General features: G+C 35.6%; 2 protein-coding genes across 3 annotated transcripts; one reads left to right on the top strand and one right to left on the bottom strand.

The window, feature by feature from the left end:
• Positions 1 to 22,575: 22,575 nt before the first annotated feature.
• On the top strand, positions 22,576 to 87,847 carry LOC129264235 (oxysterol-binding protein-related protein 6-like). Of its 2 annotated transcripts, none has more exons than XM_064097500.1 (21): positions 22,576 to 22,594; positions 30,822 to 30,941; positions 39,954 to 40,139; positions 47,260 to 47,313; positions 47,861 to 47,986; positions 48,868 to 49,153; positions 50,204 to 50,301; positions 50,822 to 50,926; positions 51,715 to 51,865; positions 53,524 to 53,681; positions 54,299 to 54,415; positions 56,265 to 56,378; positions 57,102 to 57,177; positions 75,623 to 75,804; positions 76,320 to 76,532; positions 76,856 to 76,998; positions 80,741 to 80,876; positions 81,713 to 81,857; positions 82,295 to 82,421; positions 83,007 to 83,129; positions 83,634 to 87,847. In XM_064097500.1, exons 2-21 carry the CDS (start codon positions 30,870 to 30,872, stop codon positions 83,737 to 83,739), a joined length of 2,718 nt encoding a protein of 905 aa, XP_063953570.1. In that variant the 5' UTR covers positions 22,576 to 22,594; positions 30,822 to 30,869; the 3' UTR covers positions 83,740 to 87,847. The 2 variants fall into 2 exon arrangements, with proteins under 2 accessions (XP_063953570.1, XP_063953574.1); XM_064097504.1 differs by lacking the exon at positions 22,576 to 22,594 and adding an exon at positions 33,777 to 33,828.
• A 4,867-nt stretch (positions 87,848 to 92,714) lies between these two features.
• On the bottom strand, positions 92,715 to 104,263 carry LOC129258689 (protein PALS2-like). The gene is made up of 10 exons (XM_064097514.1): positions 104,114 to 104,263; positions 103,000 to 103,155; positions 100,331 to 100,406; positions 99,735 to 99,886; positions 98,781 to 98,912; positions 98,130 to 98,238; positions 97,448 to 97,675; positions 96,458 to 96,660; positions 95,844 to 95,963; positions 92,715 to 95,288 (listed from the first exon to the last, which is right to left on the bottom strand). Exons 1-10 carry the CDS (start codon positions 104,222 to 104,224, stop codon positions 95,103 to 95,105), a joined length of 1,473 nt encoding a protein of 490 aa, XP_063953584.1. The 5' UTR covers positions 104,225 to 104,263; the 3' UTR covers positions 92,715 to 95,102.
• Between the last annotated feature and the right edge of the window lie 31,563 nt (positions 104,264 to 135,826).

Below are 135,826 nucleotides of genomic sequence, written 5' to 3'. Positions count from 1 at the left end.
GTTAAGCCTACATGTACCTTCATCCTATGGGTAGATCAGGCCTCTCAACTCCCTGGGTAGATCCTTAAAGGGATGGTCTGGGCTGAAAATATTCATATCTTAATACATAGAGTAGAATTCACTGAGCAAAATGCCGAAAATTTCATCGAAATCGGATAACAAATAATAAAGTTATTGAAGTTTAAAGTTCAGCAATTTTTTGTGAAAACAGTTGTCATGAATATTCATTAGGTGGGCTGATGATGTCACATCTCCACTCTCCGTTTTCTTATGCTATTACATAAAATCACATTTTTATTATTATTTCATACTTGTGTGAATAATATGTCTCCCTTATAGTGAAATAAGTTGCAGCAATAAATATCTAATGCACTAAATCAGTTGTCAATCCAATTTTTCTAGTTCTTGGAGGAAAAAATTTGAATAAACCTTATTTCATATAATAAAATACAATAGAACAAGTGGGAATGTGACATCATCAGCCCACCTAATGAATATTCATGACGACTGTTTTCACAAAATATTGCTAAACTTTAAAATTCAATAACTTTGTTATCCTATTTTGATGAAATTTTTGGCGTTTTGCTCAGTGAATTCTACTCTATTTATTAAGCTATAAATACTTTCAGCCCGGACCATCCCTTTAACAACTAAAACCAAAGCAAGTACAATACTGTATAAAGGATGCTCCATGTCTGCACACCTAACAGTCTAATGTAAGATTAATTAATCATAATCATTTTTATTTCACAAAAAAATTCAGTTGATAATGTTCCTTATATTCTATGAGTAAAGTGTGTAAAAAATCTCATAAAAATTTTAGAGAAATATCTGGTTTTCTTGGAAAAACCTAAGCCAGTCATTCAGACTGAACAACAAAATGGCGCCTCATATCTGCGCACCCAGTCGGATTTTTAACTAAATATCTTTCTTTTGAATGTGTAAAGTTTGTAGTCGCTGCATGTCTTCTTCTATTAGAATCGTGTAGATTTGTGTATGCGCAGACAAGCGGTATTGCGCAGACATGGGGACTTTACCATATAAAAGCCAGTAGATCCTCAACTCATAAGAAAAGTGTTATCACAAATGATTCAAATAAAAAATGATAGGCATTCATGTATATCTAAAAATTTTGCAAGTCTAGTTTCCCCCTTTTGCGATTTGCCATTTGGGCAGTGAGGAGGTAGGCCTAATTTGAAATATTTCCATCAATCAAATGTTAAGCCTATATTTTACAGAGCTTTTAATCTATGTTTCTTGAAGGGGAATCAAACCCTTTGAACCAATAAGTTAGTTAGTATGAGTGAAAACAGAAATACCAAACAATATAAAGATCAATGAAAGTTGAACACTCTTCATGAACAAGAGCAGCTTCAAATCTAGAGACATTATACCATACTCAAGTACAATGATAATGAACACAATCAGAATTGTAGGCTAATCATAACATAAATTCAATACACTAGTGGTTGAAAATGAAATGTTTCATATTTTACTAAACAAGAATAGATATTGGAACAGATACATTTGATTATTTATATTTGTTTACAGAAACGAGTAAACTAAATGCATCATACCCTGTAGCAAGAAACCTGTTCAGCAATTGTGCACTAAGCAAAAATTTATGCATCACTTTTCTGTTTGTGACCACTGTCAAATATTGCATACAATGCCGTGCTCTAGAGATAGTATTCATTATCCATCTACATACAGTGTAGGCCTATATTGTAGTTCACCATCTGGTTGAAATGTCAATATCTTGCCATGAACATCGAGCCATCGCTAAATTAATTTACTGCATCTTTTAAGCAATAAAAAGGTTAAATCTAGGACAACTCAACTGGGGCCTCTGATAGCCTTGGGCTAGACTCTTCTATCTTTCTAGGTGTATTCAGACCACCTCGATCAACAGAATACTTGTTAAAGTACTAGAACTTTTTTTTTAGCCCGATCACAAAAAATAGGTATTTTTGGCAGAAAGAACTTTCCCATCTAGCGAATAACTGGGCATGGGCACTGCAGAGCACTCCGGTTGATCTTTTGAGCTAGTGATCATTCTAATCACGCTCCTTGTCTGCTACTTAGACTATATTGCACATATATGCTTGTGACCTCAAAAACTTACCCTGAAGGGGTCTAGTTTGAGCAAATTGAATGTGGAAAAAAATTATTGTATATTTTGATGCCTGAACAAGTTCTCCCTAATTTACAGGTATTTTGATGATTGGGTCAGTTTGAAAGCACTTTCTTCTACACAAGATACCTGCATTGTATGTTTCAAACCTCTATCCTTATTCAGGGTTCATACACAGTACTTAGGAAAATCCTGTCTAAAACTTATACCATGTTATTACTTTTACATCTTTATTGAACAAACATTAACATTGTCCTGAAGAATTTCCCTTGTATTTGTCACTTTCTAATGCAATTTTGTATAATTGTATCTAGGCATGTGATATAGGCCTATGTAAATGTGAAGTTTTATTACAAATGTTTTATAATGTGAGCAAAACAAATTTCCATGTGGACAATAAAATGAAATTGAATGAATTGAATGGAATGTATATATCATCTATTCTAATCTTATAAAAGTGTAGATGCTTGTACTTGATTCTATGTGAAAATTTAATGTTGAATTATTGCATTACTTGCACCCTCTCTCGGTAAATGCATATCTTTTCAAAAGGGTATTTTGAGCATTTGTGTTTAAATTTAGAGATCGCATACCAGAAAGCTACAAATGAATTATATTAGTAACATTATCGATAACCTTTTTATCGCTACCGTAGTCCTGTCGATAATCGCATGTTTTTGCCAATTAGTGATTATCGATAACCTTTCTCTTGTTGTCCATAATACCCACTATTATGTAGTACAGTAAAGTTCCACGGCATTCGCACAAACACATGGGGAAACCCTAACTCAACCAGCCAGTAATAACGGTCAAATTGCTCTATCTGTTAGCGATGTTGTTGCTATGAGGCTGTCTCGCGCACCACGAAAGTTTCATTCATTGACTAACTTGACGGCAATGATTGGTTATTCATTGGGCTGGATACGGTCAATCAATGGCAGCGCTGGATGTTCGAGAGCGCGTGTACAAGCTGGCCTCTGCAACCCAGGTGGATTTGGGAATCATGAATATTAATTTATTTGTCGCCGGTTTGGACAATTAGAGTTTAAAAAATCAGCTAGACATCGAAAGATTCAAAACTGTTACAGCCTCACAGGTAAATTTTTTTCTGTCATTTTAGTTTGTAGTGTGTTATTCGTTTTGTCATGTTCGTAACTTCAGAAAAGTAAACAAGTTCGACTGACACAGACAATGCACAATCTGCGTCGCCGGTTATGCTATGTCTGCATCGCCCAAGCCTAGCCTACATGTAAAAGCTACAGCAACGACGTGGACAGGATGCGGCCTTGTCTAAACTGCCGTGGTGCATTCAATTTTAACTCCAACTAGCCTACCAATAAAATGTTCTTTCGACAAAGAATTTTCTTACCCATAACAGCACTACAATATATACATGTAAAGCCTATATTATATTACATGAATATCAGAGGCTTTTCCATGCTTGAGATTGGTTTTTGTATGTCAACATGTACATCTGCCATTTGACTGGCCACAAAAAATAATACCAGGTTTTTTCCAGTTCAAAATAGTAGTAGGCCTAATCGACAAGCATTAATTGATTTTCCCCTAAATATCATACATGAAAATATACCTGCAATAAATTATACTGGAGTCGGAACAGGTACTAGGCTATACTTGTGGTTGTAGGCCTACATTAATATACATCAATCCCAGGCAATTGACCTCTCATATAACATGCAAAGCTTGAGATAATCATCAGTATTAGGCATGATTATTGGTGATCTCTAGACCTTGCGGTTGATTTATCAGCTTTAGGTGAATTATGGCTCATAATTGGCAGGATAATGCTGATTCTTTTACATTTGATTAATGATCACAGAGCCCTGAGAAAAAAATTATTCTGACAAATCCAATAAATCAATTGATACACTGATGGAAATTTATTTCTATAATATTAAAGTAAGCTTCCAAAATAGAGTATTTAGATGTATGTTGCAACTAGAGCGATTATACATGTGCCTACATCATTTACAATGTACTTTGCATATTGCATATTTATTGTCAAAATTATGGGGGGGGGAATATTTCAGTTCATGACTGTATATCCCCTCCCTTTAACCTACGAAACTGAAGCCAGAATGCGATTTCAAATCCAATGCAGTGTTATACTGTAGGCCTTTTTTTTTATATGATGGGACCTCTTGCAGAAGAACTTGTAATCAACCCCCCCCCCCCAAAAAAAAAAAAAAAAAACTAACCCTTTTTTCTACTGGTCCAACCTGTTCATGTCGGAGCAATAGATACCCAGTTTTTCCATTGTTTAACCTAAATTTTCTAGTCCCCAAAAAGTAAAGAAAAGCAAAAAAATTACTTGAGTTTATTTTGCTGTCTTTTTCTTCTTCTTTTATTGTCCCCCACCCCCTCTGGCCTCATGGAACCAGAACGTAGATATTTCCCGTATTACATGAGAACAAGCAGGGTGTAACAATTTTATCTCTTTAAGTGTATCCTTATATTATTGCAGAATAGGGTATACCAATAGAATAGAACTAAAAGAAAAATGCAAAACCCTGCATTTTGAGAGTGATTTTTGAAAGGAAGTCATTCATGAGTCATGACATCACAATGATTACAGTAAAAAGAATGCGCATTTTGCCATTGAAATTGATGCGCAAATAGTAGTGCGCAGCACGATGCTTGAATACTCACTTAATATGGCCTAATATTACGTGGTAGAAATCAGCACTGGGCATATGCGCATGACAAAACAACAAACAGGTAAAACGGGCTCATATTACCTGTTTGATCTTTGTGATAAGTAAAATAGGTAGGAAATACAGGTCTGTCTCACAAACAAATTGATCAATCATATCATATATAGAATTCATGAGAAATATGACCTACTAAGAGATAAATTGAATATCTGTAGACTCTTTTTTTGTGAATGGATAACACCAAAACATATATAATACATCTCTTCTATGGTTTTCTATGACGAGGAATCCATCTATGACAAAGATATTCCTTTAAATGCAATGAAATGTACATAATTAGCACAATTAGCATAATTCACCAATTAACTTGTCAAGTAGAGTTAAATTACTTTAGGGCAATTCCATAGGTTGGTGGACATGAGCTTAATGTGTCTTTGTACATAAAGCCCATCTGAACAGTAACGTGAGTAACCACTTTATTTGCACCCCTAGTAAAAACCATGTGTTCTTTATTTTTTGAATTATATACAAATTTGTCTCCCTAATATACTTCTTTGAAATGGATATAATCAACTTTCATAAAAGCCTTGTATGAGGACACTTTTCATTTTATGCATGTCCAAATCATGTAACATGAGTAACCGACACATTTCAAAGATTTGCCAGGAGCATAATGAAATTTCCCAAGTTTTGTTTTTATACAAAGGATAGTCAGACTGCGTACTATGTTGTGATATGTTATTTATCTATAAACTTCATATGTGTCGATTGAAATCTATTGATACATGCTCAGAACCTGCATATAACCATAATTAAACCGCATGAACTATGTCTTTACGACCTGTCCTGTCTACTCTTAACCCTGGATGATTATTTATTATGGATACTATTGCCTTCATAGGGCTGATCTCCGAAAGCAGCGGAGGGAGAAAACCAGGAAGAAGGAAGAAGATAAAGCGATGTTTAGTTCCTATCAATAATAATGGAGTTACAGCTCCAAGTATGAGTCAAGGTGTCTCCAAATGTAACGTGGGTAACCGTGGAATAGCCCTTTAGCAATTTTGGCAACGGCAACGGCCTTTTTAACCTTATTTTCAATAGCGTTTTGGGATAATTTCGAGAGAAATCGAGAGAATTTCCCCACCAGTAATAGTTCGCAAATGCCATAGCAAGTCTATCAATTTGAAGGTAAATATACCCACCGCTTTTCCTAATATCGTGATCGGGAATGGCTGCATTTCGGCTTCGATCTCGACGTCATTGTTCAAATTCTCAGTCAGACATTGCTTAGCTTGGAGTTGGATTTGCTATTATTTTGATATGGACTGAAGTTACAACCAAAATCATGCAAACATGCAGAGAAAAAATGGGTGAGCTGCCGTAGACAAATCTTTTGGTCACTAATTTCAGTCCATATCAAAACTATGGCGAAGGCCCAAAGCCAAGCATTGCCAAGTGAAGCGATGTCTGAATGAGAATTCGACAATGAGTGACCTCGAGATCCAACAGAAATACATGTACAGCTGTTCCCTTAATTCTGAAAAGTGGTGGATGTATTGAACTTGAAATGTGATTGATTGAGAGAACTGGTATATCTGTGAACATTTATAGTGAGTGATTGTATTATCAACCGGCCTGCCTATTATCGAACGTGCACGTTATACACGCCAGAAAATAATTTCATATGCTCAAATCTTTGCAACATCCTTTCAAAGGGAACTTGAACGGTCACCAGGCGAAAGACAATGAAATCAAGATGGCGACGTAAACACAGTGTTTTCCCTGTCTTTTCATAACATTTTTTCTCGTTTTTTTAATGAATTCTTGTTTAAAACCGTAATCGATTGTGTAGAAATGTCGGAAATGAAGTTGTAGCTATATTACCCAAAAATTAAGATAAAAGTTAATGTTGGCGAATGACACATCAAGTGAAAGGTCTTTGCAATAGAAACGCACACAAAAAAAGACGAAAATTCAAGCAACCGTTAAGGAGTTATGGGTAATAAAAGATTGAACTTTTAAAACCCATTCTGCCGCATATGATGCCTGAAATTTTTGGCGATAAATATGTTACGTTTGAAAATTGCGCGGCGTCATTCCAAGAATATTTTCCCTCAAGTTTTGCAAAATATTTTAGTCCAAATTTACGACACTCAGGTATGCGGTTTTGAAATTACCTAACATTTAGTAGTACATGTCAGCCCCCAAATTGCTGAAATATGTGATTTAATTTTCAAAAGCAAACAAATACGTAAGAAATTTTTTGGTACCAGTTGTTTTTAAGAAAAATTGTTAGAAATGCCATGAAGAATATCTACAGCAAAAATTAGTTCATATAAAATGAAGTATATACATATATATTCAGTGAAGTTTACCTCTACAATCAAGTAGTTAGTGTCATTTTTCTACCATCTTGTAAAATTTTGTTACCATATCATGAGATTGGCGGATAAATGGGGAGGGGAGCATATTTATACTAATTATATTCATGAGATTATAATTGGCTCTCACTACTCCCAACACTCATTTGCAAAGGGGGGGGGGGGCACATTTTCTTCCTTTTTGGAAGGAAAATTTGACAAGCAAAAATAAAAAATGTTTTCACCTAAAATTTCATTTCGTCAAGGTAAAATTTGAAAAGCAAAAAAATATATATAGATCTATATATTCCTATTAAAAATATATGCTGTGACTTTCAAAGGGGGGCTCAAAAAACAAAATATAGCCTCTGTCTCGATCGGCCATTTTGTTTTGAATTTTGAAAGGAGAGGTATCGCGACAGAACTTTTAGTTTTTTTGAGGTTCCAGTCTGTGCCTCGATGTCAGGATTTGTGTGTCACGATAGACCTTCATCCATATTATAATCATGGTAAGTGCATTATTTCTGTTTCCACAATTTATTAAGATTACTATTGAGACTCCAATCTACCCCAGTGTCTCCCTCGTTTTGCACGGTGGACTCCTGGGCTCCGGCCCGCAAAGCGGGCCGGAGCTCCCTGGGTTAGGCTACGTAGATCCAACGAGTAACGACTAACGTTAGATCTTTCAGAAGTAGAAATCTCGGGCAGTAGAGGCGCTGGTCCAAAAATTGGGATTGTCCCAGAAAACAAGGATATCCTCATAAACCAGGACAAATCATGTCTTGAGAAACCGAGATTGTCCTTGTTTATGGGGAGTTTTTTTTCACTTACCCTGCGGGACCTGGGGCCCGTTTCTCAACACCTGGACAAGTTAGTCATATCTTTATCCACCAACCACGGAGATAGTTCCAATCTTACTAAACCTGTTTCTCAAAAGGCTTCCTAACTAGAATACCTTGATATCGATACTATCGGTAAAAAGAGCAGAAGAGACGTAGCCTTAGTCACAAAATAGCATATTTTTCAAAAAGAAAAATTATGAAAAATTGCAAATATTGTGATGAATTGGGAAATACATCTTTTCAAAATAATAGCACATGTAAATTATGCATCACACATATTTAGACCATAGAGATTGGAGCATTCAATTGCTGAGAAAATTAAATTATGAATAAATCATTTCATGACTAGAAAATCACATGTGGACGTTGAGATGGGTACCCCCGGGACATCGAATTTGAATAGTATACGAATATAAACCATAACGGTTTCCTTTGTAAAATGATGATGATTATACGCCCTTCTACGATTCCAAACATCATCAAAATATAGTTTAACAAAAACAAAAATAAATCTATGAAACTGAAACATACGATTTGACAAATTCTATGCATAGATTAGAGATAGAATTTATCCAAATGTTAATAGGGGTCTGAAAACGACAAATACGAGTCCAGTTATGGATGGGCTGACGTGGTAGAATCTTTATCGATTAAATCATTTTACTATTTTAAACTGAATGGTTTTGTGGCGTTTTACCAACAGTTTTTATAGTTTCTTTTTATTAGAATTATCATTGAATGCATTATCCCACTTGTTTTGTGATGTAATTTCAACCTCTATGATTGATTACGTAAGATTATTATTTTCAAATATCTAGGCACTTTTGCTTGTAATAGTCTACCCACGTGGTGCCACTACGTAATTAAGAAAGAAGTTATGACAGGTTCGGAGGTGTCATAAATATTTAGTGAGGTTGTTGTACCCGATCTTGGTAAAGAGGGCTTTGTGAAACGGTTCGCGGACAAGTAGCTCACTATCTCCGATTTAGTCAAGAAGTTAGAATTATGACGGTGTTGAGAAACGGGCCCCTGGATGGCAATTATGGGGATTGGGAGTGCTAAAAATAGATTCAGTGACCTCAATTCCCCCCAGTTCACCGTCTATTTTTCACAACTTGCCGTCTTCCAATAATCTTATGATTTATATGAAACCTGATCATGCTGATATGTTTACATTGACTAGCGCACTCAATTGATTTCGGCACTTGACAGGTGAATGAACTTTCATAGATTTCTTGTGCGGAGATATCTTTGAAAACTGAGACAGTCCCTGTACCTGTACAGTAGGACGATCCCAATTTTCTGACCGGCACCTCTACTGTCGGGGGCGAAAGTTTCAGGTTTTTTGGCGGTAGAGTGCAATAGCATGACAAGGAGATGAATGGAAAGGTATTCCTGGCTCCGTTGAGAGTAAGCATACGTTAATAAATGATTTTTACTCTCCAGTCCTGGCTACCCCCCCCCCCCCCCATCCCGCCGCAACACTGGCGGGGGCTCGCTCTCGGGACGGTTCTCAACTTCAAGCTCAGCTCTGCCGTCGCGTCGACCGTCTACGACTACGGTCTAGCTTCGCGGAGCCGGAGGCAGACATGAGCCTGAGGCTGAGTGAGGAGCTGCTGAAAAATTAACCGTTCTCCGTAGCTATTCCCAATATTCACTTACCACCATCAGACTCGTCTCGACATTAATTCAAACAGTTTTTAACAGCCTCATCTGTAAGATCTCGACCTTTCGACACTCAGTGAGGAAAGAATCTAAATCTTTTCAGCACACTGATCATCCGCGGCCACCATCCATTTCTACACGTTGCGCATATATATATATGCAGCTAGCTCAGTGCACATATATATGCATACATGCACGTAATATCCGGCTTCAAAAGCTAGTGCGCCCCATAATAATCTCGCTGTATCTTAAGAATGTAGCGAAAACCTTTATCAGGCGACCAATAAGGAATTTGAAAAGTAAAGCGACTATGGAACGAAAATAAGGTAGCTTGAAAAAGCACAATTTCTCAATATTCCAATGGGTTCCCGTTTCCCCAAAATGCCCCTTCATATTAAGTGAGTGCCATGATGGTCATTTTTCTTTCTAATGAGTACCATTTCTATGTTCAGAAACGTGACGATTTCAACTTTAATAGCTTCTCTTTTGAATTGTGGAGCGTTGTGGCCCAGTGGATTAGTCTTCGGACTTTGAAACAGAGGGTCGTGGGTTCGAATCCCAGCCATGGCGTAATTTCCTTCATCAAGAAATTTATCCACACTGTGCTGCACTCAAACCAGGTGAGATGAATGGGTACCCGGTAGGAAGAAATTCCTTGAATGCTTTGAGCACCTAGGCAGCCCAGCTAAAGCCGGGGTAATAATAATAGCAGGGCCCGCTGGGAGAACAGTTTTCGGAACTGAAGCGGCTTCCCTGGTAAACACCTGTATTATTATTATTATTGTAAGCCAAAAAATTTTAGCTCGCGCGCTTCACGCTCGCACTATTTAAATAGGGCTAATGAGGTTATTACCCTTTTTTATGTTGTTTTATAAGAATAAAGCTAAGAAATAACTGTTAGGACAACGGCAATTTGCCCCCCAAAAAAAAAAAAATAAAAAAAAATAAAAAATCACGACCAAAAAAAAAAGAGAAAAGGAAAGAGATAAGGGTGAAATATTAGCCTATCAGTTTGCAAATGTTATGTCAAAATCTATCACAAACTTTGATTTTTGTAATAAAAATGTCAAAATTTTTGCTCGCTCGCTTCGCTCGCTTGCAACTTTTTAATAATTTTATGCGATACGCCGTATCGAGCCCCCTCCAAATTTTGGGGATATTACGCCACCGGGACAACCCATTCAAAAAAACAAACAAAAATCAACTTTTAGCGGCCGATCGGGGAGAATATGGGTGAAAAAAAATTCGGCCCCCCCCCCCTATTGGCGGGAGCTGGATCCGCCCCTTTGATATACTAGCTGAAGGTACAATACATAAGCATTTTCAATTTTCTGAGAATATGATACTTCATTGTTTTTTTGTTTTTTTTACCACACCAGTGGCGTACGCAGGAGTCGGTTACAGGTGTTCAACCCCCTTAAATTTTTTGATTGCATATCAAATAATTAGAATTTAAATAACTTGTTTTATTCTTCCATAGATTTTCCTCAAACCTTCGGCAATATATTTTTTTTTTCTTCTTTTTTTTTACAATAAACTTTTGTCAGGGTGAACTTCCCCTTTACTTTACGAGTCTGTCTTTTCGAGTAGTGAAACAAAAGGAGGCAGAAAATGAGGGGAAAATGAAGAGCAGCGGAAAAAAAGTTTGGATCGTGCAACTCTATAATATGCCCATGCATTACTTAAGTGAGTAATACATAGGCCTAATGGGGTGTGTTTGTGTATACAGGATGGTTTAAGGATGCAGGGGATTAAGTATGTTGGTCGCGTGCGAGTAACCTCCAGATAATATGATTTTATTGAAGGGGATGTCATTTTTAATAAGAGCTTCTGCTGGTAATAAAAATAAAAATAAAACTAATGATGATCATGATAATCCAAACGATGATCATAATAAAAATGGTAATAAAGAATATAAATGTTGATAAAATTTTATTGATCGTTACGCCTATAGTGCTAACAATGTTAATCCTTTTTTCATGATTACAAAAAATGCTCGGAATGTTTACTTTTTATATGGGGCGTTGTGGCCCTTCTGACTATAAAACAGAGGGTCGTATTCGTAGGTTCGAATCCCAGTCATGGCGTAATTTCCTTCAGCAAGAAATTTATCCACACTGTGCTGCACTCAACCCAGGAAGAAATTCTTTAAATGCCTTCATTTGGGCGCCTAGGCAGCCCAGCTAAAGCCGGTGTAATAATGATAGCAGGGCCCGCTGGGAGAACAGTTTTCTGAACTGAAGTGGCTTCCCTGGGTAAATAATACCAATATTATTATTATTGTTATTATGTCTTATTAGGCCTACATGAAATTTCCAAAAGTTTGAGCTCGTGATTCGCTCGCAACATATCACAAGGATGTAATTAGGTCCATATTGACCAAAAAGCGAGTTTTACAACTTCAGATTTGAAAAAAATCCAAACCGCTTGCTCGCTACGCTCGCGAAAAATAAAACATAAATATATATCTTACAAATCAGAAATCAATTAAAAAAAACTTTGCTCAACTTAATTACTACAAAACACACAACTTCTCTACACAGATGATAATCTCATGGTGAAAATATCCGTTTGCACCAAAATGCCCTTTTTGGCATATAAGTGCACTTTTTTGGCTTTGCCCCCCCCCCCCAAGGAAAATACGTTCCGCCGCCCCTGGTTGAAACATGTATCGTCTTCATATAGCTAACTGCAAAAAGTCCTTAAAGGGATGGTCCAGGCTGAAAATATTTATAATTAAATAAATAGAGTAGAATTCACTGAACAAAATGCCGAAAATTTCATCAAAATCAGATAACAAATAACAAAGTTATTGAATTTTAAAGTTTAGCAATATTTTGTGAAAACAGTCGTCATGAATATTCATTAGGTGGGCTGATGATGTCACATCCCCACTTGTTCTTTTGTATTTTATTATATGAAATTAGGTTTATTCAAATTTTTACCTCCAAGAACTAGAAAAATTTGATTGACAACCGATTTAGTGCATTAGATATTTATTGCTGTAACTTATTTCATTATAAGGGAGACATATTATTCACACAAGTATGAAATAATGAAAAAATCATGATTTTATGTAATAACATAAGAAAACGGAAAGGGGAGATGTGACATCATCAGCCCACCTAATGAATATTCATGACAACTGTTTTCACAAAATATTGCTAAACTTTAAACTTCAATAACTTTATTATTTGTTATCCGATTTTGATGAAATTTTCGGCATTTTGATCAGTGAATTCTACTCTATGTATTAAGATATAAATATTTTCAGCCTGGACCATCCCTTTAACATGTCCCTTTTAGATCAGGTCAAAGTTTCTGCTCGCGCTTCTTGCTCGCAGTTGTTATCTAGTTACATAGGCATCTTGTTTTGAAGATCACAAACATATTGCCCATCATATTTAAAAAAAATTATAGCTCGCGCTTCGTGCTCGCATTTAAAAAAAAAGGGCTTATGATATCATTACATATTTACTTTATTTTATAAGAATAAAGCTAATAATAGACTGTTAGGACTAAGAAACAAACAAACAAAAATAAACTTTGAGCTGCCGATCGGGGAAAATATGGGTGAAAAATTTCGCCCGCCCCCCCCCCTATTGGCAAAACTTGGATCCGCCGGGGGGGGGGGGGGCAGGGGGCACTTGCACCCCAAAAAGAAACAACAGGGAAATGCTTTTTTCCAAAATGGGAAATTCCCTTTTTTCTAAATAAATACTCTTTTTAAAGTATACATTTTAAATTAATTTTCAGGCTGGAATATTACAATTTTTAAGCTCGCGCTTCGCACTCGCATTATTCGATTGGTGAAATATGTATCCCATTAAAGAGGTCACTAAATGCAGTCCTTAACAGGTACATTTTCTGGTCAGTATATTTAAGCTCGCGCTTTGCGCTCGTGTTAATTTTTTAGTTAGATCATGGACCCCAGGGTCCATGATTAGATGCACACCTTTTTAATGATAGCAGAAACCTGCTCGGTATTTTTCATTTTCATTTCTTATTGAAATGCCCTAAAGTTTGAGCTTGTGATTCACGCTCGCAACACCTCGCAATAATGCAATTTTAACAGTAATTGACCCCCAAAACGAGTTTTACAACTTCAGCTTTGAATTTTTTCCAAACCGCTCGCTCATTATACTCTCTCGCGAAAAATAAAGCCTAAATATACATTTTTCCATAATCAGAAGTCACTTCAAAAAGACTTTTCTCTACTTAATTACTATAAAACACACAATGACTTTTCGCAGATGATAATCTCATGGTGAAAATATTACCAAAGTGCCCATTTTGACACGTATACGAGTGTCATTTTTGGCTTTGCCCCCCAAACGTAAATTCGTTCGGCCGCCCTTGCCTTCCAATCCTCATAACAATTGAACAGCAACGGTGTTTCTCCCCTCACCATACTTGCCCTTCCTCTGCTTTCCCAGTTTTCATTTTTCGGATTAACAAACCTTCGGAAACCTTATTTTTCGTTTTCGGATTAACGAACCTTCGGAACAACGAACCTTATTTCGTTTTCGGATTATTGAACCTTCAGAACAACGAACCTTATTTCGTTTTCAGATTATCGAACCTTCGGAACAACGAACCTTATTTCGTTTTCGGATTAACGAACCTTCGGAACAACGAACCTTATTTTGTTTTCGAATTACCGAACCTTCGGAATAACGAACCTTCGTAATAAAGCCACCAATGTTCGGATTAGCGAACCCTTTTTCGTTTTCGGATTAACGAACATCGAGGTATAGGCAATTTACGTGTTTCGGAATTACGAACCTTCGGAATTACGAAGCGTAACCATATATATTCAATCGAGGGTTGAAGTTTGTTTTCCGTTAAACAGTGTGTGAAATTTGCAGCGGAGCAACAACAGATTTTAGCAGCCGACTGGGAAAATACGGGTGAAAATATTTTTTCCGCCCCCCTAAATTTGTATGCTCCCGCCGCCAATGAGCAATAAATGACATGGAACTATTTTTGCTTCTATTTTTCTGTATGCTGCAGAGAGCTAGTGAGGGGGCTATTTCCCGGAAGAGCACCATTTCAATATATGGGAGTGGAAACAAAAGCACTTTTTGCATTGACCATTATTATTATTATGACACCATATAATTCTCGGAACTTATTGTACTCTATCTATGAGTATGGAGGATAATGTAGTAAATCATACTGAGGGGAATAATAAATGCGAAAAACTATTAAAGGGGAAAACCTTTTGGCGAAAGCTGGATCCCTTTCGCCAGTGGGGGGAGGGGGGGGGGGAATTTTGACCCATATTTCCCCGGATCGGCCATTCAAAGTTGATTTTTGTTTGTTTCTTTGAAGGGGTATTTATAACAGTCACTTGGCTATATTCTTATAAAAAAACATACATTTATAGATATCTCAAAAGCCCTATTTAAATAGTGAGAGCACGAAGCGCGAGCTAAATTTTTTTGAAAATGTTATATCTTTTCCTGAAAATTGAACATTCCGAGCAATGTTTGTGATCCTGAACAAGATGCGCGTGTAACTGATCGAAATGGGACCTGTTAAGGACTGCATGCTGTTAACCATGAAGACGATACGCATTTGACATTTCAACAATCAAAAAAGCGAGCGCGAAGCGCGAGCTGAACATTTTTTACATTCCGACCTAAAAAAATGGAAATTTTAAGCACTTTTTTTAATCATGACCAGGATAGGTATAATGCGAGCGCGAACGGAAAAAAGAGATTTAGACTTTAAAACTTGTCACTCTATTCATGTTTTGTAAATTATGTGAAGGATGGTTAATTGGGTGTCCTATATCAATAATGTGAGCTCGAAGCGCGAGCAGAAAATTTTTGATGTTCTAATCTGAAACTTGATAATTCAAGCATGTTTTAAATAAAGAACAGGCTGCGTATCTTAATAAACATGCGTGCGTGTTTATTTATAACTATAGTATCTGGGCATTTTAAATATTTTTTTATCATGAAAATCAATAATGCGAGCGCGAAGCAAGAGCTGAACATATTTGATATTCCGATCTGAAAAGGGTCAATTTAAGCACTAATTCAATCACTGTGTAGGAAAAATGTGCAGTGGATATTATGGATCGCACTTAATAAATGATACGAGCGCGAAGTGCGAGCTGATATTTTTATTATTATTTTGACCTAGGACCGGGACATTCTAAGGACATGAAAATAATAACTATCTTCCTATTCCGCTTCCTAAGCGCGAGATATTCCATTCTGAAAAAAAAGGACAATTTAATTATTAGGAATTCATAAAAATGTTATTGTATTTATTAATCTAATAAGCCTAATGACAGCTCGAAATTTGTTGATAAAAATTATTAAGGCCTGAAAACTGGACATTTTAAGCACTTTTGTCTTTGTGAATAGGATGCATGGGTTAATATATTTTTACGACAATTGCGAATGCAAATCGCGATGTCATGAAAAGTGTATTTTAAATAGTATGTTCTATAATTACTTATTATTATAGGGGGTATATATATACTTTGTATACACACCTATCAAAATGCGAGCGCGCAGCGCTGCCGCATAGGTTTTGACAATCAAACTTAAAAAGGGATATTTTGAGAACTTCATGGAAAACACGAATAGTTACTTGACAAATCAAATAATGCGAGCGCGCAGCGCCAGCTGAAAATGTTGATATTGAGACAACAAAATAGACATTTTACAGAGCCTGGACTTAAAAAAAATCAATTTGTAAATCAAACAAAATAAAGAAAGCTCGATGTCGGAGCTGAAATACGTTTTGTATATTGACTTCAAAACTTTATATTTTAAGCTCCATATAAGCCTATATTGAGGAAGAATCTTGTGTATCTCATCAAACATTCATTGCGAGCGAGCGAAAATTATCAAATTTGTGACATGAAAGATTTTTATTTTTTCCAAGTCTTCCCTTCACCTTAATTTATTCTTACGTCTTCCTCCTCTTTTTTTCTCCACCAATAGGGGGCCCCCCGGGTCACCCCCCCCCCGGATCCGCCTATGTATTTGACAAGCAAAAAACACGGGTTTCACCGCAAAATGAAAGTCGCTTTGGTACCAAAAAATTTGACAAGCCAAAAAAAAAAGGGGGGGGGGTTCAACACAAGATGTTGGTCATTTTTTCATACACACCTACCAGATTTCCAGGGGGTGCTGCCAATTGAAAATAATACACGCAGCGTCCCCTGGGAAAATCTTGGGGTGCTTCTGCCCCCCAGCACCCCCGCTTCCCAGGTCCATGAGGCGGGGGGGGGGGGGGGGGGGGAGGGGGTGCACTGGCTGAGACAGAGGAGTTCCGACACTGACAAGCAATCCAAAAAATTGTACCCTTTTTTTTTGCTTTCAACAGCTGATTTTCCAAACATTAGTTCCACTTTCCCAGGATGTGCACCCCATTAGCACCTCCCCATGCTCAGATGCCTTTTTGGGCGGAAGTCCCAGGGGGGGGGGGGGGGACGTGCCCAAAATAGTAGGGGGGGGGGAGCACAATATCAAACGTCCCCCTACTAGTTTTGGTCTTTTATGATGGAAAGAAAAACATCATTCAAAATCGAAATTAAACATGCATTTTGGACGAGATGACCTTTCTTTTTGGGGTGACAACTTTTTTTTTTTTGCTTGTTAAATTTATTTTGGTCGAAATCACCTAACATTTGCCATGATAACCTTTTTTTTTTGGCTTGTCCCCCCTTCCTTTGGGTAGAGATTTCCGCCCTTGGCTCAAACCAGCCTTTGGTGCATCGCTTTCAACAAATAGAAAATTATTATATCAAGATTGACAATTTTCTAGATCTATATTTTGATTCATCATCATTATTATTTTTCTATTATTGTTGGTCAAGATCTGCTCATGATTTCGGTTTTGAAAAATCACCGTGACAGAGACGGATTCCATTATGATCGAAAAACTGAGGCGCAATAGCGCCATCTCGCGCTGGTCTACGTTTTCGCCGATGGGCTTGGGGGACGGGTCAAATTTTCTTAGGAGGACCATCCGTCGAGAGTTGACAGTCCTTTGGCTTGAATTGTTGCCACTGTAAGGTGAGATTTTGTCTCAAGGTATTATTATAGTTTAATAATTATTCATTTTAGGTTTATGAGAAAGAGTACATCCAGGCGCAGACTGCACATTCTCAGCTCGCGTCGCTCGGCCGCCCGGCTCTGACTCTAGTCAGTCAGAGAACTTGCTGCGCGCTGGACCAGCGCTTCGGGCCATCGAAGGCTGAGAATCCCTGCCACTGTGACTGCCAGAGCTAGCAGAGCTGATGTGACGTGGCCGTAGTCTAGTAGCCTAGTATTAGTAATAGTACTTAGCCAGGCGGCTTCTAGTTCTAGAGAGTAAAAATCATTTACTAACGTAAGGTTACTCTCATACGAAGCCAGGACTTCTACCTCATAGACCCACACAAAGTCAAAGGAAGCCAAAACCTGAAACTTTCACCTCCGAGATTTCTACTTTCCTTCTAAAACTGATTAAAAGATCTAGGCCTAGACCTAAATCATGTAGGCCTACATAGTACATGGGATAAAACTTCATTTCCGACATATCTACGCTCTCGTTATATTTGAAGAAGAATTCATTTAAAAAAATGAGAAAAATATCATGAATAGACGGAAGAGACTTGCCCGATGTTTACGCCGCCATCTTGTTTCTTATTGTATTAGGCACTTCAGGTGAAAATTAGGAAAGGCTGTTCCAGCATATTTGATGGGCTCACAATGAGGCTCAATATCTACGATTCACAAAACTGTTTGAATTTTCAAATTCCGATATCTAGAAGTCGAGTTATTGTCATCTTTGTGATGAAAAAACAGGCCTTTTTGTGGACAAAAGAAGATTGCGAAATCTTATTATTCTCTTTGTTTTGGGCATGGCACATTTATAATACATAGCTTATGGGGAATTGTATGGCAAGTTCCCCCATGTCTGCGCGGTCTCCCAAGTCTGCGCACCCGCGTATCTACGCGATTCTAGTAAAAGATGATACGCAACGAGCACGAACTTTACACATGCAATACATAGACAGGTATTCATTAAAAAATCCGACGCAAAATGGTGAAAAAATAATGAATTCTGGGCATTTCATGTGACGGCCTCGAAATACAGCCTTTCTCATCAAAATCCCCGAATCGTGTGCAAAGTGAATGAGTGCGCAGACATCGGGTACCATTTTTTTTTTCAATCTGAAATTGACTGCCCGACGTTTTTTCAAGAAAATCCTATATTTTCTTTCATTTTTTAATGAAAAATTTGGTATACTTACTCTCAGTACTATAAGGAACATTATTATCAAAAATATTTTGTGACATAAGAAGAAATTCATGTTAAATCTTAACTCAAATTGTTAGGTGCGCAGACTTGGGGCCCACCATCATACAAGCTTTTTATTTAAATCTCGAAGTACTCAGATTGATTTGACATATTGGCATATGATTTCTTTGGTTCAAGGGCAACTACCCCTGGACGATAACCCCCCACCCCCCCACCCCCCACCCACCCTGGACAATTACCCCCCCCCCCCGGACAACTACACTGTACCCCTATCCAAAAATCTACACCTAACCTAACCCTATTTCGGGGGTAATTGCCCTGTGGTAGGTTTGTGCACAGGGTAAACATGACTTGATATTGATTTTCTTTGCTTGAACATTAGAAATTAAGTTTTCAATGAATATAATTTGTAATCAAAGAAAGAGAATTAAAATAATAATCTTAGGATTTCTAGAAAAAAATAAAAACAGATTGATTTCAATTGTCTATTATCTCATTATTGTCTTGTTATTATGGTCTCAATAAAATTGTTGATATTATTATTGTCTCATCATCGTTTCATTATTGTCCCAATTAGTATTATAATTATAATAATTATTATTATGATAATTATTTTTGTTTCATTAATATTATTTTCTAAATAATTATTACAATTATAATTACTATCATAGTAATTATTGTTATAATTATTTCATAATAATAATTATTATTGAAATAATAATTATTATTGTCTCAATAATTATAAGGCCTTTAATTATAATTATGATTATTTTTATAATCATAATAATTTTTGTAATAATTATTTATGACCTTTCAATATTACTGTCTCAGTAATTATTACAATTATAATTACTTTCATTATAATTGTTATCATTATAATTATTTTATAATAATTAGTATTATTGTAATAATAGTTATTATTGTCTCATTAATTATAAGGCCTATAATTATAATTACTATAATTATAATTGTTTCTACAATTATATTTATTTTAATTATAAGTATTATTATTATAATGATTATTATTGATATCTCATTAATATTATTGTCTCAGTAATTATTACAATTCAAAGTACATCATTATAATTGTTATCATTACAATTATTTTATTATAATAATGATTACTGTAATAATTATTGTCAATAAATACTAGAATTGATGTCTCAAGAATTATTACAATTATAATTATTATCATTATAATTATAATTGTTATTATAATCATAATAATTATTGTCTCAATGTTTATTGTCTCATATTATTAATGTCTCATCATCACTGTTAATTGCCTCATTATTGTCTTCTCTTACTTTTTCATATCTTCAAATTAATAATTAACACCATAACAGAGGTCCATAAATCAGATATCAAATTCATGAAACACATCTCATGTATGTAAACCTATTTCTAAATTAAATTCATGCAAGGAGCTTTCTGTGCCATTCAAAAATACGACTTTCATTAACAATACCATATTCTAGACATTCAGACGCATTCCAACAAAAAATCACATATCAAACAAAATTCTTGAAGTTTACTTGCAGTTTTGCTCTTAATACTTATTTCACACGAATTCTACAAAATTATTTTCAAAATAACAATTTGAATTTCATAATTAACAGAGCTCAAATCGTAATTAAAAAAAATATACAACGGCTGAAACATACTGTGTCTGAATACCAAGACTAATCTCAGGCCCAACGCAGTGGGGATGACGTCACTCACAGCTGTTCGTATACGCTCAAAACAACCCTGCTCGATCGGCCGAGTCAGATTCACAAACACCTCATGACACTCAAAACTGAAGCTCATATTCGCAAACTCTCTACGGACCAAATTTGATTAGAATTTCACAAAATGTTCTCAAATATACAATTTTATTACTGACCGAGTTTACAAGGGATCCGATGATTACAAGAAGGTGATTTCAAGCAAAGAAAAATAAATACCTGAATATTAGGTCCTTCCCTCGCATGAAGGTAATTTAGACTCCGTCTTGTATATTTCCGATGTTTACCGAAGATGTACGAAGCAACCGCGGGAATTTTTGACCAATCAAAATCAGCGGAATAAAGGAAGAAACTGACTCTGTCTTTTCGAGCAATGCCGAATGCAACTCCAGCGCTCGGCCAAAGTGCCGAGCGGAGCGAACTGTGTGTGTTAGATAGGCGCTCGCCATTCACTACAATGCAAAAATCTACGTCTAGCGCTGTGTCCGCGCGATCGCCCGCCCGACTGAAGTGCCTAATTGTATGGTGAGACTACCACATATCGACGCGACCACCTCTTTTGAAACCGACCACCTTGCGCGCATTAAAATTATTGCGTATTACAAACGATACGCGCGGGAGAGTAGGCGCAGTGTCCATAGGAACGGTAAGAATCGATTTTACGAGAAAAAAAGAAGCAACAAAAAGTAAAAATTTAGTAGAATTAATCAAACTTGTATTGACCAGACCCAATTCCCGCTGAAAAACCAAGAAATCCGATAGGAAACGGCTTTAGAACAAATATCCGTCGTCAATCATCGAATCATGTGCCGGAGCTCGCAGTGGAAGTAGTGAGACGATCATTTAGCATGTTGACATCATAGAACTGATTTGGAAGAGTAAAAATATTTCGCCACTGCGACAAGAATCGGCCGTAAACTTAGTGTATCGCGGGTGGTCGGTTTCAAAAGACGGGTGCAAATGAGCAAATGTAAAATCGTCGTATTCGTTGTTCGTCGATATATACGCGGATTGAATCGGAGTCGCCGAGCGAAACATGGGAATCTGATCTGCTCAATTTTCTGCACAAATGAGACTAAAACTGGGTAAAATTGATGAATATTTTCGCAGATACGATTTACGCGACGCTCGCGTCCGTAACGTTGGGGAAGTACAATAAGAAACAAGATGGCGGCGTAAACATCGGGCAAGTCTCTTCCGTCTTTTCACAATATTTTTTCATTTTTTTGATGAATTCTTGTTTTAAAAATAACAACGAGAGCGTAGAAATGTCGGAAATGAAGTTTTATCCCATGTACATGATTTAGGTCTAGATCTTTTAGAAGGAAAGTAGAAATCTCGGGGGTGAAAGTTTCAGGTTTTGGCTTCCTTTGTGTGGGTCTATGAGGTAGAAGTCCTGGCTTCGTATGAGAGTAACCTTACGTTAGTAAATGATTTTTACTCTCTAGAAGCCGCCTGGCTAGTAATACTCTCTAACGTTAATTCGATCAAATTGTAACTATTATATTAAACGGAACAGATATAGAAAATGTTTGTGTACTTTTAACCCTTGCCACCTTCATGTACCGGTACCCCCTTTGGCATTAACACGTTTGGCCGTAAGAATCTAAGATTAAGAAGATTAAGAAACGCCAAAAATAATCAGCAAAATTTAATTTTCCAGCGACGGGGCTGTTGCACTTGCAGCTGCCATCTTGTTCCAAAATATTTAAACCCATGCAGACTCGCAGTTCATATCACAATTAGATCTAACGTTAGACCCTCTACTCTAGTACTGTAATTTGTAAATTTATCGATCATATTATTTTGATAGAACCCAAGACGGTATGGATGACTCGTGAAAATGAGAGGAAACAGTGTGGCGAAAAAAGACAAAGACGGGACCAAAGTGGACGTGGGAGATTAGTGCCATAGACTAGTGGGTGATGATGCGAAGCATACCAAGTTTGTTTTCTGAAGAAGGCGATTGGTGTTGGTGCCTTACATTGCAATTTTGTCGAGTCAGTGATCTCAAGCTCACAAACAGAATGCAATTAAAGTAGCTTTTCATATAGGCTTTAAATTCTATACAGTGATATTTTATGATGGGGTGTCCAAACTTCGCGGACTTTTCAAAGTTATTCTTCAGGCTTAAATTTGTTTACAAAATATTCACAATTTATGCAAAACCAATTCAAGAAATAGTTACCACATTGACGGCAAGATCGTAAACTATAAAATCATTGACAAAAATGTGAAGTAGGTCAAGGGGTTTCGCTGGTATCGCAATCTCAAAATTCTATTCTGATCGATGAATGCGCGCTGTGCTGGAAAACCGTTCTGAAAAAGTGTTACCTAACTTTGCGGACCAAAATTTTTGAGGAGATATAAACAAAAACTCAAGCTCAAAAGGTGAGATATTTATATCAGATTGACGACAAAATGCTATAGAATTAGTCAGTACCACATTGAACTCACATTTTCGATGATATCTGCTTGTAAAATGATGATATCGTGATGCTTGTTGAGAATATCAGATTTCTTCGGAACGGCACTAACGGTGACAAATTTTGCCGATCTTTTGTCAATATTTTCATGAATACTGAACTCATCCTGAAGAAACTTACGCCAAAGGGTAATTTTAGGTTGCTTTTAACGTTGATGTCAGATTTTAAGGATATTGGCTAGTTTGAGAGATAATGACCGTCCGCAAAGTATGGACACATGCAAAGTTTGGACTCACTGCCATACTTCAAATTATTGCATGAAGTTGAGACAACTGATCAGAGATGTGATGTCATGAGCTCTAACCCAGCCTTTGTTGTTGGTATCCTTTCATGTCTGTAATCCTTGAGAGAGGGAGAGAAAGGGGGGGGGGGGGGGTTGCTGATTATTCTTCTCTGACCAGCAGTAACTTACATGTGTATATTTATATCTTTAGTATTAAATGTGAACATATCTCAAGTTTACAAAAGATTAATGAGCAGTTTAGGGGTAATGGGGAAAATATGAAATTTTGAGTACATGTAGATCTACAAACATATTGGAAGTTGCTAAACCTACAGTTTTGAAGCAGTATTGCTAATTTTAGGATCACCATAGGAAGTAAATGAGACTTCTCAGACTTTCATAACTTTCTAATTTTGTAATTTGATGGAACTTTTTACGATTGCTCTCCATAATTTTTTCATCAAAAAATTGATGTACAGTGTATACTCCTTTGATATTCAAAACATTTGAAAGCCCTTAAGATTTTAATAATCTTTCCAACAGCTGGAATATACCGGTACAAATAAAACAGTTTGAAAGCCCACAAGATTTTAATAATTTTTCCAAGAGCTGGAATATACAAGAGCCTGCGCCTGATAAGTATTGAGATACATGCATGGTTCATGGGAAGGTGTTTATATCAATAGAGATGTGACCCTGAAACTTCACGTCAATCATTTAATTTGGTTTCTGACTGCTTGTATACATGCAACATACTTTTTTAAAAATCCAGTAAGTTATTTGAGAGCCTCTCTTAGCCCCATTCTCATCTATTTTCCTAAACCAGTTTAGTGGACACCAGTCCAACAGGAGATTGTGATGAGAACGCCAACAGGGCGATCTTCTATGAATGTTTTTTGCGAAGTGGTTTATAATAAAGGAAACAAGTTCAAGAAAGTAAAGGCATTTTTGGTCAAGCCCTCAAAAGTGTTGGCCACTTTTCCAGTTTATTTCTCTATGCATATATGTCATAAAAATGTATTGATGTGGATGATATGAAATGAAAGTATGTTTTAGTGGATGTATTGTGATGTTCTACATGTACATGGAAATTTATTCACACTGTTTCGTTTTGCTATAAAATAATTTCTTAAGTGTGGAACAGGCTGAAAATTTCAGTATGTGATAATTGTTGGGGCCTTCTAATACTTAGGTATATGCTAATTGCAATCACTGAACTTGTAAAGATAATTGTTCAAGGGTTCTTAATCCAATAGAAATATTATCCCTGAGATATGGAGCTTAATAATATATATTTGCAAAGAATCAACATTTAGATTTATAAATAGATTGAAATGATCGTGATACTCCAATAAAGTCCTCATAACTACATGTACACATGAATCTTTCCAAAAATTTTCAGACAGGTTTACATTTTATGTGATTTTTCTGTACAATCTAGTTAAAACAGTTGCCATGGGAGTTTATTTTCTTTATGCTCAAACACGTGATACAGTTATAGTTTCATTTTTTATCACAGCTAAATAAACTATATTTGTAAATGCATTTAAATACAATGTGGATATTTATAGTTGGGGTTGATTAATTAACTACTGGTTTATCATGAGACAAAGAGGAACCTTTCCTCTATTCCTGGTTTCAGTTTAGTATGTGTGTGTCGCAAAAAAATGATTGTAATTGTAATACATGGAATCAGGCCTGCATGGAATACGTGTGTAGTTTGCATTTTACAGTATTCAGAGTCTGCAATACTGTTCGTTGGATAAGTAATTACCTTAATGACCTGTGGGTGTTTCACAAATAATTAAGTTCATATGATGGAAAGTCATGCTTAAGTGTCAATGCCATTAAGATATTTTACTTGTAACATCTTTGATGACTAATTAGGGTACAACCTCTGTGCATGATCTGACCAATGTGATGATGATTGATATGCTACAAAATATAGAGTGATTTTAATATCAAGTTTTAAAAAAAGGGCGAAAAATGAAATGATCATAATTGTTAAATTAAAAAAAAAAAACTTTTATACATTTCAAGCTGGATATTCTGCTAGTCGTTATCATGTTTGCCAAAGCAATTTATCAGCGTTTTGTCGATACAAAAAGTATTTCCATTTCCACTCATATTGTATGAATTATATGACCTTAAATTTTATATCCTTAATCCTATACTTGCACAAAAAAATGCCTTAATTCACGCAAGGCAGTTGGTTGCCTCTGCTTTGATCTAAAACCCCTCAAAAAAGTTTGGAAATCTGAGTTTGGCCATTAATTTCTCAAAACTCCCAATTTTACACTTGTAATGCATATTTGATATTCAAAAGATCATTTAATTCTCTTTAAAATGATACCATGCGTGTTATGATCATGCCATCACGAAAAGAGCAGGATTTAAAAGTGTTGGATGAGGTCTGAATTGAAAAGCTGCAAAACAAGCAGAAATGGTCATGAAGGGTCAATAAAGAATGTTCATCTTTTGTCTGTGTCAATAGAGATGAAAATCCATTCAAATCAAGCCCCTTCATTTGGCAACTTTTGAATTTTGACCTTGCCCCACATTTCAAGGCACTGCACCTCCATGTGAACCATAATCATATAATGTAGGGTGTCATTTTAAAAGGAAATTAAATGATCTATTCATTGGTATCAATCACACATTAATATTCACTAATCCTGAGGAGGGATTATCGATCAAAGTCAGATTTCCAAACTTTTTTGAGGAGTTTAGTATAATTATTGCAGCAGAGGTGATTGGTTTGCATGGGGTACATGAATTATATGAAAGATGGCATATTTCTTTGACATGTATATACATCCCAAAGCAACCGTATTGAATTATATTATAAAATCTTCATTTAGTAAATGCATTTGTTAAATTCTGTTACCAATATTCATTGACTTTAGATCGGAGTTTAGTTATTTATGTCTTTTTTCAATATTCTTTAATAAATTTTATCAACTATAATTGTATTGTGTATTGTAGAATAGTGTATTGTATACATGTACATCATTCAGTTTTGTAAATTGTACGCAATTCAGCCGTATGGCTGCTCCAGTGTATGTGCAACATTATTTTATACCAAAATAAATAAAAAAGAATAATTAAATTTTGAACAAATTGGGAAAATAATATTAATTTTAAAACTTGAATCGCCTAATTTTCTCACATATTCCTTAGATTCATGGATTTGATTATTAACAAGCATTGAATTGAATCACAATTTATTATACTGTATATACTGTACTAATAATGTTATTCTGCTCTTAAATGTATGTTGGAATGTCAAGACAACTATCTTCAGTGTTTTACCATATTTTTTTTAATTCACAGTCATTGGTTTCTGGCTTACCCTCCCACAATACATGTACATGTATGTTGATACAGTAATGAATTTAAAAGTTTCATGGCAAGTCAGAATACACAATATGTTTATGGGGTAAATGAAATAAAACTAAAAGGTGATTGATAGTGAATGCATGACATTGTTGGCTCCCTCATTTGTACATGTATGCAACCCATGTTGAGCATTATAACTGTCTTTTGATTGTGAAGACTAAATTTAAAACTGTCACCACATGTAATACTTTGATGAAGTTTTACTTTTTGCACATACTGTAGTACTGAGGGGAAATTAACCTTCAAGTTTAAGCTTTGGGTTAATCTTGCAAGTCCTTTCTGTGTATTTTATTTTTAACGGTTATATTGTACAGCTGTGTATGATTATTATTATTTATTTGACCAAATCATGATACAACCAATAGATGACATTATACATTGTAAAAACAAACGATGCAGAATGGAGCAGTGCTACATGCTGGTCACGGGTGAGAAAAGCATAATAAATAGCTGTTGCTCTGAAGCATATCATCCCCTCCCCCCTCATGTAGCACTGCTTACAAATATCAACATACAAAATATGCAAATTACGAAAAATAATCTCGCTCAATGTTTAGCGAAATTTCTACAAAAGAATAATGAAATGCAGAAGCTGATTGATGTTTGACATATAACTGGAGAATGATTGAAAGTAATAATTAGAAAGGTGGTCTACTGGACTGGTCATTAATAAATCGACTAGTGAAATAAAAAAAGAAGAGTATTGTTATTACTATTCTGATCCAATCTGGCAATGTGGAGATAAACACAGTACATGTAGAATGTACATGTACATGTATTGGAGGGAATATTGTAGAGGATTTTACGTGTAAATTGTCTTTACTGAAATTTAATACTACTGCATGCATGTCACTTTGTGTTGCAGTCCCTACTTCAATGTGGCCATGTCTACATTTGCAGATGTGCAGATTGACAGATTGCACAACAAAATACATTACATTAGGCTACTTGACGTCACTAACCAATTTCATTGTTACAAGTGCTTTTGAGGACCTTCCATATATTGCAAGGATAGTTTGTGGTAGTAATGTATGTGTACATGCAGGGATATGCAACAACTGGTCTGTCTATTGCCTGAGTCAGTAGCAGTTCATATTTATTTTGTTTAATCGGAGGACTACATATGTGCATCTTAATGTATAGGCCTATGTTGTACATACAGGTTCCTTAAATGTGTACTCTAGGTTGAAAATAAATGATTTGAACAGATCTGGGGCGGGGGGGGGGGGGCACTTCCATTGATGAGTGGATACCATGCGCGACCATGGGGTCTCGAAAAGCACCCTAAACACGTATTTTCCATTTTCTGAAAATGCACCCCTTAACAAGTATTGGCATGTGAAACCCTACCCTTAACAAGTATTGGAAACAAAATGATACTCTTGGCAAGTTCCCTGAATTTACCCCCTAAACAAGTACAGCGATATTTTTATTGTTATGTCATGGACGTCGGTTTTACCTTCACCTACATCATTGGGTTTAGTACAGCCCCACCTCTCACATCTTGTGCAAATCGTACTCTAAACATGTAGTGTTGACTCTTGGGGCAAAAGTACGTCCTTTATAAAACATTTTAGTCATAATTTTTTACACCCTCGCAAATTTGACCCTAAACACGTAGCTTTTCTAGCGAAAATAGATACCTTTTTTCATTATTTTAGTGTTTTTGACACTTATCACGTTAGGTACCTAACGTGCCCTATGTTGAAAAAGACATCCTTTTTACATGTTTTTGGTCGCGCATGGTATCCACTCGCCAATGTAAGTGGCCCCCTCGGGAAACAGATAAAAGTAAAATCAGACAAACAGAATACTGACAACTCAAAATCAAACAATGAATAACAAAGATATGGCATTTTAAAGCTTTGTCTTATTTCGATAAAACAGTAATATGCATGTCCTCATGATTATGCAACGAACAAGCTACATGTAATGATGTCATATCCCCTCTTTTATATTTTATTATGAAATTATATGTAATCAAATTTTGCCCACCATAAAGGGGGAAAAATGATATGACCTGATGTCAGGCATAAGATATCATTGCAGCAACTTATTTTATTGCAACTGCAAGGGAGACATACTGTATTATCTGCTATATGAAAGAATCAAATACATTTAGTAGATTGGAGAAGGGTAATGATATTATGTTATGCAGGGCCCACTGTTAGAGCAGTTTCCTATAAACTGAAGTGACTACCCTGGGTAAATAGAACATTATTATGTACTATTATTATTACATCATCAGCCTAGTCTGCAGGCACAGACCCTGATTGAAAATTTGATCAGCAATTGGGTCTCCACGCAAAGCACATATAAATCTTGCAGTACACTAGGTATTTACATGTAGGCAGCACATTGAGACCATTACTGGAGTGAATGGTTTGCACACCAGAGTATCATTAGCCCACCTACATGTAATCCTGCATCGAACTGTTTTCACAAAATATTGCTAAACTTTAAAATTCACTGACTTCATTTATACTTGTTTATAGGTTTTGAAGAAATTTTTAGTTTTTTCTCAGTGAATTTTGGGCAATTCTGTAAAATAATCAACCTTTTTGTACATCCAACCCCCACAAGTTTTACTTCACTTCGTAAACTGACCAAGTCATGGTCATTTCAGAGCATTACAGACTGTCACAAGAACCAGAAATCAGAGACAGAAATTTCATAAAGGTCCCACATATAGGGGGTCGGACGTATATATTTTATGGAATTGCCCTTTTACTCTTTTTATAATCATTTTCAGCTCGGAGTACCCGTTTTAAATGTTTAATAGGGAAAGGCTGTATGGAAGGAAATCATGGGATAGATGAAATTACAAAGGGAACATTAAAATTGTACTGTAAACTGTAGTATGAAAAAAAACAATAACTAAATATACATTTTTTTGCATTTGTTTTTAATGCAAAATTATATAACCCAGTACATAAGATACCAGTACTGTATGCCAGGGTTCTATCACATGGGCTATTTGTACAATTTGAGGCCTGAGGGCAGATAATAATATATCCTTCAGCCTTATGTTTTTCTATGCATGTTCTGTCTACAGTGTACACATTGCATTGCCAAGAAAGCTTGGGGTTATAATTGTCTGTGAAATGCTTGTGATTTTGTGGAATGTGCACAATAAAATTCTCATATCTATTCTTCACACTGTTACTTTTAGAGTATTGTGAGTTTGCTTTTTTATTTCATACATTTTTTGCTATTTGTTCCCACCCTAATCTTTAACCAGAAATAACACTACCCTGCTTAAACTAGTTTTCTTTGATATGAGATCTGATTCAGAATATCATTTATATAGTACAATATAGTATTCGGCATGTCTGTAAATGGGTGCTTTACCTCAATAGTAGTAAAAAATTTACTTGTGACAAATATCGTATTCTAGTGGAAAATTCAACAAATGTTTTCGATGAAAATAAAGTCAATTATTTTTATGATATAATAATAATAACGGCATATTTACCCAGGGTAGCCACTTCAGTTCCGAAAACTGTTCTCCCAGCTGGCCCTGCTATTATTACCCCTGCTTTAGCCGGGGTAATGATGATAATAAAAAACGATAAATAATTGGGATGTTCTGTACATCCTGTCTTCTGAGAGTCCCTAGTTTTATAATTTGATGTGCAAAGTTTGCATGTATACCCTTTACTGGAAGAAAATGGTCTGAATCTAAATACATGTATGCAGACTATTGAGTACCTGCCGATTGGTAATTTTTGTACAGAAGGACCCTCTTGTATGGTAGTACCAAGCTCCATGGTTGTACAATGTTTGTATGAGTCAAGTGTGAAACCCCTCTTGTTGATCAAATTTTCAATCAGCATCTTGTGTCTGCGGACTTTAGGTGCGGTAGGAAATAGGAATCACTTTAGCTTTCATAATATAGGTGATTTTGATTTTGAATTCTGGGTAAAGTTTACCGACTGCTTCTTGGAACTGACAGTTTCTGAAACTACTTGCATGATACCACAATCTATCATACAAGATTTAAAGATTAATAACATATTATAACATTGTTCTTTCAGGTGATTCTTTCAGGTGATCATGTGGTGGAGTAGTGTTGCTTAAGAGTAATGGAGGATTTGGATATTAAGGATAAAAGACTTCGTTTGCAGAGGCATGCACCCAGCACTTCTCCCATTCTGGTAAGCTTGCCTCAATTAATATAAGCTGATTAACAAAATTCACCTATATGTACATGGTACCTGTTGATTTTGCATTTTAATTACTAATATTCCATCAGAGCAGCTGCAATTTATGCATTTGGTTTCAACGTGAACAGAGTAATAATTTTAATTGTTTGATTTTAAAGACTTGTCATGTTATTTTTTCTTTTCATTTAGTATGCAATTTTAAAACAAGAAAAATATCTTTTATAAACAAATAGGCCTACCCTTGAAGTGTCATAATGTGAGCAAAGAATAATGGAGATCTACATACATACATACATGTACAATGTAGTGAAAGATTGAGCCAATTTATTTTTTAAATTTTAGACTTGATTTGATATTTACTAATACGCTGTAATTCCTTGTACATAAGAATTCATTCAATGTACAGTGAGTACATAAATTTGTATCAAAGAACAGGTGACCTTGTAGTGCTTGATATATTTCAGAGTGGTAGTCATCCGAGTGTGAAGTTTGGAATGGTACAGTTGATTACAGGTGCTTTCACACCTACTGGATAAAAAGATACTTGTAAATTATGGGAACTTGTTCAGGCTTCAAAATAACCAATATTTGATTGCATGTATTCACTCCCGTCTGAACCAGATAATGTTGCAATAGATATGAAAGAGGAACAAAACTCGCATAAAATTGAATTCTTGCATCACATCTACAGTTCTTTTAATCCTGAGAATAGGGAGTTTTTGCTTGGCGATGCACAGAGTATTCAAGAACAGGGTAAATGTATTGAAAATGCCCGTCAAATAGCAAAGAACAGCTTGGAGGTTTTTGTTGGAAATTAGTGAAATGGACCAGCAGTTTTATCCTAAGTTTCAGAGCTGACGAAAAATGCAAATATGTCGTTTGTCCAGAATCATTGACGAAACTGCTGTTTTGATGCACCGATTTTAAACAAAGACTTCTTTGTGGTTCTTTGTCATGACAGGCATTTGGCGATACATTTTCTCTTAATATTGAATCCTCCGTACATCACTGAGTGAAAACTACTTACATCTACCAACTTGCTGGTACATGTAAAAGTATTGTGCTTTAAACCAGGGAAATAATTTCTGTGGTCAGGTGGGAATGAAAGCACCTAAATGCATAATTTGGGATGGGGTGGCTTGTATGGTTTTGGTAGAGCTGCAGGAAATTGTTTCAATTTTAAAATTGTGGAATGTTGGAAGTTCTTGATAGGAATGACATTGGATACTTATAGCAAAATCCCTAGGCCATCTTGAAGAAAAAACCTGTCTGTTTTGTTATAGGTGAGAACCCCATCCCTGTTGTTGTAAGCATCGCTCACACGATAAAGCATTTTGATACCTTGAATTTTACAAATTGTATTATTTATTAATTACCGGTACCTTTAAATTGTTTTGTTTCATTTTACTCCATGACTCCCGTCTCCATTGTGTTACACAGAGGAATCCTCTGTACATGTATATTCTATTTGGCATGGTAGTATGAATGGGGTATTGACACATCTTGGTTGGGTCAATATCCATGAGGGTCTACATCATCACTCAGTGCATTAGGAAGAATTACATGCCTGGCAGATAGTCCATTATGCAAATTTTATCCTGATTATGTCAATATAGTTTAAAGAGAAAGATGGTCAGGCATAAAGTTCTACAGTATCTAGTAATGTTAACGTTAGCAAGAGAATTTAGTGATGAGGGAATATTTTATTGAAGAAAATTAATGCAATTCGTTTTAATATATGAAAGGCAGAGACAATGGTAATGGTGTAGGCCTATTTGAAGGGGGGGGGGTGTAGAATGATTTGTGAATTTTGTTGCCTTTTCTCTGCTGTAGAGCTACTACATGTATGTCAGTGGAAAATAGAATGCTAAGATATTGTTACTTGGCAATGGTTAAGTAAAAAAAGCCCACTCTATACTTGTATTGTGTGTAATCAATGTAGCATACAAGTATTGGGAACATTGTTTTAAAATGTGGTTTCCACTCAGCAATCCAAGTAAATATCAAGTGATTATTTTTTTTACTAGGATATGAAGTAGTGGTATTAACATACATGTGATTGTGATGTGCAAATATCAGTTAAAAGTCCAAAGATCATAACTTGTAATTGCTGAAAACTAGCTCGAGTACCTTCAGGATTGAGACGACTCAGGACTGATCGAGATTTATAAAATTCAAGCTGATGAAGAATCACCTATTATTCTGTGGATAACAACAGCTTGAAAAGAGGAGGAATATTTGAAAATGCCTTCCTCCGTATTGTACACAAAACTCAGAATCTGTTTTAGGGTAGTATGAGGTCACACAAAGTCATATGGCTCCTGTAATGGTATGACCAAATTTGATGATTTTGGTATCAAGTGATGTGCAAGACATGCTTCAAGGAAAAGAAAATCAGGAAGTTGCACAGGCCTGCACTGGCCTGCACTGGCCTGGCATAGAATGCAGTGGCTCCAATTCAACACTGAATGTGTCAAGTCAAGTTTTCAACAAACAATAACTGCAAATTTAGGCCATGCCCCTTCAAAATAGCTTTTTGATCTGCTCTGTCCGATTTTTTTCATCTTTCCAATGATGTCATTATGAACAATCTACATCAAGCAAGAAGTTAAACTTTGGTTTGAAATATCATCCATACAGCCCACCTCTCTATCAGTAAAATTTGAAGTTTACTATGCAGCAATGTGGTTATCATCCATACCTGTAAATATCATGCATTACTACTTTACACTCTTTTCTCCATTCACATTCACATGATTAATTTTTTATTCGCTAACTCATCGCTCTGACTTTTATTTTGTTTTTTGTCCATTATCCTGAATGAAGGAATCTTAGAATACTGTAATAAAGAAGAAAGCAATTAAAAAACGTTAACCAGGTAAGTTGAGGAAGCGTCTCCTTTACGTACATCGATCACCATTGCCAATTTACCATTAAAAAACTCATCTCATTTCATACCTTGCTTCAAGTATATTGCATGATGTGTGTTTTCACTGTTTTGTTTATATTGATCAGTTGTTCGATGTCTGTAATATCTAGCTTTTATAGCAAACCATTTATCATCAATAGCTGCTGACAGGTACTGTAATTTAAAAGCTGATCCATTTATTTCAAAAATTCATTTACAATTAACGTCAAACTAAAAAAGCTTGCATCATATTCCAAAACTGCATACATTTTTGCAGACCAAGAGCTGCATTAAAGAGTCCCATTATTGGATTGTTGCATTGTGCATGGAGTCTACATACTGTATTAAAATGAGAGAAACCTGACAGATATTGATTGTTCATTGTATTTCATCAATTGCTAGCCAGCCAGGTCCATTTTTCAATACCAAATTAATTTTTTGCATTTGTTATTTTTTAGTTTGTACACATATACATGTACTGTTTTTTTTTTTTATATATCCCAGAGATAAATGAACATGCACTTTTTTATTTGTGAAAGTGATAGTTAAAAAGACATTTTAATTAATGTTCATGTGATCGAGAACTTGAATGTTAATCTCTGCTTAGAAATGCTAGTATTAAGCACCCTATTATTATGTTTATTATATTTATTATTATTATTATTATTATCATCATCATTATTATTATTTTTATTATTATTTAATATTATTATTATTATTATACTGTTCATATCAGCAACATATTTACGTTTGCATGATACATGTAGTGGTAATTTAAAAGTACATTATACCCATTAACCTCAAGTCTGTTAATATGCTTTTGCATTCGCATGCACAGTAAAATTGTTCTTGATATTCAGGATATATGTACACATACAGTGGTGCTAAAAAGTTAGTGAACCCCACCAGAAAAACATATTTCAAGTGGTTCAAGTTCTGCCATGTCTTAGATAATTGTGAAGTCTGGGGATAGATTTAGTTAATTTCAATGGGCTCGTTGAACATTGTACTGTTGTCCCTGTTCAACACTCAGCATAAAACTGTGCATTTTCTGGTGGGGTTCACTAACTTTTTAGCACCACTGTATAATTAATAAAGAGATTGCCTACATATCTGTGTAGTAGAATAGCATTTTTCACATTTGCATAATATATAACATACATATATATATATTTTTTGTCGTACTTACTGCTATATTTGCATGGTTCTGCTTGTACGTGTACATGTATGTGATATTTAAAAACAGAGAAGAAATTTTCCCCATATCCAAAAGGATATCATAATCTGTGTAGGGCATTTGTTCCAATATTTAATGAGAGATAAGGGTTAGAAACCATTTTGTGTACCACCAGCGGGTTTGTCAGAATAGTGTATACATACATGTATACATACATTCACAGAATTGGTTGGGCAATCATTATCTTGCCCATTCATTCAAGTATCCCAGCTCAGGAATTATTTTTTTGTGAATGGATTGATGTCTCATAAAAATATCTTTATAAAATAAAGAAGGCAATAATAATCCCAATAAAAAGAGTTTGCACAAAACAACAATTTATCAGCACTGTATCCAGATGGCATATTAATATAGAACTTTAGTCAAACTGCACTAAATCTGGAAAGTCACATTCCCAGACAAAGAAAAAAAAAACACCAAGGAGGTCCAGTTCATGGAGGATAGCCTTGTTCAGATGGTGCAAGAAAGCTACCAGCATTTTTACACACTGTACTTTATGTACATGTAAAGTCAGACTGCTTGTGCCATCATACAAGGGTTGTGTCTGGTCAGGCAATCGCATAACCCTACCATTCGAGAAAAGGTCCCCCTAGTTCCTGAAAGGTCCAGTCCAGTTTACCCAACGCTGAAAAATTCATTCAAATTTACAAATGTTCGGGTTTTATTGTCTTGCCCACCAGAGGTGAAGGCGAGACTAAAGGGCGGTCTGCACAAGCCCGAGTTTTCAAATTAGCGCGCTATTTCTGATCCGGCAAATTATCCCGATCTGAATAATCTCCAGATTATTTGTAATGGAGACGCAATTATCGCACTAGTTCGTAGGATTAATCTCGAGATTGCAATCCCAAGTCAACTTGGGATTATTTGCAAAATAGTGCGCTATTTTACGAATTATCCCGCTAATACGCAGGTGCAGATGCACTCAGGATTATTCATTCACGGCATCAGACCATAATGTATCAATGCCTCACTCGAGCAGGAATCGCTCTTATTGCGATGGTGGAGACTTGAATTTCGAGATGAATCGCGAAGAGGGCCGATCGGGCTAAAATCTCGAGATTGAGCAAACACGGGCTGGTGGAGCACAGCCTTAAGGGATCCAAATGTCGTCCGTCCGTCCGTCAAACATTATGACACATAACTCCGCAACTTTAGTCACTTTTCAACCAAACTTGGATGGTAGATGTACGTAGGGGACCTGCATGTTATGGTGCAGTCAGAGGTCACATGGTAAGGTCAAAGGTCATTTTCAGGTCAACATTAAAGTTTACATGCAAGACTCTCTTATGGCACATAACTCCGCAACCGTAATTCATTTTTCACCCAAACTTGGGTTGTAAATGTACATAGGAGACCTGTATATCATGGCGCAGTCAGAGGTCACATAGTAAGGTCAAAGGCTATTTTGAGGTCAACGTTAAAGTTTACGTGCAAGACTCTCTTATGACACATAACTCCGCAACCATAATTCATTTTTCACCCAAACTTGGGTTGTAGATGTACATAGGAGACCTGCATGTCGGAGGTCACTTGGTAAGGTCAAAGGCGTAAGGTCAAAGGCTATTTTGAGGTCAACGTTAAAGTTTTCATACAAGGCTATGGTATTAAAATGGTGTATCATATCACTATTACAAGGCAAATAGCATCAGATCTGATCAACCTTCTTTATTAAAGCTATTAACAAGGCTCTGTAACAAAAAATTATTTAGAGCAGGTGGAAAACTTGTCATCTTTTTATACTGGTTTTAAAGGTTACCTACTGCAGCATGGATGAGATATCCATTTGATATACTGTATCTCGTGAATGTAAACAGTTTCTTGCATGTTTTTTTCTTCTGAGAAAGAAATGTCAAGGTCCTTCTCATACAGAAATGCAATGCTCAAGCTACAAAAATATGGTAATCTATTAGATGAATCAATCACTTTATACTCACGTTTGCCTCTCACCATTTGCATAATGGATAATGCATCCAATCTTTCACGAGTTGAGTTGTGACAAAATGCTTGACATATGAATGTGATATTCACTTGTACATGTACATGTCCAACATACATACCGTATAAGACAAATAAAGCATACATGTAAGGTCGACCAGCTGAACTATATAAATTGTGTAATAAACTGGGTTTTTTTAATGTGAGAATAATAATAAATAATATCATTCCGCATTTATATAGCGCTTAACACATCGGAACGACGTCTCTATAAGCGCTTTACAGATATATTATTACCCCGATCATCGGATCCTTGCATGCCCGCATACAATATATGCACCTTCTCCACTCCCTGGGGAGCATTCCAACAAGAGTTCTAAGACTCAATTGCTAGGCATACTACATAGGCTTTCGCATCCTACCGGGTACCCATTTAACACCTGGGTGGAGAGTGGCAAATTGTGGATTGACGCCTTGCCAAAGGATGCTAGGCCATGGTGGGATTCGAACACACGACCCTCTGATTACAAGGCGAGAGTCAGAACCGCTACACCACGGCGCTTCCACTATGATGAAAGTGGCATGTCATTAGAGCAATCCTATTTATTTATTTTACTACCGGTATTTCATTTCACTAAATTGTGATATGCCATATGGGTGCTCCATACCTATTCTTTCCCTTTTAATAATACATATAGTGTATCATTCTTATGAGTGGTTATTCCAATGAGTTCTGTGTTTGGTGTTTGCTTCAGAATTCTTTGGCAAAAATAACACCAGCCACAACACTCAATGTGAATTCAGACTGGTATTTGGATTGCCATCACTTGGTGTTGATTGATAAAACATTTGGTAAATGTATTATTTTTCTGAACCCAGTCTGTATTGGAGTCAAGTTCATGGTGTAATTTTAACACAGGTTAATATGGTCCTCTGCAGACAAGGGCCTGTATTCTGAAGTCGGGTTTAGCTTTAGACCACGGTCTAACTCTGTGCTAAAATTATGGGGAGCCAAAAATTATATTGATATTTGAATGTTTAGTGTTTTGTTTCCTGTTGCTTTCATTATGAAAACAAATACATCAGTTATCATTCCCAGACAATTATGGATCTGTTCTGTTAGGGATTTTTATCCAGATTGGCTCTCCATAGTTAAACCACAACTTTAAAACAGAGTTTAATTTAAACCTGAGTTCAGAATACGGGCCAGTGGGTTTTGGTTTGATGAACACCCATGGTGGCAAAGCTAAACATTGCTCTTTCTTGCTGTAGTGCAGATGAAGTCAATCAATAATAGCAACCTACAGTATGCAAAACACAGGTAAACATTCTCATACTTTACATGTATTGCTGTCAGCATTATACATGTGTAGAGCTCTCCTTGCTATCTTCAGTAGATGGTAATGTATCGGTCATACAACAGAGAACCCAAAAGAAGTTGACACCAAACAAATTTTTTTTAGTAAAGATGTATTCTCACAATGTGTACATGTATTCTACTTTTTAGGAATTCCTACATGTATATAGAAACTTCAAAGTGGGATTTAAAAAAACAATGCATTTTGGAAAGAGTAGAAAAACACTGATGCATGTATTTCACTCCAGGCACTTGTAATCCTAGCCACCACTATGAATGAGAACTGCATGTTTTCCTGCTAGTCTTCTGTTACTGAAGCCCAGAAGCAAATGAATCACTGGTTTACTATTCAGAAGCCAAGATACAATGTATTGCTTTCCAATCACTTAGTACACATTTCTATTAAAAAAAAAAAATCAGGTACATGTAAAGTACCTTGAATACAGAGTGTGTCCTTCATTATACAGATATAGAGTTATGATAAGAATTAAAATAGAAACATAATATTTAATGAAATTAATGAGTTTTTATTTTGTCTGTCTACAGTTGATTGATCAGTCCAGGGGGAGGGGGTGAATGAGATAGAGTCATTGAATATTTTAAGAAAATGGTTTTCCCCTAAATGTTGAGATACAAGGCTGTAATCCTCCCAGTATTATATTGGTATTAAACTGAATTCAGCTGAACATTTTCACGCAATACTGAAATTAAAAAAATATATATATATTTTTCAACTACATGTACAAGGACCTGTTTGACATTTTCTTCATATATTCATCCCACTCCCTTGTCACATAGACAGTATCTTACATTTGTGTTGGCATTACCATGAATCCAATCAAGTCCTTATTACTGCACCCACACTGCCCTGTAATTGGGGGCACAGTCCATGCGCAGGTTCATGAATTCATTATTTTTGCATTCATCCATGAAGTTGTGAATACAAAGTGTGATGTTTGTGTTTTTGCCCACCATTCCACATGGGAATAATGGGAATATTCTCAATCATGTGGGTCCATGCAAGCAAGTAGGCTGGGAGTTTTGTCTATCAGAAATGCTATTTTGAAAACAGAATGCTCTTTGTTGAACACCATATTGTTATGTTTTCTTAAATGGACAATTAATAGAAAGAAATAGGAAAGATGAATGATAAATGAAAGAATCCTAAAGCAGGGGTAATAATAACAGTATCATGTTAAGCAGGGCCCGCTGGGAGAACAGTTTTCATTACTGAAGTGGCTACCCTAGGTAAAATATGATGTTATTATTATCATTATCATTATTAATGATTACACCAATGAAATGTAATAGACGTATCAATTGAATGCTTTGACACTACATGTACAGTTAGTTAGTTTTGGATCAGTTTTTTGCTGCATTCCCCTAACATAAGCTTTATTATAATTTATAAAGAACGGCATGATTTCAGAAGTGTGATATGATATCTGAGTGTTACCCCCTTCCCCCACCATGTAGTTTTTCTGTTCTCAACATGAATAGTTTGTAATAACTGAATGAAATCTTATACCTGTCCCTCCCCCATTGTTTGTTTTCCTCGTACCACAGGAGGATCCAGGACCTTCTAATAGGATGGATACCGCAGAGAGTGGTATGGTTGACCTGGACGCGGGCAAGACCATGAAATTAGAACCTATTATTGTTGAGACAGGCCAGGATCTAGTCCTGGAACCAGGCAAGATAGAGGGCTATCTACTCAAGAGACGTAAGAGACCTCTTAAAGGATGGCACAGGGTAAGTGTCAAGAGAAGGCTATAGAGTTCAATTCTTTTGTGTGTTTTTTTGTCTGTAGTGGAAGTTACATTTTTCTAATTGACTTGAAGTTAATGCAGTACATGTAACTGGTTGTGGTCATTAGGGCCAAAATTATTGAAATTTGAAGGGACACCAATGTCGTCAACTGATTTTTTAATTCACTGCTTTTAAACTTGATATAGTTGGTCATATTTGTAATGAGTTTTACTTGGTTGATTTGTTATTTTTTTCAAATTTCATTGATGTGCATTGTATTTTGTACTAGGGTTTTGTGCTAACTTTAGATCACACTGTCAGAAGCCCATATATTCTTTTCTTAAGGGGGGGTTCCCTCAGTAACTGAAATTTGGTTATCATTGCTTAATATTGTTAAAAAAAAAAAAAAACTTCCCGAAAATTGGAAAAGCAATTTCTTAAGACATCCCCCCAAAAAAAAGATAGCACAATTTTCTTGTTAAAGCCAATTCTGACAAGCAACTATACAAGGGAAAAGGATTATCACTTTATGCTCCCAATAAATTGTATTTTATGAGCATTATTTTGGAAATAATGTAGTTGAGGATATTCCTGTTTATGCTGTAAATCTACTTGGGATAAAATACATGTATATCCCTGGGAGAATTTTCCTTGTGGCGATGGTATACGTTTGAAGAACATTTTAATCAGATGTTCCAATTACAAATATTTGGTGCATGAACAATTGCATATGTTGAAGTTGATTAGATACCTTAAATGAATTTACGAGTGGAAAGGAGGGAAGGGGAGGGAAGCGGAGGTTTCGCAAACGATGGGGAAGAAATGTATGGGATTAAAATTAAAATGATGGAAGCAAGGGGAAATTGTAGGGATGAAATAAAAGTGCAGTGATGGAAGGGAAATGGATGTGAAAACAAAAAGCAGATTTATGAGAGAGATGGAGGAAATAAAAGACAAAAGTGATAAAAATAGAAAAAATGGATAGGGAATGATGAAGAGATGTAGAGGCTTGGAAGGGAGTGCAAGGGATGGAAATGGAAATTGATGGAAATGTTGAGGGATGATGAAAAGGTGAGGAAAGGAAGAGGAGGAGGGGATGAGTGAGGGTGGGGTAGAAGGGTTGGGGAGGGGTGGAAGGATGAATATGTAGAAGTGGTACGTGTAGGATGAGAAAAGGGATAGATGTGCTTGGACTGTTCAAAAAGAAAGGGGAATATGAAGAAAGGGAGAAGGATTAGGGATGAATGGGGAGGAGGGGCAGATGGGAGAAAGTCCCAGATAAGTCGGAAAATTGATGGAAGTGGATTACTTTTGAAAGGGGGAGGGGACTCTGGAAGGGTTTTGCCAAGACACATAAACATTTAGGGCTTAATATTGTGGTTGGTATAATGTGATGCAGTCACACTCTATTCACCTGCAGACTGGACATTAAATATTGCATTATTTTGAATCAATCTGTATACTGAGTTGGTGTGACTGGTACATTGAGGTGGTATGTGGAATGTGTCAGTCAAGAAAGATTCAAGGCATTTCAAAATGTAAAGATGTCATATTTGTCTGTCCTTGAATTTTAATGGATTGTGCTACTCAGTGATGGTTTTATAATTAAATTATTTCAAATGCAAGGTACTGTAGGGATGATAGACTGGTTACTGGAGGACCATTTTACATTACAAAAGAAACCAAGTTTAAAGATGTGGGTTTTTTTTTTTTTGGGGGGGGGTCACGTTGCCTGTGTATTTCTGGGTGAGATGTCACATGACAATGGTAGAAAATAAAGTTTTATACATGATTTTCTTTTTGAAATCCAAATATGGTTTACCAAATGACTTATGGGTATCTTTGACAATAATTGTGTCATACATGTATAAAGCTCCATTACATGATGAAACATCAACAAGTTTCAATTTCCTTCCTTTCTTGTACACACTGTAGACCTGTATATGACAGAAATCCCTAATATCAGAGCGTACTCCCAAAACTTTCTTCCCATCTTTTAAAGTTGTCACCTACTACAAAAAAAAAAACAGTTGGCCTACAAATTACCAGTATCTCATTTGTTATCTTCATTTGTATTTGAGACCATTTGGCTGTAAAATATAAGCTGGTTTCTCATCAGTTATATTCAAAGCCGAAGTCAGAGTGAGCATCTGATGTGGGCCTTAACCATAATGATTGATTGTAAATAATGGTCTCGAGCAATCATCATCAGATGTTTTCACACCAGCATGATACGAAAGGAAGAAATATTCTGATCAGGGATTCTCCCCCGAAAAGAAAATATATTTTGCTAAATGTGAAGGTAAAATCTTGGATATCTCCAAGAGAAAATGTCAGGAAGTAGAACGTTCTTCTGTGAGGTTGAGGGGATATTTGCAGTATGAAAAGCAAATAAGAATATTTTAGCTGAGTCAAGAAGAATCAGGGACTCAGTTTAATAATTATGAGGGGAGCAATAAAAAGCTCTCCTAGAACTTTTAAGGAGAGCGGTAGAGGAGCACTGCAAAAAGCTCTTCTTCAACATACAAGGGGAGCATTTTGTCCAATTAACAAAACGGATGGAGGAAATATATGTACTAAGTTACAATCAACAACCAAAGGAACATGTTATTGTCATTCTTGAAATATAATTGTTTTACAATGTATTGTAATGAGATTGTGTGTTATAAAACCTGTTTGAGTGAGGTTTTGACTTTGGCTAAAAGTTAAGTCACTGACAATTTTTTTTTTTCGGGGGCTCCATTTTAAATTTTTTGTCAAATTTCGGGGGCTATTTTTAAATGCTCTTTTCGTATTTTGAGGAATACCTGTTCACTTATTAATAATGAATTATATTACTTTTTGTTTGATATTTTATGATTTTTTAAGTTATGTTTTCATGCTTAGAATCTTGGATGTGGGTGTGTGTGTGCGTGTGTGTGTGACTGTGAGTTGGACTTGGATATAAATGAATTCAATATCTAATTTCTACTCCATCTATTCCAGTACAATACCCTGTACTCGGCCATGTACATGTAATAAAGGCCCACATAACCTCGTTCGTAGGATGAGTGACATACCCTAACTTTTCCTGAAGTTCTTTGAAAACGCAGATCTCCATGAAAATTGCATTTCTCTCTGGGGGAGTCTAAATTTGGTGAGAATGTATTCATTAAGAACTTAAATATACATGACAATGAAGAAATCATCAAACTTTATTGGCAGTTTTGAATAATATACCTGAAATGTAAACTCTGTCTGAAACAGAAATCACCATCATTGAGGCCTTTACTGAGCGAATTGTCCCCCAGAGCTCTGGCAGAGAGACAGAGCTCCGACTGGCTAGCTAGAACAAACGCCAATGCGTGCGCGAACCTGCCGCCGGCCTAGTAAAATAGATGGAGCTTTTTTTAATGATTTATTGTCTGATATTTACCTCATCCCCTAGAAAAAGAAAGCAAATGATTTTTAGTTATAATTAATAAATAAGGTAACTTATTTTGGATGTTAATAGGCCGTTTTGAAAAGCAAAGCCGAATGACAACTCACCAATGCTAGGTTACTAGACTGTGGTATTTATTTCCTCTTTTATCACAAAATTGTGATATCTGTAGGGGAAACATGTGCATTCGAAATTACACATGGTGGTAGTCATAATGGACCCCTTTACATGCAACTGTTTACCTGCCGTTGCGTTGATTTTTTTTCCATACCTGGTACCATGTGTATGGAAGTACGTGGTACAGAAAAAAAGACGCAAAATTTGAAACTGCGCTCCTCGCTATTTTCAAGGCTTATTCATGATTTTGAGTGTGGATTTTGGATGATTTTTAAATGGTAAGCGGAGCTCGTGCATATGGCGCTAGTGGGCCGTTGAGTTGTTATCACTCGCCAGTAATTCCGGGGGCCGGGGCGACATTCAGATTTCCTCGCAGCTCAGCGATCGCGAGGCGCGCTATTAATCGCGCTACCTAAAATGGATTAAGGCGCGCATGTAGCGCGCGATCGCTCTCGCGCGCCTTAAAATCGAGTCCCTGAAGAATACTTTTTTGTATTGATATGTGAATGCAAGTCATGTGCAGGTTCATTACTGTTTACTTTTCGTTAGGAGTAGTATTGTACACGTGTGCGAAATGAAACAAGTGTTCTGAAGCCTGCAATGATCTACAGTACATGTAGCTGTAGTTATTTCCAGAATATACTTGATCAGGAAGGTAGAAACATGCCTATAGATGGTGGTTGGATCATGGAGATGCAAACATCTCCATTGTTGGATTGAATTAAAGGGTTTGATTTAATCAACCCTCATAGCATTCATGCTGAATTACCTTTACATCACACTCGATAATATAACCTGTGCCTCAGGCTTGGGCAATGAAGAAAATAAATATTGACCTTTCCATGTTTAAAAGTCAGTGCCTTAAAGCTTTAACCTATATACATAAAAGTATGACAGAAGCAATGGAAATGTCAGGTAATGAATTAGCAAACAATAGGTTTGTGCCACCAGCATTATGAAACCACACTGGTTTCTGACATTCATTCTTGTTTCAACCATGGACCTACTACTCAGAGTAGTAGGTCCATGTTTCAACAAATCAATTTACATATAATTTACTATTCATGATGATAAAGTATCAAATTACATAGATGTGTATGAATTAGGCTGCGTTTATCCGACCTCAAGCCAGAATCGTGATTTGAATCATGATTGGAATCATGATTCAAATCACAAACATGAATCACAATTACTACAGAATCAGGGTTTAGACGACCTTCGTTCCAACGCTGTTTCTCCTCGGATTCGGACCGATCCAGTGCGCATCACAGTGCGCAGTTTGACCCAGGAAGTATAGGTCAACGTTGGACACTTAATTGGAGGTCGGCGACGTACATGTGATGTGACAACGTGGGGCGCGCGCCTTGGCAAGAACCGGAAATAGCTCGACACAATGACGTCATATAATCATGATTCAAATCACGATATCGTTTATCCGAACATTTTCGTACGTGATTCTGCAGAAACGTCTTTCCAAACGCCCTTTTTTTCGTAGTTCATGTTTGTGATTCTAATCATGATTATATTCAATTTCGACTAAACGCAATCGTGATTCTGCAGAATCGTGATTTGAATCATGATTGGAATCATGATTATAGGGTAAAAAAGTGGCGGATAAACGCACCCTTATACAGCTACATTTATGAACGAGTTCTCACAGCACAAAATGTATTATAAAAATGTTATGTTTTATCTTTTTCAACACAATCTTTATAATCTTCATTGTATTGATCAGTATATTCCATACAAGGTGTTAAAGTGTCAACTCATGGTTAAGAAGGTGAATAATGTAATAAAATGAATTGACCATGTAGGAATACAGGATATTAGTGTAATGATAATCTGGATAGGATACATCCAAAGTGTAAATAACCAGTTTCCAGGAAGAGCGATTTATTTGGATTACTAATTCACTCACTTAGAATCTATTGTACATATTGTACATTTATGGAGTAACAACAAATTCAGTTCCTTTTAACGGGTACCCAATCAAAATAAAACATTTTTTTCATAATAATAAAATGAAGTGTGTTGTCTCGTTAAAACCCCTTTTAAGCATGAAATAGGCTGGAAATATGAGGATATAATGATAATCTTAAGCATTCTCATGTCAAATTATCAAATTTATAATGTGCTTAAAGTGCTATTTTTACGGTAAATAAAAATTAACCATTACCAAGAGTGGGCGATAGATGTCATATTTAGATTCAAACCACTGAAAAATCATCCTGCTTTTGTAATGATACTCTGGTATAATTATCATTATTGACACCTTACCAAATTTTAGACGGGCTTTTAAGTTTGTTAATAAATTAAAATAAAAATTAAATGTATGTTTAATTTCCCATAATCTCAATTGATGTCCACCAGAGGTAATTATACTTTATAGAATACTGAAGTGATGACGTTACAAAAAACCTTTTTTGCATTTCAGAATTTTTGATTCTGTATTTTGGTAGAGCATGATAAAATACCTCCACTACCAAAATATGGTGCAAATCGGTCCATGGGGGCCTGAGATATGACCTCATGAATACAATAATCAGCCCCATTGAAGTCAATGTAATATTGGCCTGGTTCCTTTAGAATATCTAACCAAATTTTGGTAGTGGGGTATTTTATCATGCTTTACCAAAATATGGTATAAAAAATGCTGAAAATGCAAAATTTGAAAATTGATGATGTCACAGTTTGGTACTCTATTTGAGCTCCCGTAGAAAAGGATATATGTTTGTTGCCAAAATCTACATGTACTGTAGGTTATTACATTGGATTGTAATGGTAATAATCCACAAGCAATGGTTCGAGTACATACAATGTAAACATGATATTCAACATGACGATTCAACAAAAAAATTTGAAGATGTGTGTATTGAACTAAATTTTATGTTAACCACTTTAATGGTTTTGAGAGGAAATAAAAAAAAATCATAAGTATCTATTGCTTCCTGATTGTACAGTACATTATTAAGAATTCAATATGAAACTTATTATATTTCAGACAAACACATCAAATTTTGTTCTCTAATTTCACAAATAAATAGCAGAGACTTATGCTGGTACTTTATGTTTTTCCTGATAATGCATTTCCTTTTATGAATTGTGTTTTGCTACGTATCTGTACATGTATATATTGTACATTGTGATCTTGGAATATCGAGAAATAAAAATTTTATACCTCGGGAGATCTGTCAAACTTGAAATAAAGTTTGGATTTCATTTTCATGGATAAAATGCCCCCTGAAATACGTATGTAAAATCTTCATTTATTTCAAAACATTGATTTTTTAAGGAGGAGGCAGACATTTTCAGGAGCTTATTTTCAAATCTCCAACATTGAATAAGCTATAAAATTTTAGGGAATTATTATTTTCCTTGACTTTTATATTTTCCAGGGCTCTTTTGGGCAATTTTAGTGGTTACATTGTAAGCCCCAAGAACCTTTGTAATTTCCTTTTCCTTTAAAGGGTATCTATAGTATGACCACTAACAATAATTGAAAGCAGAAAGTATATAATTATATCAATTAGCTTAATACCTATTTGTGTCTTAAAGATGATATCTCATACATCTCTTAAATTGCAGAGATATTTTGTATTGGAGAAGGCCATGTTGACCTACGGCAAGAGCCCCAATGAGGTGAGACTTGAATAACATTTATATTTATGTAGATGTATATAATTTGTATACATGAATGTATACTCTGCTGCAAACCAAATGAATTAACCACAAGCTCCCATCCCTTATTAAAAATAAAAATAGACAGAAATTAGATGCTATAAAAAAGAAAAAATGAAATGTATATGACAGAAATTACATACCTACATATTCTTGGGTGCCACTTTATCAGCCAAAAGCCTGGATTCAGGTCCTGGTATTTATTTTTTAAAGAAGACAGGTTTGAAATAAATTTAGGGTTAGGACTAACTAGGTTAAATGTTCTGTTTCATGTACAATATATGGCACAGCACGATGAACACATTTTCCATAGGAGCGATTGTTGCTAGAACAGTGACCTGTAGCATAAAAAGATACAATTAAGCCAAACTTATTCTGTGGAAGACCTTTTGCAAAAAGATACTACCAGTTGTAAAATAGTTATTACGTTACTCCCCCAAATGTTGTGGAACGCTTTAGTTGAACTGATTTTCAATGAAATTATTTTGTTTCCATGTTTGATTCTTAGTTACAAAAGGGGAAGATACACGGTACAGTAGACATAGTGTCGGCTGTGATAGCCACTGAGAGAGAAGAACACAAGAACTCAAGAAGGATTGATATTGATACAGAAGACTTTGTCTATCATCTCAAGGTATTTTTTTTTGTAATAGTGAAAGATAGCTTTGCAGAAACTGTATGAATTTAAATAGATTAAATACTCTTACTATACAAATATGTGAAGTTTTGGAAAAACAACAGTTGTTAGTGCTCTGAGGGCAGAACTTGGTCCTGTAACACAAAGGTTAGCGATGAATCGTACGCTTGATTTTCATGATTGATTGTACATTTAATCAATGCACTTAATGGTATAAATATGGTCTATGATCTTTGCTAAGCTTTGTGTTATGGGTCCTTGATGGGGATACTAATGCTCTTCAAGAAACAAAATATTGTACAATATATTTATTTAAAGGGGAAGTTCCTGGCGATAAGTTTGTTTTAATAAAAGCAGAAAACTTTAATAGAGAAATAATGAAAGAGGACATAAAGGATTAACGAAAATCCATCAATGGATATTAAAGAGAGATATGACATTTTAATACAAAGATACAAAAATACAAAGAAAGGCTTATATTTTCAGTATTATTAAAGGGTTACATCAGACTGCAAGAGAAATCCAGAGAACTCAGGTCTCATCATAGATAATTTTGATCTTGAAAAATACTATCCTACAAAATCACAAAGAACAATTGTAGGATATATGGAAGATGTGAGCATGTTATGACTTTTCCACCTATAATATAAAAAAAAGGTTTGAGTGCTTTCAACTTAATATGGAATTGATGTTTACCAAAGACCTTGCAAATTATAACTCTTCTGATTCTCAGAGCTAAAACTAAGACTCCATTTGTGCTTATTATGATTCTTTCTTATCACTATCTATCTGTTTATGCCTTTACTGTAAAAATCTCATTCTTTGTTGTCAGTAATGAATTCAACATTGAAATTATTTGTGAATTCTCTTGCATTCAGGCAAGCTCCTTTGACGAGTTCTGCGACTGGAGGAAGCACCTCCAACACCATCAACTCTACAAGAAACAACAAACCTTGCACTCACCAACCCTTGCCAAACCACTGAGCCCTGAGGCTCCACCATCATCTACACCTACCAGTGAACTCACACTCAAAGCAATAACCCTAGAGAGACGTAGGCAGAGTCTCCGTAAACAGTACTCCAAGGCCAGACTCGGTACCTCCCTCATGGGCTCATCCTTCGGCTATAAGAGCGATGGTATCGATCTTGATAAATGTTATAAAGGTATGGTTAATTGCTTGCGTACTGTATTAACCAATACTGTGTCACATCAGAGAGGACTGTCACTGAAGTTATAGGCCTGTACTCTTGACTTTGGTTTAAAATTGTGGATTAACTATGAAACAAATATCTTGACAATGCAAGTTGTATTTACCAGATCATTTGACACAGAATTTATTCATAACTGTAAGGAAATTATAACTAAAATTGTTTCTTCACTGTTAATAATTCTCAAAGAGCAAAGTAAACATAATAAAGAAATACTGTAAACAAACCTGTCACATTCTAAGCTTTCCATAATTTCAGCACAGAGTAGAACCATGGTCTAAGTTAAACCAGAGTGTTTTTGTCTTGCCTGAATGAAGTTCGGCAGAGACCTAGTAATCACTTTTCCTGTTATAGTCTGTTAGTCTGAACAGTTATAACATGGAGAAGGTTTACCGTTCACCATGTGTAATATGAAGAAGGGAAGGAAATACAGGCAGAAAGATTGAAATGGAAAGACGAGAAAGGATGAAAAGAGGAAATAAGAAGTATTCTTTTCTTGAAAGTGAGTGAAGTCCTGAAAAGCGGGTCCTGTTATTATTATTACCCTGGCTAAGCTAGGCTACCGATTCTGGTGCACACAGCTTTTTGAGGGATTACTTCCTGCCATTTACCTCACCTGGGTCGAGTGCAGCACACTGTGGATGAATTCCTTGCTGAAGGAAACTATGCCATGGCTGGGATTTGAACCCACGGACCTCTGTTTCAAAGTCTGGAGACTAATCCACTGATGATGATGATGAACAGCATTTGTATCGCACCATTTATCTGTAAAAAAATTTAAATGTGCCGATAAGTCCCGAAGTATTTAATTATTACTTAAGAGTTACCTCTTGAATTCATAGTAAGCAAAATCAGAAGCCCACATTTAGTATAAACAGTGATATTAAAGCACCTTGTCTGATAGAAATATGTGCTTCATGAATACAATTTACCCATTCCATAGTTATGTTTACTCAACAAGCAGATGTGCGTATTCATAATGTGTTAATAATTCGTTTATGACAGAGCTAACTGATGCAGAGGAGAGTATAGTTAGTCTATCTAACATCTTACAAGAACTCTTGAACACAGAGCTACCTCCCTACGCAGACGGCAACTATGAGGTAAGTTTATTCAGGGGGTATTTCGTGAGACAAATATCCAGTGTTTTTACTGACAACTATTATAGGCAATTTAAATCCTTACATCTGATGGGGTCAGAGAAATTAGTGAAAATCATTGACTATTTTCTTCATGAAACACACCCCAGGTCTCCGCTTCAAATGAAAAAGAAAATCCTTCTGTCAAAAACAGAATTATATCCCAGCCCAGATGATAAGACTGGTGGTCTTTCAACTTAGATATCACATCTGAGAAAATAAACTATTCTTTCAAAGGAACACATCCTCATTATGTTAGTACTGAGAACATTTGGATTTTCATGTGGCGGTGCCCTGGCCGAGCGGTCTAAGGCGCCTGACTATACATGGTAAGTCCGGGATTCGATCCCCGGCTGCGGCATCTTTTCCCATTAGCAAGGCATTTATAGTCGACTATGCTCTTATATCCTCCATTCAAATAAATGGAAATCCTATACGCATTCTTGGTATTAAACTAGGTATGCACTTGGTTGTCCACTTTCAGGTTGATGATCCAGTATCAGGACACAAGAAATCTAAAGCACGTAAATCACTCAAGAAGATGAGGAGAAAGGTTCCCAGTGACCCACAAGTACATGATATCAAATCGGTAAGGAAGATATCTTTTCTAAAAGTAAATTTAGAAACGGTAGTAATGATAGTAATAATGATTACAATATAATTAATGATTATGGTGGTGGCGGCGGCGGCGGTGGTGGTTGTGGTGGGGGTGATGATGATGGTAATGATGGTGAATATGATGATGTTGATGATGATGGTGATGATGATGAAGAAGAAGAAGAAGAAGAAGATGATGATGATGATGATGATGATGATGATGATGATGATGATGATGATGATGATGATGATGATGATGATGGTGATGACTTCATTATTATGGATTAGGCATTTTATAACATAGTAAGGTAAGATGTTGTTTGAAGGTTTGCATGGTGGTATGTACAATCGCTGATGTGGTTTACGGTACACCATGTGAAGTGTTGTAGAAACAGTGGATAGGAGAAGAGAAGAAATGGATAGGCGAGAAAGTGGAGATTTGAGAGTAGGGTATTCTTTCTTGAAAGTAGTCCTGAAAAGGACTGTAAACCAGGAAAGATGAGTTGAGAACAGCTTGAGTAGTAGAGCTAGTGAGGAGATGCTGGCTTGAGTCGGCGAGTAGAGATGATGAGTGGTAGAGAGACTCGACGTTTCGGGCAGGTTGACTGTCCATCTTCAGGAGTAAGGTAAGAATAGAATGCAGAATTTTATACTACAAAAGTTAGATACACCTTTGATAAAAAGGGAGATGACACAATATTCTTGCTACATGTACATGTAGGAAGGGGTGATGGAAAGAAACAGTCCCCCATTTAAATTTACCAATCTGTTCTTTTTCAGAGGCCAAACAGTCACCCATCATCAGTAATACCTGGCACTGGATTAGTAGTCGAGGATGATACAGTAAGCATCAGATCGTACTCATCTACCGTCTCAACAAAAGAGGTTGATCAGAAGAACCGGGATGACTTCTTAGAAACGGCCAGTCAAGGTAATTATACTCAACAATGTTTTATATACTGCAGTGTATGTAAAGGTGAATTGGGTTCATGTTTGGAATTCAGATTGGATGTTGATTTTATTGGATTTTAAATTGTCTTCCAATATTATACATGTAATTGGTTCAATGTTATAATATCGAGAGGATTTTTGTATTTTGTGAGCTCTTTGGGTCACAACTATTGTAGTGTGGAGGTGTATCTCCATGTAACACTCATTACCTGTAGTAATGCTGCCACCAGTGTGTGATCATTTATGGAGTGAAAGAGAACACTTTGGAGGATGGGACAAGTACACTCTGTAGCACAAATATGCAACATTGTCTCAACCTTTTGTTCAAAATCAGACAATGTTTATTATAAGATTTTATGATTTATGCACAATGAATTACAATTGTTGTGTAAGAAAGGCCCATGACATGGTCACTTAACCCTAATTGTCCCGGGGGAGGGGGGGCCATAATGGCCCCCCCTCGACAATTTTCGCGATATATCTGCTGCGCAAAATTTTTTGACCTCGCCGCTCGCTGACTTTTTACTTTCAAGTCTCGCGCAAATTTTGAGACCAAATTTGTGACGCCCGGGTACGCGGTTACGACATTATGTAAGTGCATGTCAGACCCCAAATTGCTCATAAACGTGATTTCATGTACAAATCCAATGCAAATTGTGTATTTAGCCAAAATTCATAAATGTATCATTATTTCTACTTTCACTGATTAAACTTAATTAATTTTGCCTTGTTTATGAACAGAATTAAGTCTGGAACGATTTCCATCGAAAAAACAATAAAAAACAAAAAGTAAAAAAACAAGGAAATACATAAGAAATTTAAAAAACAATAAAATACATAAGAAATCGGTCTTGGTACCAGAATTTTTTTCATTCACAATTGTTAGGAATGCTATAAAGAATATTTTCACCAAAAAATTGCATTCTAGGAGCTTAATTTTGTGAATCAGAGCAAAAAGTATGATTTCATGAATAAATTAGCATAATTAATTCATATAAAATAAAAATATATGAATTCAGTGAAATTTACCAATGCAACTGCGTAGATTACGTCATTCTCTACCATCATGCAAATTTTTGTTGTGATCGCGCAATCCGCGGCTGAGATCTTAACCCTAAAAAGACTGGGGGGGGGGCTGATTCAGCCCCCCCTCGACATTTTTCGCGATAAATCTGTAACGCGAAAAGCTGGCGCCGCGCCGTTCCATGACTTTTTTCTTTCAAGTCCTGCGCAACTTTTGAGACCAAATTTGCGACGCCCGGGTACGTGGTTCCGAAATTACGCAACATTTTGTAAGTGCATGTTGACCCGAAATCGGTCAAAAACTTGAATTTGTGTACAAATCCAATGCAAATTGTGTTTTTAGCCAAAATTCATGAATGTATAATTATTTTCAATTTTACTAATCAAACTCAATTAATTAATAGGGGGGGGGGCTAAATCAGCCCCCCCCAGTCTTCTTTGGCATCAAAATAGCCCAGTCTATTTAGGGTTAAGGGGGGCCATAATGCCCCCCCCCCCTCGGGAATGACAAGAATCAAAATACCCTGGGAGATTTAGGGTTAAGCAACTACTAAAAATGATATGGTGAGATGTACAAGCAACATGCTAGATGTGGTCTTTCACTCTTTCTTCCAGTTCACAGAAACTTGAAGAGCGCCCTCCATTGGCTGACAGTTCAATCAGATAAATGCAAGCAGGTAGTTGATGCACAGTCCCACATGCTAGGTTCTACGCTGGGATCTGCATTAGGACAATCCAGACAGATTGCCATGATGCAAGACTCTATGCACAAGGTGATCTTAACTCCATTAAACTTGAAACATTAACCTCCTAAGATTTTTCTGGTTTTTATATCCAATTTTTGTCAAGATAGTTATTCAATAAAAAATAAGACCTTATATGAAGTCAATTTTACAAAATTTTATATTCGAGAATATGAATTTCAATGTACCTGTTAGAAAAATGTTTCAAATGTGTGAATCAATTTATATCTAAAGATAATTTCATTAAAATAAGAGCCTTGTTGAGGTGCCACTGACAAAACTGGGCATTTGCATGTAAAGTGAATCTTTGAAGCTCAGTCAAGTTGATTTTATCAAGCAGAATGATTTGTACACACTACCCATTATAATAATTAAGTTAAAATGGATTTACCATGTATATATTACTTTATGATTGTATGATATTGATTAGCATATGCACCAAAAAAGAACAATGTTCAAAATTTTAAACTCTATTAGTGAGTATTGTTAGAAAAGGGAATATAAGTATGTGATCTAAAATTATAAATTGTATGAAAAAGCAATAGAATGTACATTCATATTTTACTGAAGTCTTCTTGGTTATATTGGAAAGGATAAAAACAACCTTTGTATCCTCTTTATCATTTAATCTTTGTTTTATCACACAGCTGAAAGCGCAGAATGACGATATGCGTGAACGTCTTTCCAGAATTTTTGAAGAGGCTTCCATCACTTTCACACCTATAGCAGCTAAACCTGACCTAGATATGACACTTCCACTACAGGTAATTCAAAGCTTTTCAGTTAATGTTCTTCCATTGATTTTTAGCATTGAGAAAAGTTCAGGTTATTTGTATTATGAGGTTGCAATTCATGAGTTTCCACATTGACAGTAAATGAAGCTTGAAATAGAAATATGGAAATACAGATCAGCATAGTGAAAGTATGATAAGTTATACAGTCCATCAAATTATTGCAATGAAACAGAGAAAGAAGAGATAATGTTGATCACTGAAAGTGTTGGGTTTTTGTCTCGCCTGCGTAGCGGAGCAAGACATAGGTATCACTATTTCCGGCGTCGTCGTCGTCAACAATTGTGTTGTACACCCAATAACTTTCTATAGCTTCGAGGTGGGATCACCAAATTCATACCAGAGGTCCATCTCCTGAAGGCACAGGTCAAGTTTGAATTTGAATAAGGTCAAAGGTCAATGAACTTTCCATGACTGGCACTGTGCTATGTTGTACACATAATAACTTTCTATATCTTCGAGGTGGGATCACCAAATTCATACCAGAGGTCCATCTCCTGAAGGCACAGGTCAAGTTCGAATATGAGTCGAAATGTGAATAAGGTCAAAGGTCAATGAACTTTCCATGACTGGCACTGTGCTGTGTTGTACACACAATAACTTTCTATAGCTTTGAGGTGGGATCGCCAAATTCATACCAGAGGTCCATCTCCTGAAGGCACAGGTCAAGTTCGAATATTAGTCGAATGTGAATAAGGTCAAAGGTCAAAGGTCAATGAACTTTCCATGACTGGCACTGTGCTGTGTTGTACACACAATAACTTTCTATAGCTTCGAGGTGAGATCGCCATATTCATAACAGAGGTCCATCTCTTGAAGGTGCAGGTCAAGTTCAAGTGTGAGCCGAATTTGAATAAGGTCAAAGGTCAATGAACTTTCCATGACTGGCACTGTGCTGTGCTGTACACACAATAACTTTCTATATCTTCGAGGTAGGATTGCCAAATTCATACAAGAGGTCCATCTTTTGAAGGTGCAGGTCAAGTTCGAATGTGAGTTGAATTTGATTAAGGTCAAAGGTCAATGAACTTTCCATGACTGGCACTGTGCTATTTTGTACACACAATAACTTTCTATAGCTTCGAGGTGGGATCGCCAAACTCGTAACAGAGGTCCATCTCTTGAAGGTGCAGGTCAGGTTCGAATGTGAGTTGAATTTGATTAAGGTCAAAGGTCAATGAACTTTCACACTACTTTGTTCCTTTAGTGACATGAACTTTATAATTTTATACTTTTTAACACTAACATTTTACTTCAGAACTCAGTACTCTCTATACCTGAACCAGATTTTGTATTTTACTTGTTTATTCTTTAAAAACTGTTGTTATTTATTTAATGAGCTATAGTTCTTGGCACCATTTATAATATTCACACAAATTTGCCAATGGTGCAATAGAAAAGCTGTCAAAGTTTCTTAAATGTTACCCTTCAGATTTGACATGCAGTCTCTTCATGACTGCAATATGCAGGCGAGACAACGCTTGTCGTTTGCCTTGTTTTTCATTTCATCCTGTGGGATGTTTTATGTAACCTTTTCTGAAATTACAAATGATTTTATGAATATGTATATTTCCATTATTTTTATTTTTTATTTCAGTTGTAACAATACACGTTACATACGAATGTGTGTTTGTATTGTACATTTTCCTTACTTCAAATTTTGCTGATAAAAATTCAGAACTTGAATGCATTTATGGAACGACTTTTACACAAAATGAGCAGGATTTTTTAAAATAAGAATGTTGCATTTTCAGGACCATTTGATCACTTTTCAAAAGCTGCAATATTAGATACTTGAACTTGATTTTACTTGAATCTACAGCACACTCCACTGACACCACAGCTATCAGATGATAGATTATCACGTTCAGAATCAATTGTGGAATTCTTCGATGCTCAGGAGTATCTTGCTTCAAGTGCTTCTTCATCAGATGAGGTAAAAAAAATCACACTTCTCTCATTATTATCATCTCAGTGAGTCAAAATTGGAAATATTGACAAGTCAAGATTTCTGTTAACCAGTAAAGGATTACTCCGACATGGCTGACCGCGATTCAGCAGCATTTTGTTGATAAATTCAATGGAAAATTAGAGGATGAAAAACCTGCAAACCAATCTGTTAAGACTTAAGGCAGAGTAAAGTTTGCTGGTGGTTGCACAGACAAGATCATCACATTAACATTAAATGTGAAATTGCAGTAATGTCTTGAGAGTGTTTTTACAAACTTGACATGTTTTTTGCAGTTTCATAATGTTTTTTCAAAACATAGGTAGATTGAATGGGCGATTTGTCTCAATATCTCTGAACACTAAATAAACTTGTTAAGCTTTAAAGCCCAATCTTGTGTGACTGAGGGTTGATGATCATGAATTTAATTTTTTTATCAGCAAGATTTCAAATTTTCTGTACAAAGATTGCACTAAAAAGTAGATGGGGGTAAGGGCAAAAAAGAAATACAAAATTAAATGACAATGTTTGCTGTGAAAGAGCCTCTGTAAATTGCTATTGGGTTCAATACAATTTTGATGTAAAGAGTTGTAGGGAAAAAATGCAAGCAATATTTTTCCCCTGGTTGTACCTAATTATGTTGTTTAATTGCCTGGAAAGGCGATGACAGAATTACATTTGATTGCTTCACAACTTATTTTGTTTTGTAAGGAGGAGGAGGTTGAAAGTTCGGTAACCAGCGAAGATGATGATGCAGCTGACTTTGAGGAAGATGACTTCCGAGATTGTAAGTATTACTTTTCGTTTTGTGGAGTGTTTGTATTAAGTGTATGGCTTGTATTCTGAATTCAGGTTCGATTTAAACTCTTGTGTGAAGTTGTGGTTTAACTACGACACTAGTCTCTGGTAATTGAAGTTCCATTTGTCAGCACATTTGTTGTTCAAATCATTCATAACTTACTGGGAATGATAAATGAAATAGCTTTATTCACCATTAAAGAGCACAATGAATATAAGCATGCAGTGCAAAGACAATTCTCATAATTTCAATTACCCATAAGTTTAGCCGAGTTAGATTAGACTCCAGAATACAGGCCTGGGTGTCTTGATTTTAAGAATAATAATAATTCATAATTCCTGATGATGATAACAGAGATGCCAACCGTTCCGGATTCGCCGTATTTGTTCCGATTTTATTCCTCCAATTACGGTGTTACGGCAACAGTAAAAAGGTTACGGAAAAAACAACTACAATACATGTGTATTGTGTATTGCTTTGCTGTGCATGTGTATATATGCGTGTATTGTGTATTGTGCATGTATATGCGTGTATTGTGTATACATGTATCGTGCATGCAGCGTGTGTGTGGCCAACGGTAAACCAACGGGAGTTTCTCTACTGAGATTTCTATTGCAAGCGCCTCCGCGCGCTGCTGCTGAATACACAGCGAAGTGCGGAGTGCAAGCCGCGGTTCATGCATGCACAATGTCAATGGCGATTGACTGTACACATGAACACATGTGTGACATGGTAATCGCATGTAACTGCTAGTGCAGTGCTACTGCTAGGCACGTCACTGCGCTGCATATACGTGTATTGCACTGTAGCGAGTTCAAACTTCGAAGTAGCATTCGTCTTGGTGGTTGAAAGTTTAACATCGTTAACATCATGGAATCGCGCAAAAGAATTACGGACGCAGGCGAAATGGAGTCACAGCCTACCAAAAAAAAGGAGATTGCAGACATTTAAAATGGAATACTCTGCTGTGTGGCCAGTTTTAAAGCCAAGTAAAGTGAGTAAAAACCACATCTTTTGTTCAGCGTGCAAACTGGATGTTTCAATTTCACACGGAGGACGCGATGACTGTAGAAGACATGTTTCAAGCAAAAAGCATAAAGAATATGCCAAGTTGCAGAAAGCTCCTGGAATCGATACATTTTTCCAATCCTCTACATCAATTTCAGCTGATCACGAAATCATTAAGGCGGAGACATTGTTCACTCATTTTCTGAGTTTTTTTTTTTTGAGCGTATAAACGATGCTACTTCGCGGGATGTTCCTGAGAAACTCCCATTTGTTCCTGACAAATATGGTAAATATTCCTGACAACCATCCCTTTAGGTTGGCATCTCTGTGATAATGATCGTATTTATCTATAGCTGGATTAGATACTTACGTACAAAAGTTATGAAGCACAACTATTCTTATTATTATATATTTGTGTAATGTTCCTAACAAAAGTGGCAACTTAACAGCTTTTGCTAAGAATCTCGTTCAGCATCTAGTCACCACTAAGCCTACAATCTTTGAAAGAAATAGCAGTTGTAGATCGGTAATGTCACATTGAAATTGTCCATTTCTTCAAAACTGTTTGGTGATTCCTGTTATGATACCTAAAGTAATTAGTTTACTTGAGATAAGAACTTAGTCTCCATTTTGCTGTATCATTTAACCCTTTTCACGTGTACTTCGCACCAATGCACACTCGGTGCTCAACAAACACAAACACTCAACAAACAACGCATTGTTTCCCTCCCTGAAAATAATTCAGTACAGATGGGTTCATGGTCCAGCGCACAAAGAGTTAAAGTCCAAATTTAATTAAAGTTTGAATTTGAATGTTGCTGATGTGCTTGGTGTATGTGATTTTCTGTGGAGAGTGAAAGAAATTATTGAAAAGCCCTTTTGAAAATGTATTCCTTCCCCATAGAAGAGAATGTTTTCACCCTGTGCCCTTCGTAGGTAGATGCCATTATGTTTGCAGGTCATCTGACCATCCTTTTTTGTTTTTTTGTCTCGCCTGCATAGCAGAGCGAGACTATAGGCGCCGCTTTTCCGACGGCGGCGGCGTCAACATCAAATCTTAACCTAAGGTTAAGTTTTTGAAATGACATCATAACTTAGAAAGTATATGGACCTAGTTCATGAAACTTGGACATAAGGTTAATCAAGTATTACTAAACATCCTGCCTGAGTTTCAGGTCACATGACCAAGGTCAAAGGTCATTTAGGGTCAATGAACTTTGACCATGTTGGGAGAATTATTTTCAAAATCTTAACCGAAGGTTAAGTTTTTGAAATGACATCATAACTTAGAAAGTATATGGACCTAGTTCATGTAACTTAGGCATAAGGTTAATCAAGTATTAGTGAACATCCTGCTCGAGTTTCAGGTCACGTGACCAAGGTCAAAGGTCATTTAGGGTCAATGAACTTTGGTCAAGTTGGGGGTATTTGTTGAATTACTATCATAACTTTGAAAATTTATGGATCTAGTTCATGAAACTTGGACATAAGGTTAATCAAGTATTAGCAAACATCATGTGCGAGTTTCAGGTCACATGACCATGGTCAATGGTCATTTAAGGTCAATGAACTTTGGCTGTGTTGGGGGTATTTGTTAAATTACCATCCTAACTCTGAAAGTTTACGGATTTAGTTCATAAAACTTGGACATAAGAGTAATCAAGTATCACTGAACATCCTGTACGAGTTTCAGGTCACATGACCATGGTCAAAGGTCATTAAAGGTCAATGAACTTTGGCCGTGTTGGGGGTATTTGTTAAATTACCATCCTAACTCTGAAAGTTTATGGATCTAGTTCATAAAACTTGGGATATAAGAGTAATCAAGTATCACTGAACATCCCCTGTGAGTTTCAGGTCACAAAACCAAGGTCAAAGGTCAGTTAAGGTCAATAAACTCAGGCCATGTTGGGGTACTTGTTGAATTGCCATCATAACTTTGAAAGTTTATAGATAGAGTGATTGAAATGTGGACATGGATGTAGTTGACAAGTCTTAAGTCACCGTTCAAATGTCATTTATGGTCAATGAACGTGGTATTATGTCATTATATGAATGGAGTGTTTGTGAATGATTATTTTATAGTAGTTTTCAAAGTTAGCACTGCTGCTATATTAAATCGCGTAATGCAGGCGAGACTGCCAGAGGCGTTCCACTTGTTTAGTCTTTTGTCTCACTTTGTGCATACTATCTGTTTCAATATCAAATAACATTTTAGAGAAATAAAGGGAATTATTGGCTTGTTGCATTTTCATCTCCTTATATGCCCTGTTTATAAGCAGGCTTTTCAATTGGGATGAATACAGCACATGCAATAGTTAGTTTGTCTTGTCTAATTTGAAATGTAGTTTCTTGATTATTTTGTTTTTCCTGTATGATACAGTCTACAGAATCCAAATGATTTTATATGAAATGTGGGTAAAATTTTAAAATGTATGGCAAGTTCCCCCAAGTCTGCGCAGTCCCTCTTGTCTGTGCATACGCGTATCTGCGCGATTCTAGTGATAGAAGATACGCAGCGAACACAAACTTTACACATGCAATACATAGACAGATATTCATTAAAAAGTCTGACTCAAAATGGTGGGAAAATAATGAATTTTGGGCATTTCATGTGACGGCCTCACAATGCAGCCTTTCTCATCAAACTCCCTGAATCGCATGTTTTTTGTTCAATCTGAAAATTACTGCTTGAGGATTTTTCCAAGAAAATCATATATTTCTTTCAAATTTGTTATGAGATATTTGGCACACTTACTCATAAGAATATAAGGATCATTATCAACTGAAAGATTTTTATGAAGTAATAAGAAATTCATGTTAAATCTTAACTCAAATCGTTAGGTGCGCACACTTGGGGACCACCATCATACACTAAATGTCATCTGAAGCTTGATAACAGCTTTCAATATAAATTTGCAAATGGTAGTGATTGTGATGAAATACATGGATTCATCCGTATTTATGCTTAACCTTCAAGTCTTTGTTAAAAAGGAGCATGCACAGGCCAGATTGCATATTAATATTTCTTTCTTTTAGATAACGATGAACTCTCTATTTGTCTTTTATTAAAATTTAATTTGCATACATTACGTATGGCAAATCCTGGGTTTTGAATGAAATATATTTTAGTATACCATAATTTAGTATCCCTTTCTGTCCTGTTATACAGGTATTGACTGACCAAGTTTGGGTGTGTAATATAACATTATTTTGGCATATTTTCCCTTAGGGGTTATATTTTTTCCAAAGTGTATAGCACTAGGAATATGATTACAGGGTAAAATATAAATTTATTTGGTTGCCAAAATTAGAAATGAACATGTATTATATTAGATAATAATAATGGTGGCTACAGTCCAACCTCTCTTATCTGGACACGTTGGGACCAGCACCAATCCGGATAAGGGATTTATCCGGATCTGGGAGACCCAATACAAATACACGCAACTGCCTCCCCTATGGTAGCTACACATAATCTATTGTAGTGGGCATACACAGACAGTATTCACTGCAGTGTCAGTGCAAATTATAGGCGTTTTTTACGGAAATGAAATCAATTGGTTACCAAAAATCTTGGAAAATTTACCTGCTGAAATGATTGAGGTATACATCGAGCATACCTCGAAAGAAAGAGAATGAAATTACATGTAAGTTTTAATATTGGATCATCGCGGCGACCATCGCAGCTTCTCAAAGTAGGCCATTGTTATGACTGTAGGCTCAAACATGATAGATGGCACTGTCTGTATCGAGGCCTAGCGCTAGTTAGTGAGACATGTGTTGTTTTTTCCTGGGAAAAAAAAAGAGAATGTGATAAAATGGTTTTAATGATTTACTGGAAAATCATCCTGTTTAAGTTCTTTCGGTGATTTGGGTAAGATATTTTCATAAAAGATAATGTGGTTGTAGGTTGGAAAATGTATGTAATCAAAGTGAGTTTGCGTAGGAATTTTGAGTTTAGATTGAAATCTCGTTTTTCCACCTACTAGATTGAAAAAAAAAAACACTCGGCAAGTGTGCGTCTGGATAATAGAGAGATCCGGATAAGAGGAGGCCGGAAAAGAAAGGTCGGACTGTAGTGCACAGGTCCACCTTTCGGTGCTCATAGATAGCATTCATTGCCAGTATGGGCAAGATAGAGGTCTAGAACATATTTATGGCCTTAGAATCAAAATGTGTTTATCTTCATCATCTTGAAGCAGCACAATTTTGTGAGCTCATTAGGTGGTTTCAGACCGCCTCGAAGTTCGTCAGTTCTAGGTATTCTCTGATCGGGAAATTTACCCCAATCAGAAAATACCAGGTATTTTGGTAATGTGAAAGCAAACTACGCGTAATTTCCCCGAAAGAAAATACCCGCTAAATAGTAAGTACTTGGCGAAATTACGAGAACTTTCACGGGGATTTTTCCAAGGTCGCAGGTATTTTGGCGATGTGAAAGCAAATTACGGGAACTTTTAGCCCAGCGTGTCGTTGGGTGCAGCGCCGTGGGTGTCTGGTGGGCTAGTGGTTTTGAATCTCGCGCCTTGCCTGCTTATTAGACCATACTGCGCATGCTCCTAACTTCAGGAATTTATCCCGAAGTGTATGTTTCGGGGCGGTCTGAATGCAGGAATAATTAATGGGTATTTTTTAGCCTAAAAATGTTCTCGTAATTTAACGGGGATTCTTGTGATCGAGGCGGTTTGAAACCACCTATTGAGATCTGATTTAATCATGAAAAACAATTTTGACCTTGCATTAAAAGATTTAAGACAACTTTTCCCTGAGTATTATTTTGCATTCTTAGAATCAAATTTGATAAGAAAATTAATTTTGTATTAGATTTTTTGAATGATTTTGAGAAATCACACTCACATCAATATTTTTATTGATTAAAGAAAAGAGTGATTTTTGTTTTTACTTTATGATTATTAAAAAAAAATAGATATGTTATTGAATTGGCAATAAAATTATTTGAGGAATCAATTCTAAATTGATCATTATCAAATTGAATTGTTAAATGATTAAACATCGTGAAATTAACTTCTTGAAATCCATATATTGTACAAACTCAAAATTAAGACTATCAATTTTTTAAATTGAAATTGATTGAAGTGCCGCAATCCCGTTCCGTAGACCCTGTTTTTCACACCGCGCGGTATATATCTAGTTCCCAAGACCCGTACTTTGCCCTTTTAGTCAGTTCCTTAGACCCCCATTTCAGAGTTTCGTATGGCCCACCCCCATAAAAAAAATAATTTGAGTGCCCCCCAGGGATATCTCTACTAGCTATGTACTATATGTTTATGTAGTGATATTTAGATAAAACGTGATCAACTGATAAATGATTATTTTGTGGGGTTTGCATGTTCTATGTAGTACTGATTGATTGAATATATTAGAAATTAGGTAAGTAAGTAAGTAGTGATATACTGCAATATCATCTAGTCGCTGATGAGCCTTAGGGTGAAACAGTCTGTACGACTAGCTTAGTTAAGCAATCCAACCAATAAATTATTTATATTAGAAATTATTCAGAGATGAAAGATTGAATTAAACTTTAAACTCTTTAGAAAGAGTTGGTTACTGGTTAACAGCTTTTTGGTAGGAATAGTTAATTATTTCAATAAATGCTTAATAAAAACTATGAAATCACAAAATGAATGTTTTTCTGTTATCAACATGAAATTGGATTTCTAAAATAAATGTGGATGATATATTCATTGGTGTCATATTTTTACGACGGGAGCCATCTAATCCTGCATATTCCCACTATAATTCCAGTAGGCTATTACATATGCAGCTACACATAGAACTCTGCTTACACTCTCTGCAAATATTTGAAGACTGCTGGCTGCCAAAATAATCATTAACTGGGAGAGCTCAGCTTTAGATGCATCAGTGGAGGGATCGTTTGCATTTATGATGCTATATTGCCTCCACAGGCAAAGAACACTTAAAAGAGATTTGATACATTATTGGGCTATTGTTACATGTTTATTACTAAACACCACATTAGGGTTAGAACACATGGGCTTTAGTGGAAGGTGGCATTCATATGACACATGTTTTTCTGAAAACAAAAGTATAAACATGTATTTGCATTTTTTTTGTACAGACACCAATGCCATTTGATCTTGAATGAAAATAAAAATGAGCATGTTGCTATTTGTATCAACAGGTTTGCTATAAAAGGCTTTATGCTATAAAGGTGGACATATAATTCAGATGATAATATTTTCCAAGACCCAGTTTCAGTTATTTCTCAATTAGTTATATGAAAATATTTGCTTGTTCATTTTGAATGTAACCAAAAAATGCTCAAATTTAAGTAGACACGTTGATGTGTGTCTTTTGAGTATTAAGATTGGAGCCTTGTTCACATAATGTACAAGCCAATTACATCTGTACATGTACATGTACCATTTGTCATACAGAGTGAGATAAATAGCACTGTTCTAATTGAAAGTAAAACAAATAGTAGTACAGACTTATCTTTGATGTCATGATTCATGTTATTTGATGCCATGGGGATTTCCTTATTACACATGTCATGAGTTTGTTTACTTTAATAACTTGATTTTCTATAACTTTTCAGAAAAAATTGATTAGTCTGCTGATTTTGTTGTCATGCAAGAGGATGGAAATCACTAAAACCTGCACAAAAATTGTTGAAAAATGACATTGTACCGTTTTGAACATACAAAACAGTTTTGCAATATATTGCTGATTGAAACATAAACACTTGCAAATAGTCAACATTTTGGCCAATAGTTTTTAAATTTGAGGTTTCCCAGTTATTGAGCTAAATTTCATTTATGAATTGATAAATTTGCCTAGCAATTTTATAAACAAGAAATACCCAACCTTTTTTTGATATTGCCTCTGCAATATCTTATATCCATTTGACACAAAAATCTTGCTGAGCTTTGACACACTATTTCTGAACAAGCCTTAAAGCACACATGATGAAATATATTTCCGTATTAAATGCTATCTGATGCACCATCACTCCAGAAGACAGCTTGAGCTTAGTAACTAGTACAAAGGTAATTGAACTATTTAATTGATGCAGATTCATGCATGGTGTATTCACTGATGGAATAGTTGAATGGCAAGTCCTAATTTGGTTTACCATGCATCGACATATGCACAAATTGATTTCATCACTATACAAGTACTTCATTCATTGTACCATACTGGTTTGAAAACACACACACACCCCCATCCCACCTTGCACCGTGTGTGCCCCTCTCTGCCTTCTCCCCTCTGTCCTTTTTTGAAAAAAAGTTATCTTTCCCTTTTGTAGTTTCTCCATCTTCTCTCTGCACTCTCTGTAGTTCTAACACTGTTTACTTTCATTATTTGGCATCCTTATCCTCTCTCTCTCTGTTTAAACAAATATTTATTTGTTTCTCTGTTTTTCCTTGTCCCTCTTCTTTATTTCTATCTCTTTCTGTCTTTCTTGATCTCATTCCTACTTCCTTTTTTCCTCTGTCTGGTTTTCTCCCATCCTCTGTCCCCATGTCTCTCTTTCTCTTTTTCTTTCTCTCTCTCTCTCTCTCTCTCTCTCTCTATCCCTCTCTGTCCATTATGCTCTCTTCCCTTCCCCACCCCTCTGTTCACCCTCTCTCCCCACCCCTCTGTTCACTGCAATGCATACTCACATTGTCAAGTCAAATACATGATCTTAAAGGTCTCTGCGCTGCTCATACTCGTCACCGAACGAGCGCATATATGGCAGATTAATTAAAGTGTGGCTTGCATCGCGAATGTCGTCAGAACCGGTGAGTGTGTGGGATGGCCGTGTCTGTATAGCCACTAGCTAGCCTCGCACTCCAAATTGCTCCAGTGAGAGAGTTATAGATTTTTTAAGGCTGACATTAACAAGTGTTATCTTGTGGAATTGTGTGAGGAGGGGATCCTGTTCCAGCAGATGGATTTGAAAAATGAGATGTTTTAAGTGGACATAGTCTTGTGTTGGAAGCAATAGAGAGAATGACAGTAACGTTTATGGACAAGCCATGCTCTGGTAGGTGCTTACATGCTTGGTTGAACAGTCTTTTATTGAATCTAACCACCTTGTTGTGTACATGTACATGTACAGTAATCTCCACTTGTTTCTGTATTGCCAGTGGCTCTTTCCATGTAGGTCATAATTGCCATTGATTATTAGAATTGAACCCAAAGAAATGAGCTGTTCTTGACATCTGTAGCATATGACATGATGATTATCAGTTTGTGATTGCATAGGAAAGTTGACAATATTAATTCAATCTGAACACATGATTTTGATGTAAATTGATGATATATTTACCATTTTCCTGGCCATGCATGTTTCATATTAAAATTATTTTGTTTATTAAAGATTTCTGTTCTTTCATTTATTTCATATGATCAGATTGATTTATGTTAGAAAAGTGGTACATTTAGAGCACTGAGCAAGCACTCATCCACAACAATCAGTCTTTGTTCCTTTTAGCACTCAAGTATTGTATCATTAACATGTCCATCGCACCATTGTCATGTCTTAAACATGTATAGGTATTAATCAATACCATTTTGAGGTTGAGGTTCTTGAGTTCATGGAAATACTACATTGAAGAAAAGACTGAAAAAAAATTGCACATCATGGTTTTTATGATGTGCATGTGTCTTCAATTTATATAGGCGCCATGATTCTCTTTTTGTCATCCTTCAAGTATTAAATTACAGTCAGTACTTTAACATCTTCATTAGATTTCATTGAAGCGAATTGTGCACATTACAATATATTCAGCAGTTGACCAGTTTATGAATCAATGCATATTCTGAAAACAAATGGTGCATTCAGTAGTCTAAGCCTTAAAGATGCTAGAGGATTGTCTAACAGAGTTAAAAATATTTTTAGCAAGCTGGATTCCAAGAATATATAACCATACAGGGAGATAGATATATATATAGATCTGAATAGCTTCAAAAAGCTTGGCAATCACAAGTAAAAATTCGAAAACCGATAAAGACATGTCTCTTTTGCTTTTCTTCAATCTGAAGATTTTATGTCTCCATTATTAAAGTCATAAAAAGGCAGACAGTCTCATATAATACTGTGTCATTAAGAGTCATGATACTGAGGATGTTGCCCTTTTCATTTCAGACGTATTTGTGTTCCCTCTAATCCATCCACAATATATTGATTATTATTTGGTTTAGAGGTCTACTGACTTGAAGGTGTTTTAATACATATGCAGATATATATATATCTAGAGAGAGAGAAAGAAATAGACATGTAGATAGATAGAAAATTAGCTGATACTAAAAGATAGATGAATGGAGGGACTGTATGTACTACATATGTCAGTACAGGGGATAGAAAGGAAGACAGGTTTATAGGCATAGATAGCAATAGACAAGGGGAAATGGAGTTATAAAATGTGGAGACATGTACATATAATGTAGATTAAAGTGATTGTTATTGTGTGCTCTTTTTCACAAAGAGTATTTCACATTGCGCAATAATTATGATGATGATTCATGTTGCCTTCAATTCATTTCTGCATATAATATATTTTTATCATGAATATGTCACGACAATTATATGTACATCAATATTACAATTTCATTTGAAAACCGAAAAACTGAAAATAGAACATGAATTATTTTGAATACCATTTTTTTTTCAAAATTAAATATGCATCTGCAATGATTTTAAATAATTTACCTTTCTCTCTTGTTTTCTTTAATCTCTCTCTCACTCTCTTTGCACATAACTCTTGACAAATGTTATGATGTTGTAGTGGCTTTTCAAGATCGAATAACAAAACTCTTGACAGCTCTTCTATTTCAATGGAACCTTCAAACCTATCAAAGACTTTTGAGTGGTTTAATCATCTAAATCATAAAAGAAATTTCTTGTTAAAGGAAGAAATATTCAAGCCTTCTTGCTTCACATGTTTCATTTCTAATAGTGTCATGTATGTTAGATCAATGGGTCCCTGGATATTCCAATATCATTTTTTTTTTACATGTTTACATTTTTTAAAAACCTTTCATTCAGTGGTCCTCTTAAATCTCAGTCAGTCATTAGTGATGTATGCTGATGAGCTTCAGTGCATGCTACTCTCATCCCAGTGCACTATGAAGAGATTACCATCCGACCTACCCCATATTGTTCCAATCCATTTACTCAACTTACTATCATAATTCATTATCCGTCATCCCCATAAACCATGCATTGCTTCAAATTCAAAATGGAGGGGAGAAATTCACCTGGTGCAGGGTCTGCAATATCCAGTTAGCTTCTTAATAAAATGAGATGCAGATTTTTGTATGGTTTCCTCATGGAAACGACCTGTTGCCATGGTAACTGATGAGGTAGGGGATAAGTAGACAGGATGGGTTTGTTGGACGTGAGTAAACTTGGCACCTGATGAGATTCTTGGGATTTAGAGTTGGATATATTTCAGGTCATATTCGTTGGCTTCTTACACAAGTGTGAATATGTGATAGTTATGCAACTGAGAGTCTAGGTACATGTACATAGATTAAGTGCATTTAAAGAAGAAAAAAAAAACATAATGATTAATTATAGAATTTAGAAAAGTTATATTTATTTTCAGGACAAATTGACATCAAGTATTGACCTTTCATGTTACATACAGTGTCCCAAGGCCTTTTGTACAATACGTATACAAAAATGCAGGACGTGGGATACATGTTAAGGAGCTTATCTGGTCCCTAATAACACTGTCAGAGTGAGATAAGGGACAAGTCCTGATGGAGTGAGATTTCAGTTTTTGTCAAGAGTGAGTTTTCACCTTTTTTTGATTGAAAGTGTACTTTCACTCCAAAAGAGGTGAAAATTCACTCTTGAAAGACCGAAATATCACTCCATCAGGGCTGGTCCCTCATCTCACTCTGAGAGGAGTTTGATTAGGGACCAGATTAGCTCCTTTGCATACGAGAGTATGCTGGAGCCCCCAAATACTAACTTGGCTATCATGAAATTATAGAAAAAATTTACAAGCGTTATTTCAAAGAGACAGGACTTGGGCCGGGGGGGGGGGGTGGAGGGTGATAGTGTGTGAGAGAGATGGAGAGAATGATGAGTTGAAGTTGAAAGCAAATGGATGACATTTAAAAGCTAAACAATGCTTCTGTTCTGTAATGATGTTAACCAATGTCATTATAAAAACAGAGACTGTCTTGCATACATGTATTGATCCATTTCAAGACAGCTATTGTCATTAGAGATTAAAATAAAGTAAAATAAGAGGGGCTGATGTAGCAGAGTCCATGGTAGATTACTCTACATTTCATCTCTCACAATTAGTTCAACTTGAAGGCAATGTTGCCCTCTAGATATACTAGAATATCTTAATACCTGGGGCTCTTAAATTTGCAATCTTAAGTATATATTGAGTTTATGTCTCAGAAACGCTGGGGTATAATGGGAGCAAAAATAACATACCTTTCTAATAACTAATGTTTCTAAGCTGATCAGGTGCTTCAGCATTCAAATATATATATATATATATTTTCCTGCCTGGTATCCATTTTACTTCACCTGGGTGGAGAGTGGTAAATTTACATAGATAAAGACCTTGCCAAAGGATACAAGTGCCATGGTAGACATTTAGGGGGCAGTTCACCCTAATATATCCCATGAATTTTTCACCTAGGACTTATGTACCTTCCACATATTCTGTTGTATTTTTACTATTTTCTCTATGGTTGCCTTGTTGACTAGACTATAAAGCAGGTGATAAGAAGATACTACCATTGAGGTTCACTGAGCATTGATTTATCCACGTCTCATAGCAATTTAAAACATCTCTTTGAAAGCAACAAGGATTTATTCCTTGTGAAATAAGAGCAAATGCATTTCTGATCCTGAAGAGGGGATATCACTTCTTTGAGCTAGAGGGTATTTGCCTTTTTCGAGACTTAATGACCCTGGAGTGCTGAATAGATGATATTGTCATAGAATTATATTACATGTGACAGATGTTTTATCATAGAAGCTTCTCTCAGAACTCTCATCAAAGTGATAGCTAATATGGTTCCAAGTCTAACGTTAAGACTTCATTACCCTCAATAATGATGATGTTTAATGTTGAAATGTACTTTGTTTTCCTTCAACAAATGCAAACAGAATTTAGAGAAGGGGTTTGTAAAATGAAAATTTAATAAAAGATGAAAAAAAGCTTTGATTACCCTTTTTTTTCTCTTGTCAATGGCAAAATGAAAACACTGAGTTGAGATTAAGGATGGTGTTTAATTTTTTCAAGTAGATATTGCATTCATTCCTCTTCTTGCAATACTTTATTATTGATTTTTTTTGGGTATAATTAATATTCTCTTTTTTTTTGGGGGGGGGGGGTTGTTACACATGGTGGTTTCCTCTTTAGTAGTTCTAAAAAAAAACTTTACATACTAAACCATTATTTCATTTTTTTTAATGATTTGGGAGTTAGTAACAGAATAAATTATTATTTACATGTTTACAATTTCTTTTTTCGTTTATGTACTAAATAGGCATGTACAGAAGTTTAGATAATAATGATTTTGAGAAAGGAAAAAGAAAAAGAAATCTCTGTAAACAAAATCTGCTTGTATGCAGTAATGGATTTTTCGATGGGTACACCTTACCTTTTAAACCTTCCTCATTGTCTTCTCCCTCTACCCTCCTAATTCCTTAACTTGTTGCAAGCCTTAGCTCTTTCCTGACTTGCTGATGCAATCAGAGTTTCCGTATCTCCTCGGAGCAAAGCTCTTTCAATATATAATTCAGATTGGTCGAGGACATCTTGGCGTATTTTCTCACCTTGCCTGTTCTTCAGGTGGGAATATCACGTCGTTTCTTACAGCTCAATTGCACAGGCATCCAGACATCACCAATTACAAACCAAGCATGGTGAATAAATTACAGCAGTCGTTGACGCTGGGGACTGACTACCTTTCCAATACCCTGAATGTTTGGATTTGGATAATTAGGAAAGGCTTCAAGGGGTGTCAACAAAGCTATGCAACAGTTTGCTGGGCATGTAATTAATTGAATTATGCAGTGTTTGGAAAATACAGTGTATGAGGCTGCATAATGCTTTCAAGTTTCTAGCAGTTGATACATATGTAGAATAATGAGAAAACACCATGAGAGCAGTGAACAGTGTGTGCTTGAATTTCCCCTTTTCTTGCTGTTATGATTTACACAATACTGCACTTGAAAATCAATGAACTGGAAGAGATAAAGAGATAAGAGAAACCAAAATGAATTGCCTCTTGTATTCATATTTGATACCGTAGTAAATGCATATGAACTCCAAATTGTCGATCTTTCTAGGTCAATAATATCTTACTCTTTGTGTCAAGTAACATGATAGATATTGGATGTCATTTTTTAAAGGGCAATGTATTGGTTAAGGATTGCTACTCTGTTTGTCTCATTATTCATTCATTCCAAGTCGGTGTATAATCCCCCATTCAAAGGTTCAGCATGAAGTAGTCAGAAAAGTCTCTTAAAGTTCACTCAAATTTCACTTTGAAGTACTTTGCAACTTGTGGTAGACGGTAGTGTCGTAAACCAAATGTATTTTGTATTAGATATCAGAACCTACATGTATCCCATGGTTGGTATCTTAAGTGAGTTGTCATCATGATCAAGTAAAAATTATACTTCTAATAATAATGAAAACAGCAATAAAATGCAATTATTTAATAATAGCAATTTACATCAGGATAATGATAATACCACAGTCCTCAGAGTCAGGCTACATGCACATTATCCAGTTTCCCCACTCCTCCCTAGAAATATTCTATTTTGAGGCCATAGTTTATATAGCTCCAGCTGCTGTTTCCAGTGCATTAAATAAATCCTGCCGGCTACCAATACGCCTCACCTGAGTTGATATATAACTCAATGATTTTCTTGCTGAAGAATATTAATTGATAACGTACTGTTAATTGTTCATAGCCATAAATGAATAAAGCTTTATGGAGAGTTATTTATTGTAAGAGAGAGGGAGAGAGAGAGGGGGATGCATGAATAAGTTTATGATTATATTACATTGACGCCATTTATTGGTTTAAGTGGAGATCTCATGTTTCTTTCAGTTCAACCTACTAGCATGAGGCTCAACATAAAATATACAATATGTATTTGTTATTTCATATTTACTATGTACGCTCTTTGCATGCATTTTATGTTATTAAATACAGGAATCTTGTATAAAAACTTCACAATTTGTACGATTGCCCCTTTGTAGAGAAAGAGTCTGCATAGAAAGTATGTTGACATGATTTTTATAGTATATTTTAGAAAAAATTACTCTCCTTCATAGAGTTATTAAAGGATCATTATGCATAGCTATCAGCAGTAGATATGAACATATCATTTGGTTACTATCAGCCAACATGTGCTAGTTTGATGCATGTTGTTGTTTAACATTTATTCAGTCAGCTTTTATTGTTCGAATATTTCTTTTCTCAGCTAGATTGTTGTCTTTTTAAAGTTTGTTTGAAATAATTGGAGGGACATGTAGTTACAGAGTATGGTCAGAAGTTTCATCGCAGTTGCCAATTCAAGTATTTTAAAAATTAATTTCATATATTCTTTGTAAGTCTTTCAGTCACTATTTATGATTTCCTAATATTTGACAATATATTCTGGTGCATTATATATTGGCCTAATGTTGAATCGTGTACTTTTTCTCGTATATATTTGTAAGACTTTTAGCGGTCTTCATGAAAAGTTATTGACAAAACCAAAAAATAGGTATGAGTTCATAAACCTATGCTGGTTTGGTGCATGTAGATACTTTAAAAAATAGCACTAATACATGTACGCCTGTACAGGTATGCATCATGGCAATAGAGTGATCATACCACCATACCGAGTAATGGCCAGCCAGCCAGCCAAACCGGCAGTTAGGCAAGGGAGATTTGTGAACATTATGCGCACAGTCAGCCGGAAATGAAAGCAAATGGCAAAAGGGACTAGGCTAATTTAGGTACCAGCGATGGGAATAATTCAAAGGGATTTTCAGGAGGAAAGTAGGACGTATTATCCTGCTAGGAGATCAAGATTACAGGAAGGTATTTTAAAAAGCAAATATGTCAAGGGTTAAGGTAGAGTTGAATACATTTAGAATGAACTGGGTATGACTTCCCCGTGTACTATGTATAACCTCTTACTCCAGAAGGTGTTAAGTTACGTTAAGAGAAAGAATGAATATTTATTGTATTTTTTGTACAGTTTATCTCACGACTCATCTGGTAATGCTTCTTCCGTTGTTTCATTACTCTTTAACTTTTTCTTTGACTTCTTTTTTGGTTGGTGGGGGGCATGTGTATTTTCTGGTTTCCTCTTTCCTATTTTAAATTGTACACTGTATCTTGATATCCCTCGCTAGATACACCTTTTTACTCTTTCTTTTCATTCCTGTCCTTTCATTCCATTCTCCCCCTTCATCATTCTCCCCTTCTTTCTCACTTCCTCTCTTCCTCCTCCATATCCCTCCTTCCATCTGTCCTCATTCTCTCTCATTTTTTTTTTTTTTGTAACGGTTTATTTCAACAAGGGTATCTAAAGCAGCTGAAAAGCCAAATTGCATAACCCTTTACAATCATTTACATAAAAATACAATCAACATCAAATAAAAAAGCTCAATTCTACATCATAAGAAATATTAAAACATATAGAAAGGTTGTTTATCATGTTGGGGGCGCATGTATTAAATTACGACATTCATCCCCATCATGATACACCAAAATTGAAAATACATGCGGCCAAATAACATAAAAACAATGAGTTCTGACTAACCAGAAATTAGCACGGAAGAGAAGGGAATAAAGAAAATTTTAAAAAAGAGGAAGAGAGAGAGAAAACATGTGTGTGAGAGTGTATTTGTCTTTGTCATTTAAGAAAACGTCCTGTCATTCTGACCGACTCCTAATTTTCTTGCTTCCAATAATTACTCCTTTCGCACTCCTTTATTTATTCACTTGTCCAACAAGTTGACACAATCAGATCATCTGAGATATCTCATTTGCTGGTCTTGCATGCTTGCCTACATGTATCTTCTCTCCTAATATTTCCCATACATGTACAATTAGGTTAATATCTGTTGTCTTGTGTCACTAATTCTGCATGCAACTTTCTTTCAGATGTCATTTCAGATTTTCTCAAATTTACTGGTTGAAGGCATATTAGAAAATAGTCTAGGCAAGTTGTAGGGAATATATAATGAAAATGAATCCAAATTGACACCTTACCCCCTCTCCATCTTCCTCCCCTCTCATAGTAACCAAAATTTGATATTAATAAAATCTACACATGGTTTATCTGCTGATAATACCAAAAATGTGTCGAGCTATAATATGCACGTTTAAAAAAAATGAATCAAAATTAACAGGTCTACTTTGTAGAAATTAATGAATATATCAGAATTTGAAATGGAACACCCCTCAGCATTATAAATTGAATTATACTTTTATCTTTGGTATTACTCAAATAATCAAAGTTGAAGGCAACAGTTATAAATTCCATGTTGATCAAAATTATGGAAGTAAGGCAGAGATGAAATCTTTTACTGATGCCTCAGATGAGTGTAATTGTATTTGCCATTGAACATGGTCACTTTGAGTTTGGCCCTTTTGGATGCCATACTAATGAATTTTAGGCTGAATGTTTAAAAATAAAATTGGGGGAAAACAAAATGGAACTTGTGCCTGTTGTCTTGCAGACTAATTTATTTATATTATATGAGTTGTGGCCATAGTGCGTGATATCAATACAAAGATGATTAGTTGCTCTTTCACTGTTCTGGTAAATTAATTTTTTTTTGATAATATATTAATATGAGCCCTCTAAATTTGGATTACTTTATTCCAAAACACACAGTTTAGTGTCATGAATATTTCACTGACCTGAAGTGGACTATTTTGTGAGTATATAAGTGGTATATGTATATATCTAAAGGCCGCATTATATGTCTGCTTAGTCCATTTTCAGTATGTCAACCTATACCCCATCAACACTATGCCTTCCGCAATATTGAACTAAACGTATCATACTCATGAAATATGACCACTTTTGGTTATTCCTTTTCACAGTGTTCCTGTAGTTGATCACATTTATTTCTTAATTTATCTTTGAAAGTGTATTTTAATGTCTATGTGGACAATGTGCTACCAACTAGTCATATTATTATCATCATGGTGATTATTTGTTTTATTTTGATGATACTACAGTAGAGAGAGGTTAGACTGAAGGCATCATCTTGATCACATACCATCCGTAGAACACACAATTCCAGTTTATTCCTTTTCACACTGATCCCCTCTTTGATCACATTAATGTTTTAATCATCTGTGAAAGCACATGTAAATATGGACTGTGATGTAGAAATGCATTATTGACGTATTAAAATTGTGATTATTTGTTTTATTTGATGTTATACAGTGGAGAATGGTAGAGAGGAGGCACCATCTCGATCACATACTGGCCGTAGAACACACCTACCATCACCCCAGCCCGATACCAGTCAACTCAGTTTATGGAATATCCTCAAGAAAAACATTGGTAAAGATCTTTCCAAGATCTCCATGCCTGTTGCTCTCAATGAACCACTCAGTATGCTACAGGTAATTTTATCCTCAATTTCATTACCATTAATGATTTGTATGCATTTTTGTGAAAGTCATAGAATTTATACTTCATGGTAGATGATCAAGTATAATGGGTAGAAATTTGGGCATATTTTTTAATATTTTTGTGCAATCAATATTCTATAGAGTATGTGAAAGCTTGTAGTCGGTTGATTGTATGTTTTGAAAGACAGTGTTTGAATTGACCCTCTTTCTTTGATTTTATGTTTGAATATTTCATTTAAATTTGGTCAAATCTACTTTGTATTGTAATTGTATTTCTTTTTCATGTGACTTTTATGCGATTACCTTTGGTTCATGTCTGTTTCACCTCTGGCTTTCACGTAAATGGATTTATCACTATTAAGCTTTGAGGCTGTTTGTTTTATCCTGGTAATTGTAATGTTTTATTTAAAAGAAATAGATAACTCTGATTTAATTTGGATTTGGCGTATATTTCCATTCAATTTATAATTGAGTTACCTTACAACTGATTTTAATCTTTGATTCAGGTACTATGTGAAGAGCTAGAGTACAGTGAACTATTAGACAAGGCATCAGAGGTCGATGACCCCTACATGAGGATGGTGTACATTGCAGCCTTTGCGGTGTCTAGCTACAGTTCAACGTATACTAGAGCAGGGACAAAGCCCTTCAACCCTCTTCTGGGGGAAACCTTTGAGTGTGTCAGGGATGACAAGGGGTTCAAGTTTATTGCCGAGAAGGTGAGATTTATAGAAGAGATGATGTTTTTTTGGTGTTGTGATGGAAGTGTTCACATTAATCATGCATTGTGAATGAGATGATGAAGATAGTGATGGAGATGGTGGTGGGGGTTATGTGATGATGATAATGATGATTGTGTGGTGGGGGGATGATGATAAATAAGATGATGGTGATGAATGATATAATGCTTATGAATGCAGTTAGTTTGGTGATCATTGTGTTCATTATGATAATGGTAATATTGTGATAGTGATGATGATATAAAGTAATAGATGAAAAACTTACCATGCTGAACAAATTCCATTTGATTATCTTCCACCAGGTATCACACCATCCTCCCATTATTGCCTGCCATTGCAACAGTAAAAACTTCATCTACTCACAGGATGTGAGGATAAAGACTAAGTTCTGGGGCAAATCAATGGAAGTCATCCCTATAGGAACTATTCACATACACATACCAAAGTAAGACTTACCAATATGATGCATGTACATCAATAAATATTCAGTTAAGATTTTTTTACTTGAAATGTACAAATGTTTTTCATTCTACTTTATATGCTATCTTTCCCTGTCTCCTTGCCCCTTTTTCTCACCTTCCCTTTTTCACCTTCAGGGCAAAGTCAAAGCAATAAATGTGAACCATCTGTCATGTTGCTTTCACGTTATTAAAGGAGAATGAAACTCTTGGAGCAAGTTAGCTTTTGTGAAAGCAGAAAAATCAAAGAATAAGATCAACAAAAGTTTGAGTAAAATAGGACTAGCAATAGAAGAGTTATGAGCATTTGAATGTCGAGATCACTAATGCTATGGAGATCCTCCTATTGGCAATGCGACCAAGATCTATGATGTCACAGATGAACAACTCTCCCCTTTTGGACACTGAAAATATACCCCAAAACGTCTCTTTTTGCTCATTCTAATCATATGACAAACGATTCATCAATGATATAATGTTGTGAAACCTCTGTACTTGTCCTCTCATAAAGAGAACACCTCACCTTGTGATAGACTCTATGAAAGTGAGAATATAAGTGAAATAAGTACTAGAGTAATGAGGGAGTTGTACGTGTGTGACATCACAGATCTTGGTCGCATTGCCAATGGGAGGATCTACATGGCATTAGTGATCTCAATATTCAAATGCTCATAACTTTCTTATTATTCATTCAATCTTCCTCAAACTTTCAACAATATGTTTCTTTTATTTTTCTCTTTGATATGGATTCAGCTGGTTTCAAGGGTTTCATTCTCCTTTAAGGAAGAATATTTTATTTTAGTTCACTGCAAGGGCTTAATCTTAAAAGCGCTCATATTTAAAGTGTCAAAGAAAAAACAGAACCAGCTAAAATTTGTGTGTTGTCCCATGAGTGCATTTATGTGTTTTATTAGTGCTTGAGAGTTGTTGAATTAATATATATTCATTACATATGGGTGATTCAAAATGTTTCAGCATACATGTAAACCAATTGATAGGTGCAATTAATCTGCTTCCTACTGAAGCATTCAAGGAATCAGTATACAGTCAGGCGGTCAGTCCATTGCAAATTTTTTGCATGAATAGTCAGAAATTGTGTTAACATGGTAACGACACATTGTGGCCTAAATTCAGGAAAACTACTTCCTTAGTTATTACTAATATTAGCCAGTGTTCATGAAAGTTGCCACAAATATTTATCTTAGGGTAAAGACATGCAAGACTCATTTTCTGAATGTGTTGGTAACGGCATGGGGCATGGGCATTAATGACCTTCCGTAACATTTCTAGTTTTTTACTACTTGAAGAATCATAGGAAGAGGGGCTGTCCCCCGCTTCCCCTGTAGTGCAGGCCAAATGAGTATGATGCACAATTTCCTTATCATGTTCAAGTTACATGTATCTTGGGTTCATTGAGTTGCTAATCTCTAGATTTCTTTTCAAAACCTAAGAACAACCTTCACCTGACGTAGCAACAGCCATGAGACATTCATTCAACTTTGTCTCAAAGGTATGCATGGTATGTGAAATTAGCTAGCAGGTGATTGTCTAACCTAGCAACAATCACAATGCATTCATTGAAGTTTAGTGTGCCACCATTATTAGACAAATTCCTAAAGGTGATGCACATGTTATTTATTCTGCATTTCCTCTGAGTACTTTTATTAGACAGACCCTTATATAATACCAATCATTGAAATTCAAAGAACCAGTGAGATGCTCACTTGCATTGTAGGCTTAATGTTTGAATACCTATTGTGAATGGGTCATTATGAATTCAAGTCTACTTACTAATGAATTCCTAATTTGTATTCATGAATGCATGATAATAGATTCTCATCTCCTCTCTGCCTATTGGATGAAACCACTAAAGTATATTGTCAAACATCATGTTTATGCATGTTATTTTGGAAGTTAAACCAAGGCGTGATGGTTTCTTCACTAACTGTCAAAAAGTGTGCCTCAGATTTGCTGAGGTATATAAGACAGGCCTTGCTTGCTCATCAGCTGGAGGCAGTGAGCAAGCAAGGCCAGTGTAGAGAGACACATGTAACAGAATGTGTGACTATTCATGTGATGATGATATCATTACATGATGATGTCACCACATCAACATAACAATAAACATGCACAACACAAGACTCTACAACATACCATAACCCCAGCTAACCTTTATGCTGGCCTTGTTTATTATCTATTTATGTCAGCCTTTTTTCGGCTGGCATGAATAGGTGATTGCTAGTGGGCTGCGTTTTCAACTCAAAAGCAATTTATGCTAATTAGATTTGAGTCAAAGTTTTATATGCAAGCTACATACATGTGAGAAATTAAGTTTGATCTTCGGTACCGGGTCAAGGTAATTTTGGATAAGGATTGAAATTTTGTTTATATTTTTTCTCTTAAAGGTCAAGTCCACCTCAGAAAAATGTTGATTTGAATCAATAGAGAAAAATCAGACAAGCACAATGCTGAAAATTTCATCAAAATCGGATGTAAAATAAGAAAGTTATGACATTTCAAAGTTTCGCTTATTTTTAACAAAATATTTATATGAACGAGCCAGTTACATCCAAATGAGAGAGTCGATGATGTCACTCACTCACAATTTCTTTTGTTTTTTATTGTTTGAATTATACAATATTTCAATTTTTACGAATTTGACGATTAGGACCTCCTAGCCTGAAGCACAAAATGTTAAAATAATGGAATTCCACGTGTTCAGGGAGGAATGCAACTTCATTTCACATGACAATGACGAGAAAATAAAAATATTTCATATTTCATATAATAAAATACAAAAGAAATAGTGAGTGAGTGATGTCATCAGTTCCTCATTTGCATACCGACCGAGATGTGCATATAACTGTTTTGTGAAATGAAGCTAAACTTTAAAATGCCATAACTTTCTTATTTTACATCCGATTTTGATGAAATTTTCAGTGTTATGCTTGTTGAATTTTTCTCTTTTTATTCAAATCAAGTTTTTGTTGGGGTGGACTTGTCCTTTAATATAAACTATATAACCTGATAGTTATTCATCTTAGTTTGGGTAATGCAGGCGAGGCTGGCAGAGGTTCCACTTACACAAGGAAATGGAAAATGAGGGTTATGATATCCTTATGATAATTCTATTTATATCGGTTATAAAGAACTGATTCATAATGAAGGCAGATCCTCTACACAGCATCTTCTCCTTTCAGATATCCAGTACAGTTCTTCAAACATGCATTATACCGCTAGTATTTACTCAGCGTTGGTGCAGACTAGCATGAGACAACTCGCCCAGCGATCTGTTTCCTGTCAAACATTCCTGTGGCATTTGTTCAGATGTTCTTTGCTTAATCCTTTATTTCATGCGAGATTTGGTGTGAATGATCAAGTTTGATGTCGCCTCTTGTTTCGTTACTGTCTATGCTGAGGTTATCAATTTCATTAACTGGGTCCATTTGATTGTAACTTTGCTGTTAGTGTAAATGGCATTGCTCAATGTCCAATGGAGATTCAGATTTCCATGGCAGTTACCATTTACAATGAAGTTACGATTAATGGCAATGGCATCATGGTCCTGGTGTAACTATCACTTATACATTACATTGTGTGATTATAGTTTCAATCAAGTTCAAAGACAGCGCATTTCTTGCTTTAATTGATTTTGTACAAAACAAATCAATTGGCAATGGTACTATCCAATCCTATTTATTTTTATTATTTTTCTTTGCTCTTCCGTAGGTACAATGATCATTTCATCTTGAGTAAAGTAACAAGCTGTGTTCACAACATCTTAAGTGGAGAGAGATGGGTGGATCATTATGGAGAAACAGTCATCAAGAATGGAGATATATCATGTAAACTCACTTTCACAAAGGTAAAGTAAATTCATCAGAACAGAATATATCTTCCATTTGATAACATTTTGTGGGGCAAGATTTACATGCAGGAATAATTTTCAAAATTGTGTAAAAAATATTAAAATTTCTTCTTATTTTATTGTCTCATAATTATTAATATTTAGAAGAACTAAAGGCAAAAGTAGCATAACTTGTGCAATAAGTAAGTGTAAATTAACAACCAGTAGTTAAAAGAAAAAAATAGAGAAGACAAGAATACTGGAAGCCTCTCTTATTGAAAGAGGAATAGTGTTCCAAGTGGTAATATTTCTTTGTTGATAAATGAGAGCTGTAGGGTGTTATAATCAATGGATAAATCTTCATCCTATGATCTTCAAGGTCAAGGGTTTGAATCCCACCTCAGCTCTCTATCCCTTTGTAGTGCAAGGCATTATTAACATTTGCCAATATCTACCCAGTTGGTAAATGAATGATTTGTGAAATTAGCAATATTTTGTTCATATTTAAAATTGTCAGTACTATCAAGCAGCAGTTGGACGTGAAATAGTTTTTAGGGAGTAGACAATGTTTACTGATAAGTGCGTTGTGAAATTGTGAACAAAATTAATTGTTGAAAAAGCACTTGTAGCTTCTCACAACATACAGGGGTCTACCAGTGATTTGTTCTCATAATTTCAAAATAGCCAACAAGTTGCAAGTGAATCTCCAAAACCTCCCACTAATATTCAGTGCTATTATATTTAATATAAAACATCTCAAATTCAAAACGTTAGAGAAAATGCCATTATCCATACAGAATAATTGTGTTCTCCTTTTTAATATGATTTTATTGTTTGATTTGGGTTTGTCTCAGGCTAGTTTCTGGAGCAGTAGATTACATGAAGTAACTGGTGTTATCTTGAATCAAGAAGGACGTATGATCCATGAACTGTTTGGGAAGTGGAATGAAGGTCTGTACTGCGGGAGATCAGCCTCAGCTAAATGTGTGTGGAGAGCTGGTAAGTCACTTTACTACTTTTTCATTTCATTTTGTAAAAAAATACACCTAACGTCCTGCTCATATTTACAACACATGCAAGCTAATTTTACTTCAAGGGGATGTAGAAGAATAAATCGTGAATGAATTATAGAAAATTTAGCTTTTAAAATACTGCAATGTTCATGCTCTGGTTGGCAGCTCTGTACAGGCCATATATTTTATTCAAACCATTGTTGGATGTTCTGTCATTGTGTGAGGGGTTGATGAATGATTTAATTCATTTTTTTTAGGTGAAAAAAAAAAATCTTTTTTTTTTAAATAAGGATCAGCTTGTAGTTGATAAATATTTCTATTAGACATTTTCTCTTGCTAAATCAAGGGTATACAATGCTTATATTTTCAATGAGCAGTTTTTTTTAGTAATTTCTCTTTTACTTTCTATTCTACTCCTATCAGCTTCCATGCCTTCAGATCATCAGATCTACTATGGGTTCACCAGGTTTGCAATAGAACTCAATGAATTAGACCATGAAACACAAGACACACTACCTCCTACTGACTCAAGATTCAGACCAGATCAGAGGTGAGATAGAAAGATAAAAGAAACAAAATATAGATAGATAGATAGAAATTGATTGATATATTTTATTTTAAAAAAGGAGGAAAATCTTTAATTTTGAGTGCGATAGATGAGTACATTCATCAGTGGCTCTAAACATTCATCTAATTGTTTGGATGATGTGAGAAAACATTCTTTATACATAATATGGTCCCCGTTGCATAAAAGTTACCCTTTTGTAACTTTGCGATCCAATGGTAACATGCATAGAATCCTTGATTTTGATTGGTTGTTGATCAGCGTTACCATGGTAGATACCACTGGATGCAAAGTTACCATCATAGTAACTGCTGCAACGGGTCCCAGGACAAATTTACCCATTGTATTAAGCTTTTTTCTGATTATGAAAGCTTTATCAGACATTTGTTATAGATGGTGGAGTTGCTGATCCAGTATGATGGAGTTGCAAGAATACCAAAAACAAGGAAATAAAAAATTAGAAACAAATGTTTTATTAATGATTCAGATAAATAGAGAGTAAATTGTTTCAATGCTCGTGCTGCCATGATAAAAAGAGTGATATTGATATTTTTGTTGTTGTTTTGGTAGATTACTAGAGGAAGGTGATTTGAAGGGAGCTGAGCTTGAGAAACAGAGATTAGAATCAATGCAAAGAGAAAGGAGAAAACTCAGGGAAGAACAAGGTGTTGAATATCAACCAAGATTCTTCAGGTATCTGTAGTGCCTTCAATACCATTTTCTTCACTAAAATTGATGCATCAAGAACATTGATAACTTTGACCATATATGTTATATTGAAGCAGCATACCAGAATCGATGGATTAGAATGGAAAAGATGTTTACTGAGATTCTCGCTGATTACTTTTCGCCAATAGCAAAAACTGAAATTACTTAGACTTTTACTAAAGTGCATTGTAAAAGTTAATTTCCTCTCTGCTACAAAGAAAAAGAGGATAACTTCTGTGTATTGACTGAATTTGTGTAATAAAAGCAATATTTATATTGTGGATTACAGAGTAAATTATGTTGCTGATGAATTCATTAAAACATTCTTGTTTATGTGATCCAAATATAATCAATTATCATAATTAGAAGGATTTGGTTTTGTCCTCCTTTTGACCATTGGAACCAGAAATAGTTTTACCTACTCCAGCACCAGGTTTCATTTTAGCACCTTGTTATGATAACTGTTTTTTGTTTGGTTTTGATTTACAGATTAGGTCATGACGGAAGCAAGGATAGATGGGTGTGTAAGAACGACTACTGGGACCTCAAGCATGATCCTGGATTTGCTACCATGAAGTTTACTCAACTCTGGTAAAATACATTCCAAGATAAGGAACAATGGTGGTAAGAATATGTGGTCTGCCATAGTAGTTTTGATAAATATTACAGCAGAGTTATTCTTGGACAGGGAATGACAGATTGAAAGATGACTTTATTCTACCATAGACCCATCCAGCTTCAACACTCATTATGGCAGAGACATGCTAATCACTGCTCTTTACTCTAAGAACAACAATTGGAAAGGTCACTCTATTATATCAGAGACATGTACAGATTCAACACTCCAAAGCTACTCTAATACTGATCATGACAAGTGGAATGGGGACATTCTCAGCTACAAGAGACCCATACAAGAAATTCACCTAGGGGCTAGACTTATGAAAAAATATATATTACCTGGATGAACCATTGTTGATCAGGCTGAAGTGGTTTTAGATATGATATAGTTCATTCTTTTCTATTGAAAACAAGAAATTGGTCTGATCACACCATGTTCATTAAGGATTGTCTGAGATCATTTTTATAATGATATCTTTTATCTATTCTGAGATAAAGATGTGTTAAGGAGGGAATTACTCTGTTCTGACAATGGGGTGTCAATGCTCTGAAAATAAACTTGGAAATCAACTATTATAAAATATCCTTCTATATTTATTTGTTCACTTACTCAATCCATGCAGGGTCCTGGTTTGTGTATTTTCATATCTTTGAGTATGTTTATAAATATAGGATAATAGGACAGGGCAAATATCACATGTATTAGTGAAGGAATGTCACAAATACATTGTATACATGAGCGCAAATATATATAGTTCCAAGCAAAGGCTTGTTGTACAGAACGAAGCATTGCTTATGGGTTTGATCTGGAGACTAATAGTGTTAGCAAGTGCTGCCACCACAGATACTTTTTAAAAGTTATGTAGAATCAGTTTCAATGGGTATATGGTTCAGAGATGTTCTATAATGGTGATGTGAACTTTTACTTATCATTTGTTTATATGATATTAAGCATGGAGAATCCTCTGGATACTAACTTTTTCATCATTATGACAAAGCACTTTAGCTCTAGGTTTATTTCTTTCAAGTGGTTGTGATTGTTTTGATAATGATACATGTAGATGCTTCTGAGTGGGTTAAGATCATATTTTATAGGTTGGTATTTCTTTGCTGGGGATGATATACACACCCTGTTTGGGTTTTTGTATTGCCTAATTTGTTCGTTGACTGGGCTGATTTATAGCTCACAATTTTGGGAAAATAACTATATAACTTGTCTATCATGTCCCAGATTTTAGCTTTCAATAAAAAAAAAAACACTTAAGCTATTACAACAATTCAGGAGAAAAGTGTCACGTGGATGATATTAGCCATGTCTTTTCACTTCCCTGGGCTATGTAACACAAAGTATAGCAATTGATCATATTCTTATGATTGATCGCATTGCATTGACTACAATGTATAATCAATCACAAAAATCACCCATACGATCAGTCGCTATATGTCTTAGCAAACTTTTGAGATATGAGGATTTGTCTCGCAAGCAGCAAGTTATTTAGATTAATACATGTACTAGATTCCAGTTTGAAATGTGGAATCATTTACTTTCAAACAAACGGTGATTCCATCCAGATCCTTATCAAGAAACGTCCCAAGCACTTTGTACAATTAGCTCGCACTCGACCACATTGTTCTCTGTGGAGTTATGTCGGTCATTGTCGGTCATCGATGAGTATTTTTTGTCACTGCACAGGGATAATGTAGACAGTATTTGTTCGTTAGTGGAGTATTGCTTCATAACAAATTGGTATTTTCTTTTGATTTTAGTGTGTAGTTCCACTGTTGACAACACTATGAATTTACCCCCCCCCCCCTAGTTTGAAGTATGATAAACACTCCTCAGAGCTGACACATGGGATTCACCTATCCTCTATGTTAAAATTGCATTCAATTTAGTTATTTAGTATAATTGGTTTGTATTACGGTAAAAGTGAGACTTTGAATAGTTATTTCCATCCAATATCGTACCAGATAGTGCCATTATATAATCCTATCAATTGTCATAAAGCCTTTTGTAAACTTGTTAAGAACTTTACAAATGACTGGAACATGGAAAGTCAAAATGGGTCTCAATCATTTTAGTCACAATAGTTGAAGTTGAGATATGTAAGCTAATTTTTATTTCAGTGACATTACTTTCAAATGTCAAACTTTTAGGCTTGTAATCTGGCATTTTCCAGTCAGGCAAACTTTAGCCATCGTCTTTATAAAAGAGATTTAACACACAACTGGGGTCTGTTGTAAATACAGAAAGAGTCAAGTTTGTAACTGAACAAAAATCAAGTGCAAGTCTCTAATGCACTCATTTCATTGGTTGAAAAATCAGGTTGCATTTGATTGCAATGGACACCTGATAACCTAGGTCCTATAACACAAAGGTTAGCGATTGATTGTACATTGTAGTCAATGCAATCAATCGTAAAAAAAGTTATATGGTGATTGCTAAGCCTTGTGTTACGAGCCCCTATTCTCATAATAAATGAGATAGAATACCAGTTTTAATATAATACTAAATTTCCCAAAAATGTATGTTTATCAAATTTTGACTTACATGTATAGTAACCACTGCATAGAGATGCTCTTTTTATGCTACAAATATTGGATTTTAGTGAAAATCAAAATGATTGAGACTCTTGAGTCGGTACTTTAGAACAGGGGCCTGTAATATAAAGCTTAGCAATCACCATAGAACATATCTTTACGATTGATTTCATTGACTACGATGTACAATTAATCATAAAAAAATAAAGCACACGAATAATGCTAACATATGTGTTATGGGACCCATGTCAACAGTCTTGTGTAAATTCACCCATAACTTACAAACAGCTTTATGAAATACTTCCCATTAATTTTTTATTTTAATATATATTATATTTGTTGTGAAATGTGGTATATATATCCTGTACTCATTGCTTTTGCTTTCCTACATATAAATGTATGTGACGAAGTACTTTGTGTAATGTAATTTCGATGTACAGATTTGAATGAATGCAGTCTCAAATATATCATCTGTCTTTGCAAATTATTGATGAAAGAGGAGATGGCAATGTTAACTTTTGAGGGTTTGATTTCCAGAAAAATAAATCATAATTCTTTCAAGTCTGCCACTCTCCACTAATTAAGCAGTTTGAGTAATTCTACTCTATTAGAAATTTCTCTCATTTTCAGCTTTCATTGCCTGTCTCAATGATTTTTTCCCCCTATTTTTCTTCAAGAATGCTATAAAGGATTATAGTTTGTGTTTTATTGATCATATATATATGTACATTGAAGTACTATGTGTTTGAAATTTATACAAATATTTATATGTATGATTTATATTCATATTTAAATGTATGCATTTATTGTTCCAAATTTTATGTAGGACTTAATATGAGGGACATAGCAGTGATTACTATTATGGAAGTATTTGGTATTTGGATATTTTTCATATTGCCACTTCATATAGTTGGTTGTTACAGAAGTTGGTTTATAAAGTCTATAATGGTGCATTTAGCAAGTAAAACAGTATGAAATGTGCTACGTAGCGTGCAAGCTGTAGAAGTAGTGTGCTTACTTAAGTATTAGATTACCTCGCCATCTAATATCATATTCACCATAAAATATAATTTTGTAAAATTTTACGTATAAATAACCATTAAATGCCGAGTATTTAGATTGCATGCAGAGTATTTAGATTGCAAAGTATCTTTTATCTTTCGAAGGAAGAGTTTTGAGGGAATGAGTTACAATATTTTGATTAATGATTTGGCAGCTTTAATATGTACAGATAAAAAGATTTCAAAGCAAATAATATTGGATAAAAGAAAAGAGAAAACAATATGTGTTTTGCAAGTTTCTTCTGAAGTTTGCCACAAAGTTATCATGTTTTTATAAGAGGAAAATTCACAAGGAGTATATCAAGTGAATAATTGATTTAGAAACTCCTAATTAAAACCATGAGAGATTGGAGGGATACAGAAGAATATACATGTATACTAATGAGTTCCTGTATACTTTTTCTCTGCTATTGAGTGACATTCAGTGTAAATATCAGTACATGTATGAGAATATTTTCTGTTGCATATGGTAATTCCAAGGCTAACAAAACAAGCAATAAATGAAAAAAAAATACATTACACTTAAGTGTGATAATTGTAATCTATTTGAAATGCCAGTCTTGCGTAGAAAACATATGCATTCATAGCTACATCTACATTTAGCCAAGTTGCCATAGTAGATCATTTTCTGAAAAATGTCAGAGTCAAACATTTTACTTCTGTTGCCATCATATTCCAATTGGTAATGCCATGTATGTATCTTATTTTGTTATTTTATGCAAAATAGAAAAAATTATGGCATATTTTGCTCTTGAGATATTTAGAATTATAGTAATAGTCATTTTTATTGTTCGAGTCGGAGTATTTACATGTAGTTGAACTTTGTATTTTATGTGCCTGACAGCAGGGTTCAAACAAAAAGTTGTTGAATTTCTTAATTTTTAACCTTGGAATACATTTCTAGAGTTTGTTGTTGACCTATTTTGTACTCTTCTGCTAGGCACAGGATAGGTTTATTAAAAGTTTTTATTGAATACAGTAGTATGTTTCTATGGTATTAAGAATAGGACATGTTTTTTTAATTGGTGCATTTGTATAGAATCACATGACTTCCCATTGTATGATAGAATCATTGGAATGATTTTTGAGAATGGACGATAAGGTAATGGTATGTTATGATTATATTTGTACCTATTGTAATAAAAAGGAAATGCTGGATAGGATTTAATGCTGTAATATCATGCTTATTCCAATCTGTTGTAAAGAGAATTAAAAATTTAAAGTTAATCTGGGAAATATTGATGAAACGCCCCCCAGGAACACTAGTCAAGGTAGTCAGGATGACTTTCCTGTCCAATTAAGGACATAAACATGTGGACTTTTTTTAAAAACCATATTTCCCAGATATGATTTAGTATAGTATTTATGTATAGAACTAATATTTATACCAAATGGATAAATGTTCTAATGCAGCACTAATACAAGTCATAGATTTCTTTTTATGTGTACATCTGTTACAATTCTTTATTTGAATGCCAACCATCCTTCTGTATAATTTTAGGATGTCATTCAATTGGTGGAACAAGAAAAAATCTAATGCAATATTTTCTTTCTTGGGCTCAGATTGCTATTATTGTACCAATTAATTTGATATAGAGTTAAAGCTGTTAATTCTTGAGACGTACATTATGCTATTGCTGGTCTGCTATGAACTGGTATGCATACTTTTATTTTAATTGATCTACAACCCTATAAAGCTTCATTCAGACGAGATAAAGCTCAGCAACACTTTATTGTTCAGATATTGTAAGAATTGCCTCACTAACCCTTATTGTTGTTATAATCATTGCAAGGAGGTTTGAATCATGTGATATGCAGATTCCGTGCACTTAATTGAGCGCATACACACAGTGGGTCAAAAATTCAATAATAAATATGTGCTTTTGGAAAATTATCCATGGTTTAAACCTTTTTACATCTAAATTCAGTCTGTTTTTTAGTTTCTCTATTTCTGGTATGTGCCGAGACTAGCGACTCGACTTGTTTTACTGCATGATTGTGTGCACTGTAGAATTCTAAAATGCCCCACTTGTGTAATATATGGACAGCAAGTCAGTGCATGTATATTTTCATGTACGTCTGTCCAAAAGTTGTGGAGCTTTGTCGTACCATGTCTATTGAAGAAGCATTATATATCATGAAAGTTGTACGCAATGACAAAAGCACTTGCATCTGCTACAATAGTTAAAGAAAAACAATTTGTCAGGGCTGACAAACTTCATTATCGTTTTTTTTTTTCTTCAATGCACTGTACAACTCAATATGACCCAGATGACTGTGATATATGTGCAATTATCATTTAGGAATGTGTTAGACATACTCATGTTTGGTGTGGCTTTTAAGTCAATTTCATCAATATCATTTGTTTTCTGTAGTGTGATTTATAGTATTAACCAAGTTACAGTAACTTGCTAAAACATGAAGGATGCGTCTAGATTTGACTGCTGATTTACAACTTTGGAATCTATTTTGTTGATGATGGTCTCAATATGGATTGTACATTTTATGAAAATATATTATATGAAAAAGAAGACAAGGGAGTACAATGACATGATTATCTATGGTTGACTTTTCTTTGTATTAGAGGTGCCATGTCAAGTGGTAGATACACATCTTAGCTCTTTCATACCATACAACTACAGGTCTCTTTGGGGTGTGTTATTTTTATTCTAATAAAATCTTGTACAAACTTTGGTGAAAATTTTACATAAATCTGTCATGAATACACATTTACTGATAATCTAAAATTGTGATTACCCTAATAGAAATCACAATTATTCCCGATACACATAAAACACAAGACATTGGCCTCACAAAAGGACTGGGGGCCATCATGGCCCCCCCTCAATACTTTGCGTGATATTTTCGAAACGCAAAAAGATAACGCCCCAAAACTTTTTTCTTTGAAAGCTTGCGCAACTTTTGAGACCAAATTCACGACGCTACAAGACAATGTCATGCTGATTTTTATACTTTGTGTACAAAGTCTATGGGAGATGAAATAAAAGGGCGATTATTTTTCGTTATAAATTCAACCCTATTTGCAGAGCAATTATAAGGAAGAAATTGGCTTTTGCAAATTTTCTTTGTGGAAACCTTTAAATTAGATTACAAAACAAGAAAATTTGAAGTGAAATTGGGTTTTTTTCAGATTTTTTTTAATACTGGCTTGTAGTTTAAGTGGGAAAGAATGTGCGTGCCTAATTCCTGCGCCATCATGCCGCCCAGTCCTTTTAGGGTTAATGCCTGAACTCTCTTCTGTGCACAATAGCTTGTTTCGTGGGTCAGATAAATTTAATGATGTCTGGTAATTTGAGACTTGTACTATAACAAATTAAAACATTAGAAGTACAGGAAAAATATGCATCCAAGACCTTTGGAGTATACATTTCCTATGAAGAACCACAGATTTTCAGTAGAGAAAAACGTCAGTTTCGAGCTAAAAGAGATTTGATATCTTGGAATCAATATTGATGATGTATTCCTACATGTAGATGGTTGAAAAGTAACATTACAAATCTACAGAATCTAGTAAAATGTCAATAGGAAAACAAAAATGCCCAAAGAAATATTCAAAATTATCCATACCAATATTTCAGGAATATTCATTATCTATACAAAATAAATATATACCCAGAAGCTTCAGTTTTGCCATGAATTCACATAACACTGTACAAATATCTTGCTTGAAATAAAGGAACCAAAATGGTATTCTGATTTGAATCGGAGAACTACCACCCATTCTATTTATCTAACAAATGCCTACAGACAGTGGTGCTCTAGTGAACTCAACCATAAAATGAACTCTTGAATGTAAAATTTTATCACCTGACTTTACAATTAAATATCTAAAACATGGCAGAATTTGAACACTTTAAATATGTCCATTTTCTGGTGGGGCTCATAACTATGAGCAGCACTGAGGGCAGGGATCAATAATCAAGAACATGTCGAACACATGTACATTTTACAATTACCGGTAAGATTTTATAAATATGAAATACAAATGTTCCTGCTCCTATCAATATACACATGTTCAGTGTAGACATTGGATTAGTTAAAATGAAATTTAATCTACAGAGTTTATTTGTTTTTATAAAGGGAATGAACAGGATCAACCTGTTAAATAGGGATAATTGGCAAGTCTAAATTGCATGCAGACATGATGATAATGCTCATATCTACCCTGTGAAATATTGCATGGTATTATATACCTATGGCGTATACAAAGTTAATTCATAAATACTGTGGTTTCACTTAATAAATACTGCAAGCTGCTTTTTACATTCAGGTTAGGATGTACAGATGCAGCATATTCATTTATCTTCAAAAGAAACAGGGAACTCCAATAAAAAAACAAAAATCATCAGGAAATTTGTTTGAAAAGGTAAAAAGAAATAATTACACTTAGTATCTAAGTCATTGTGTAAAAAATATCAGTATAAAATAATCACAAAGCAAATTTGCATTTACATATATCACCAACTCCTGAATTCTGCATTTTAACTTAATAAAATTGGCAAGGGGTAAGCCAAATTCATTCAATAAATCATCAGAGAAATTAAGCTTGTCAGTGCTGACAAGTTTCATGAAACAATCCCCAGATTACTATGTACAATTACATGGTGTAATCTGGGCCCCATAACACATTTAGCTTAATAGCAATTGATCATACAATCTGGTAGATTCACAATACGGTGCCCCATCTATCGGCTGCAGTGGACAGTCCCTAATTTTCAATGCCTCTAAACATCTGTTGAGCATACGTGTATGTATACGATTATGCTGTGCTAGTCGACGTGGCTCAACCAGCTTCCATATGCTATTACTAGGGTCCAGGACGTGGTGGGAGAGAAATTTGCCGCAAAGTTCTTTGCGAAATTTAGACTGTTTTGGTGAATTCTTCCTCTGCTTTTGCCCAATCATTGTCATATTTGAAGCATCAGTTACATTACAAAACCCTACACTAGCACTGCGAGTTGCCTGGGCCTGCCCGCGATGTCGACCCCAAAGTTTAAAATTTGGCCTGTTGGCTGCAACCAATATAGATAGCACACCATATTGTAAATCCACCGAATTGATTGCACATAATGACCAATGCAATCAATCGTACGAATTAACCCTACAATCAATTGCTAAGGTTTGTGCTATTTGGCATGATTAGTTTGTTTGCAATATTCTATATAATACAAATCAGTGCATGGATAACAAACTGCTTTATAGACGAACATGTGCAATCAAAGTATCGAAAACCCCAAACTTTGATACTTTAATTTGCCCTCGGGCAAAACACCCTCTTCTTTTCTAAGAACTGTATAGCTTAGAGCTTTAGCAGGTCAGCATTCAATGAACTTCAGGTATTTAATTTACTTTTTTTTCCACATGAAACGATTATGCCAGCATTACAATGGATAACATTGAATAACATAATGATATACAAATATTGAATGCAACTTCAAGGCAAAATGTGTAAAACATTTGAATAATAAATATCAAACAATTGACAAACAATAACATTCGTCTCTCAGGACTAATTTTCTAAATTTCTATACATGTATTACAATTGGCAAAGCGTAATGACTAAAATATAGATCTATACAAAATATTTCAATAAAAATTGCTATTTCATTTTGTCAAATATGTACAATACTTCCTAGAAAATCCAAAATATATCAAACTTGAATGAGGAATTAACACTCGTTAAAAATTTCAGGTAATGAATATATAAGGACAATGATGGTAATTTTTTGCCTTCAACATAAATAGCCAGCACTTGAGAGGCACGACCTGGAGAATTTTTCACCAAAAAAAATAAGTATGACTAAATTAAGTGCAAATGAGAATATTATATTCAAAGCCTAATATGACTGATTGAAACGTGGCATAGTGTGTCTCACGAGCATGATTTGACCAATATACCACATGCAACTGGAAATTCAAATGCAATATTAAGACATCTAAGACACAAATAGTGTTTTTAATTCAATGGCCCCCAACAGATAAATATATGAACAATTGGTGCCAAGATCAAGGCAAAATTTCATACTTAGCTATTTCATTACCAAAACACAGGTTGACAACAGTGAACAAACTTATATTGCACAATAAGGTGTAACAATGTATAACATATAACAGCATCTAAAAAAATATACACAACATGAACTCGACATACATGTAGTATGGGTGTAAAACATTATTTCACAAACAATTCAAAATTTACACAAAATGCAATAAAATATAATATAAATAAGCTTTGCAAGTGAACTAAATTTTGCATGAATCTTGCATATATGAACACTGATGCAAACTGTTAACAAAAGCCCTGAGGAAATATTGATTGTCATAACAACCTATTTGCTTAATTACTTTAAAAAAATGACTATTTAAGAGAAAGGATTATGTCCTTATTTAAGTACAGACTGGTTGATAATATATAAACATGCATTTTTTTCATGTATCCTAATAGACACACTTCAGGATATTCAGACTAAGACATAATTTCAAAGGAAATAGTGGTCATAAGAAGAAGAGTTTAAAAGAAATTTCTCCCAAACTTGCAATTTTAACAAAATTTGATTCCAATTTTTTTAAAACAAGCACCAAGTATTACATAAATTTTACTTATTCTTCTTGGATATACATTTTTCATTTAATGGTAACTCTTGAATTCTTTTCAAGTCTATTCTACATACAATTATTCTATCAAGGTGTAAGATAAGTTTCTATCCTGTGTATTACATTTTCAAAACAATGTATATTTGAGATGAACATGGAATTAGAAAATTTGGTTGTTGTTCTTGTATCTTTTCTCCATATATTTCCATATGATGAGTATTCAAGCAAAATTAAAAATAAGGACATGATGGATGATTGTTCTTTTGATTCATTTAATTGGGTCTTCTATTTTTTTCAAAGAGTATGGCAGCACTTGAGAAACAAAATATACAGCATCAGGGGGTGGTTCACAAATAATCAAGTGTGAATTGGGGTAAGGCTTCAGTGCAAAAGATATTTACTGATGGAAATGTAGAGGCTCACATCCTCCAAGAATGATCTGGGGCCCGTTTCATAAACAGTTACAACTGTTGTAACTTTGCCATTATGGCAACTACCATGGCAAAGTTACAACAGTTGCAACTATTTATGAAATGGGCCCCAGATTGCTGCTGTCATTACACATGCAACTAGGAATGGAAGTGCACTTTGTAATCACATCTAAATCTTCTTGAAACACTCCCCTGATGAACATTTCCTACTGCAGTCATCTCTGTGATCATTGCTAAAAGCAGTAGAGAAATATAAATACCACAGAATTTTAGTTAAAGTGATATGGTAGAATCAAGCAATCCATTCATACTCTGCTTATTTGGGGTATACTTTATTTTTGCAGTATTGGCTTCTTATCTCCTCACGCTTGATTATTAATGTGCAAGGAATATGTGAACTACCTCCATCATGTTTCCCGTCTTTACTATCTATCATGTAGCCATGTTCTATGGAACACAGCGTAATCCTATCCATATATCCGATACAAATGAGTGCTATGAATGAACCTTATGTGCACTATCTTTGCTAGAATCTCAAAGACATTCCTGGTATCTATCATCTGTGTGCCTATCATCCGGTTGCGTAGTTCAGTCTGTGTCTCGGTGTCTATCCTCCCTCCTCTACCAGGGAGTGCATCGAGAGGGTGTTTTGTGCACCATCTCCACCACCACCACCATCCATACAGGTGGTGTCAGGGGGCATCGTAGACCCAATCGATAGGAACCCATTGCCGTTGATGAGCCAAGGCACTCAGAGCTTCACATAGTTGCTGGCAGGATTCATTGAGATTACTGTTGACGATGGTGAAATCAAAGAGATGACTGTACAGTCTCTGGATACGAGCGCTCTCCTCAACCGTCTTCTGTAGGTCTGCATCCTAGATTGGAAAACGTAGAGAGAAACAAAATTTCAAAAATTTGAAAACGTCTCAACAGATCTAAGAAGAAACGAAACAGATAAGCCTGTGCAAGTAGCACAGCTTAGCAAGTGAATGTACAGAAAATTTGAAGCAATAGATCGTTCATAAAAATCTGAACAAAAATCTGTGTTTTATTGCTAACCTTTGTGATAAAGGTTCCCGACTGACTAATACAAAATTACTAAATGGCAGCATATTTGCCTATGGCAGACTAAGAGTTAGGAAAGAGATGCTTCCATATTAAATTTTTTGCTTAAATGAATACAACACTTGTTTACAGGGTGAACCTTCAACCAACAAAAATTAAAAAATTATCTGCACATTTTTTTCTTCTTCATACTTCTGACCAATCTAATTGCAGTGCTTCGGTGTATGAATTCTGGGGATTTATCTAAGGAAGGTCTAAAGGCTTCATTTTGCCAGCCTCGACATAGGAGTTCTATCACTTGAACTCTTAACACATAATCACTGGCCTCAGATCCATCCCTGATATCTTGACTATAGTATACCTACCATGACGTGTTTTTCTGATGATGCAGCTGCTTCGTGTAATATTCTAAGAGTTTCTAGATCTGGGGATGCTACAAACACTACAAAAGGCAAGAATTCACTGTTCCTCAGAAGTTTCAATGTCTGTAATAAAACAAATGAGTCATTGGTTAGACAAATGATTATTTGAATTCTACAGAGAGCGAATCCATTTTTAAAGAAAATCAAATGAAATTGAATAACTAGTACATATATTACAACACTCATCACATATCATCAAACAAAGACTTAACCTCTATATTTTAACAATATCTCTTAAAAATTCTATCATTGGAATAGTACCTGTATATACGTTTACATCTGTATAAAAAAGGGGGAGGGAGCAAGTTCTACCTAATACCCCCCATAAAAATGCCCAAAAAGTTCATTCTTTAAAAAAATCACAACATGAGCTCTGGAATAAAGTGGGAGGGATAATTTTGTTTTTCATTTTTAGTATATATTAATATCAACTTAAAAATCAGATTACTGCATATGACCAATACAAATTGTTTAGCTAAAAATGCAAAATATTTCAATGTTCAATTTATTTCTATTAAAAAAAAAAAAAAAACTGAGGAATTATAATGACTACTCACCTGAGGGTTGACATCTAGCACACACATTTGACCTTTCTGGTTGACCTCTCGAATGGAGTCAAAGGTTGTGCCATAAAGGTTGTTAGCAAAGTCTCCATACTCTAGGAATCGATGGTTAAGGATGTCATTCTCCATTTCACTGCGGAGGACGAAGTGATAGTCAACACCGTTCTTCTCACCTTGTCTTGGAAGCCTTGTTGTATCTATGAAAATTTAATACCCAATAAAAATAAATAAAAACGTCAATCATCATGTCTTGGTCAAATCACAACTCATCTGGCATGCTACTCACTCTGAAAACCAAACTAAAGATGATTCAAGGATTCCTACCCAGGACAACCCCTACTCCCTTCAGCTTCTCCCACTTGTACTTGAAGGAGTTGTTGTTAAGGTGAGGTGTTCTTTGGGGAGACTTGCCCTGCAGAAAAGTTATTCAAGGAGTGCTATGCTCCAGGGTAACTTTTACATGGGAAGGGCCTTCGGGCTATTTTTTTTTTTGCATTTAAAGACATGCATGTACCAGCCTGTAATATTAGCAGCTCCTTTTCTTTTTGTAGGATGGTGGATTGAATGTCTGTACACCTCCACCTCGGCACCGCACAAAATATTATGGTTGAATGACATCAATCTTGATAACAATTTGCTCCTTATAACACTGATACAAGTATGAGCCCTCAAACCATCCCATCTAAATTGTGGCACAAATGACATCTTGCACCAATCAAAATCTACCTATTTCAATTCCAATTCTGCTGAAAAACCTATTCTATGTTTTCATTTTTTTATTATTCTTAAGTTCTTCATAAATTTACAAAAAACCTTTATTAGACATCCAAAGTACCTAATTAAAATATGGTGGAGAGTTGTTAAATATAATATAAGTGTCTTGCCAGATGACATTACATGTAGTTCTGAAGTGAGATTCGAACCCTAGACATTGTTGTTCAGTCTGAGCTAAACTAACTTGTTTCGATATGGATGTATACTCACGTGCAATGGGAACACCGAATCTTGATGGATCATGTTCTATGAGTCTATTCTTGAGTGTTCTCCTACCGACCCCTTGAGCACCAAGAAGAACTATAGTCTTCCTCTGGAACGGTGGCATCTCCTGAACTTCTTCATAAATTACGATGTCTGATCTATCAAACTGGTGGTTCTTCCTTGTCTCATACTTCTCACGTTTCTTCTTCTTGGATTTAACCAATCCACAGGCAACTGAAAAAGAAAACATTCAAAATTTGTTTGCTGAGATTGGAAAGACCATATTTACAGTTGCATGAAGACATGAAGTAGCTTCACCTGGCCATCTTAAACTAAACAATGAAAACATGCCATAGTTATCATGTGCTTTCAAAATATGGTGAAAACTTTATTCCCACCAACTGAGATTTGAACTTCATGTTTTAGTAAAAGAAGGTAAACTGTAAAATCACAGATAATTAAAGAACCAAAGAGGCTACTATTTTCTGATTTTGGGAATTTAATCTTGCTACAGGTAGCTTTAGTCGAAAATAATCATATTCATATTAAAATGAAAACGTCCCATTTCCCCTGTTCCATTGTACATGTCTCTAAGAAAGTGCATTTGATCAGCATCAATACTACTTAAAGAACTCATTTGGTTATTCAAAAAGATATAAATAGATACAATGCCTGTATTCCAACTTACCCAGTTCACTTGTATAGATGTTTTCATGAGGTACAAATGCTCTCCTTCTTTCTTCTAAATCTTGGCTTGGAATAAGGCCCGACTGTCCTTCATCCCCTACAACATAGGCCTGAATGAATAAGAGAATATTATTTAATAATATCATATATTGTATACAAATTTATACTTGCCTTCATTCAAAAGCAAACTCATCACTCAGCACTTGCAAACATTTGTTCTAGGAAGGTGAAAAGTAATTCACAAGCTCTCATATTCTTCTATTACAATAAGAAATCTATATGTGTATCATGAAAAAAAAGCCTACTGAAATTTCAGAAAGTTCTGCTTGATACACTATTTCTAGCTTTGTAGCTCTGTAAAGGCCCTGCTTGAATGTATACAACTTCCTGCAGCATAAGGTGAATAAGTTTCCTAAACAAAATTAATATTCCCTTTTACCTTATCTCACACTAGACAGCATTGTTTACTACATTGAAATAATATATATTTCTCAATTAATATGAAATAGTATCTTTGAATGAAAGCATATGATCAGAACTGCATTTCAATTTAAAATATGACATACTACTTTCCATCCCTATTAAACACTTGAGGACAAAATAAATCATTGACCTCTGAACTTTGACCTTAAAATATGACCCTTGACCTCACCTGCCACCATTCCATATCATCTCTCTCCACCACACATAGAATGTCTCCTCTTCTGAATGGCAAGCCAACTTCCTGACATGGCACCAAGGTATCATTGGAAGGGTCGTAGTCGAAAAATGCTCGAAAATATATCTGAGGGAAAAAAATAATCAAATAAATAAGAATTAATTCATCAGAAAATAATTTGATTTCAGGTTGGGAATTAAATACTCTATTGGGTGAGGAAGCAGATCAATATCACTCCTGTCTAAAAGTGTATGCCTAAAAAATAATTGATAACAACAAAGCAATAACAAATTTTCAGGTACTTCCATTTTCTAGAGAAAAGAAAATGTATAAAAAGCTGCAATAACTTTATAATATACAAATTTTCAAAACATTTTATGTAAAAGAGCTTTTGTGAATGACATCTCACTCTATTATTTTCATTTTCTTTCATTAAATATTCTGTATCTATCAAGACAAAACAACATAGTTGGAGTACAGTGAGTACACTTTAACAACAGCATACACTGCAAAGCAAGGCATCAAACACTGTGAATAAAAGAACTTTGAAATTCATCAAACATTTTTCAAGATTCATCATTCAACATACCATCTTTCAATGACAGACGAGATGTAGTCTTTATTTGATATTAGATTTTGAGAATTGCTTCATGTCATCAGGGGCCTGTTTCAAAAAGAGTTACAACTATTGTGTTAACTACCATGGTAACTAGGCTCAGCAGCCAATAACATTGACGGTTACCATGGTAGTTGCAACAAAGGCAAAGTTACTCTTTATGAAATGGACCCAGGGATTAGCCATCTTCACATAATTGAATAGTGATCAATATGTACGGCTATACAAGCCTATAAGGCCCAAGGGACATCCCCTCGAAAGAGAGAACATAACTGTCCTGTCTATTCAGATGACCATATGCGCTGGTCCACTGAAATGACCACTGCACTTACTGGAGGTAGCATTATACAGTCTTGATAGCTTGGACGAATCTTTAACGTGACTCTTCCTTCAGCTTTCTTGATATGTTTCCTCAAGGCATCAGGGTCATTGCTGACATCATGGTCGTTCACCTCTTGAATGACATCACCAACATGTAGTAAACCTACAACAGAACAGAAAATAAAACTTTTGTTGCAATATTCCAGATGAGGATTCACTGTCAGTTATCATTTAAAGCAAATGCAGATAAAACTGTTCAATCATAAGGATTGCTCTTTGAATGCCCTCCCATTCACATGATTTGGAAAATACTGAAATGGTTTGGCAGACAATTTGAATTTAGTCCCATCTTTTCACTTCTGCAAGTATGTGACTAAAAAATTGCATCAAGTTTTATCATTAAGGCGACTTCTTGACAAAAAAATATAGTCATGACAAGTGTTTTATTTGCTCAGATGAATAAATTGAGTTTACAGATTCAGACAGTAAGAAAAAGTATGTAAAAGATTCCAATTACAGCAGAATTTTTATGATACATCTTTATCAAACAGAGAATCTTATGTCTCTATACATTGTAAGTGCCACTCCCATGGTGTATCAAATTTACCTTGTTTATCAATGACGCTTCCATGAATTATCCTTGCTACTACTATCTCACCATCCTCTACCTTGAATGTAACACCCTGAAAGAAAGAATGAAAAGACTAGAAACTATCACTGAAGGTGATTAATACCCCGCCATACACTGTTACCATGGCAACAGCTCTTGCCTAGTATTACCACAAGACAAATGTGTGAGCTAAATTTCATGAGAATTTGTTAATAACAGATAAAGAAACTCAAACCACAAGATTCTTGCTTAATTTTTTGATATAAAATATGTTGTTACCGTGGCAACACCACTTCCAACACATGGAAAAATATGTCCTGCACATCCTTACCTCAAGACCAATGTGTGAGCCATATTTCATGAGAATTGGTTGAAAACTGATGACGTACGTGTAGTACGAACCGCAAGATTTTTACCTAATTTGGGGCATACATGTACATGTATAATATATTGTACCATGGCAACTTGATTTTCTGACACACACCAAATATGTGTTTTGTAATCTTTTCTTAAAAACAAATGAGTGAGCCAAATTTCATGAGAATTGGTTGAAGTTGTACGAACAGTAAGTTTTTTTACCTAATTTGGAGCATATAATATGTAGTTACCATGGTAACTTGATTTCCGACACACACAAAATCGTGTCTCGGAGATCTTTACCTCGAAACCAATTAGTGAGCCAAATTTCAAGAATTGGTTGAAAATTTAAGTAATTCAAACTCCAAGATTGTTTACCTTATTTTTGCCATAATATACCGTTACCATGGCAACAAAATTTCTGACACATACAAAAAATATGTCTTGCACACTTTTACCGCAACACCAATATGTGTGCCAAGTTTCATGAGAATTGGTTAAAACCTGAGGAAGTAGTTCAATGCGCAAGATTTGCAACAGACTGACCAACCGTACACTGATTCCTATATATCCCCTTTAAACTTTGTTTGGCGGGGGTATAATAAAGTCACCATAAGCAGGTTATCAAATGGCTATTACATGTACATTATTTTAGCATGATACATTTCCATATTGAATTTCTTTTTATCAGACAATTCAATATCTGTGCAAAAGAATATGGCCAGATTCATTTTAAGCTTCGGTAGAAATGCATCAAAGCAACAATTTAATAAAAGAGAGAAACAGATTTAACAAGGCAAACGCCAAGCGTTGTCTCGCCTGCATATTGCAGTCATGAAGAGACTGCAGGTCAAATCTGAAGGGTAACATTTAAGAAACTTTGACAGCTTTTCTATTGTACCAGTGGCAAATGTGTGTGAATATTATAAATGGTGCCAAGAACTATAGCTCATTAAATAAATAACAACAGTTTTTAAAGAATAAACAAGTAAAATACAAAATCTGGTTCAGGTATAGAGAGTACTGAGTTCTGAAGTAAAATGTTGGTGTTAAAAAGTATAAAATTATAAAGTTCATGTCACTAGAGGAACAAAGTAGTGTGAAAGTTCATTGACCTTTGACCTTAATCAAATTCAACTCACATTCGAACCTGACCTGCACCTTCAAAAGATGGACCTCTTGTACGAATTTGGCAATCCTACCTCGAAGATATAGAAAGTTATTGTGTGTACAGCACAGCACAGTGCCAGTCATGGAAAGTTCATTGACCTTTGACCTTATTCAAATTCGGCTCACATTTGAACTTGACCTGCACCTTCAAGAGATGGACCTCTGTTATGAATTTGGCAATCCTACCTCGAAGATATAAAAAGTTATTATGTGTACAACACAGCACAGTGCCAGTCATGGAAAGTTCATTGACCTTTGACCTTAATCAAATTCAACTCACATTCGAACTTGACCTGCACCTTCAAAAGATGGACCTCTTGTACGAATTTGGCAATCCTACCTCGAAGATATAGAAAGTTATTGTGTGTACAGCACAGCACAGTGCCAGTCATGGAAAGTTCATTGACCTTTGACCTTATTCAAGTTCGGCTCACATTTGAACTTGACCTGCACCTTCAAGAGATGGACCTCTGTTATGAATTTGGCGATCTCACCTCGAAGCTATAGAAAGTTATTGTGTGTACAACACAGCACAGTGCCAGTCATGGAAAGTTCATTGACCTTTGACCTTATTCACATTTCGACTCATATTCAAACTTGACCTGTGCCTTCAGGAGATGGATCTCTGGTATGAATTTGGTGATCCCACCTCGAAGATATAGAAAGTTATTATGTGTACAACATAGCACAGTGCCAGTCATGGAAAGTTCATTGACCTTTGACCTTATTCAAATTCGACTCATATTCGAACTTGACCTGTGCCTTCAGGAGATGGACCTCTGGTATGAATTTGGTGATCCCACCTCGAAGCTATAGAAAGTTATTGGGTGTACAACACAGCACAGTGCCAGTCATGGAAAGTTCATTGACCTTTGACCTTATTCACATTTCGACTCATATTCGAACTTGACCTGTGCCTTCAAGAGATGGACCTCTGGTATGAATTTGGTGATCCCACCTTGAAGCTATAGAAAGTTATTGGGTGTACAACACAATTGTTGACGACGACGACGCCGAAAATAGTGATACCTATGTCTCGCTCCGCTACGCAGGCGAGACAAAAATGAAAAAAAGAAAAGGAAATTGCAGAGGGACAGAATTAACAAAGATAAAGTTTGAGAGTACAACATAGTACTGACCAGTGGTTCATCTTTTGATTTCCTGATTCCAACCATGCGAATTGCATCCCCCGTCGCATTGAAGTCAGGGGTGTAGAAATCTTGGGTGTGCTCATCAAACTCTGATGATGAATCAAGGTTCCCTGATGCGATGTCGTCATGTGTTCTCAGTAATGACTGAATGGGAGAAGTGTGTTAGATACAAATATATCAAGGTTTACTTATAGATAATGTTCATGAAGATGATGCACAGCATTTGTATAGCACCATATATCTGTCAACGACATTCAAAGGCGCATTTTTGGAGGAGCCAACCAATCTGGGTCGCCGAGAAGGGCGCGCACACAGAACTGTGACCCGCACAGAGGTCTCTCTTCCAGATATAACTGATTGGGGGCATGCAGATGGAGCATTACACCGGGGTTTCCCCCTACTCTTATACGAATAGTGCAGTGGGTTCTTAACTTGCAAAGGTGGTGACTATCCTCTACACGGGGCCTCCATTTAAAGTCCTATCTGAGGGACAGAGTGTTTTCCACTGTAACATAGCCTGCATCTATGAAACAGGGGAGAGACGTTTACACACAATGCACTGGCTTCAGTCATCCGCCTGGGGTGGACTCGAAGCCACGATCTATGGTTCGACAGGCAGACACTTTACCGACTGAGCTATCTTCACTCTCATGTACCAAATTGTGATCAAACATCATCTTTACTCTGCTGTAAGAACTACTGGGTCTCATTTCATAAAGACTTGTTATAATAACAAAGCATAATTTCCATAACAATTGTACAGAAATTTTACTATCAGCCAATCAAACTGAATGATTTCAGTAGCTTTAAAATGTTATTGCAAATTTGTAATCATAACAAGTTTTATGAAATAGGTCCTGGTATTGTTTCCCAGCTTCAACATTAGCAACCATGTAAATTAGGACACTGTAGGAGCGGTTGCATTGTTTGTCGTGTGACACATTTTGTATTGTCATCATCTGTATATCTTCACTTGCTTATATTAGTTTTACGTCAACCAATCCTTGTGCAAAGTGTGTTACATAGAAAAGATTGCAGTGAGTATCCTAAGGTTCACAAGAGATTTACATCTCAGTATATTTTCACGATATGCTGTACTTACAATAAAGTTGAGATCTTGAAGAATCCCTGCTAGTTCCGCTGCACCATTATCACATCCAATGATCTGAGTCAGTTCTGCCATGATGTCTGCTGCTAAGCAAAGACTGTCCATTCTATGAGGCTTCAGTTCTGTGTCTTCAAGAGTACCGTGAGCCTGTGAAGAGTAAACAAATCAGTACAATAATTTACATATATTTAGAGCTTTGAAAAATATCATTACCCTTTTCATTTCCTTCTGGCTTAACTGCAAATCAAAGGGCTAATCTGAAGATAAAAATGAAATAAAAAAATTATACCAGTTATTTACATTATAAAGGCCCCGTCTCATCGTTCCGTGTAGGCTTTGCATGTGACTTGCGGGTGACTATTTGTCCTACCCGCATCAACAGTATCTCACATGCAATTGCCCGCAGAAGCACATGCAAATTATTTGCACACATAAAAGTTTTGAAAATGCTCAAAACTTTGTTGCAGGTGATTGTCCGCAACTCATCTACAAGGCTTGCACGAGACGATGCAACAGAACCTGCAAAGCAAAACAATGGCAGTTATATGACCCTTCACTGATCAAAAGCCAAGGATTTTGCTTTATAAAAACTAAAATCCATTTGGTCTGATAATGGGCTTTATTTCAGATTCACATCTCTCAAGAGAATACATCACCAGTTCAAAATGGCAACTTTCAGTGAGAACATAGGCCTACATGTATGTGGGAATGATCTTGATTACTGAAGAGAAGATGGCTTCAATGAATGATGCTTGTTAGAAAATGGGGACAAGTAATTTATTGAAATTAGTAGTTCATATGAGATGAAAAGTTGAATTTGGGGTGATTTGAGTATCTGATTTGTGTGTATCACAAGTATGTAAAAATAAAAATACCCAAGTGTCATGGGTTCATGACAAGATGAAGTCTGCAGCAGTCAAGAGGTTAAAGCTGGGTAATTGAGGGACTAGCTACTTGGAAAGGTTGACTGATCTTGAGATAAAAGAAGTAATACCTCGGAGTCTTGCTGGATTCATGGGATAGCAAACGAGCTCAGACACATCACTGATGGGTCTGACCTTAGATTGTCCTTCTATATAGACAATATCATCAATCTCATGTCCATCCCGCTATCATACATAAATCGTCTCATATCTACCTCCTTTCAGTCTTCCAACTATACACATACATGTACTTGAACATATGAGTTATAATATTATACTTGACCACGTGAATAAGTAGCATCACGTCCATAGTCAAATCAAAGAAAGTTGTTTATGCACAAGAATATGAAAACTAATAATTAATCTCTATTGAGAAACGTAAAACTAATTTGTCATAGTAATTCATCTCCAACCCCCCCCCCCCCTGTTTCAAATGGTACTTCATGTCCATCCATCTAGAATACATGTAGCTCATATATGTTACATTATGGACATCTAAAGCATACATTATGGTCTGTAAATTGAAAAATAAAGCATATTGTCCTGATATGTATCTGAATAACAGCTTGAAATCAGTTAAACTTAATCAAAAAGGAGATTTAGTTCCTTACAATGTATCAATGCATGCATGGATGGGCAATCGTTCATCTGCTGTTGATTTTAGCAGCTGATTTCAGAATGTAGTATTGATTGAAACCATTCAGTCAATTTGTCATCCATAAATCATGGGTGAATGCCCTAATGCTGCACAAATATATACAGCACAAGCGATTAATGCAGTTGGTGTGCTAATTATATTCTTAGCTAAAATGATAATGAGCAATAAGTTAGGACAACTTTATTGATGAGCTAAATATTGACCAAAGAAAAGATCAATGCCTATGATTCAAGTTTGATACTACTCTTCACTAAAATGACAAAATTTCTATATCAAAAAAACTTGGGAACTATTTTTTTTTATTTGAAACATGTACAAAGACATCTCAATCATGGAATGGGACACAAAAATACAATTTCTACACTCAATAAACCTGTCAAATAATCACTGAGGGAGAGAATGAACAATTTGATTTAGATCAATTATCACAATGACTATATCAAAATAGAATCATTTTAATGGTTATTACTCATTAACTAACACTTGAGACAAGCTTTAATGACTTATAAAAAGCTATGAAGGTGAGCGCCTCCCCCCCCCCAAAAAAAAAGTGGCAGGTCACATACAGCACATTTGCATGGTATCAGTATTCAAAACCAACATGGTAGGAAAAAATGAAATAGTATAAAGGTCATTCACTTGGTATTCATCCTTTGCTCTGCACAAGCTGAATAAAATCATAATTCCTTTCACAATGGCATTGCCTTATTCTTTACCCTTGATAAGGAACATGACAAAGAACCCCAAAAATTGATGCCAATCAAATACTCGCCAAGGGGGGATGTCATTTTGCCAACTCGTACACGTACATTTCTACCATCAGCGGAAATAAGAGCAAAGGAGGCCAACATGCACTCAAGGTGCTATGAAATATCTTGCGTTCCTTTTCACCCTGTATTAGTCAGGAATGTTAGAGAACAAACATGAATGTTGCTTGCGGCTTCACTTTGGGTTATTTTGGCTCTAAACCAAGGATGAGAGGGACAGGGGAATCTCCATGACGTCACTTGCTCGATGCATGGGGCACTAATGCACCAAATATTCAAACATGGGAATAATTCATATCCTACATGTATAATGGGTGAGCACTGTAAATGTAGTACAACATAGGAAACCCAACTCAATCTCTTCACATGTGGGTTATCTGACAATACATTTTTATTCTATAAAGTTTATGGGAACTATAATTGTATGCCATCAATTGTGACATTAGCCAAATATTTCAAGCTCTTTATTATTAATGAACTATTCTTACCATCATCATTCTTTAATAACTGCAAGTTAATACAAAACATTTTGTGTTCTGTAGAAAAATTCAACTAGACCTGTGCTTCAAATTGATCTTTTTTCAATGTAACAAATACTGATATTGAAATTATTCTAAGTAAAAGACCATCTATTCTCCTCTCCATAATCTTTGAAAATTTATGAGTGACGAGCTTTAAAGCCGAACTCAAGGAGTCTCAGTGAATAAAGAGAATATATTTTATATATCATCATAAATATTTACCATTCTCAATCTCATTTTGCTAATTACTGAGCAATTGTTCATTTTCAATCAGAATCATATAAAGGAACATACAGTTGTACTGGTAATAAAGAGAACCACGAAAATTTTGTTGGAATCTCCTCCAATTCATTTTCCTATCATTACTGCAGCTGGAATGATTTCAAATCTAAAGTTCAACATCTTTTAATTCTCCCAAAACATTTCTCCCTTTTAATTCAAACTTATAAAAAAGAAAGAGATCGCCAATCCATTGCACCATACTACATTTTTTAGTATATTTTCAAAATGTTAAAGTTCATTTCCATCAGCAAGCAGCTTTCACACTACGGCTACATGTCGGTTAAAAAATTGGGATAATCCCTCGTGTATGTGAACTGACCTTTAACTCTTCACACCCCATTTTATGGATACGTCCCTACTGATTTGAGTGATTATTTGCATGAGAGATTCTCATTTAGCATTGGTGTGAAGCCATTTGAAGAGTCTCTCCTTTGAAAACACCATCGGTACTATAGAAACACCTGTGCGGTATGAAGGATGGAGAGCTCTTCATGAAAAAACGAGCCAAACTACAATAAACCTATGATAATCAGTCCATCTTTTGATGAAAAAGAAGACAAGGAGCAAAACATACTGCACTGTATGGAGTGTCACGGTACATACATATACTTTGACTCTGCTTGAAAATCATGTCCATTTGGATGCAGATGATGAGATCCCTATGTAACAACTGCTCGAAGGAAATTCAAAGGGCATTGCAAGATGACTTTTTGATATACATGTATAAACAACATCCACAAAAACTGATGGGAGAATACATATTAAGCTGGATATACATTATGCATGGATCCAATGTTCTAAAAATGCAATAAGCAAAATATTGCAGCAGAGTTGTATATTTCATGAGCTCAAACAATTTCTTTAAACAGTTTATTGTCTTTAAATCGTACCACGGCTGAGAAGAATGGCATCTATCTTGCAGAACTGAAACAGGCACAATAATGTGTAACGGTAACAAACAGCATTGAGATATAATAACATTAAATAACATTAAAACATTTCTAAGAGGCTCAGGAAGTCGATGAGAAGAACATCTATCTTCAGCAGCAAGCAATAATTGCCCTTGAGAATGTTACTCATCCAGGGACTGTTTACAGATATGCTAAAGACCATACACAGTCATGATTATTTGATGAGAGATTCAGAATGATGATGGATGATAAAAAAAGGGGAGTAAACTCGACAGAAAAGCAGGGAAGTGAAAGTGGCTGAGGATGGGAAAGAGGTAGAATGAGAAAGATAAAGGGAAAGGGTTACATCCCCCTCACAACTCCCTGCATGTAGTCAAGATTCTATTGGTGTGCACATGTATGTTATTCCCCTCCCCCTTTCTTTATTCTCCTCCTGCGTGCTATCCCCATTGATCACATTATATAATGGAGCTTTTTTTATTTTGGGCTATCCTGAGGACAATCCTGACTTCAGACAGCACACAACATCTGCAGCCAACTTCCAACATAATAGGCATTATGATAGTCCTTTAAAAGCAAAGTGCCACAACCACTTTGAAAACCATAACTATTCAAACAGTACTGATGTCTCACCCCAAATAAAACATTTTGATCATGTAGTCTTGCCTGTATACCCACTAGATGATAACAAATAAATGTGTATTACTCTTTACAACATTCATAGCACTATTTTGCCAGGAAATACATTAGTGAACTCCATAGCATTTCCATTTTTTTAATGAAAAGGTCTAGATGTATCAAGACCATTAATAAGGCAAATAAGCATATGACTAGGCACAGGACAGTTCCCTTGAAGTGCATGTACATGTACTTGCCAGTTTTATTTTCTTACAAAACCAATTAACCATTTCTTTCTTAACACGAACTAAGTTTTACAGTATGTGCAAATGTCCTAGACTGCAGTGAGAAATATTTGTTCATGAACAAGGTTTATAAACAAGCCAGACATTTCCTCCATATTACAAGATGTTTAGCATGCAAATTTATGAACCTGGTAACTGTCAAATGGTTTACTTGGTATGATCATCATAATTATAATCAACATCTTCATCATCAGCATCATCATCATCCTCATCATAATCATAACTGATATCATCTTCAACACAATGATAACAATTATCATCATCATCATCATCATCATCATCCTCATCACTATTTCCAGCAGAATAATCAGGAGTATATTTACATGTATGTCCACAATAAGTTCATATCTACTCCTGACAAAACACAGTAAAAACAATGAAGAATGAGACAAAACTTGTACATGTAGATTGCTTTTGGCCATGCTAGTTTGCTACACATTATTCTCACTTTTTTACACTGTGACATTCTTGGAAATATTCTTTACATGAAAATAGTAAAGGCAATGAAAATATCACTGGATTTGTGTCTCCATGATGCACTTTCCACTCCACTTTAGGAGCCATTTTATGAGTCAATTTTCATAAGCATCAGTTGGCTAATCCAACCATAATGAACACTACCCACCCACGATGATGCCTTCGTATGGCTACTGAGGAGCTGCAAACACTCAGATCACATTTGCTATAAAGCATGCATGAAAAACTCTTTCAGAATTTTCATCAGGATACAGAAAATATAGCAAAGAAGAATGTGTACTAAAATCATTATTGTAGCAAACTTTAATATATGATACAGAAAAATGTTGTAACAATAATCACAGGTTCTTACATAAAACTGAATACTAGTTCATCATTGGTAAGTTGTGCATCAAAAACTACACTGCATATGAGCTCCAGTTCCAACGCTAAATCACTGATTTTTTTTAATGCAATAATATTCAACTCAATATTCATAAAATAAATCTAGTAAAAACTTACATTTAAAAGCAACCATGAACATATATTCCTTTCCTAGATGTTTCCATAGAGACCAGCCCATAGCAGAATGTGTGAGATGAGATAGCTCAGCTTGCTTGCACTGAATCAAAATATCTCCAATATTTAGTCAATGACATCCAGAGATGGGGGTAAGAGGAGTGCTAGTCTTTTAGAATATACCCTAACCCTACTAAATTAGGATGAAAGTCAGTGCCACATGTTATAGCAAAATCCCACTCAGTGTCTTTCTATGTGGCTTTCCTGCATTACCTATTGTTTTTGTCAGTGCTTAAATGGGAGGATTAAAAGATGCTGATCTGTAACCCTCCAAAAGATGGAGCTACATGTAGGACCTGTAATAGCAGTATTGTACATTTACCCCCTGACCGGAATACCGTCATTCCAAACTTGTATATTAAATATGACTCCTTATCATAAGTTTACTCAAGGCCATAAAATGTCATATTTCCACAAGCCAAGTGAATCTTAATGTGAATAATTTATGATGCACGTGTGTGTACATACAGTATGCCTGTAGACACGAGTCTGTATTTCTAGACTAGAGGAGTTCTCGTAACTGTCCCTGGTAATTTAGGAATCAATAAAGATCATTGGAGGTTAGATCATCATAGACTGGTAATTGAAGGATGGATAGGGGTTGCAGCGCCATGGTTGCTCCAGCTTGTTGCCAATTAGACATCCTCACAATCTTCATTCCACTACAAGGCTTGTTCAGATATGGTATAGTTCAGCAGCATTTTAGTACAAAGTTTATATTAGGTACCCAAAATTAATTTTTCCCACTTGCCTTTTAAATACTGATCAATCAAATTCTTCACAAACTAGCATAAATGGGATCATAAAGAAATCAACCTTTGATGCATGAGTTTGCCTGAGTGACTTTGAGCAGTTTTTTAGACCTATATTGTGGGGTAATCATTTAAAAATGTATGAACTTTTGAGGAAAATGCACAAACGTTGTTGCACCATATACATGTACATGTACAGTGTCTGAATTAGGTTGAAAGCTTCAATGGAATACTTGACTGACTTCATCAGTTTAATGAAGTGTAAAGCAACACTACCAATTTGATCTCAGTTTGTACTTGGAAAATGCAAGGCATCATGACTAAATACAGCAGCCACAATAAATGATTGATTTTTGCTCTGCAGTTGCTTGGATGCGCATATCAACTTCCATTTACGTGGGAAACATACTGTAGATATCATAGCCTGTTTTTCTTCAAAGTAGTTTTAAATAGATTTTGATTTTTAAAACTACTTTGTCAAATTTGTACATGTCAGGAAATGAAATTGCAAAAACTTAAAATACAACACAAGTTGATGTTGTTGTTGCTTTGTTCAAGAGAAAAAAGTGGACTTTGATGTCTTAATAAAACATGTGCAGTAGGTAGCAAATCAGTCATGAAGCAGTTTACTGCCCAGGGCAAAGTTTACATGTACTGTACATGTATGACGAGATGTAAATTTCAATAATAAAGAAGGAGTCTTCTATTGGGCTTGAGGATTAAACTGGAGTGGAATACCCAGAAGGATACTACAAAATTAATGTCACTTTAGCAGGGTTTTAAGAAATGAATGGTGATCCTTTCTTGTGATAAATGATATTTACAATTAAATTTTCATTGGTGATTTAGCATGTAAGAAAGATTCCCCAGTCGTTTTTAAAGTTACTCTTAACAGCTTAAGGCAACCCCCACCAGGCCATTACTAGTTATATACCTCTCTAGGGATGAGTATCCCTAATTAATGCATTATTTACTCCACCCTCATACAATAAATGATTATCCCCAGTGACATTCATTAGAATTTACTTTGTGGTCAACACTGCATCCGGTAATGATTTTTTTACTCATTACAAGCAAATTAGCTCATCTGATTTTGACAGAATATGAGATATTGACTACAAAAGCTACCATTACAACAACCAACAGGCCTAGAAAATTTTCAGTTCAATACAGCATGAGGGTTATTGGTATAATTATCAGGGAACAGTTGCATAGAGATTTACCAAGTGTAACGAAAATTCTGTTGTATACACTGTAAATGTACATAAGTTTACATAATGTTCATTCAGGCTGCGACAAACCCACTTGCCTGCTTGCCCGGGGCAAGTAAAATAATGGGCGGGAAAGCATTTCTCAAAGTTGATTGCCTGATCGGGCAAGTGGTTGTTTCTAAAACAAAAAAATGAAATAAAACGATAGTAAATTTCACTAACTTTTGGATAAATCACAATTATCGGCCAATTCTCTCTCATACTACCCGGGGGGGGGGGGGGGGGGGGGGGCCACTACCATTGACGAGTGGATACCATGCGCGACCACGGAGTCTTGAAAAGCACCCTAAACACGTATTTTCCATATTCTGAAAATGCGTCCCTTATTAAGTATTGGCGTGTGAAACCCTACCCTTAACAAGTATTGGAAACAAATACTTTTGGCAAGTATTCCCAGAATTGAGCCCCTAAACAAGTACAGCGATGTATTTTCCATATTCTGAAAAATGCACCCCTTAACAAGTATTAGAAACAAAACGATACTCTTGGCAAGTATTTCCTGAAATGAACCCCTAAACAAGTACAGCGATATTTTATTGTTATGTCACGTGTCCGTCGGTCGTCGGTTTTACCTTTACACACCATTATTTTGGTTTAGCACGGACCACCTATCACACCTCGTGCAAATCAGACTCTAAACACGTAGCTGTGTTGAACGTTGGGGCAAAAAGGACATCCTTTATAAAAAATTTTGATTTTGTTTTATCATCCCCGCATATTTGACCCTAAAGACGTATATTTTTCTGAGTGAAATAGATACCCTTTTTTCAATATTTTTGTGTTTTTGACACCCTTATCACGTTACATACGTAACGTGCCCTATCTTGAAAAAGACATCCTTTTTACGTGTTTTTTTGGTCGTGCATGGTATCCACTCGTCAATGTAAGTGGCCCCCCCCCCCCGGGTCATACTATCACTAGGTTTGAAGAACCCTATGGGGGCTGCCATCTTACGTTCTACAATACACTGTGCACATGAGCTACATGTACATGTACTAACTCGCAATTTGCAGATGACGAAGGGCTAGGGAAACCCCTTATTTCGCCCTGTGTGCACATGCTTCATACATGTACATCGGCGCTACATATGAGCGAGCCAGCCGATTCTCGAACACGCTGCAACTTCGTGACTCAGCTTCAAGATTCGTGATCATTCCCAACCGAGTGAATAATCAGTCGTAAGACTAAAATTGTTGATTTTTGTCATCACAATAGGCAGTGATTTTATAGTTTTATTGTCTACAAAGGTAGTGTGAGTGAAGCTACTAGCGAAACTGAGTAAAAATTGGCAGATCCATGTCTATGATGGCAATAAGAACTGATGTCATGAATTTGCTGAAAATAGACTAGACAGGTAAACGTGTTCTTTACATGATTCTCATTAGCAGTTATTTCTCTTGACCTTCAAATTCAGTGTAGACATTCTAGCACCATCATGAGAAAAAATAACTAAGAGCAAAAGAATAATGAAAAAAATTGGGCAAGCAGTTTTTTTTATCGGGCAAGGAAATTTTATAAAATTTTTTTGTAGGGGCCTAACAATAACATTCACATTTACGGTAGGACTAAGGACCTACACATGTACCACTCTGATCACTCTCAGGGGATGTGCTCATTTGAAGTATAAAAGTTATATCTTGTGTGCACGTTGGCAATTAAAGCATTAAACACACTTTTTGCTAATCAGCCCCCAGATGCAAGCAATGAACATCATACAAGTAGACCTTTTCAATAGTTATATGTGGGACAAACTACTTTCTCAAGGCCATTTTAACCATTTACTTGTGGAAGTTCATATTCTTGTAAACAATATTCTACTCCCACACCTAAATACCAGTCATACCAAACAGCAGAAACAGCAGTGGTCATGTACTGTCTATCGACACCTGAGCAAACTGCTAGTTCTTGATATCACCAATCTCATTTATCTCCCAGCCATGAGCCAATCACCATCATCATGATTGATGATGGAGAGAATGAACACATGGTCACCTATACAGGCGTTCACATATAAACACATGAAATCTATTTTATCTATACATGTAGATCTACATGAATTATCTTACATTTTACAAAGATATAACAAAGTGGATGATAGTCTGCCTAATTGAAAGAAATTCTTCCAGGAAACCAAAACCTCAATAAGAGTTTAAAGAATGGAATCCAGGATGGAGATCTTCAGCAAAACTGCAAATTATAAAAGAAATTATATGAGTTACAATCTAAAGCATAATCCATTAATCATATACATGTACAGATGAAGTATGTTGACATTATGCTTTGAAAAGATTGAGTTGCACGTTTTTATGTACATGTACTGTGCCTCTGGTTTCATTCCGTGGAATGGTGCAGAAAAGTTACTGTGATTGGATTCTAATACAAGTTGGTATAGAAAGGAATTCAAAAGAGACTGCACATTGGTGCATGTGTAATTAAGTCCCCGATATCTACTATTTTGTAATAAGGGAATAACACAGGTGTTTGAGCTGAAAATAAATTTTAATGAGCTTTTAATTTAATACTCAAGTTTTTTTTATAAGTTCTTTAAGCAAATAATGCTACAATAAAAAGGTCTCAAAATATGCAAATAGTCCCATACATGCATTCCTGGATGTACAGTTAATAGAGCATGTGATATGCAGTGATATATTTTTCAGACATACAGTACATGTATTAAAATCTTTCAGCACAAACACTTTGAGAGTGTCTTCCACATGTACATGTAATTTACATTACCAGAAATTGTAGTTATACATGTACATGTATGTACAATGCATGCTATCAAACACCCTTCTACAACACACATGATACCAGTATGTTCCAATCTACTGAAGATAGGCCATACCATCTTCATTGTGTGTGAATGCATGCAATGGTATTCCTTACATGCAGCCATGGAATACAAACTCAAAACACCTCTACATGTAGGCATTATGGACAATAAACTAGGAGACATTGAACTTGAACACGTGATTGCTATCCACACATCTTCGTCCTTCACCCTCACCACATTGATGTACATGAACATTCATAGCGCTCTCTTCTGTATCTGACAGTCTTGCTCTTATTCCCTTTCAGACAAACAAATCTTTTGTACATGTAGGCCTACCCTGTACATACATTTACGTAATAACAATATTGGGTATACAGTGTTCATACATTATCTGCCAGTTATGACACTCCTGCCGGTTTATAAGCATTACCCAGACTTTAACACACATTGTACATGTAACTGCCAATACCTATACATAATGCTCAGCGTTTCTAAGAAACAATTTCTACGAGATACCAAAACATGTACATGAATCATACCACACCTGGGTCTGGTGTGGCAAATGTTGACCAACTCCTTGCCAAAGAAAATTTGTGCTGCGATGGTCTTTGAAACCTGAAACTTATGATCTCTTGTCCAGACTCCAGAGACATATCAGTTAGACAACAGCACCTGAACGGGACATGCTGCTGAAGATGCTCCATATCACTGATGTGCAACATACTTATTACAATCTATTTTTCCCCTCAAGGATCAAGAATCATATTCAAACAAATCTTATCAGGACGGATGACTTGCACAAAAAACACATTGCCAGGCTGCATGGATTTACAGAATTTATCATGTTGAGTATAAAACGATGGATGTCGACCAGTCTTAAAGCTCAAGCACTAGTTTCAGCCATGAACTTTTAATGTGATTTCATATTCTTTTGTGTAAAATATATTGCTTTTCATATTTTTCCTCTTCTTCTGATTTCAAAAACAAATTGATCCGTAATTGTTCCAATATTACATATTCAGGAGTCTTTATACTATTAAAAATGTTATCTTTAATATTCTTTACATAAATAAACATAATCTCTATCATAGATGTAAGTCCTGGATTTAACTTAGAATTTGTTCTTTGTGTGAATGTACACAAGAAGAATGATGGAAGAGGGTAGGCTCTTGATCTTCAAGCATGACAGAGAATCAGTGATGGTTGACGTAAACACTTGTGATGCACACCAACGATTGGATCCTGAAACAGAACCATCCCACTCTCTTTGAATTAATACCTCCAGCGAACATTTTAGAAAATATACAGAGGTCTTCTTTGCCTCCTTTGAAAATGAAAAAAAGGGAGTGCAGATGGTATGAGATAAAGGCAATGGAGAAAGAATGAATAACACTGTAGATAGGAGTGGCGGATAGAAAGAATGGGAGTGAATGATAGAAAAAAGATAACAGATAAAAGAGAGGAGAAAGAAATAGAGAAAGATAAACATTCAGAGTTTGAGGGATAAAAAAAGGAATAAGGGGAAAGGCCTCCAACGGCTTTTGTCACACTGTCTCAGTTTAGACTTGTATCATTTTTTTATACTCTCCTCCTCCTTCTTTTCATCTCTTCCTCCCCCTTTCTTTCTTTTTGTTTATCATCATCATCATCATCATCATCATCATCACAAACATCATCATCCCCATCATCATCATCACCAACATCATCATCATCATCACCATCATCCCCATCATCATCATCACCAACATCATCATCATCATCATTATCTTCATCATCATCATCATCACCATCATCTTCATCATCATCATCATCATCATTATCATCTTCATTATCATTGATCAACATTATCATAAACATCATTGTTATTTTAAATTATTAATCAATCAGCCAGTATGTGTGCCTTTTGGGAAGGAGTTATTCAAACCATTGCCCATGGGAACAATTAGGTCCTACATGTACATACAGCCTAGAAGAAATCAGTATTCAATGTATAGAACTGTGTCCATATGTAAACATAGATAATATTCCAGATAGAATACGATGAGCTTTTACCCGCTTTGTCATGAAAGGACAGCTCCAACATGAAGATCTTATTCAATCATTTGACGTAAGAGGCTAGTCAATTGCTTGGTAGCCATGGCAACAGCATAAGAAATGGAATCAATTCAATGGAGTGTAATTGATTGAGTTAGGATGGATAGAGTAGAAATACACTGGCATACATGTACTGTAAATGTATTGTAACATTTCACTCCTGTCCCAATGGAATGCCAGTTTATCACTTTGAAACCAATGTGTATCTCGAAAATATCTTTTCATGCACATCACGAAAACGAAAATCATGTACCGGTACGCGTAATAAAAACATGATTGGAATGACAGTGGATACAAAAGAGAAACTATTAAATTCACCATCCAATTACAAATTCAGGCAGCACACAAGCTGCATAGTGCATACTACTCATCTGCATATACACTGTACATAAAAAAAGTAAGTAAAGAATTGAGCCATATCAATTGAGAAAATGTACTGTGCCAAACTTTATAGATGGAGACAGTGTCAATTGATTGGTGGTTTATCTTTGGTGGTTTACGGGTCATGTGGTCCAGTGGTTAGAGAAATAGACTCATAATCGCAAGGTTGTGAGTTCGAATCCCCACTCTGCCATTGTCTCCACTTTTATAAAAAGACCCATGAGTAATGTCGTCTATAAGGTAATCTAGACGTAATATGTTTCCTACATGTAGGTAAATGAAATGAACAAATATTGAATGTTCTTTTCAAATGCGCAATGGACAGAATACTTCATTCGGTGAAAGATGCTGCACCTTGTTGAATGGATCATTTCATCTTTCATCTCATGAATTACTCTGTTCATTTCACTCATGAACATTCATTATTTGTATACTTACATGTAAGTGTAAACACATCATTGGGCATTTCATAAAAAGTTACACAACTTTGCAATTATGGCAAGTACCATGGAAACATTTTATTTTGATTGGCTGTTACATATATGTATGTAAGCCATGTTACCACATGAGGTATTTGCCATAATGGCAAAGTTACAATAGTTGTATTAACTCTCTATGAAACTTGTTAACATTTGCTTTGGGTCCTATCCTGGTTTATATTGAGGGTGGGATAGTTACATGTAACTTTTGGACTTGTGCACCAAGGAAATATTAAAAATCACTGCACTAATCTAAATCATCATGAAAAGTTAGAAAAAAAACAACAAATTTTTAATTATTTTTTTTCTTGTATAGTACATTACCCCCCCCCCCCAAAAAAAAGATAAGTATATATTAAACATGCAAAAAAGCTACATGTATCAAGGTGAAATTTTCTAGCTTGAAGTCATCACAAAAACGACAGATGATTAAAACTGGATAAACATTGACAAATCAATTTAAACTGATCATATTATCCTTGAAATGATAAATTAGCTTTGCTTAATGGACCATTGCAATGTCAATGTTTAATAGACATTGGAGAGAATGGATGCTGTATATTTGCAAGGGGTAATCAGGAAATATCATGCGCTGTATGCATTTTCAATTAACCTCGACATTGAACAAAGAGCATAATCAACTAGATGAATTGTATTTCATTAGGTAGCTGTACATGTTCACGATCCAATATTTAATATTTCATAGTCATATTGAGATTATTTTTTCCATTCATATTAAAAACGTGTATGTTCAAAATACAAAGATGGCAGATCTACTTTGAAATCATCCCCCTCACCAGGATATTCTTACACAAAAGGAATTCGGGATGCGGCATCAAGAGCTCCATGTAAATGATAGCCAGAGCAAGGATAGACACATCACGTAACAACATTGCAAATGGCATGATAATATTTAGGGGTTGGTATATAAAGACAGGGTTGCAATGCGTCAAGGATTGGACAAGGTGTGAAATAACAGTAGTTCTCTTTGAACCAGCGCCTCTAGAAATAGAAAGGTAATAGTGATACCACTGATGACACAAGCACCTGCAGGTATTTTGGGAATGAACATGTAGGATGGACAGACAAATGTACGCCCAATAACATACATGTAGGTGACATATTAGTGTGAAGTCGATGTTTAAAGCAATGATCGCGAATTGTAAGACTTTATCATCAATTTGATTCTTTAGGTTGTAAACTTTGCACATTTTGTTGGCTTTGGTTTATGAATTAATCGATGCAAACAAATATGGATAAGGGTGATGATAAAAAGTTGCAGAATTCACAACCAAATTGATCAAACCTGTGATGCAAAGAGTGAAGTTGGATTTAACCTACTGCATTTACCCGTTGGGAGAGAAGAAGGGGATATTGAAGGAATTAGTAAAAAAAGAAAATTGAAAGCATGCACAAAACCAATGGAAATGAAATCTTATTGAATGAACAATGTGATGACATTCCATATGCTGCCACATGCAAAATGAATTTAAAGTACTAATATGCAATGACAATACATGTCGATCTTTTGCTTTAATTGTCAGCACTCTACCTTTCCCATTCAATTTGAGTGCCCCCCCCAAAAAAAAAAAAAAATAAATAAATAACATTGACACCTGCTGGTAAAGATATGTTATTTTTGCATTGATCATACAGACAGCTGAAAAAAATTCAACTACAGCTTATCAGTAGACCTACATGTTATTGAGTTTATGATATTGTAGGCCTACATGTAGTTGGGCTGTTCAAAAAGTTGAGACGATTGGAAGGAAAATCTTATGGCTCTGCCCTAATGACAGAGGGCTTTAATAATAGACATATGAAAATGGCCAAGTATCATTTTTAACAAAGATACAATTATGGAAGGGAATGTATTCTTCATACCTTGATAAGGTTCTTCATGAGTCTACTTTTCATCACTTCTTTGAGAAATAGTAAATCAACACTCTGAGCATGGGTAGAGTTTCCTAGCATATCCAGGCTATCAACCACTGCATCTACCGCCTCTGTATATTGCAAATAGAAAAAACATAATACATGTATCAGATCATTATCTTCTCACAATATTCCATCAAAGTAGAAATAAAAGTGCTTGTTCAATCTGATCTGGAACTTTTCTACACAAGCTTAAATGATGAATTCAAAATTGCAGAGTGCATGACTTTGGCAGTATTAGCGTCATTTTGGGGAATCAAATGAAAAAAAAAATTGGATTTGGAAAAATTATTGCAATAATAAGAATTAGGGTTTTTGTGCCATTTGATGGGTATCTTTAAAGATTTTTTTCTTTTAATTTGGATATCTTTTTTTGATAAATTCATTCAAGCAGTGCCAAGGGCAAAACAAAGAGAAACATTTGACAAATAATAGACTTTCCTACACCTCAGCAAAAAGTTGAAACTGACAGCATCGCTTCAGTTTTAGAAAAAAATACACATTGGACATAATTAAAACAACATTGAAAACCAGGGCCCTGTTGCAAGAAAGTAAACGTTATGGTAACTTTGCCATCCAATGGTAACTTGCAAGGAATCCTTGATTTTGATTGGCTGTTGATCATCGTTACCATGGTAGTTACCATTGTATGGCAAAGTTACCATAATATTAACTTTTATGCAACTGGGCCCAGAAGTTGACGAACAAAAAGAAAAACAATTTCCCTAGATTGATATAAATAAAGAGTATGAATTTAAAAAAAAATCAATTAATTTGGTGTTTTCAGGATTTGTCAACAGCAGTTTTTGCAGATGACATTAGTGTGATGAGATGTACTGGTATACAATGGCATCTACATGTAGTGGCCAAATGAAAATAATCTCCAAATCATCATTCAGCACCACGTTCTAATGACAAACTTGACATTCATTATACTATATAATAAAAAGAATATGATGAATACAAATCATCATCTATTATTCATTCATTATGGATGAGCCTCACTGCTGCATATCGAATTTAATATCGAGGCTTGATAAATTGACATTTTATACTATCCTTTCAACCAACGTTCTCGCCAACACGCGTCACCTTTGTCGGCCGCCGACAACCGTGAAAGTTTTGTGAGCCTTGGCCGACAACCGTGAATGTCCCCGACAACCCTGACCGACAACCGTGAAACACGCTAGATATTGTCATTACTAAGTTTTGAAATGAACGAGATTCATCATGAAAGTTTTGTTTTTAAGACATACTTGTCAGAAATTTGAGCCTCGCCACTGATACCCTTTTTACACAGGATTTTCTTAGCCCCGGACTATCGCTAACCCCGTACTATCCTTAACCCCGTACTATTTTTTTTCCTTTTTACACATGCCAAATTGTTATTGCTAACCCCGGATAAGGAATCCTTGCTTTTCACACACGAAACTCGCTAACCCCGGACTAATGGTTTTTGTCGATCATTCGTAGTACAAGTACTTCACTCGTACCTTTTTACACACGCTACAATTTCCTTAACCTCGTACTATAGGTGGGGCCAAATTGCCATTTAGCCCCACCTATAGTACGGGGTTAAGCTTAGCCCACTTTCGTTTTACACTAGCGATCTTAACCCCGTACTATCGCTCTTAGCACCGCAATTGCTGGGATAACCCTGCTTTTTTGCAGGGCCAAATAATCCCGTACTAAAGGTGGGGTTAGCCCACTTTGCAAAAATGCTGTGTAAAAAGAAAGTGGGCTAAGCTTAACCCCGTACTATAGGTGGGGCTAAATTGCCATTTAGCCCCACCTATAGTACGGGGTTAAGGAAATTTTAGCGTGTGTAAAAAGGGTATGAGTCTGCTTCGGTTTCGAGCAGAGAACCCTCCTAAATTCCGTCTTCTCTCCATTCACTGGCTTTTCGCTCGATCAGTGCCCTTACTATTTAGCGTGCGTGCAACTCGCTCGAAAGGCCCACTGTCATGACTGTGCAGCATGCGCTGCATGCATATCGCCCAGAGCGGATATCTCTCCGTCTCTCCCCCTTTTCTTTTTTTTCTAACGAGACTTCGTGTTTGGCGGCAGTGGCCTCTCTCCTCTTCGCTCAAAAATTGTATTCGTGAGGGCAATTGCCGCCTTAATAAAATACATAAGAACAAGTGGGGATATGTCATCATCTGCCAAAAACAATGCTTGAGTCTTTATCTAGTTTTCAGATGGACACTATTATTAAACCAGTCGTTCTTGGTTAATATTAAATCCTCGAAAGTTGCAGTTAAAAAAACAACAAATACAAAATCAATAATAAGCCGTTTTATCACTCTGAGAAAAAAAAGATAAATTCCCGTTTTTGCCATATTCTGATTGAAATTCAATGGGGCAGGGCAGGAGCATTGAGTGCCAGGATATTTGACTTGAAATGCGGAGGGGGCAATAGCCGTAAGACAATGTGATTTTCTGTAATGTATTTTGTGAATTATAGAGATATCAGAATAATACGACCCGCCCGAACCTCTCCTGTTTTTCCTACTTTTCTTACAATTCTTTCTCTTTCTCCCTCCTTCCCAATTTTCACTCGGAAAATCAGAAGGCAACCCCTACCCTTCTCTAAGGACATATTCCCGCGCATAATAGGGAATGTTGTTAGAATGCAATTTCTCGAAATTCGCTCGTTCGATGAAATACATTGCCTTGGTCGGTAATATAATCCTGAAGATGATTTCGATGAGAAATACCGCACTACCACAAAATAGAAATACAAAATAGAATCACATCATGAACATGTCAATAAATAGGGATAAATGGGTCCGTTGATGATAATAAGTATGAATAGGTACTGACCATCCATGCGCCACCGGCATCGTAACTAAGGGCAGACTCGCCATGAATGTGGATTTGCCACGATGTCCACGTGGGGAGAAATCGGACCACTTCTTCTTTCCTTGGTTGGTAACCACGTTCAATTGGTGATTAGTCTTTCTCTATAACGCACACTTGCAATTGCTTTAATTTTAATCTTCAATTCGGCTGCACTGTACTGTTAACCAATAACCTGTAACTGTAATATTGAATTTACTTGTATATCTAAATCAACATATCGCTAATGATTCGATTCAAAGATGAGAACCTGAGAAAACTTGTAATCGCGGATTTAGAGAAAATTCAAAGCAAAATAGAGTCTGAATATGCAGACTTGCAGACAAGCATCATGTTTGGCATGTTTTGTAAACAAAGGCGCGTGCCCTACTTAATTGAATGATCCGAATCATGATTACGCAGTGAAAATCCTTGGCTGTGGTCAAGCTCATGAGGCCCTTGGGAATAAGGGATTTATTGTCAGTCAGTGCCTTTTTAGGACACACAGAATGAACAGCGGTACTTGGAAAAGAGAGGTGTATTCGATCATGATTATGTCATATCATAGACCTATTTATGGTCATATTTAGTCGTTACTTTTTCTCAAATTGTGATTTGTATTCTTGTTAAAAGTTAGACCTAGATGTTTGACAAAAAATACGATTCAGTAAGTCTTTCCCATAAAATAAATGAGTATGCATCGTGTTTTGTGATTATGAAAGACCCATGACAGAGTGAGTATCAAGTTGATCTCATTTTAATCAAGTTCGGACCTTTCAGTGTCTCTCTTGCTCTCACTCTCTTTCAGTCTTTCTTCCTCAGTTTTAACATGAAAACCAAAGGTGTAGATTCTTGAATTTCCCATTTTCTTTTAATAACGAGTGATATCATTAAAATGCGATTTCGTAATACATATAATTATTCCATTTGTTATAAATTAACTGCGTCCAATCCAACTGTAAAGTTGAATCGAAAGACGCAAAATAATAGCTAATGAAAAAGATCTTGAAGCCTTCGCCTGTGCGCTAGCTGCGCCTTTTGATCGATCGAAGGATTATCACTAAGTCTTTGACGATAACGGCAGGGTTCTTGTGCGGTTTGCAAGGAAAGGGGCTACTACTAACTTAGTACTAGAGAGATAAATCTACATCTAATACGGACAAGGTTACAAACAAGGAATAACTTTTTAATTCTTCATTGATGCAGATTACGAGACATGGAACAGTAATAAGCCTACAATTTTAATAATTGACAAATATTCCACCAACGCAATCGAATAGACGGCCACATGGTCAGGATTCCACGGCAAGGCTCGGTAGACGTTGGGGCACGAACTCTCGCCACTCGCCGAGAATCTCGGCTCGTTTGTCAGTTCAACATTGCGCTGTGACCTGTGTGTAATTAGCTGATAGAATTCAATGCCGACGCCGCCGAAAAAAATCATTTTTCCGCCGCAGCAAAGTGGTTAATGTGATGCATTTAGCTGCAATATAAGCTCTTCGATACGGATAATGTCAAAAGCTAACCGCGCTTCGCGCGGGAGGGGGGCACATCCCCCCTCCCGCACCCACCCCCCTATGCGTGCTTCGCACGCATCGAGGCCGCTGCGCGGCACGTCGGAGCTTCGCTCCGACAACCGTGAAACTGAACCTGGCGAGAACGTTGCTTTCAACTCCATGCATTTCAATCTGTAAAAACACATTCTCTCCTGTCAAAATATTTGATTTTACTTAAATCCACAAACGTTAACACATGCAGCTGAAATACAAATAAACTGTGGATGGAAAGTTGTCCATAACAGCATTTTGACATTTGTAATCTTTTATATGAAATTAGGCCTACATGTTAAATTTTCATATGAATCAGAATCTATCAGATGCACATAAAGGTTCAAAATAATTTTATATTTACGATTGGGGATCTTGATAAAATCATTTTTATCTGGGTTTTTTCACCAAACATCAAATATTAGAAATAATTGTAAAAGTTGATGGACTGTAACGTTGATCCACATTTAAAGAGAAATTCCAGTATTTGCAGTAAACACTGATTTCATGAGAAAGTCTGTAAAACAAGGCTTAATTGTCAGTATATCATCGAGGATCTAGATCTGGTACAGTTACATAAACTGAACTTTGTGAAATCTTGAAATCTACGCTGAAAAATGTTCACACTGAAGATCACCAACACAGATATGCACACGTGGGACAGTGTATTATTATTGCTAAAATAAAGACCCGACGGAAGTGACCGAATCCGCGCTTATTTTGCTTATTTCTCAGCAATTACACAATTTCTTCCAGAATCCTTTGGCACATATTTTTTATTCATACAAACAGACACTTAGGTGGTCATTATATTAGATTCTGTAAAAAGTCATTTTTAGATCGTTACCAAAACTGGAATTTATCTTTAATACTTAAAACAATGAAAAATTGATTGCAAGTTCGTGAAATTGCAGTTTTGTCTGGAAAAATAACCTCTCCAGATACATGTACAACAACGGGATATACAACAGCAGATGAATACGTCTAATTCTAAAACACTCAGACTTGTCAAAATGTTGGGTATGTCTCATTTACATATTTAAGACAATTAACATGCTTAAAAACAGTCTTCCAACTATTAAATCTAAAGGACTGTAGATCAGTAAAACATTTCAAGACCTGTTAAAAAAATTATCTTATGGTCAAACTGTAAATTGCAGTGAGTTACGTTTATATGAATTTCATTGAGTGCCTTGAGCATCCTTAATATTGTTGATATATTTTTGTGTATTAATACAATTTTTTGTGATATATTTTTGTGTATTATACAATGTATGTTATTATTATTATTATTAATGGTATATTATTGTTAATATCATGCAATACAGACTTGAAAAAAATTAATATGAAAATATTGATAGTCACCTTGACCAGATTCTGATGATCCGTCTGTAGCCGGCATGATGTCATTCTCTATATCTCTCTCTATTTCACTAAGAAGTTTCATTCAAAAATATACTTTCAAATAAGTGAACCAGTTGAAATCTGCAACAAAAAAGATAAATAGAAGAAAAAAAGAGTGATTAAAATGCATTTCCTTTATGAGATAACCTGTCCTTGCCTGAACATGTAAATACAGTTGAGTCTGCCTGGTACTGGGGGCCACAGAACTTTTACTTTAGAAGAAGCAAATAAAAACTGCTTTGTATAAATAATCTGATTAAAAAATGCTTTGTCGATACTGATTAAAAATACAACAATTGGCTACTTTTCCGTTCCGAGTTTATCAAATCGTAATTCATACCATTGAGATGAAGCTTTTACATATCTCTTTCTCTCTCTCTCTTGATACATGTAGGTTTTACACACAGCCTTCATGTATTTATGACTCTTTGTAGTATTTGACAAATGGGGTGTGATGGGTGAAGTTAAGGGTAATTAACTATGTTTATTAAAACATAAACACAGTTAAAGTGAGCTACACACCAATTTGTCTTGCTTTGCAACAGTAAAATACATTTCACACCTTTTCTGGCTGACAGCGGGATACACCAATATGTTTGGCACTTGTCAATGTCAGCAAAAAATAAAAAAATACTAGGTCCAGTTTTGTTCTTAAGCTGCTCACCACATTTCTTCAGCAAAATATTTTCAAATACAGAACACTGAATGATCAATAAGGAAATTATGCATCATGGCTTGAGCCTAGGTGGGGAGTGAATTGTACACATTTTTTTGTTCACTCATTCTCCTCTGGATATACAATCACAATATTCAATGTTTAATGCACTCTTTTTAAGACACAATTTTTCTAGCAAACATGCAAGAGATTTACCAGACATAGTAAAAAAAAGTATGCTAACTGTTATTTCAGATATAGTATACAGGAGTAGTCTAAGAACTTGTGCTCGTTACGTATGGGACATTTCAGAGTGTAATAATGTGAAAAATATTGTTTAGGGACATTGATTAGATTGAGTACCCTCATGGATGGTTGATATTTACATGTAGAAGAATAATTATGCAAAAAAATTGTGACATATGACCTTGACCTTTTAGAGAAAAAAACATGTGCTGTTAGGTATGGGATGCAGAAAAAAGAAAAAAATATTAAACATTTTTTAAAATAAATTCTCTGAAAATATTTCATTTGACAACTTGTGATGTACGGTAATAAAAAGTCACAACACTCCAGTATATCTAAGGCAAGTTTCATATCATGCCAAAACCCTCTGATTACAGACTCCAATTAAACAAATTAATAACATGATATGTATGGGACATTTTGTCCCCATAGAGAATGTACACAATTTCCCCCCATGATTTCGAAAATTCAAATAGTAAATAAAGAGGCTTTAATAGTAGGAAATTATAATTTGTAAACAAATTAATTGAGTGATGTTTGATCGTAATTCTTTCTTCAATGGGACCATGATCAGGGCCCCCGTCTTACAAAGAGTTGCGATTGATCCGATCAACCGCAACTATGGAAAGCCAGTAACGTCAACATCTAAAATGCTTATTGTTCGAAATATATTCTAGATAAAGTATATTCATCACTTTCTTCTCTTTGTAAGACAGGGCCCAGGTGATTATTCCTTTTAAAAATGGCCTTCAAGGACAAGTCCACCACAACAAAAAGTTGATTTGAATAAAAAGAGAAAAATCCAACAATCATAACACTGAAAATTTCATCAAAATCGGATGTAAAATAAGAAAGTTATGACATTTTAAAGTTTCGTTTAATTTCACAAAACAGTTATATGCACATACTGGCTGGTATGCAAATGAGGGGACTATGACGTCATCCAGTCACTATTTTTTTTGTATTTTATTATATGAAATATGAAACATTCTAATTTTCTACTCATTGTCAAGTGATACAACAATTAATTCCTCTCTGAACATGTGGAATTAGCATTGTTTTAAACTATATGGTTCAGTCAAGTTGGTCCTTATTGTCAAATCTATAGAAAATAAAATATTGTATAATTCAAACAATAAAAAACAAAAGAAATAGTGAGTGATGGACATCATCGACTGACTCACCTAGTTGTGCATATCACTGTTTTGTGAAAAATAAGCGAAACTTTAAAATCTCATAACTTTCTTATTTAACATCCGATTTTGATGAAATTTTCAGCACTATGCTAGTTTGATTTTTCTCTATTTATTCAAGTCAACATTTTCCTGTGGTGGACTTGACCTTTAAAGAATAAGTTCTAACAGGAATAGAATTTAATACTGTCACTTCTTTTAGACATACCTTAACAAGGGAAACGGCATAGTGTGCGCTGGGCAATTCAATTGCACATACACATTCTTGCTCTCACATATCATGCTGTTTTTTAATAAGGGCATATTACTCTCTGTGGGGCACTTGGCCTTTTGAGGAAACATTTATTCCATCCATCAAATTAGCAACAACTGTTCAATCATAATCAGGGAGAGTATGGAGACTATAGAGTTGGAGAGAAATTTGATCCCAAAAGCATGAAAATGTAATGATTCCCTTAAGCAGGGATTATGATGAATGCAATCTAGTTTTAGTTGATCATTTCAAGTGAATATTCAAGCTATGTTGTAAGTGTCAAGTCCATCACAACATAAAAGTCAACTTGAATACAGAAGAAAAAAAAAGTAACCATAACACTGAAATTTATAATGAAATAAAATGTAAAATAAAAAATTATGTTTTGCTTATTTGCATATCATAGCTGATATGCAAATGAAAAGAGAGATGTCACATTTCTAGAAATTTTCTTGATTCCTTGTGTAGAACATAATTAAAAAAATACTATTAACATTTACCTTTTCTGTTAAAATAGATTAACTTGTAAGATCAAGGTTTTCTGTAGATTGTGTGCCCCCCTTCCCTGACTGTACCTGCCCATACCGATGTACATACAGGTACATGTACAGTGTATGTATATTTCGATGGAGGTAAAAAGGGAAAGCAAATTATTCCTTGACTGCAAGGAAGATAATAGGATTGATTTACAATATATACTCACACTTTCACAGGCATTCAGGAACAGCTAACAGATCAGGATATCTGACAAATTCAGAAGCTCAAATCAAGATTTAAAAATACTGCCATTGCTTTCCTAGATAATATTATCAGGACGATGTTTAAATTGACAAAGCACTGCAGGAGCACAACTTTCCACGATAGAACCACATCAACCACGGTGAACCACCATCCTATCAAGACACGACACCTATGTGAGAAGAACTCTTCAATGCATCTAGACCCTCACCTCACCACCAGATGAGAGAACGATCTTGACAGCCGCGGAGATCGCAAGATCGCGGAGGAAAGCCGCACACATTGAGCTCCAGAGGCGTTGAGGGTGGAAGAGATTAATTGCCCCCAAGGCAAGATTTGCACTCTGCGTTTTGCTAGTCTGTGCATCTAGACCTTATTGCTATCATGAAAGCGATTATTTGATTTTGCTACTCTCACAAATTACTGTAATTAATGTGATTTTCCTAGTCAAAATTCAACCAACATTAATCCAATCTAAAGAATGAGATAAAGCAGGTGGTAACAATGCCATACAACCTACCCTAATAAGTGCAATCATCCATTTTTAGAAAGAAAAAAATTAATATAATTTTTCTCCACACTGTGAAATACATGTATAGACTGGGGCAATTACTATTTACATGAATGTGACGATTAAGGCTGGTTTTGTCATCTGAACAGACTGAAATAATGAATGGAGTCAATGGATCATTTCATTCATTTAAAATCTCTTTAAATTTTGGATAAAAGGAGACAATGGGTCTGAAAAAAAAGACAAACCTTGACTGTGCACAATCGTTTGAAAACATCACGGGCAAACGAAAAGACAGCAAGCATATAGAGTGACAACACATTAGAATCAAGGAAGATGAGCTATCTGCTATCAAACGAGTGACACATTCTAGATTATTACGAGATCAAATTACTGCCAAATTATTATTGAACTCACATACAGTTGACAGTTGCCCCAGTTCAAGAAAGAAATAGAATTTATCAAACTTACAAGTTCTTATAAAATTCAAAGGATTATATTGAGTAAATCTTGATTCAAATTCAATTAATTTCTCTTTATTTTTCCTTTCATCTCTTCCTATTTTTCATGATACTTACACAGGCATGTACATGTAGTGTACAGGCCTGTAAAAAATGTCAAAAGATACATGTACAGTGTAAGTCAATTGGAATTGTCTATTTAAGGTATGGAAAAATACCACTGATTGGAAAAGACTGCTGCTACTTGTAAACATGTATTATTTTCGCTATAGAATAAACCATTTAATAACCAAGGTGTTCAAGATAGAGGCATACTTTGATATATTCATGTGCGATACATGCACAGTACACAATCATACTACAGCAGGGCTACATTATGATTAATTGGCTCAAAAGCCATGTAGTTGCCGTGGTAACAACTTCCTCAGTTTATTCGTTCACAGAAAATACATGTAAATGTCGAGTGTCATCAGTGCTGTGTGTCAGAAATCTGATCACCACTACATGATGCACATGTAATAATATCACCATGAATTCCTTGTGCTAGTACAAGAGCTGTATAATAATCACCAAGGGGGTGCATAACAAAGAGTTTATCTTAGTCTTATTATTAAGCCATGCTTTATAGGGAAAACCTGTACATGATATTTAACATCACTGAATAAAACCTGATAGAGCCTGTAGTACATTATAAACACCATACCAGAATGAGGATTTTTAAGTGTGATTTTTAATCAGACTTTATAGTCATAAATCATACAATTGTAAAACAACCCAGGAGCCTCTACAATGAATCAAAGTGAATACGCTGTAATCATTAAAGTGATTTTGTAATTTCAAAGTTTGATTTTAATACACTTTAGTATTATGAAGACCTGTGTGAAAAGTTTAATAATAACCTTGTAATTGTTAGAAATGAAAATACCTTGTATGATATGCATTGCTATTTTAAATGTACTTCTTATAATTGTAATTGTCAGTCAAATGGAAAATATGCCAAACAAATTGAAGCTTGAAAACATTCTTGTCCTCATTTGGTCAATGAAGTTGAAGATCCAGTGCCCCCATCTCTTTTCATCCTTTAATCATTTCATCTCTGTGCAATTTGAAGCTTCAGTGCAATCACATGAGGCAAGAAACAAGAAGATACAATACTGAATTTGTTCACTGATAGGAGCACCAAGTGATTTGTGAACTTGACAAACCATTGCTGACAGACTCTAATTGGCCTAGACACTAATGGTAAAATCAATCATGACTCAGCCAGACAGGCCTCAAAATGAAATGAATTGAGTGAATTTCAGGATTCGACGAGGTAAATTGATTTGATTATTTCATGAGCAACCAGACTGATCATATTAGAAACTAGAGAAGTGCAAACTGTACATACAAATAAACAAAATTGATTTTAAATTGCTTGTGTTTCTCAGGGTACATATACGGAGATTGAAAACAAAAATACTGTGAAATATATATGAAAATGGTCATTATTCTATGGTACATCTCTACATGTAGGTAAGCAGTTCATGCCTCACAAACTAGTCAAGAATATAAATCATCATTACTGTAAGAAAATAGGACAAACCATAGAATAGATGAACAAGAACATTATATGTACTGCATGTATGTATGTATGTACATCTTTCATTGTGCAGTGTAAGTACCAGACAAGTCAGAAGCCAATAGAGTACCAAAGTGATGACGTCAGTTGCCATGGTGTCATGGCGGCCTGGTTCTAAACAAATGAACCCGCCGAATCAAAGCGTGTGTTTCTCATAGGAGAAAATGGCTACTATTGGAATTTGATCGCTTGCAACCTATTTTTCAGAAGAGCCAAAGTCGTTTGCAAATACAGATGATCGTCAGCTGCGACTCTGTTTAGAACAAGCCCGCCATGACACCATGGCAACTGACGTCACACTTTGGTACTCTATTTGATTAAAAAGGTGGATGCAGTACATTGTACGTGTAAGTTTCAAGGAGATTCCCCCTTCCCAATACTGTTTTTCCTCCCTTCCACTACCCACACAACTGCTACTCCTCCCTCTCCCTAGCTCCCCCTCCCGGGGGGGCCACTTCCATTCACAAGTGGATACCATGCGCGACCATGGGGTCTCAAAAAAGCACCCTAAACACGTAATTTCCATATTCTGAAAATGCACCCCTTAACAAGTATTGGCGTGTGAAACCCTACCCTTAACAAGCATTGGAAACAAAACGATACTCTTGGCAAATATTCCTTGAAATGAACCCCTAAACAAGTACAGGAATGTTTTATTGTTACGGGTCCTTCGGTCGTCAGCTTTATCTTATTTGGTTTAGTACGACCCCACCTTCTACACCTCGCGCAAATCGGACTTTAAACACATTTTAATTTTGTTTTATCATTCCCGCAAATTCGACCCTAAACACGTAATTTTCCTAGCGAAATAGACACCCTTTTTTCATTATTTTTGTGTTTTTGACACCCTTATCACGTTACGTACGTAACGTGCCCTATCGTGAAAAGGACATCCTTTTTACGTGTTATTTTGGTTGCGCATGGTATCCACTCGTCAATGTAAGTGGCCCCCCGGGCTCCCCCTCCTATTATCTGCTCTCAAAGATCTGCGTCACGGGGCTATGTCAGGAAATAAACCACTTGTTTCTTATCTTCACCCACTCCCACCCCCCCCCCCCCACCCCAGAAGGAAAAAAAATCACTGACCAGTATTGGAAACCAATGGCCAATATCAGATGGGATGGTGGGACACACATACATACATAGCTCTGCTCACAGCAGGATCGTAGTCAAGTTTCAATTAACATTTTGATCGCTGCAGGATATGAGAGCAGGGAGGTCACATCTGCAATGTGCATAGGGAATGGTTTAGAGGAGGAATCTATCTAACACACAGAAACAACCTTTCTCTCAATTGTGTATTTTTATTTCTATATTCTTTTTACTTTATTGCATTACTGACACTCCACTCACATCCCATTTCCGAGTTGAGTTTAGGTTTGACCTAAAAACTTAATACTCGTTTTAAGCTCTTGAAATGAGCCCATATCAAGACAAAGGCAGAACAAACAATACAAGGTTCTATCGCATGCAATTTTCTCTCATCAAGGTGAATAATGGGAAAAAGGAGAGACATAACTATCCAAACCTTCTATCAGGATTGGTCGATTTAACTCTTCACATGCTCAATTAATTCTGAAAGAATAACTCATATTACATAGGTCAAATCAGTGATAGGTCAATCGGCCGTCACATGATCATAGCTTTGAAAGGATCACGATTATCATATTCCAAGTTTTGACGTCACCTCAGTAAATGTAACTATGGTGTATTGTAAACTGCTGTGGTGCAGTCACTGAGGTGATGTCATTCACTGCTTTTTTTTATAAAAAGCTGCGTAATCAGGTAGTTTGCTAGTGTGCGCGTTTTGTAGATTGTATTAAGCGTACACTAGCTGTGATTTTGTCTTACGGCATAGACATACAGTATCAATCAGAGTTGTTTACAACAAGCATTTAAAGTACAGGTATTTATAAAGCCAATTGCAGATTACTTTTGCCAGGTCTATAATATTTCAACTTCCTCTGAAGCAAAGCTTCAATTTCCCCTCAGAAAAATATAACTCCGTAGGAGAAATGAAATGTTTTTTTAACCACCAGGGAGGCGATATCTGTATGATTTATTGTGATATACATTTCTTATGATTTTTAAACAACATTCATAAAACGATACAACAGACAAACAATTGATAAAAAATTATAAAAGTCACAATCCCATATTCAACATCCATAGCAAAAATTTTAGTATAAAATTCTTTTCCTCTCCACCACTAACAATTCTTGAATCAGTTCTTGTTTTTTATTCCAGCAACAGATGAGTTGTAACATTAAATAACACTTGCATTCATGTAATCGTCCAAAAAGTGTTGGTACAATAAAGAGCAAGTCCACTACAAAATATAGCGATTTGAAACAAAAAAAGAGAAAATCAAACAAGCTATAATGCTGAAATATTCATCAAAATGGATATCAAATAAAAAAAGGAAATGACAACTTCACTTCCCTCATTGTCCCTGTTTTTTCCAAACTTAAACTAAGTTTAAACATATGGCCATTTGGCATTGAGTCCCTGTACAGATCGAGCTAGAATTTCGGTCTCTTTTTTTTGGTGAGTGGAGCCAACGGAGTTCAGCAGAACAACCAACATAACAGAGACCAAAGCTTTTGGTCTAACGTTTATAGGACTAGCTCTGTAGCTCACAAGGTTTACTAGGTATAGTCACATATTGTATTACCGGACACTATTATGATTCCGGACGCGCATATTACTGCGTTCGAAAACAATTTCGTACCGTAAGACTTCCGCAATTCAATTTCACATAGCAATACATAAAACAAGATTGCAAAAACAAGGCGAAAAAATCCAACTTTTACCTTATTTATCTCTAAAATGACAGAAATGCTTAAAATATCATATAACATAGTTTTGCATTAACAATTGATATATTTTCTAACGGAAATATGGGCCTGATTTGCAGAATTTCAATCTCGTCCACTCCTTCGATCGAATGATGAGGTGTGGTGTATTGTGGGTGATCGTCGACGGCTAGTTCTCAAGGTACCCGTGCGCGAGGTTTACCGTGAGTAGAGCCGTCGATCGGCAGCGCATCGATAGAACTTGATGAGTGTCACGATACGAACGCGAGCATATGGGAAAGTGCCATGGAACATGCAGCTAACAAGAAAAAATAAAATAAGTTATCAAACACGACTTTATTACAGACATCTGCTCAGATTCGATATAAAAAGCAAATAAAAACTTAGAATTTACTCATGATATGATATAAGAAAAAGATCACACAAATTTGTTCTTACATCATTATAATCAAGGATATCTTTACCCGTCCGGCGCGCGTCCGGAATCATGATGTAATTTGTCGCGCACGAAAATAATTGTTTTTCATGGAGGGGTATGCGTAGCCTGGAGGCGTCTGGGGAGGGAAAGACACGTATGGTCCCTCCCCTAACGCCTGGGAGCCTAAGCTATATTTCCACACGCACGGGTACAAAACCTGAAACTTTCGCCCCCGAGATTTCTACTTTCCCTCTAAAAGATCTAGCCCTAAAACATGTAAATGGAGTTAAACTTCATTCCCAACATTTCTGCGATATTGATTACATTTTTAAAGAAGAATTCATGAAAAAAAAACGAGAAAATGTTATGAAAAGATGAGAGAGCTTACGGCCGTGTTTACGTCGCCATCTTGATTTCTTTGTCTTCCGCTTGGCGACAGCACGCAATCAACACGCGATTGCGTGCTGTCGCCAAGCGGAAGACAAAGAAATCAAGATGGCGACGTAAACACGGCCGTAAGCTCTCTCATCTTTTCATAACATTTTCTCGTTTTTTTTTCATGAATTCTTCTTTAAAAATGTAATCAATATCGCAGAAATGTTGGGAATGAAGTTTAACTCCATTTACATGTTTTAGGGCTAGATCTTTTAGAGGGAAAGTAGAAATCTCGGGGGCGAAAGTTTCAGGTTTTGTACCCGTGCGTGTGGAAATATAGCTTAGGCTCCCAGGCGTTAGGGGAGGGACCATACGTACAGTATATGTCTTTCCCTCCCCAGACGCCTCCAGGCTAGGTATGCGGCAACTGCGATGCAAAGAAAATGGTTGGTAAATATAATAATTAATATCATATTCATAATTTTCATAATATTTGGAATAGCAAGTGTGATTTTTTCTTGATTGTATTTCCTCTAGTTGTCATTTTTAAAGCACTGAAATAAAGGTGTCCGGCAATAGGATACACTGCCATACTAAGGTAGCGTCAGCCAGGCAAAGACTCGCGTAAAGCAGGGAACGGGCCCCCGACCTCCCGGGATGCGATGGCGCCCACCAAGTCAGAGATGCGTCAGCCGCGCCAGATGCTAGCCTATGCTGCGATTGGTTTTTCTTCGTAAAGTAAACTGTTTAAAAAGACTAAAATAGTACTATAAAGATACACAAGTCTCAAGTAAAACGAACATAACATACCAGTAGTATTTACCGAAAAAGATAACTTACAACAAAAAATATCTCGCTTTGTCCATCAAACTCAGCTCAAAAGGCTTATCAAAATTTCCCGTTCACACTGTACTTTGTAGCGGAAA

Source organism: Lytechinus pictus, chromosome 1 (assembly GCF_037042905.1).
Source record: "Lytechinus pictus isolate F3 Inbred chromosome 1, Lp3.0, whole genome shotgun sequence".
Taxonomy (NCBI): Eukaryota; Metazoa; Echinodermata; class Echinoidea; order Temnopleuroida; family Toxopneustidae; genus Lytechinus; species Lytechinus pictus.
Note: the sequence above shows the minus strand (reverse complement) of the source record. Positions and strands in the feature narration are given on the sequence as shown.

Excerpts from the sequence above, each read along its gene's own strand:
- LOC129264235 (XM_064097500.1), top strand. The coding sequence starts at position 30,870 with ATGGAGGATTTGGATATTAAGGATAAAAGACTTCGTTTGCAGAGGCAT. Across the intron at positions 75,805-76,319 it reads AACCACTCAGTATGCTACAG|GTACTATGTGAAGAGCTAGA; the intron begins GTAATTTTATCC and ends TCTTTGATTCAG. Across the intron at positions 80,877-81,712 it reads GTAAACTCACTTTCACAAAG|GCTAGTTTCTGGAGCAGTAG; the intron begins GTAAAGTAAATT and ends GGTTTGTCTCAG.
- LOC129258689 (XM_064097514.1), bottom strand. The coding sequence starts at position 104,224 with ATGGACAGTCTTTGCTTAGCAGCAGACATCATGGCAGAACTGACTCAG. Across the intron at positions 97,676-98,129 it reads CATCTATACAAGTGAACTGG|TTGCCTGTGGATTGGTTAAA; the intron begins GTAAGTTGGAAT and ends TTTCTTTTTCAG. Across the intron at positions 95,964-96,457 it reads TGCTAGATGTCAACCCTCAG|ACATTGAAACTTCTGAGGAA; the intron begins GTGAGTAGTCAT and ends GTTTTATTACAG.